The sequence below is a fragment of the Malus sylvestris genome, chromosome 10 (assembly GCF_916048215.2).
Source record: "Malus sylvestris chromosome 10, drMalSylv7.2, whole genome shotgun sequence".
Taxonomy (NCBI): Eukaryota; Viridiplantae; Streptophyta; class Magnoliopsida; order Rosales; family Rosaceae; genus Malus; species Malus sylvestris.
In genome coordinates, this window is record NC_062269.1 from 11,933,183 (window position 1) to 12,077,361 (window position 144,179).

The 144,179-nt window shown below is 36.9% G+C and overlaps 10 protein-coding genes, 3 long non-coding RNA genes, 1 other non-coding gene and 2 pseudogenes across 15 annotated transcripts; 6 read left to right on the forward strand and 10 right to left on the reverse strand.

Annotated features, from left to right (window-relative positions):
* Positions 1-8,554: 8,554 nt before the first annotated feature.
* On the reverse strand, positions 8,555-10,620 carry LOC126587753 (uncharacterized). The gene is made up of 2 exons (XM_050252828.1): positions 9,773-10,620; positions 8,555-9,012 (listed from the first exon to the last, which is right to left on the reverse strand). The coding sequence occupies exon 1, from the start codon at positions 10,559-10,561 to the stop codon at positions 9,830-9,832; it is 732 nt and encodes a 243-aa protein (XP_050108785.1). The 5' UTR covers positions 10,562-10,620; the 3' UTR covers positions 8,555-9,012; positions 9,773-9,829.
* A 9,138-nt stretch (positions 10,621-19,758) lies between these two features.
* Positions 19,759-21,225, forward strand: LOC126584233 (pentatricopeptide repeat-containing protein At2g15980). The gene has a single exon (XM_050248682.1). It carries the CDS (start codon positions 19,759-19,761, stop codon positions 21,223-21,225), a length of 1,467 nt encoding a protein of 488 aa, XP_050104639.1.
* A 1,022-nt stretch (positions 21,226-22,247) lies between these two features.
* LOC126587754 (CASP-like protein 5C1) lies at positions 22,248-24,171 on the reverse strand. The gene is made up of 3 exons (XM_050252829.1): positions 23,783-24,171; positions 22,716-22,848; positions 22,248-22,603 (listed from the first exon to the last, which is right to left on the reverse strand). Exons 1-3 carry the CDS (start codon positions 23,929-23,931, stop codon positions 22,409-22,411), a joined length of 477 nt encoding a protein of 158 aa, XP_050108786.1. The 5' UTR covers positions 23,932-24,171; the 3' UTR covers positions 22,248-22,408.
* On the forward strand, positions 22,848-24,438 carry LOC126587755 (uncharacterized). Its single transcript, XR_007611217.1, has 2 exons — positions 22,848-23,132; positions 24,164-24,438. It is a non-coding gene; the product is annotated as an uncharacterized LOC126587755 (long non-coding RNA).
* A 7,157-nt stretch (positions 24,439-31,595) lies between these two features.
* On the forward strand, positions 31,596-38,208 carry LOC126587756 (uncharacterized). The gene is made up of 2 exons (XM_050252830.1): positions 31,596-32,953; positions 35,474-38,208. Exons 1-2 carry the CDS (start codon positions 31,717-31,719, stop codon positions 35,497-35,499), a joined length of 1,263 nt encoding a protein of 420 aa, XP_050108787.1. The 5' UTR covers positions 31,596-31,716; the 3' UTR covers positions 35,500-38,208.
* On the reverse strand, positions 38,094-40,546 carry LOC126587757 (mitochondrial import receptor subunit TOM6 homolog). Its single transcript, XM_050252831.1, has 2 exons — positions 40,231-40,546; positions 38,094-38,325 (listed from the first exon to the last, which is right to left on the reverse strand). Exon 1 carries the CDS (start codon positions 40,410-40,412, stop codon positions 40,251-40,253), a length of 162 nt encoding a protein of 53 aa, XP_050108788.1. The 5' UTR covers positions 40,413-40,546; the 3' UTR covers positions 38,094-38,325; positions 40,231-40,250.
* A 4,804-nt stretch (positions 40,547-45,350) lies between these two features.
* Positions 45,351-47,678, forward strand: LOC126587758 (RING-H2 finger protein ATL65). Its single transcript, XM_050252832.1, has one exon. It carries the CDS (start codon positions 45,588-45,590, stop codon positions 46,776-46,778), a length of 1,191 nt encoding a protein of 396 aa, XP_050108789.1. The 5' UTR covers positions 45,351-45,587; the 3' UTR covers positions 46,779-47,678.
* Positions 47,679-54,455: 6,777 nt separating this feature from the next.
* LOC126587760 (probable CoA ligase CCL6) lies at positions 54,456-60,180 on the forward strand. Its single transcript, XM_050252833.1, has 19 exons — positions 54,456-54,768; positions 55,237-55,300; positions 55,423-55,512; positions 55,791-55,847; positions 56,022-56,070; positions 56,248-56,324; positions 56,596-56,635; positions 56,723-56,817; positions 56,924-57,088; positions 57,623-57,733; positions 57,824-57,911; positions 58,000-58,066; positions 58,145-58,220; positions 58,296-58,413; positions 58,700-58,945; positions 59,095-59,234; positions 59,375-59,557; positions 59,651-59,770; positions 59,936-60,180. Exons 1-19 carry the CDS (start codon positions 54,626-54,628, stop codon positions 59,981-59,983), a joined length of 1,977 nt encoding a protein of 658 aa, XP_050108790.1. The 5' UTR covers positions 54,456-54,625; the 3' UTR covers positions 59,984-60,180.
* TRNAI-AAU (transfer RNA isoleucine (anticodon AAU)) lies at positions 55,050-55,123 on the reverse strand. The gene has a single exon. It is a non-coding gene; the product is annotated as a tRNA-Ile (tRNA).
* A 9,099-nt stretch (positions 60,181-69,279) lies between the features above and the next one.
* On the forward strand, positions 69,280-72,396 carry LOC126587762 (uncharacterized). The gene is made up of 2 exons (XR_007611218.1): positions 69,280-70,523; positions 70,661-72,396. It is a non-coding gene; the product is annotated as an uncharacterized LOC126587762 (long non-coding RNA).
* A 142-nt stretch (positions 72,397-72,538) lies between these two features.
* Positions 72,539-74,026, reverse strand: LOC126587761 (cold-regulated 413 plasma membrane protein 1-like). Its single transcript, XM_050252834.1, has 4 exons — positions 73,740-74,026; positions 73,290-73,397; positions 73,124-73,194; positions 72,539-72,984 (listed from the first exon to the last, which is right to left on the reverse strand). The coding sequence occupies exons 1-4, from the start codon at positions 73,916-73,918 to the stop codon at positions 72,731-72,733; spliced, it is 612 nt and encodes a 203-aa protein (XP_050108791.1). The 5' UTR covers positions 73,919-74,026; the 3' UTR covers positions 72,539-72,730.
* Positions 74,027-100,274: 26,248 nt separating this feature from the next.
* LOC126587763 (uncharacterized) lies at positions 100,275-101,161 on the reverse strand. Its single transcript, XR_007611219.1, has 2 exons — positions 100,824-101,161; positions 100,275-100,723 (listed from the first exon to the last, which is right to left on the reverse strand). It is a non-coding gene; the product is annotated as an uncharacterized LOC126587763 (long non-coding RNA).
* Positions 101,162-105,167: 4,006 nt separating this feature from the next.
* LOC126587764 (allene oxide synthase 3-like) lies at positions 105,168-106,968 on the reverse strand. Its single transcript, XM_050252836.1, has one exon. It carries the CDS (start codon positions 106,829-106,831, stop codon positions 105,386-105,388), a length of 1,446 nt encoding a protein of 481 aa, XP_050108793.1. The 5' UTR covers positions 106,832-106,968; the 3' UTR covers positions 105,168-105,385.
* A 13,852-nt stretch (positions 106,969-120,820) lies between these two features.
* Positions 120,821-126,242, reverse strand: LOC126587769 (uncharacterized). Of its 2 annotated transcripts, XM_050252840.1 has the most exons (10): positions 125,996-126,242; positions 125,832-125,906; positions 125,195-125,286; positions 124,032-124,269; positions 123,756-123,921; positions 123,616-123,674; positions 123,086-123,204; positions 122,119-122,359; positions 121,799-121,922; positions 120,821-121,134 (listed from the first exon to the last, which is right to left on the reverse strand). In XM_050252840.1, the coding sequence occupies exons 4-10, from the start codon at positions 124,089-124,091 to the stop codon at positions 121,058-121,060; spliced, it is 846 nt and encodes a 281-aa protein (XP_050108797.1). In that variant the 5' UTR covers positions 124,092-124,269; positions 125,195-125,286; positions 125,832-125,906; positions 125,996-126,242; the 3' UTR covers positions 120,821-121,057. The 2 variants fall into 2 exon arrangements, with proteins under 2 accessions (XP_050108797.1, XP_050108798.1); XM_050252841.1 differs by lacking the exon at positions 125,195-125,286.
* A 2,887-nt stretch (positions 126,243-129,129) lies between these two features.
* LOC126587771 (uncharacterized) lies at positions 129,130-132,218 on the reverse strand (annotated as a pseudogene).
* A 95-nt stretch (positions 132,219-132,313) lies between these two features.
* On the reverse strand, positions 132,314-138,504 carry LOC126584234 (uncharacterized; annotated as a pseudogene).
* Between the last annotated feature and the right edge of the window lie 5,675 nt (positions 138,505-144,179).

A 144,179-nucleotide genomic window follows, 5' to 3' on the forward strand; every position in this document is an offset into this window, starting at 1 on the left:
GAGAATGGAACTTATTGCTGAAGCCAATACCGACAGATAGATAATGAGAGTGTCACCAACCTCAGGTTTGGAGAGCAGAGGGCATTTACTCATGTAGTCTTTGAGGTTCTTGAATGCCTCAGCACATTCATCAGTCCATGTAATGTACTTCTTACTTCCCTTAAGTGCTTTGAAGAAAGGAGCACATCTATTTGTGGCCTTAGAGATGAACCTAGTTAAGGCTGCCACTTTGCCAGTAAGGCTCTGGATGTCTTTTGAAGTTACCGGTTCTTTTATGTTGAGGATTGCTTTGATCTTCTCGGGATTAGCCTCAATGCCTCGTTGGCTTATCATGAAGCTTAAGAATTTTCCAAAGCCTACGCCGAAGGCACATTTGTTGGGGTTCAACCTCATTCGATACCTCTTCAGAATAGTGAAAGTTTCAGATAGTTTGGTGATGTTTTGGTCAGCATGTTTGCTCTTGACTAGCATATCATCAACATAAACTTTCATGCTCTTCCCAATCTGTTCGGCAAACATTGAATTGACGAGTCTCTGATAAGTCGCTCCTGCATTTTTTAAGCCAAAGGGCATAACTTTATAGCAATATAGTCCCTTGTCAATAGTGAAGGCTGTGTGTTCTTGGTCCAGAGGGTTCATAAGGATTTGGTTGTATCTTGAGTAAGCATTCATGAAGCTTAGGAGTTCACGCCCTGCCGTAAAGTCTATAAGTCTATTTATGAAAGGAAGAGGAAAGCTATCATTCGGGCATCCTTTGTTTAGATCGGTGTAATCGGCACACATTCTCCACAAGACCTTTTGGAGCAGGAGACTTTCCTTGGTCGGATTCTTCTTAACAAGGACAACATTTGCTACCCACGTTGGATAATTGACTTCGTGGACGAAGCCTATGCCTTTGAGTTTTTCAACTTCTGCCTTCATTACCTCGTACCGTTCAGCATCATAAGATCTTCGCTTCTGTCTCACTGGCTTGGTCTTGGGGTCAATACTTAAGCGATAACAAATGATATCGGGAGAGATGCCTAGCATGTCCTCGTATGACCAGGCGAATACCTCAGTGTTCTCTTGCAAAAAAGAGATCAATGCCAACCGAATGGGTGGTGACAAGGTGGTGCCAATCTTCACCATGCGATCCGGATAATCTTTTGAGATAGAGACCTTCTCCAACTCTTCAGCGGGTTGTGCTTACTGGGTGAAAGAGTCATCTCGAGGATCGTCGGGTTAACCGTTGCCACCGTGAAGATCCAAGTTAGCTACGTCTGGGCTGGTCTTTATGACTTGGTCATGTATAGAAAGGGTTTCCTTGGACACAAACATGTGTTGTTACTTAACCGAAGTGTTGTAACATGATCGTGCACTAAGTTGATCTCCTATGATGTAACCATTACCATAGGGGGTTGGAAATTTCATCAACAACATATGTGTGGATACCATGGCCTTGAAATCATTAATGCATGTACGTCCGAAGATGACATTGTATGTCGTTGGGCAATCAACCACCAGGAAGTTAGTGGTAATAGTAGCTGTGTAAGGGCATGTACCAATGGTGAAAGGTCAGTGTATGCTCCCCAAAGGTTGCACGATATCACCGGAGAAGCTTATCAAAGGGGAAATCGAGTGATTGAGCAAGTGTTCAGCTACATTAAGTGCTCTGAAAGCTTCAACAAACATGATATTGACCAAAGCTCCCATGTCCAGGATTCGTCGTACTTCAAAGTTGGCTATGTGAGCTTCCACGATCAGTGGGTCGCTGTGAGGGTAGATGATACCTCTTTCTTCCTCAGCGTAGAAACATATTGGATCCCAGTTAGGCTTTTGATACTTGCCTCCCCTGATGTCTTCCACGTGAAACACTTGGTGGCCAGACCTTAAAGCTCATTCACTATTTTTCATAACCCTGTTGGAAGATTTAGATATGGGTGTGCCACCACTTATGGAATATATCACATTCACCTGACGTTGGTTATGGTTACCCCTTGGAAGGTGAATGAGGAATTGATCAATTTTTCCTTCACGTGCCAAAGCTTCAATATGATCACGAAAGGTGATACACTTATCGCCGTCATGGCCGTTATGCTCGTGGTAGCAGCAAAACATGCCCGTGTTCTTTGTGGGCTTGTAATCCGGGTGCCTCGGCTTTGGCTTCAGTATCAAGTGTGCTATGCTGAGGTAAATGGCCACGCATATGGTGTTTAAAGGTGTGTATGCCTCATACCTCGGGGTAGGGGCTATCCTGACACGTGCCTAACCCACTGTGTTAACTGCCTGGGGTCGGGGATTATTGTGGCGATACCCTTGGTTATCGCGGTAGTGTCCCTTACTCCTTTTACTAAAATGAGACTGGTGATGATGGAAATCTTTCCTTTTTTCCTGAGATTGATATGTCTGTTAACTTGGCAAAGTATTAAGTAAGGTAGGGGGAGGCACCGCTGCCGTTTGTAAGGTCGAGGTCTTCTTATTTGGTTGGATATGGCTTCCACTCCCTACTTGTTGATAAGGGGTGGTTGTGGGGGGTTTCCCTTGATATGTCCTTGCCTCGGCAAAGGCATGGTTGTAAGCATGTGCCATCACCTCAGAGTAAGTCTTCCAAGTGTTGACATTGATCATTTACTTAAATAAATAATCACGTAGGCCTGCCGTGAAGGCCTTCTGGGCGGTCTTGTCATCTGTCTCAGTGCAGCGAGAATACTCATAGCTGAAACGACCGGCATACTCTCGTAGTGACTCGTCCGGCTTCTGGCGAATAGTGTACAAGTCATCTACAGAATGCAAGCGATCGGTCTAGAAGATGTGTTGAGAGACAAACAGTTTCCTCAGTTTCTCAAATGAGTCTACTGTCTCAGGTGGAAGACGGCAATACCAGTTTAGAGCTTCGCCAGAAATGGTGGAAGGGAAGAGAAGACATCGTTCTTCGTCGGTGTGCATCCGATATGCCATGGTGGACTCAAAGAGGTTAAGGTGTTCAATTGGGTCTTCCCTTCAAGTATAGAGTTGTAAACCAAGCTTTTGTTTTGTCTTCGCTTGAATGAGGTGTCGATGATCTTCCTCGTGAGAGGGCCAGGCATGGGTTGGTTCCAGTCAGGTATCTCGACCTGACATTCGACCTTCAACTTGTTTACTTCCTCAATGAGCTGTAAGACAAGGGGGTCTTGAGTGGAGTCGTGTACCACTGGGATTTTCTTTCGTAAGTCTTCATCGTCTCTTGGAAGTAAGAAAGTTTGAGCAAGGGCGTGTGATTTTTCCTTGGACTCACCGTACTGACTTTTAGGGCGAGTCTGTCGGAATACCTCAGAGTCCCTTGTACCTTCATGTTCCTCTGGGACATGTCGTTCCTTCCCTATATTGGCAGCTGGCCTGGGTCGTGGGAGGGGACCGAGTCTTTCAGAAACCTTTGGGTCATTGATCTTTGAGCATATGTGGAGGGGATTCTCTCGACACTGCTTTAGGAAGTCTCGGCAGTCATAATAAACGGCTTTCTATCCTTCCAACCCTTTTGCAAGAAGGTGTCTTCCTCCACTTCTCCTGCTTCGGGTCGAAGCAGCTGGGTTGAGAAAAGTCTCATGTTGATCAATGTTTTGATGATTAGCTCGCTCCTCATCAGGGATACCCATGTCAAATGAAGGTGACCCTCCGTGTTGAGGGGCATTTAGATGATGGTTGATATCCACAGGGGTAACGAGCTCGCGTGTTTGAGTACGCCTAGTTTCGTGGAGCGTCTCAAAGAGCTTCTCATACTGCTCTTGGAGGACCTCATTCTTCATTGCTATCTTGTTGTTCTGAGCTTCTAGCTCATCGACTTTAGCTTGAAGAGCAACCCTCTTTCCTTCCTTCTTTCGTTGTTTCGCACTAGGTGCAAGAGAGGTGTCATTCTATGCGTTGTGGCTTCCTTCGCTCCCCATGTTGGAGATGGATGCCTGGTCAAAAGAGAGTGTACGAATGGTGGAAACCACCTTAACAAAGCTAAAGAGAGTGGGAATAAGTGTCGTTCCCACAGACGGCGCCAAATGTTGATGCACAAAATCAGTGGGGACTTTGGTATAACAGAAAATGTTAAGTTTGTGACCTTCGCTAGATTGTTCCAATCACTAGTATGGATAAGTATGTAAATGGATAGAGACATGGAAGCAAACACAAGATGTACGTGGTTCACCCAGATTGGCTACGTCCACGGAGTAAAGGAGTTCTCATTAATTGTGAAGGGTTTACACAAGTACATAGGTTCAAGCTCTCCTTTTGTGAGTACTAGTGAATGATTTAGTACAAATGACATTAGGAAATATTATGAGAGAATGATCTCTGATTATATAAGAGAGTTTCTAGTTTCATTCTGAAACTGACATGTGTCGTGTTGTGATTGGCTTCTAATCTTGACATGTGTTGCGCTATAATTGGCTTCTGATGTTGACACGTGTCACGTTGTGATTGGCCTCTTGGTTGGAGGGAAACTATTCTGGGTCCTTGGCGATATAACGTTGACGGGTGCTTAGTAGTTTCGGGATTGGTCAAGTATGGTACAAACAAATGCCATTTATTCAAACTTGGATGAAGATGTTTCTTCCATCTTGAAGAACAACTCTCGTGGTTTCGGGTATTTGGTGGAGTGGTGCCTTTGTAGAACTCATAGTATTTTTTGGACACACGAGTCCAAGCACCTTCACTTGTCTGAGAATTGATGAGTCCATATTATACCATATATTTTACCCTTATCTTAGTATTAATATATTAGTTATTTTGGTAGAATTTTTATACTTTGTTATATATTTTTAATGTAGGATGTTCGACTTCCTTTGGAGCAAAAAGTGATCAAATGGATGAATGTTCGTGAGTTTTTCAAGATGATTGTATCAAAGTTTCAAATTTTTCTACCAAGCCATTTGACCGTGGCAATGAAATAAAGGCCCAGCACGCAGCTTTCCTATTTTGGAGGTCAAGATAGCATATTTTGAGGAAGATTCCTTCTGAGGATTTGTAGGGCACGTCTCCAGCTTTTAGAAGAGACCTTTTGGGACCAAATCGGAGTTGGTTTGTTCGGTCAAAAGTCTGATTTTCTAAGAAGTCCGAATTTCAGTTTAAATAGGAAACCTTTTATTTTCTGTTTTATTATTTTATTATGTTTCCCAGTTTTATTCTAAGACTTTTTAGGGTTTTATTTTGTAGCAGTATAAATAAGACTTTTTAGCCATTATGAGGAAAGGAGAGGAGGAAACGCACGCACAAGCCTTTGACAATTCAAGTTTATTTTCTAGGTGATTTCTATTCTTATTCTTAATAATATTTTATTATGATTGTTTGTAACTAGTTCTTTTGCTAGGGCGAAGCCACAAGCCTTAGCATGAATGTGTGACTTTATTAATTTGCTTATGAATGGATGCATGCTTGCTTTGAATTATTAATCACCGTGATTAAACTATCTAATTATCTTAATGATTCGCAAGCATTAGGGTTTTTAGACAAGTAATTTGATGCAATTTATGTTGGAACATCACCCTGAAATTGAGGATGGCTTCTTGTGATTAGTTATTGTTGTAAGTTCACTTAAGACGAACATCCCACTCTTAAAGGTTGCATGGTTTTTTAAGGGGTTTTCACAAAGCTTAATGAGTCTTGCATGTTTATATTTGATCTGAACATCAAAGACGAGTTACATGTTAGATATACGTTTTCGCTTGAACATCACGAGGAAAATATGTATTAGTAAAGCCTAACATTCAAAGCATGTATGTAGAAATTCATAAGTAATTGGTAAAATTGCATAGGATTGTTAATAGTGACGGCAGAACCTAGTGTTTAAATTGTTTTCCAAAATCATTTTCTTTTGCTCTCTTTACTTTGTTGATTTTAATTGTTTTTATTTAATTTCGTTTTTATTATTTTAAATTTCAAAATCAACCTTTTCGGAACTTTGTTTTAAATAATAAGCTAAGGATTAGTTTAAGTACAAATTATTCATTCAATCCCTGTGGAAAACAACCTTGCTTGAGCTGCTATACTACGATAACCTTGTACTCTTACAAGTATTTTTAAGTGTTTTTATCCCTACTTTTGTAGATGGTAAAAACCCTATCAAGAACTTCCCCTCACACTACCTTCCGAGACCCATCTATAAGCCCTGCAAAGAGCTTCATCTTCTTTTCGGGTCCAAACCCTACCTTCCATTGCAGATGAGGCCATTTGAAGATTATTGAAAATTTTGAAGGAAAGATTATTGGAAGAGGTAAGAAAATATAAGAATTGAAATGGTGTAGGAATGGTGAAAATTATGTGAGAAAATGGAATGGCTTAGGTATTTATAGGAAAAAAATGAGAATTAAAAAAAAAATCAAATCCAACGGAAACTCATGTCAGCTAGCCGTTGTATTTAAATTTTGTGGCCCGGCCCGGGCTAGCTGGCTGGTTCATTTGGGTTAGCTGGTTGGCCCTTTGGCACTTTTTTGTCCAGTGGGACCCACGAGCCCTTTGGCCTAACCCTAGGTTGGAAACGGTGTTCGAGCTATTTTCAGCCCTCTGGCCCTTTAGTTGGAGATGGCCTAACTATTACACATAGAAGAGAGAGAAGGAAGGAAGACAAAGGAGCAGAGCTCCAAATATTTTTGTATTTAATTTCTTTCTTGTAAAATTGATCTGATATATTTGAAGGAGCTGGGCTCCTTTTATATAGGAATAGATCCTCTCCAAATCTCTCCCACCAAGCCATCCAATCTATTAATCTGATCCCTTGAAATTTGATCCAACAGCTAAAATTATTATAACTTTTAAAGAGACCTCCTGTTTGTAGCCGTTTGATCAAATTTCAAGAGCCCGAATTAATGAATTTGATGAGAGAAATCCGGAGAGGATCTCTTCCCCTTTTATATAGCCTCTACACTTTAAAATGCCAGCTGGCATATTAACAATTTCTAACAGTAATAAAGCATAAAACCTCAGTAATATTTTGGGTTCATAACAATACTTCCCCCTTGAAAATTAGCCTTGTCCTCAAGGCTTAAAAATGGAATTGTAGAACTTGGCCTTGAAATCATTATAATCCTTCTAGGTATGGCAGCTTGCATGAACTAGGTAACTAAGTTCTTGTTTCATGTAGCCTCTCCATAATTTTCTTGTGACACCTCCTCGAATTTTTCAACCCAAGAGAGATACGAAGATTCATCAAAACCAAAACTGAAACTAAGAGAAGTGGAACTTTCTCCTAAAATAAGAACATGTCCATCCAAAACTTATATTGGATTGGACTTAGATTTCATCTCATCATCAATAGCTACTTGTTTATTCCGCACTAAAATTACCTTCTCAGCAATAGCACTTAGTTCAGACACCTCAAGCACGGTTCTTCTGGTTGTCACCCAAAAATGTCATAAGCAAACCCAACCAAGTATCGCAGTCCAATTGTCATGCGAGCCCCAAGTCAAGCACAAATGCTTGCAAAGGTGTTGGATCAAGGAAAATATATATTCACAACCATGCCATGCTACAATGATTAAGCTGGATATTTATATAAATCACTCAATGCCCATGCCTATTCGTCACACTAAAATAAGCCCAAGTCACATGCTTGAGCTCATTAAGTGAATTGTGGTGTGGATGGTTACGGAAGTTTATGTGGAGTCAAAATTATAGAAGACTTTGGGCTGCTTGGGGGCCCAAAGATCCAAGCCGATAATCCTTGTAGTCCACGTATCCATCTTGGTAATTGATGGGTATCGAGATCGAGGTGTGTCACTTTAGTTCAAATCAGCGGAGCACTACTCCCATTAGAGTAGATTACTCTTTATCTTTCGGGGGTGGATAGGTGTCGAGAATATAAGAGATGGAGAAGTCAGGCGATAATCACCGTGCCCCTGCCCATATGACGCAATGCTAACGTCATCATGACGTCTGCCAATTTGTGTTTTAAATTAAAATCACATTGGGCCTATTAAGGCCCATTGTTTATTTTAGGTCCAAACAAAAGGAAGAATAGAATAAATAACCTTGACCTGCAATTCCAAGTTCATGAAGATGGAGAAAACTTATACGTTTGGACTACCAATCTACCACTCATATAGTGGGGTAACAAGCTCTCCAGGCTAGCTACAATGGGAACCAGATCCCCTCCGGACCCAAAGGAACTGAGTCCAATGATCAAATGATCAAGGCCATTGAAATTTGATCCAATGGCTACAAACAGGAAGCTTCTCTAAAAGTTATAATAATTGTAGTCGTTGGATCAAATTTTAATGACCCGGATCATTTAATTCTTAGGCTCTGTTCCCTTGGGTCCGGAGGGGATCCGATTCTGCTACAATGGTATACGATGGAGCTTGTTGGCAGGAGGTGTTCTATTGCTTTATTTTATTATTGTTTAGGTTGGAGGCATTCGTATAACCCTAGCTTAATCTGACTAAATAGAACTCATGCTTATATGAACTTTTTGTTGAAAAATCATCGGTTGATTAACAATGGCAGGTCGAAGATTCTAACAACGGGTAGGCCCAATGTAAAAGCTCAAAAAAAATTGGACAAAAATAACATTAAAAAATTAAACGATAAATCAATTATGAATTTAAATCAAAACAAATTAACAATAACTATAATCTATTATGAATTAAAACTTCCACACAATACACATAAATTTTAACATTCTATATGATTAATTCAGACTAAATATAAAACTTACTTAAATTTAGAAATTAGGGGATTAACTGGTGGTGGATATTTGAGAGAAATGAACCATGGTGGTGGTCATGGAGAGGAGGTAAGTGGAGGTGTGCAACAACTGGTGGTGGACTGGGGATCGGTTGGGTGGGGTTAGAGAAAAAAGGGAATTTGAATTGGGAATTACCCAATTAGAGAATGTGAATGCAACATGAGATTTGGTGGAAATATCGGTTAGGAGAAAAGATAATAGAATCTTTTCTTTTAATTAAAAAGGGTCTCCTACACGCTGGCTTAAGAAGACTCGTTTTTAATTATTTTGCTTTAAATGATTTGATTCAAAACCATGTCTGTAAGCCAGGTGATATTTACTATAGAAAACTTCATTTTAATCCTTGGCAAAGATGACTTTTTGATTAAAACCATGAGTAAGATCAAAATCTAATTTTAGTCCCTTGATACATTAATAGCCTCATTTATTAATTATATTTTGATTTTTAATTATTTATCTTTTTCTTTCTAATTTTTAATGTATTAATTTTATTTCATTATAATTTTTATTTTCATTTCATTCATCGTAATATATTTTGTTGTGAACATTTAGATAAACTAATTTTTGTTATACAATATATTTCGATGTACTTTATCTTCTTCATTTAGGTATATTAAATTCATTATAATACATTTCGGTGCATACATTTAGGTACACACATTTCGGTACATACATTTCGATACAAACATTTAGGTACATTAATTCAATATAATACATTTTCGGTACTAACATTTCGGTACACACATTTAGGTACATTAATTTAATATTAATACATTTCGGTGCATATATTTAGGTACATACATTTCGGTACTAACATTTAGGTACATTAATTGAGTCTTTCAAATTTGAAGAATGTTAAATAAAATTAATAAATTAAAAAACTCTTTTTTGGTCAAAAACTAAATTAAAATTTGTGTATTAATAAATTTAAATATTTAATGGGAGACATTAAATAAAATGCACATTAATTATTTTGAATTAAGGACACATTAGGGACTAAAATCAATATTTAATCTAACATCAGGTTTTTTTTTAATTTTAATCTTCTTGAAGGATTAAAGTTCAAAAACCCCTATTTACTAACAGTACAACAATTTTATCCTCCAAATGCTGCTATCAATCACGTACCCCATCATCAACCACGCATCAGGCTCGTGACATGAAATTCCCAATAACCCCAGCAATCAGAGTCGTTGGATCGCCTAAAACTGCTGATATCACAAATTGCACAGCCAATCCGGCCATCTCACAACACTTCTTCACCTTACCTTTGCTCCGACGGTGATGATTCTGAAGTGTATTCTTCAGGCTAGGAATTCTGGTCATCTCCAATTTTCTACTGCTGTTGCTTTTATTACCATGCGACCCCAAAAACTCATGCCAAGTTTCCACAAGCATTTCCTTCACACAGGCCACATGCAAATTATACTCCTTACATTTTGATCTGTAACTCCAACTCCGTCCTTTACGCCCGCACCTATGGCAAGAGCTACTCACTTTTCGATACAGATAGAGCTTGACCTCCCCATCGTCGAGCACCATGGGGAGCTTTGCGCAACACGGGTGAAGGTCGAACCCGCAGGACTTGCAATGGTACACGAACCCGGTTATATCTTTCTCACACGCATTGCAAAAGCGAGGGCTATCACCGGGCGGCCTTGAGAGGAACTGGAATGAGCACTTGGTGTAGAAAGGGTGGAAGATGGAAGGGGTAGGTATGGCACAGTGCATATGGAGGTCGAAGTCACACGTCGAGCACTTGTAGCACGAGCCGATGCCGACCTCCTTGCAACCATCACAGTTGAATGGGATTTCTGTGTACTCAAACTTGAGCTTGTGTTGAGGATGGCTGAAGTGGGATATCTCATTGTATTTCATGGCTTTGGATTGCTAGCTAAGCTTAGTTTTGTGACTTGTAGTAGTAAAAGAAATAAAACCCTTTGGGGAAATATATAAATTAGTGTGATTAATTATGTGTTAAGTAAGGTTCGTGTTAGCTTGTGGTTGAAACAATTGGAGTTGGAGGGAATTATATGCTTTGCGAATTGCGACGTTGGGCAGACATAAAGAACATGCAAATAGCTCTTGTCAAATGAGAACATATACGAACTTTCTACATTATATCGTTTTGTTCTACTGTAGTTAATTACTTATACCATAATTAAAAATGGATGTGCCTAAAACAGAAAAGTGGAAAGTGAAAGGAAAAACACTCTAATTTTTGGGTTTTTTTAATAACACCCCACAAATTATTGAATACACCCCACTTAATATTTAATGTTAAATGACTTGTATAAAATGACTATTTAAACCCTATTTTTCTCCAAAAAACCTAAAATAAAAAAAGAAGCAATTATTTTCTTCCTACACCCCAAATCATGAAAAATAAAATCCTAAAACTACCCGTAAGTTTATTTATAATTTTGTAGTTTGTACACACATGCACTCACAATGTCTTGTTATTATGTTTTTTTTATTAACTGTTAAGTATTCTACAACATAACAAACAAAGATATATTCTGAAATATTCAAATCTTCTTTGAGATAGTTTAGTGGTGTTTTTTTTTTTTCTTTTGCTAAATTTTTTTAAGCATGCTTGCTGTTTATTTCTTAGGATGGGTGGGGTTGCAATATCATTCAAGCATGATTGCAGAACCGAATTTTTAACCTGGGAACAATAAGGTATAAATGGTTTCTGGTAAAAAAATGATCTTCGTGGCTAAATTGGTAATGGGCATTGAACTTTTTGGATTTGAAATTTAAATAGATTAGTAAATTATGAGCTCTGGTAAAAAAATGATCTTCATGGCTAAATCGGTATTTAAACAAAGCAAGTGAATACCATCATCCCTAACCAAGATGCCAACACATAGTCCCCTACGTTAACACAAGTCACCGAGAGATAGTTCAACATGTTAAATGAAAGCAAAGGAGAAAGCCAAAGTAGAAAAACTATATGTTGGACAAAAAGAAGGAAACGAAAGATTATTCCATGGAAAATAATGAAAACCGCATAAGCAAGAATATAAACTCAGATCAATTTTTATAATGTTTTATTTAAGGTACAGATGCATCGACTAATAGAACTTTAATATAATAAGATTTAAAGAATGTGGGGTGTATGTGAAAATATAAGGTGTATGTTGAGAATGTGGAGTGTGCGGGTATTATGAAGAAGTATGTGAGGTGTGTTAAGATAATTTTTAGTTGAAAAAGTAAATATAGGATGTATTAAGTATGTGAAGTTTATTCAACAATATGTGGAGTATTAATATAATAAACCTAATTTTTTGTTGAATAATCCATGCAACAGTTGATAATCAAAATTTGGATACTTGGGAAGTTTAATTCCTACTTTCTATTAACTCATACATACGAGTTTAAGTTCTCAAATTTATGCAATGCGCATGTAGCTCAGGTGGTTTGGATGAGTGTTCACTTTTGTACTCTAGGTTCATTGCTTGAACCCTCCCCACGAGTATCACTTTCTCTAGAAAATAAAAAAAATAAAAAATAAAAAATAAAAAAATAAAAAAATAAAAAAAAATTTAATATTAAAGATATATTTACATTAAGAGGTGAAAAAATAAATTGATATCAAACTCATCATTCGCAAATTTCAAATCTACCTCTCACTTTTATTTTTTATTTTTTTTAAAAAAGAAAATATTTCACTTACAAATGAAGAGAAATATCATAAAACATAGTACTAATTATAAGTGGCACAAATGGCTCTTACCACAGTGGTGGAAATGTGTTGAGATCTTGTATCACGGCGTGGGCTCAAACCTTGTTGGTAACTAATTTAATATCTAATCTAACAAAATCTATCATTTGACCCAAAAAAACTACAAGTAGCCAAATTTTTATTTTCTAGCTAACCAAATATATAGTTAGACTGAATAGTGGGAGAGTTTAATTTTCGATAATTCTGGAATTAATGACTATTTTGAACATGGATATGTTAAGAATATTTAAGCCTAGGAATGTGAGAAAGAATTTAGGGGGAATTAATTCCTAGAGGAATCATGCACTTATCATAAACTTAAGAATATAATTTAGCATCTAAAAAGCACGAGCATCATCCCTATCAAGGTGATATCCTAGCTTAAGTAGATCTTCTTTTCTTCTGAACTAGCTAGAATAATACTTTGTGTAATGCTAAGAAAACCAAATTTTTAAAAGAAAAACTAATGAAAATTGCTTGAAAACTTTGAGTTTTAACGATAAGGACAAAATAAAGGGTAAAGTAAATAGTACCATATTGACTTTTTAGTGTAAAAATACGGTTTTTTGTTAAAATAAACAATACCATGAGCTTTTCATTAAAGTTCCCATTTTTAAACCAAATTTGTAAGCCCAATGATGTGTCATCGATAGGAAATAAACACATTAATCAATACTTAGTAATAATTCAATCATCAACATCCACATTTTAGCTAATTTGGTTTAAAATTTTGATATCCCTAACATTATCCTAATACTTTATACAATATTATTAAGTCCAAACTAGTAAATCATCAAACCATTTAGCAATGGATAACTTATAGAATCAACGTCACTTAGTACTACGGTCTAGTGATATTCCTCTTCACTTGTAAGTGAGAGATCTTAAGTTCGATTCTCGCCAAATATGAATTTGAATCACATTATTGTTAACCCATTATGAGGCTTAACCTTCCTCCTTCTCTTTAGTGTAGATAATGTAGTTTGTTAAAAAAATAAAAATAAAATAAAATAAAACCCTATAGAATCAACGATTTCACACAATACATCATTAAAGATAAATAAGAATTAATGACACCACTTTTAATAAAATAAAAACGTAAAAGAATATTACTACTTGGTACTTAAGTGTACTTTTCTCACTCACCCTTTTCTTCCAAGAAAGAATGCGTAACGTGGGGGAACCATTTCCCTCTTTCTTAGGACACTTTAATTTTATTTAACCTCACAAGTCACAATTGCTTGTACTTGAGAATAGCTTGGCATGTATGTTATCCATTTGTATCTTCAACTAGTTTAGTGGCTATGAGACCCCACGATTCTCAATGTGATCAATATCGTAAAGAACTTGTTCCCAATCAAAAAATATCCGTACAATTATTGACAAAATGCATCTCTAAACCAATAACACGATTACACGCATGTTTTAATGACCAAAGTGCCCTATAAGTTTCATGGTGTCAAATCCGATTGGGTCGAGTGTTACTGGATATTGACTAACAAGATACTGAAGAATCAAATAATCCTTGTTAACCAATAATTTCGAGGTAGTTAGTTACTTTCCTTTTTTTTCTTGTTTCCTTTGGCAGGAACATCTGATGTCGTACCCATGTATCCATATCCACTGGTTGAAGTGGTACTTGCAAGGGAGCAATGAATATGAGTGTGATTCTTTCTTCAGTTATTTTTTTTTTTTTTTGGTTAAACTGGGAATTCTCATAACCAGGGCACAAGCCAGTCTAAGTACAACTAAGGGGCAAGCAAAGAAAACAACAAGGGAAATAAACAGATAGAATTTGGAGGAGGAGGGGATAAAGGATAAGACACCGCAATTATTGCAAGCATCACCCCACCAACTCCTAAGCTAACATAGTTAGGTGGGAGGACAACACAGCACGTCCTTGTTCAGGATATGCAGTGAAGATGGGGGTCGATTAACCCACGTGCAAACACTCATCTCCAGGAAAATGAAACCCTTTTCTCCAAAGACCACACAAGATGATCAGGCATGTGGGGGTCCCCAATATGTGTTTTCTGAATCTCAATCAATTCATGTTGAACGACAAAGGGAGTGAGGAAATCCTACTCCCAATTGTTAGATTCAATATCAATTAACAAGTTGACGCGGAGGTCCCGACTAACAGGAACGGAGCTACACAGGATTGGGTGTCCAAGAGGCAGAGAAGGGAGCCAACGGTCGATCCATAGCCGAACACTCTCATCACTCATCACTTGTCAGTGGGCCCCCTGTAACAGTATTTCTCGAGCCTCAAGCAGGCTTGCCTAAGAGTGATAGGAGCATATTTATGCGACTTAGTTGGTTTGTTCTTGTGCATTTATGTCGTGTCTCTTTAGTTATTTTAGTGTTTAAAGTCATTTTCGTGTGTTTTCAGATTTTAAGGACAAAGTAGGCAAGAAGATGCATTTTGGAGCATTTTGGAGCAAAATGGAGCTTGGAATGCATGTCACATATTTGGAACCAAGGTTTGGACGAAATTGAAGAATTAAAGAGGCTAAGAATGTGAAGAATTAATGTACAAAGGATCAAGAATTCAGCCACAAAAGAACACCCACTCCTTGCCGTGTAACCACATAGCATTCCCTTTGGATTCCCATGCATGCTTAATCATCCTTGTCCCCTAAAATATTTCTGATTTCATACCTCAATTCACTCAATTATCACACTCAATTGCTGCATACCTCTTGTTCCCTTCATCCATCAGATTTCACACAACTTTCACAACCATTCCATGCACCAATTGATGCTCCATCATCCACATTTGGGATCCAATGCTGTGTGCAACACATGTTGCTGCACCTTTGACTAATTTCTGAAACATTTCACCTCCCCTTTTCATTTCCATGCAATGAACACAATCATTCATGCTCCCTAGCTGAAATACCACTCCATTTTACCCTCCATACTTTGCATCATTGCTCCATTTTCATCCTTGGACCATTGCACACCACAATTTCACCTTCCTTGCTGTGCATTTTCCCCACTGCCCAATCTGATTCTCTAGGGTTTTTGGGGCCTATATATACATGTTTACACCCCTTGGCAAAGGGTTCACACTCTCATATTCACCATTCATCACAGAAATTCGTCCATACTCACCCTAGGCAGCAAAACACCCCAAAAACACCATTCTAGTGCCTAGAAAATATCACAGCCACTCCACCTTCTTCCACCCTCTTTGCCGAAGTTCTCCACCACCCTTCCACCATCAAACACTCCTCTACACTCACCATAAACCTTTCTGCACCATAGAACTACCCAAAACCTGTCCACAAACCAATCTGCCACAAGCAAGGGAAAGGAGGAATCTTGGATGCACTTGCTGCCAAGTTGGAGCATTCTAGGTGTTTTCTTTCTTTGGATTTTAATGTCTAATTCATGTAATCTTTGTTTTGCTTTAAGTATGATTGGCTAATTTCGTTTTGGCTAAGGGTGGATTCAAAACCATGATTATATATGTGAAATAAGTTGATTACTTTCAGTTATCGTTGTATAAGTCGTGAATACAATTTGCTTAACCGTTTGATTTAGAACTTATTCTTGTATGTTGGTTGAGAGTGCACGCTTAATTTGCATGCTTGAATTTGATGCTAGGATATAAGTTTGTTACACCTAATCGTTATGAATTTATATTCGTAAGTAGTGAAGGTCGCTAGTCACGATCGTGTTAAGTAGATTCCTGGCAAGAGTATCATGCTTTTCATAGTTACGAATGCCTTGTCGATGCTTATGATTTCCAAAGAACGTAATGATTCTAACTTGTGTCTTTATCACGCTGTTCATATAAAGAACTTGTTGGGAATAATTTGTTTGCGATGCATATTCATCCAATTCAATGATTCTAGGGAAATCTGAAGGTTAATTTAAGCGGACCTAATTAACTTGGAGTGTCGAGATTCATAACTTATTAAATTGATAACTGAAAATTGATTTAGGTTGCATATATTTCATGTGTGGAGAAGAACCCCTTAGCCATTCCATCATCCATTGATTATTCATAACTTTGTGTTACAATCTGTTTCTATTACAATCTGTTTTCCTTGCAATCTGTCCATTTAGTTCATTTTCGTCCAAATCAATTCCCCATTTATTTTGAAGTCCTAGATTAGTTAGAAAGTGTGTTGGTTTATGTTTTTAAGTGTTTTGGTACAAGTTAAAACCCAAATTCGTCCAAATTGGTGCTTTGTGTTCAAAACTGCCCAGAAAGTGTTTTTAAGGCAGTTTTGAGTCTTTTAGTTGTTGTTTTGAGTTATTGGTTTATTTTAGTATTTTAAACGTGAGTTTTGCATTCTTTGAGTCTAATCTAGTGTTTTAAACTTTGTTTTTACATTTCTAAGTCAGTTTTCAAGTGTTTAGCAATCTCTCCTAATCCCCGGTTTAGAACGATCCCTACTTACATACTTTGCTACAATTGATAAAAAGAGGGTTTAATTTTGTGTGTTAACTTATTTTTCACATCAAAGAGCTTGCCCTTAATATACGTCAGGGCCTTTTTTTTTATCTGCCCTAGATAAACGGAAGCTCAAGGGACATGACAGGGTTAGAGACAATCAGAATACCCAATATATTGTTGGAAATATGCCCTAAAACCAATCATATGATGATACTTTACAGACATTTCACATGTTAAACTAATCTAGTTTAATATAAAGGGCAAAAATTATTTTTTTAAGCCATCTCATATAAATGTTATATGCTTAAACAATAAGTCCAGGAATATGTAATTGGGAGAATGTGATATAAAGAAGTTAGATTCATGAGACCATTCTCTTTCGTATACATATCATAAACATTCCTGATCATAGGATTGCTAATTGGGCATTGACGGTCCATTAAGATCATTACGTACTATGTCTTCTCTTAAAGAGAGTGACTGGTCTTGAGTCATTGGTGTGACTAACACCAAGACAAGCATGTAGGTGCTCAATAGAGAATGAGTCCACTGAACACGATCAACAAGGAGTTCTCATACTCATGTCACATGAGAACTCATGGTTAAGATAATGCAAAGTAGTCATTTGACCTGAGGCATCATAGTTGTCTTATGGTTAGGTCATTGATCTTTGACTATGTCAAAGTCACTCCGTCATGGGGGGTCCACAGTGTAGTTGGGGTTAAGTCACTTAACCATGGAGGCAAGTGGATGCACAACAAGGGATCTCTAACCTTCAAACCGTTTGAGGGAGAATACTCTATGATATGATTAAGAATCTCTGGGCAGAATATGAATGAGATTTAGGAAGTCGTTCCAAATCACATTCAAAGTAATCATATAAGTAAGAGAATCACATTGGATAGTAGACATGAATAAACTATCAAACCAAATAATGTGGTCAAGAGTATTGTATTAGAGAAAGATCGTATTGCATTGCAATCCTAAACTGAATATATTCTCCACCTATTCTGATTAGCTTGGGTAGCCATGATATACTGCTAGGTGTCACTCATGGTTTGTGGAAGCCCTAAAGGTGTGTAATCACTAAAGGGAGAATTGAAAGTAAGTTTCAATTCACAATCAATTTGAAGAGTTCTAATTGCCCACTGCCTCGCTAAAAAGAACCTAATGGATCGTATACCGTGTAAGGTAGAGATTGAAGAAATAACGGAGATGAGTAAGGATAATTAAATGGTTTAATTATTTATGGTTAGGATGAATTAATATGTTAATTAATCAAACGAATAAGTTCGTTTTAGACCTCGGGTTAGTTTTGGGCCTTCAAGGCCCAATGGGCTTCGAATGTCAAGCCCATTGACTTAAGTTGTATGACAACTTAATGAATAAAGATTCAAAAGGGCCCAAAGACCATAGAAGGCCGGCCATATTGATGAAATAGGGTTTTGGTTCTTTTTGTCACTTAAGTGAAGTGACCATATAAAGAACTTTATAACCAAAATTCATTAAGGGTTCTTTTAGAGGAAATTGGATAGAACAAGTCTCTCTCTCTCTAGGAGGCCGGCCCCTTGGAGAAGATTAGCTAGCAATCTTCCCTCCTCCAATGTTACTCGTCTCTTCTTCTAGGCTCTCCTTGGTGTGGAGACTTAGAGGTTCTCTATTTTGGGAACTTGAAGAATCCATTCTACCATTCTCATCCAAGAAATCCATGGAGCTAAGAAGTACGGAATGAATGCCCTATATCTTTGGTGATTAGCCTTTGCTTATGCAAAGACGAATCAACAAAGGTATAATATTTATCAACTCACTTTGTTCTTGAGTTGAGTCTTGATTCACCACACTCACTAGGATTTGAATTTCATGGGTAAAGTTTTGTTTTTTAGTGCATACAAGCATGATTCCGCATTTAATTGTTAATTGCATGTTGTAGATGTTGCTCAAATGAACTTGTTGTTACAAATATTTCCTTCATATATCATATAGGTGGTTACCGATTGTCGTGGGAACATTTGCTCTGAGATAGACGATGGACCCTAAAGGTTTACTTGCTGCCCCGAAGCCTCACAGTAGGCGTTGAGGATTTTGGTGATGTTCTGGGCTTTTTGGGGGGGGTGTGGGAAGGTAGCTTGTAGGAAAATAAGGGTGTCAACCTCGAAGAATAGATGCGACATACTAGGGCCCTGCTGATTAAATTGTATGCTTTTAATAGAACCCTCTTACACCGCTCGTATATTCCTAGAAAGGACATCGTTGATGATAAGAAACAGGTATGGTGATAGTGGGTCGCCCTGCCGGAGGCCCCTAGAAGGGGAGAAATGCCTACCCGGCTGACCGTTAACAAGAACTGCAAAGTCCATTGTAGAGACACATGTCATCTTAAGAGAAATCCACTGGTCATTGAAACCCATTTTTCGCATGACAGCCTCCAAAAATTCCCATTCTACACGGTCATAAGCCTTGCACATATCAAGTTTGATGGCAAATTCGAACTTTCATTTTTCCTTCCTCAATTTTAGGAAGTGGAAAATCTCATGTGCCACCATAATGTTGTCCGGGATTTGGCGTCCAGCCACAAATGCATTATGCATTGCAGAAATAATGCTAGAGAGTAATGGTTTGAGGCGATTTGCAAGGATTTTTAAGAGGATTTTGTATGAATAGTTATAGAGGCTTATGGGTCGGAATTGGCCCACCGAACCCGCGATTTTGGCACCAAAACAATGTGTATAGAATTAAGCTTTTTTTGGGCTTGCAACCCCCGGAGAAGAAATCGGCACCCATGCGAATGAATTTAGAAAATTATTGTCATTCGAATTTGTTTTACATCTGATTCAGTTGGATTTAAGGGTTGGGTTTTAGTGTTTCCTGGCCTGAGTTGGTCCTCGTCCTCCTCTCATCCTCCTCTCATCTTCTGCTCTGTTCTGTCTCCTAGTTTGTATGGCTTTTCAAATCCTCAAACGCACTCTTTCTTCAGCAAGAAAACCCATACCCCTCTCTGTCTCCCGTTTCTCCTCCTCTTCTCCACCGTCCGAGCAAGCTCCATCACAAACCAGCCCCCTAATCTCCGACGTCGTTTCCATCCTAACCCACCAGCGCTCCAAATCCCGATGGAGCTACCTTCACTCTCTCTACCCCAACGGCTTCAACCCAGACGACTTTTCCAAGATTGCCCTCCACATCAAAAACAATCCCCGTCTTGTCCTCGCCTTCTTCCTCTGGACCCAACGCAAGTCCCTCTGCAACCACAACCTCCTCTCTCACTCCACCATAATCCACATCCTCGCCCGAGCCCGGCTCAGGTCCCAAGCTTACGACCTTATTCGAGCCGCCATTCGGGTATCCGACGAATCTGAGCCTTTGAAAGTGTTTGAGAGTCTTGTCAAGACCTATAGGCAATGTGGGTCGGCGCCCTTTGTGTTTGATTTGCTGGTCAAAGCTTGCTTGGAGTCGAAGAAAATCGACCCATCAATCCAGATTGTGAGAATGTTGCTGTCTCGTGGGATCAGCCCCGGATTGAGCATCTGCAATGCTCTGATTCGGCTGCTTTCGCAGCGTCGAGGTGCGTATGCTGGTTATGAGATTTATAGGGAGATTTTTGGATTGGATTGTGATGTTTTAGAGAAAAAAGTGAAAAGGGTTGCTAGAATCAGCCCGAGTGTGCAAACTTTCAATGCATTGATGTTGGGTTTTTATCAGGATGGTGTGGTGGAGAAGGTGAAGGAGATTTGGGATCAAATGGCGGGTTTGAATTGCTGTCCAAATGGCTATAGTTATAGTATTTTGATGGCTGCTTATTGTGAGGAAGATAGAATGAGTGAAGCAGAGGAGTTGTGGGAAGAAATGAGAGCTAAGAGTGTGGTGCCTGATGTTGTTGCTTATAACACTATGATTGGTGGGTTTTGCAAAATCGGAGAAATTGAAATGGCTGAAGAGTTTTTCAAAGAAATGGGATTGAGTGGAGTAGAGAGTACTTGTGCTACGTATGATCATCTTATTATTGGGTACTGTAAAACAGGAAACATTGATTCTGCTACGCTCTTATACAAGGACATGCTTAGGAAAGATTTCAGGCCCGAGTGTTCAACAATGGATGCATTGATTCAGGGGCTTTGTGATGAGAATAGGGTTTTAGAAGCATTGAATGTTATGAGAGGTGCAACGGTAGATTTTGGTTTTTGTTCGACCGAGAAGAGTTATGAGACTCTGATAACAGGGTTGTGTGAGGATGAGAAGTTGGAAGAAGCACTTAAGCTTCAGGCCGAGATGGTGGGAAAAGGGTTTAAACCGAATTCTGAGGTCTATCATGCGTTCATTAGTGGGTATATGAAACAAGGGAACAAGGAAGTAGCAGAAAGGTTGAAGATAGAAATGTTGGATGCTCAGATGTGTGGGAATGGGGATTAGATGATTTATCAATTTTAAATGTGCAAAACATTTTTCGGTACACAGTTGAAAACACATGAACATACTGCTGAAGGCGTACTCAGCAAGGTCGATGGATGTAGACTGGGACAATAGAGGGAGGTTTGTAATGAATATGCGTTTGGAGGAAGGACCAACAGTATATGTTTTCAATTATCAAAATACTAGATCATGGATGGGGGCAAGGCTAGCTGACATTCACCTCTCCCAGACCCTGCGTAAAGCGGGAGCCTTGTGCACTGGGTACGACCTTATGGATAAAGTTAACAAGATTGCACGAGAGACTGAGTCTTGCCTTGAATTCCCAACACTGATACTCTCTCTTGAAGAGCTTGCGCTGGAAGGCTTTGCCTGTTGTCAAAAACCTAATGATGGCTGCATTTATTCCAAAAATGTGCTTATTCTAAGATGGCTGTGTAGCCTGATAGAGGGATATTGGGAAGCACTGAAAACGAGACCAAGATCTTGGTGAATCCTCACAAAATCTTACAAAGAAAGAGTTCCCGAAGTTATGTCTAGATAGCAGGAAGGGTTTCCATAGATACTGGAGTGCTTAAAATAATGGGGAAAGCCAAGGCAGGTCTTGCTGCTTGCAAGGGTGATGAACTGAACATGATAATCGCTTTGTGCAGCCAGCATACCAGGTTCTTATATTCTGCTCATGTGCTGAGGTAGATTGGTCATACCAGGTTCTTATATTCTGCTAATGAGCTGAGGCAGATGGGTTAAATTTTTGGAGTGTGAAGTCTGGTTCAGTTAATATCAACTAAACCTGAAATCCTTTACCTGTATCTGTAATATATTATCCAAGGCAATACAAGCCGTCTCCTGGGCATACCGGATGAAGAAAAGCACTGTTGAGTTGTAAAGTTTTCAATTTGTATGGCATGTATTCAGCTTTTGTCAAGTAGGAAATACCAGTAAATGTATGCTTATTTTGTTTCTTAGCTGCCAGAAATGGTTGATGCTTTACTCTTGCTGTAAAACGATTGGTCATCAAGCTGTTGAGCGTTTAAACATTGAATGAAACTTTTATTCATGATTTACAATTGCTTGTGTATGATTTGAACACTATCAAATACAAGCCTATGGTTTCAAATAGTTTTGAGTACGATGTTCACAAATGTCTGCAGAAGTCGAAGACAAGCTGTATTCATGTGAGAAGTCACAAGGACGGAAGTAACCAAAGATTGAAAAAAGACGAAGCCAAAGACAGAAACCATGACATGAAGGCCATCTCAGCCGATATTTTATATCGGCTGCAAAACTTTGGAGGGCAGTATGGACCGTTAGCATGGAGCATGATATCCACAACGCTAGTCGTTGAGCAAGCTGCAGCTAGAGTGAGAATGGATAATACCTGTTGAGAAAAATGTTGAATCAGTTACAAAAAGTTGGTGGTTGTGAGTGAGTCTGCAGTCTGCAAAGGGTGTACATGTATCAGAATGATGCTTACTGCTTAGTCTGCTTACCCAATCTCCAACAACGATGATCAGCAGTATTCCAGGCTGACGAAGAGGGCACTTCACGAGCACAGAGTAACCATCCACCAATGCCAAAGTGAAACTCCAAGGTATGACCAGACCCATGACTGTTACCAAATAGCTGCAATGTAAAACATGGGAGCAATGTTAAATGTTGAGCACTGCATTATTCAAGTTTGACAGAAAACACAGGATTAAAAGGAATCCATCGTATTCGTTTAATTGGTTTTTTTTTTCTTTCAGGCTTGTAGCCCATTAATAAAATTGTTATTTAGCATTTCATTGGTTCATTGACCAATTTGATAACTAGTGGCAGATTTACATTGGGATTAAGGAGGTCCCAGGATCACGCAGAGTTTGGGAAATATACATGTGATTGTCTTCCAAGGACCTTCTAAATATTTGGTACGGGTCCCTTTTGTGTTTACCAAGTTTTTGATGTTATGCATGCTAGGTATATATCTCGACAGGTTGCGTCAACGGCAATCGATACATTCTCTCGATATCACTCATCAAATTGCTTTAGCATATGTCGATATCTGTTGACACTAGTACTTTAACATTAGGACCCCCTAAAATTCGAATTCTGGTTCCGCCACTATTGACAGCCAAAACAAACTTAGTTTTATATGAATAAAAAATTTCTGACTTGATAACACTTGCAGAGTCAGGGATCTAAAGCCTTCCATTGTAACCCAAAACAAAAAATGGATGCATTTCCCTGGTTGGCTAAAATGTTCTGGCACAAGAAAAAATTGATCAGATAAAGAATTAGGGGTCTTAAAATTGGGTAAATCACAAATCAATCTATTTTCCAGTTTCCAGGTTGAATCGTAAATTGGGTTTCACTGTACTATAAGCAACTTCCATTAACATTCATGCTTCATGAGACATGCATGAGACAAAATCAATCATCCAAATAATGAAATTATTTTTGGTTCCACCATTTTCCAACCAAATTCTAAATAAAAAGTCCAAAAAAGAGAAACCGTAAAACAATGAGGCAAATAAATTATGAAAAAATTTTAAAAAAATATATAAAAAAAAAAAGTTACCAGAAAGCAGTGTAGCTGTAGAACTCCACACCCAAAGACATGAAGAGAAGAGAAGCAGAGGAAAAGATGGCCTGACCCAATCTCAATGAGAAGCTGGCACTCGTCCCTACTGATCCAGGTACCTCATCCATGGCCAGCCCTTTTTGCATATCTAGGGTTCATCTTAATCATTTACATCATCCACCATTCCTAACATCGCTCCCTCTCATATCCTCTAAGCGAAAACCGAAAACTAAAAAAACTAAAACTAAAAGCTGAAATGGTTATCAAACTGCTCTGCAGTTTCGGAAATGTTATCATTTTCTTACTCTTGTTCATGGAATCTGGATTGCTTCTCTTCTCTCCATTTTGCACTGTAACAGTATATTGGCAAATTCTCAGGTGGGTGTTTGGACTCGTGGAAAGTTTTGTAGTTAATGGTGATTGAAGAACAAGTGTGTTGGATTTGGACAGCTGACCTGACTTTTTCTTGGGTGGCATCGTCTCAATGGACGAAACTCATTGGAGAAAAGGTGTCTGAGAATGCTGTAGCTGTAAGTGTAAGATGCTTTTATACTCCTTTTTTACGCACTCTTGTGGTAAAGTTTGTTCCATGAGCAAGAATAAGAATAATATTAGTATAGGGTTTGGGATTTTTCTCGAATTCCATTGTTTTATTGCAATTATTGGCGTTAGATCGACCGGATTCACTCTTATTTATAAACGGTGTCAAGAAAATGACCAACATCAACAGGTATGTTTGAAAGCAGAGATTCGAAACTAAGATCTCTTACTTCCAAGTGAAGTGAAGAATAATATCATCAAACCGCAGTGCTGAAAGGCTATTGTGCAAACTCTTTACCTACAAGTTTAGATTTTCTCAAAAAAAAAAATGCAGTTGGTCGTATCCAACCTATTTTTAAAATAAACAGCTCGCACACACTCTCTTCCCAAAAAAAAAAAATTAAATAAATCAACACACCAAGCACTATGTTTAGATTTATTAGATTAGTTGCTAAAATAACGGTATTAAACCCGAAACTCCGGCAGATGGCCAATAACCCAAGAAAATAAAAGAATTGGTTACATTTTTCATATGATATAGATGGACTAATTATTTTATTTGTATTATCACGTATTGTAAGAGATATATATATTAAAAAATTAGATTTTAATTCTTAAATAAGATAAAATTTAAATTATATTTGATAAAATATTAAGACAGATTCTATTTAAAGTCTTTTTTTTTCTTTCTATTTTTTGTTCTTCATCCTTTTGACAAAAGTGGCGGCAACGTGGTGGGGCTGTTGGGTCGGCTTCTAAATGGCAAACTATTTACAGATTATTTTGTTCAAAAAAATAAATACTTTAGAGCATCTTCAATGTTTAGGACTCCTACCATACCTTTGAGGCTTTGAGTACTCATTTAAGGATTTAAAGGGAATCTTTGTGTCTCTAAATGAATATTGTCTCCAATAGGAAAGTCCTTATAGTAGAATTCCTAAATTTGAGGTTTTTACAATGTTATGTGATAATTTGACTAAGTACATATTTTTTGTTTATGTTAACATTACGTTCTCGTAAAATATTTTTGTGAACATTTTAACCAAAAAACATTCAAATTCTGACACTAATTTTTTTCTTCACAAAAACGTAACTAGAAAAAGTGAACTGAGTATAGGAGATGAAATTGTGGTAAGTTTTGGTTAGAAAATTTGGAATTTATAGGAATGATGAGAGAACAAAATGAAAGAGTAACCCAAATTGAAAATATTAATATTTCAATGGGGGCATTATGACAAGAGAAAACAAAAGAATTTGAAAACCAACATGAAAGAGTAACCTAAATTGAAACGGTTATTTAATTGGAACCGTAGATCTTTCGATGGTAACAAATTTTGAAAAGTAAGAATCAATCTAGACCCTCCATTTTAAACGGTTGAAAAGAAAATAAAAAAAGACAAGGCCATGTGACTAGAACCCACACCTACTTTTCCACTTAAATTGTCATATTGGATTCATCATTTTCAGTCCCTATAGAGCCCCTTATATGTGGATACATAAACCAAATATCTGGCCAGTCCCTATACTTTGGAAACTCACTTTCCGAATCATTGGAGATTTATTTTGTCTTTATATTTATTTTATACTCATTTTACGATGGTTGTCCCTATATGGGGACTCCACTGGAGATGCTCTTGGTTAAATTATTAGTCAAGAAAAAGGTGACAAGAAGGTGAGGTTGCCATTGCTTTAGAAGGAAGGGTTATGAATTTGCCACTTGTGATGCTCTCAATCAATCCCAAGTTAGGGGAATTTCAGGTGGTCAAACATGTAAATTTCCTAAGAAATTCGTATCATAATTTTCCATGGTTTTGATTTTGGAGGTTAATTTTTGGATTGTGATCTGTGAGGATCGTGTTCGAGATGCAAAAAATCATTTATCTCTGCTTCGGATGCTAGTCTTGTACTGTTACATCATATTCCAAACTGACGAAGAATGCATCTTACAAAGAGCAGAAGCTGCAGAACATAGGAAGAAGATTACATATTGATCACTGCATTATTATAGATTGTGAGAAAACACATGATTATTAATTTGTAAGATCGAAACTATACAATTGGTTCACTTGGTTTTCTGGATTAAACAAATTTCTCCAAATATAAAAACGCGTCATTTATGAGAGTTGAACTTGAGACATTTTTCTTACAAATAAAGATGAGTATTATTAGACCGTAGTTTGTGACACTTTTAAGGTATGTTAGAAGTGAGAGACTTTCAGATACTTAAGCGTTTAGATGGAAAAGAAATAGATGACAAAAGGTCAGATAGTAGAACTTAGAAAAGGCACTACATGAGCTTTACAATTGTATGCGTGCAAGAGAAATTTGTAAATGATTCATTATAAGTAGTCATTTACAAATCTCACTCACATGCATATTGTAAAGGAAGTAATTTTCAACACCCTATTTAGCCTCTTACACACCCATGTTGAATTATATCCATTGATTATCATTTAATTTATTCAATTCGACGGTCATAAATAAAGAAAAATACGTGAAAAGCTAAAAAGTGTGTGAAAATCACTTTCCCTATTAAATCACTTCCCCGAGTGTAAACCCTTGTAGTTTATTATCAACAACAAATTTTAATAACAATTGAGCCATTGGTTAGCAGAATGCATATGGATTCGGTCCTCCAATCCACATAACCCTTTTTAAAGTTGTTAGGGTTTCTAACTGTTACGGTTAGGTCTCCTAGTTTTTAGGGTTTGTTTTAAGTAATGGCCTTATAATCCCTATTCTTGAGGTTTTGTTGCACTTTCTGTTTTAAACTTAGTCGAATACCACGATTTTAGGGTTGTTAATCGTGGGTTGTTATTCCTTCGTTCAGTTTCATTGTAAGGCTATTTAAAAGCTATTGTTACTTTCTAATCCAATAAGAAAGGTTCTCCCAAGCATCTGGGTGCATTATCAAACTTTACGAGATTTATTTGTAATTCTTTTTAGTTCTAACATTTGGTATCAGAGCCCCATCATGAGGCCTGATCAAAAGTCTAAATATTGTCACTAGTTCAGTGTGAAGTAGCAACGACATGGCTGCTTAAAGCAGTTTTCATGCAACCTGCAATCCCAAAGTTTGATGGACACTACGATCACTAGAGCATGCTCATGGAGAATTTCTTAAGTTCCAATGAATATTGGAGCTTGGTGGAAACTAGGATCCTTGGAGCAACAGAAGGGATGGATCTCACTGATGCACAAAATAAGACAATTGACAATCAAAAGTTAAAAGACATGAAGCCTAATAACTACATGTTCCAAGCCATTGATCAATCAATTTTGGAGACGGTCTTGAAGGAGGACGCTGCAAGGGATATTTGGGACTCTCTGAAGCAGAAGTATCAAGGCACGGCACTGGTCAAGGTTGCCCAGCTGCAAGATCTTTGCAAAGAGTGTGAAATACTTCATATGAAGGTTGGAGAATCAGTGAAGGATTATTTTTGGAATGACTCAAACCTTATTAGCTATGGTAAGAGTTCTTCCAAAATAATCATTCGCTGATTCTCCAACCTTCATATGGAGCACTTCAAACTCTTTGCGAAGAGCTTGCAACTGGGCACGGTTGACCCCTTGCCGTGCTTTGATATTTTTGCTTCAGAGAGTCCCAAATATCCTTTGATGTGTCCTTCTTCAAAATCGTCTCCAAAATTGATCGATCAATGGCATGGAACAGGTAGTTTTTAGCCTTTAGGTCTTTCAACTTCTGATCGTCAATTGTCTTATTTTGTGCATCAGTGAGATCCATCCCTTATGTTGCTATAGGGATCCCAGTTTCCACCAAGAGTGTAAGAAATTCTTCATGAGCATGCTCCAGTGATCGTAATGTCCATCAAACTTTAGGGTTGTAGGCTGCACAAAACTGTGTTCAACAACCATGTCGTTACTGCTTCACACTGAACTAATAACTGTATTTCAGACTTTTGATCAGGCCCCATGATGAGGCTCTAATACCAAGAACCAGAAAGAACGATAAATAAACCTCGTAAAGTTTGATAATGCACTCAAATACTTGGGAGAACCTTTATTATTGAATTAGAAAGAAACAATGGCTTTTAAATAGCCTTACAATGAATCTGAACGAAGGAAATAACAACCCAGAATTGTGGTATTTGACTAAATTTAAGATAGAAAGTGCAACAAACTTGTCCCTGAAGAATATGGATTATTAACCATTACTTAAAGCATACCCTAAAAACTAGGAGACCTAACCCCAAAGGCTAGGAAACCCAACAACTTTAACACATTAAGCTACATATATACCCATTATGTTGTGTGTATTGGGATCTCTCGTTTTTTAAAAGTTAAGAAATCTTCATATGGAATATATTTAATGGAAGTTTAATCAGCGTTGATGACAGTGCTTTTGTGGGTATTTATGATTACCGTTTGTTTATACCATATTTAGGGTCTCGTATTTAGATCTCGTACAAATACTCGGAGGACTTAAATGTAATTATGTGATAAAGGAATGGGCAAATATGTAATAAGTGAGGAGCCCGTATTCTATAAAAGGACTCCTCACCCTCACAATTAGAGGAGGCCAATTCCTAGGCCATAAGCCTCTCCGATCTAGAGCAAAGCTCTCACACTCTCTCCTTCACAAATACTCTCAGAGAAATACAATCAATGTGGACGTAGCCCAAACCTTGGGGTGAACCATGATACATCTTGTGTTATTTACATTACTTGCAGATTCACGGTCGGATTTACGTTGTTCCAAGACCTCCGATTTTGTGCATCAACACCGTTATTTTGTAATAATTTTGAATTTCGTTGTTCGAAAGGTAAACCCCATTGTAATTATGTTTAAACAATCCAAAAATCTTTTTTTTTCTTTTTTTCTTTTTTAATAAACGATATTATCTACACTAACGGAGATAAGAGTGGGCTTAGCTTAGCCTCACAATGGGCTAGCAATTAGGGTTGGGCAAACGAGTCCTGGACTCGCGGGTCGGGTACAAATTTCAAAGAAAATGGGCCCCCAGCTTGAACCGTTTCCACCGTTCATTATAGGGAGATTAAATCTCCACCATTTATTTCTTAGGTTATGTAGAATTCTCCAGACTTCCAGAGTCCTAAATCCTGACTTCGATCACAGCGGCCTTCAAATCCTGACTCCTCTCAACCTCGATCTCGAATTCTCCCAGCTCCGTTCGTTCGAGTGTTTATGCATGAGTGATAGGAGCATATTCATGCGACTTAAATGGCTTGTTCTCGTACTTTTACGTTATGTTTCTTTAGTTATTTTAGTCCTTTATGCTTCTTTTGTGTGTTTTCAGGTTCTAAGGGCTTAAGGAGCAAAGAAGTGCTTTTAGAGGCCTTTGTGGAGCACTATTGGGCTAAGGATGGATAGCTTAGGCTTGGAGCCAAAATGTTGGATGAATTTGAAGGCCTTGTATGCACTTGAGGACACAAAACAATGGCCCTAACCCAATTACACAACCTTGCCATGGGCTTAACCATATAACACCATTTCCTTGCCATGCAAACCACCCTATTTTAGGCCCATTTTATGTACTTAAACCCTAGCCCTTTAAACTTGCAGCCCTATTATGATTTATTCACTTCCATATTCTTCTTTAATCCACATGCATTCATCATAATTCACAACACAAAACAGCCACACCAAACCACCCATTGCCGTGCCTTCCCTTGCCATTTTTAGCCATCACACTTCATCATTGCAGCCACCATTCACCCTAGTTGTCAATCACATACTTTCCCATTGTATAATTCATCCACATGCATCTTTAATCATTCACTCACAAGCTTTCCCAACAAACAAATCAGCCACATGCACACCTAACCCCCCATTGCCGTGCATCCCTTAACAATTCCAGCATTCCACCAATTTTTCCTAGCTGTTTTTCACATGCATCCCCTCACTCTTTAATCATTTCCAACCTAGCAACCCCTTTAAATCATTCATCCTAGCTGCCATTAACATGCTCACCCATCCATTCTCTCCCTATAAAACCATGCAATGCATTCATACAAGGGAGGAAATTCACCACAAAACAATCACACAACAAACCATCACAAAATCCCATTCTCTGCCGTGCATATCTCTTCCATTTTCTGCATATTTTCTCTTCATTGCAATCATTCCCCACTCCATTCCACATACACCTAAAGCCCTAAACATTTCCTTAGACCTTGTGCTACAACAAAGAGGAAGAGAAGAGGGTCTAAACGTTCATACAATTCAAGTTTGAGTTGTTGGAATGTTTAGGTGTTTCTTTGATTTCAATGTTTAAATTCAATTCTCTTTGTCTTATAAGTATGAGGAACTAAACCCCCCTTTAGCTAGGGGTGATTCGAAACTATGTTTATGCTTGCAATATGAATTGATTACCTTTGGTTGGAATTTCATAAGTTGTGGATTCAATTTGTTTAACCGTTTGATTGATAACTTATTTATGTATGTTTATTGAGAGTGCACGCTTAATTTTCATGCATAAATATGACGCTAGAATATAAGTGAGTTTCACCTAATCGTTATGAACTTATATTCACAAGTAGTGGAGGTTGCTTATAAACAATCGCGTTAAATGAATTCTTGGCACTAGTTTCATGCTTTTCATAGTAACGAATGTCTCGTCAACACTTATAGTTTTCATGATGCTTAATGATCTTTGATTGTATCTTTATTGTGCTTTTCACGTAAAGGACTTTTGGAGAATGTTGTGAATTGCGTTGCGCAAACCCATCCAATTCATTAACTTAAGGAGAACTTGACGGTTAATTTAAGCGGACCTAATTAACCTAGGGTGTTGAGTTTCATAATTTATCGAAAGACCAACTGAGAATCGATCTTGTATTGCAAGTGTGACAGAAGTGGAGAAGAACCCCTTAAGCTATTCCATCATCCATATTTTTCATCGCATTCATATTTACATTTTGCCCTTAATTATAATCTGTCCATTTAATTTAATCTCGTCAAAAACAACTCAATTCCCCCTCCCCATATTTTGTTAAAGTCTTAGTCGTTCAAATCTATCTTATTTTATTCTTTTAAGTATTTGGAGTCTTTTGAACTTGTTTTGAGTCTTTTGGTTTGTCTTAGTGTTTTAAAAGTTAGTTTTATTTATTTGAGTCAAGTGTTTAGCACCCCTAGTTAATCCCCGGTTAGAACGATCCCTACTTACATCATTACTACAATTGTCACAAATAGGGTTTAATTTGTGTGTTAACTTATTTTCGCATCAATGAGGGGCTTGGTTGTCCAACTGTAAGTTTGTTTTCTTTGTTTTGTGTTACTCTTGATATTTGATTTAGTTTTGTTTCTTTGATTTCAGATACTAGAGAAGTAAGACATGGATTTTGCTAACATTCAAGCTCAATTGGCGAATCTTACTTCTCAATTGTCATAGATTGCCGGAAGGACCATAATGCAAAGTGTCCCTACATTTGGCATGTCCTATGGGCACGGATATCAAACTCATCAACATCCTCAATTCAATGTGAACGAAGATGCTTGGGGTTATCAAGGCTATGATCAACCAAGCAACAACATGTTTTCCAACGCTTACAATTCGGCTTGGAGAGATCATTCAAATTATATGTGGGGGGAACCTCAACAATTCCAACAAGATGGATATTGGCAGCCATATGAGGAGTTCTATTCAAGACCTATGCAGCCACCACAGCATCCCCCACAACAATTCCAATCAAATCAAAGTATGCCCATGAATTATAATGAAATTCTTGAAGGACTAATTTCTGTGGCGCAGGGTTTACGAAAAGAAGAACAATTGCCGCCATCGGAAGAGTTCTATCAGTGGCCATATGAACCGTCACAGCCACCACAACAATCAACCCAATTCAATTCAGGTACGTCCTTGGATAATGATACACTTAATAAGTTACTCACCTCTTTGAATCAGGGAGTAGAAAATCAAAACCAGGAGATGCAAGACCGAGTCAAAAGATTGGACGAATTGGATATGCAAGTTGGGCAGATTGTGGAATTCATGGCACAGATTCGAGATCAAAGTGAACTTTCCAACTCAAACATTGCAAATTCAAAGGCAGAAAGTGAAATCGATGAAGCCATCACCTTGGAAGGTGACATGAAGGATGAAGCTGTCCCAGAACCATCCAAACACAGCCCGAACATGGATGAATTGCTGCTGCAAGCAGAAGAGGAGGAGGACGACCTGGGCAGTTTAGAAGAATTCTTGCTGCAAGCTCCTCAAATCCCTATGTCATCCAACTCAGGTGAGGAAGTTCTAAATTCACTTCATTCTAACATTATTCCACCGAATGTCCTTTGTCCTTGCAGGTTTTTGATTCCAAATATCAAAGAGAGTGAAAAAGACATTGTGGAAGCTCTTCCAAAGGTGCAAAGTGATATCCCAATTCTTGGTGCACCAAAACAAGTTCCCGATGGTATTGAAACGTTCAAAGAACCTTGCACACCAAGAAAAGGGATTCAAGAAAATGAAGTGGTTGAAGCATATCAAGAATACATCCAAGAGGCTGTGCATGAGACAATCAAGCCCAAAGCAGTTGAGTTTGATGACACGGGACAAGCCACAACCATCATAGTAAACCTGGCCAAGTTCAAAGTCCCGGAAATGTTCAAAGATGTGGTGTTTGTCATTGAGTTTGTGTCGGAAAAAGAAAGTAAGCCATCTTCTCCAATTTTAATTTTAATTTATACTAACATATTTCTGATTTTGATGATTCAGGCACCCACTCTTGAATTTAAACAATTGCCGAATCATTTCAAGTATCACCTCCCATTAAAAGATAAATTCCATGCTTTGGAGCTGAGGGGAGTTTAAAGGAAAGATTCGTCCGGCTAAAGACGTTAAATCAAGCGCTTCTTGGGAGGCAACCCAAGCATTCAACGAAGGGAGACTTTGGAATCGCTAACCAAATCAGATTTGCATTCTTACATCCTTATCTTTACTGCTTTCATTTTGTTTTGTTCAGTTAGTTGTGTTATTTGGTTGATTTCTGTGAGTTTGTGTTATTTAGTTTAAGTGTGGGGGAAGGTTAAACAAAGTCTTTTTACATTAATTTACATATTTAAAAATAAAAATAATAATAATAATAATAATACATAAAAAAAATAAAAAAAATAAAAAAAAACATAAAAGTAAAAATATTTTACAATGATGTGTTAACTAATAAACATTCATTGGTCAGGTGGTGCTTCAGTAGTCGGCGGAGCTTCAGCAGTCGGCGGGGCCACGGAAGGAGGAGGTATCGGAGGTTGATCAGTTGGAGCTTCACTACGCGGTGCCGCCCCAGAAGACGAAGGAAGATGCGGTTGGAACAAACCCACAAACCTCCGATGATCAAGTAAAATTTGACCATCAGTGTCTTGCAGCTGGTCAATTTTCCTCTTCATGTTTGTGGCATAATTGTGTGCAAGCTTGTGCAATTGTTTATTTTCATGCTTGAGTCCTCTAATCTCCTCTTTGAGACTCTGTATTTCAGCCACCAACGATTCAACGTGACGGGTTCGAGCAAATAGGCGTTGGGCCATGTTGGACACAGAACCCGCACACTGCACGCTAAGAGCCAGAGACTCCTTAACCGCCAATTCATCAAACCGCCTAGCGAGCAGTCTGTTATCTCTGGGGGTGACAAGGTTCCGGGCCACCACCGCAGCGGTCATGTCATTTTTCATCACCGAATCCCCAACGGTGAGGGGACCGGTTGGGGATATGAAGGATGGGCGCCATATGTTGTCTGGTGAAGGCGGAGCTGCCTCTTCACCAATGTTCAAGTCAAAACGACGATCGGAAGGGCCAAACATTTTTCAGAGGTGGTGAAGAAAGAAGAGAGTCGGACTGATTAAGATTTTGGAAGTGCAAGAAGGGAGTGTTTACAGGAGGGAGCTCAAGTGTGTTGTGGAACACAATTAGCACCTCTATAAAAAGAAGAAATCAGAGAGGCGTTCCTCAGAGAAGCGTCCTCTCGCAAATCGAAGAGTCGGGGCTCCGTTCTCAAACGCCTGATTCTTTTCTCAAAAGAGGCGTTTCATTTCTTAAAGGCTGGGCTTGCTCAGAAACCACGAGCCGAACCCCGGATTTCAAAAGATCAATTTGTCCAGACGTGTCGTCACTCGTCACACGCAAATTGCTTTGCGAAAATCTCGGGCAGTTTGTCGAAGCACCAATTCAGAAATCGAAGAGGGAAATTCAACAGTCAAAGACACGCTAGCTTTCTCAAAAGCTGGGCTTCAACCCACGGGCAAATCTTCTTTTCCAGATTTATCCGCACGTGTCACATGCTACCTCTACAATCGACGATGCTCAGAGCTCGAAGCGCCGATTCCAGATATCAATGAGGAATCAGCTTTGCGAAAATTACGGGCAGCTTTGTCAGAAAGCGCGTAATTTGTACTATTCATCCATCCACCGGCTGCCGACAATGAGTGAGAGAATAGTTCCGGTTGTGAAGAAAAGTCCTATAAGTATTTACCTTCGCCTTCCACAGCAAAGGCACACCCTCTCAGCACTTCTTCATCTCCGAGAATGCATTCCCAAAGAACCCTCTCGAGTCACTCTGTATTCCTCATTCCCTGGGATACCCCTGCAAACAACCCATCCAGAGCAAAAGTATTTCATATCATAAAGGTTGAAAGCAAGAGTATCTCATATCATGCATTCTCCATGTCCTTTTCCTTGTCTTTGTTCTAACCTGCAGGACATGGAGAAATTGCTCTCGAGTACTCGTCTTCCACTGCTGATGTACTTCCAAAGAAGCTGCCACATCTACCTGAAGAACAGATAAGGCAAGCGAAAATGATACCAACAGCATGTGGAGACAACGTACAGAAGAAACAAGCAGAGAAGAATGCAGCTTGCACAATCATCCCAGCGGAAGGAGTCCGAGCTGAAGAACTAGAGAAGCTGCCACATCTGCTTGGAGAACAAATAAGGAACTGCAACATCACCAAAGAGCAAAGCTTCGCCGTACAATATCATCAAATCATCACTTGCAAGTAAAAAGCTAAGTGTCACCCTGTTCAAGAGGAAAGCTGTGGAAAGTCAACAAGCACGACCAATGATCACTTATTAGTTCTATTCATTGTCTTTTATCGTGATTTTCAATTTTTTCGTTTGCAATTTTTTTTTATTTTTTATATTTTCTTGTGTTACTAAACTGAATTATTTCTTTTCTTTGCAGGAACTTTTGGTTATTTCCACCCTTGAAGTTGATTGCAGAATTTTAGCTTGGGGGGTCATCGCTTGGTTTTACTGCAAACTAGGGAAGTTTTCAGTCCAATTGCTTTATTTTGTTTCTTATTATTTATTTATTTTATTTTTATTTGCATTATAGTGTTTTCTGACATTGGGGTATAGATTTCATGGGTCCTTTCCCTCCATCTTTTGGTTTCACTTATATCTTGCTAGTTGTTGATTATGTTTCCAAATGGGTGGAAGCCAAAGCCACCCGGACTAACGATTCAAAGGTTGTTGCAGATTTTGTGAAAACTAATATCTTTGCTAGGTTTGGCATGCCTAGAGTTCTCATTAGTGATGGAGGCAACCCATGGAAATAAAGAAGACCTAGGAATTTCCGACTCCAAAACCAGGTGTTTGCGTTCTTTAACCCTCCTCTCTGTTGCTTTTACTTTGCCATGTTTATCATGTTTCCTCGTTGTTTGTTTGTTTGCTTTTGTGTGAGTTTATGTTTGAAACATTGAGGACAATGTTAGATTTAAGTGTGGGGGGGTAAACAAGTTGCTGTTGCATGATTTTCGTGGGATTTTATTCACCTATCACTTACAATGTTGTTTCTTGCTGTTTTAAGTGTTTTTTTGTGTTTTTAAGCATGTTAGTATGTTTTGACATAAAAAACCGAAAATTTGAAAAAATTGTTTTGAAAAAGCCAAAAAGAGTTGTTTTTGTGTGTTTGTTTGTGTCTTAGGGTACCTTCCAACACAATAATGAGGATTTGGTTTGTTAATTGCATGACTGTTAAGGAAAGTTATAAACATGGATGGAAGTTTGATATGCTCTTGATTTATGCTTGGTTATAGTTATAGTTTACGAATTCACATGTAATCACAAAGAAAAAATTCAGTTTTTGTAACATGCTTGAAGGAAGGAACTTAAACTAACACTACAACCTTGAGAGACTTGAGCCTAATACGTTCTTTGGAGAGTTATTAATCTGTGCATTTTTTTTTTCTAAAGTCGTTGCATGATCTCATCATTCTTTGCTTGGTTGCTACTTAGAAGGCGTTTCATCATTTAGTTCCAAATACTAGAACTTATGCCCGTTCCATTCAAAGCATGACATTGATTTGCATAACACATATTCAAGATGAAGTTGTGTAGTGAACTAGAGCCAAAAAGCTTATCCCGTGCATATTTGTTTAAGTTTAATCCCGTTGAGCCTTGTTTAGCCTGTTTTCTTTGTTAAACCACATTTCCCTTACCTAGCCCAGATTAGGACTATCCATACCCTTGTTTTTAAAGCATAATGAAGCATGACTTAAAATGAATTCCTTTTGATTGTCCTTATGCAGAAAACAAGTGTGGGGGAATGAGATTTTTGTGTTTTGTGTGGCAAAAAGTAATAAGGCACGGGTTAGAAAAGGAAAAGAAAAAGAAAAAAAAAAGAAAAGAAAAAGAGTTTGAAATAAGTGAGGAAAGGCTCACAAGTGTTGTTTGTAGTTGAAATCGGCCCTAAAAAGTTGAATGAATAACCCCATTGTGTTTAAAGTTAGTTGCTGCATTCAAAGGGAATTCTAAGCATCAATTTCATTACTTTGCTTATTATGCTTTAAAAACGTTTGTTTCCTTACCTTTCATTGTTAGCCAATCACCCCTAACCCCGTTACAACCCTTAACTTCAATCTTGAGTGTTATGTGTTTCAATATGTGGAGTTTGGGATTGGTACGAGCATATGGTGTCCCTGGTTCTCGCATCTAAGTAGTAGCATTCCAGTCATGAGATCATATCTATACATGCTTAATAACTCCAGAAATTGCTTTCTTTGCTTTAAACATATGTGAGTGTTCGTTTTCATGTTTACATCAATCTTCTCACATACACCTAGTGTAGGGTGTGTAGTCAGAAATTCAGAGTGAAAATAAGAGTGTATCTTGTAAGGAATTGAGCAAATTCTCTAAGGCATGTTACTACATTCAAAACATAGTTTTAATTGGTTATATGTGAACTAGTATGTGGTGACTATGATTAAGTATGTGCTCAAGGGTAAGGAAGGCCAAAATATGTGGTTATGATGATCTTTTGCATGTCATGTGCATTGGAAATCCCTGAGGCAACGTTGGAAGGTTTAAGATTGTCTTTAGTTTGTTTTGTTTTGTTTTGTTTTGTTTTGATTTTTCTGTTTTGCTCGAGGACTAGCAAAAGCTAAGTGTGGGGGAATTTGATAGGAGCATATTCATGCGACTTAAATGGCTTGTTCTCGTACTTTTACGTTATGTTTCTTTAGTTATTTTAGTCCTTTATGCTTCTTTTGTGTGTTTTCAGGTTCTAAGGGCTTAAGGAGCAAAGAAGTGCTTTTAGAGGCCTTTGTGGAGCACTATTGGGCTAAGGATGGATAGCATACGTGGAGATGAATTTATCACGGTTGCATACGTGGAGATGAATTTATCACGGTTGTCCTGAAGGCTTATTTGGGCTATGCCAGTTTTTATGCAATCATTGGGCCTGTTCAGGAATCAGCTGCTTCTTTGTACTAAAAAAGTATTCATATACAGAAAATATTCCAGTGCGGTACTTAACACTTATCGATGACAAAATCAACAAATGTAACTAGAAGTACCAGCAATGTGTCAAGTACCATCAATAATATTGACGACTTAGGACGTCTTCAAATACCAAGCAAAAAGTGCAGTCAATAAAACAGAAATTGTCTAACAAAAATGAAATGATACCGGAACATACACTACTGCAGGTTCATACTGATCAACTCCAAGATAAACATTACGAATCAAAATAAACTCGATAGTAGCACTCAATAACTCGCCTTCATATAAAGTCCAACTCCTCGACTCCTAGACCTGCACCATCAAAGAAGAAAAAATGAGAATCAATGAAGAATATCTTCATTAGTTTGAGCGATTGAAGATTCAAATGCTATCATTATTAGTCAATGAAGAATATTGGGATAGTATCCTTTAAGAAAGCAATGACACAACCAACAAACATCACATTAAACTTATGAGCAAGTAGTCTACACGTGCATCGTCTTTTTCAAACAAAAGGTATATAAGATGATGTTACTAGGATACTACACAGCCACAATCACCATAAAATGCAAGTTCAAACATCAAGAAAAATTAGCCAGGCAATCAGAGTGGACAGAGACATTGCCTAATTAATTACCATCAAATAACTAAATAATCACATATTGTCCCAACAAAACGAAATCTCAAAATCCTCGGGTTTCCTGCGTAGTTACAATTCAATCTTTCCACTGGGATCTATAATCCTTTTTGTGCCAATGCAAGCTACCCTACTCTTCTTATTGAAGCATGGACTTGATAATGGATTAGTTGTCTCTGACTGGGACAAAAATTTAATGCACAAACAAAAACCATAAGGGTACGTTTGTTTTACCGGATTAGCCTTCCAGATTACCCTATTTAGCCCTTATCCGTTTTATAAACATGGGACTATACATAGATCAGATTAACCCGGACTCGCACCACCTTAAATTTCTTTATTTAACCCCTTGCATAAACATGGTCCAATACAAGCCCTATGCCACAGCCACACGTTGATGCAAAGACTTTGCAAATGGGCAGCTTCCATGTTCAACTGTGCTAGTAGACTATTCAAAATACAATTACCAGGGGTTTGGTATTTTGAACTTCAAAAAAATAAAATTTATTTCCATAGTTACACCAAACTTAGGGCAAGACTAAGTACCAGCCAAGCCAATCCTATGTATCAAACATGCCTAAAGGTCTTCAACATATTGCAGTAAAAAAGGATGAGTGTGATTTCTTTGTTTTCGAAACAGTTTGCACACACAGGAAACCCACTCAAACATGCCTAGGTACTATCTTGTGAAAGAGTGATGCAAGACTACAAGACCCATCCACAATGTGACTAGCACCAAAGTTTCTATAAGATAAATTCAAAATCCACAATAGACATGTTATCATGCATCATTTTCCAACAAGGAAAAAGCTAATGACTTATAGACCAAATTTCCCAATAGTCATACTGTTTCAACCTATCTGTAAATAAAATTGGGAATGTCGGTCGATACATTCAATGGGAAAAAAAATACTCTTACTTCAAATATGCTATAAATCATACACAGTTCTTGTGTCAATTTGCCTATGGGGCATTACTTCAAATATTATTGCCTATGCCGCAATAATATTGATTCAACTTGTTCATATGGCCTGCTTTCACCTAAGGCACATTGTTGACTCCATCAATCACTAACTTGAAGAGAGTTTTTGTATAACTAGATAATCACAAATTCACATGCTACTTATAGCATCGTAGAGTAGTGATCCGTGGCGTCAAAATTAAAACAACCAAAAAGAGCAGATTATACGAGAAAAAAATCATCTTTGTCGGGGTTCAATCATCATCTCAAAGAAACAAATATATTATCACAACATAACTCAAGTAAAATATTTTAGAAGCAATCACTCATCACTCCTGATTTTCTTCGTACTCTGTTTCAAATATAATCAAATTGTCAATGTATGCAACAACTCCTACCCTATTACATACAACACCCAATGAGCAACTATCAAATTTATCCCAACACAACAACAATACAATCTGTCAAACAAGTATTCAGTTCATAAATTTCTCAATATTAACAACAAACAGAAATACCCTCTTCCTAGTCTATCTTAAAAATATCATACATCGAAAACCCACCAAAAAAAATTTAAGAAATCGGAAAATAATAAGAACGATATGATCTCGAAAATTACCTCATAGAACGAGATGGCCGTTAAAATTCAAGCTTGAGTTCGTCTTTTTCCCCAGAGAGGAGGTGAAGAACATATGGGGCGGCTCGGATCGCGACCACCCAAGCCCCGAACATGGCGACATGGCTCCGCAGCTGCTTCAGAGCCTCAGCCTTGTCTGGCTTCTGCATAAACATGGGAAACATTTTGCTTTATCTGATCCGGCTTCTCTTTCCTGCAAAGTGATATGACAAACGCAACCTGACGCTTGAAACCTTAAAACCCTAAAACCCTAGTTGGTGCTCTGCGATTTTGTAATTTGGGGGTTTTTGACGGCTTCAAAAGGATGATATACAGCTTTGCAGCTCTCGTGCGGCTGAGGGGTTTTTCGACTTTGCACGGGCGCGATATTTTCGGTTGGTGATTTGAAAAGTAAGGGTAATGTTGTAAATACAATAAATTATGTGGCTGTCTACTTGGATCATTGTTCAAATATTAATATTTTCTCATTTAATTTCTTATTAAAAATGATGTTTTCAAGTTGGTGCGGGATTAAAATTTTGTGTTTTTTATTAAATTAATGAATTACTGGTCATTAAATGAATTCAATCCACTGGAACCAGGAAGGGTTGGTTGTGAAAGCAAGAAAATATAGATGTTCGGGTGACATTGGTTTTGGATGACTGCGGCCGAAAAAGTGCGAAATAGCCAAAATTGTGCTTAGCCGTGGGCACCCTAGCAGGGCTGAGGGATGGGTGCGGGCTGGAAGCAAGTAACTAGCCAAAATTTGGCTTTGGGCCAAGAAAGGCAATAACCCAGCAACATCAGGCTGCAAGCTTGCAGGGAAAAGAAGGCATGAATGGGGCTTGGGCCAAGAAAAGAAAGCTCATATGGAGTTCAGTCGTCGTCAGCCGAATTAAGGCCATCTCTAACCGATGGCTGACCAGATGGTTCGTTTTAGCTATTTGACCATCCAAAATTCTCCAAGATATTAATATTTTAATTAACAGTACATGACCATATTTGCTTCCTGATGAGTATATTTTATATTATATATTTTACCCTAAGCTTAGTATATTTTGGTTAATATATTGGAAGAATTTTGATACTTTGAATTGTATTTTCAATATAGGACTTTCGACTTCCTCTAGAGCAAAATAGGACCAAATGGACGAATTTTGGAGTGATTCCAGTTGGAGGACGTTCGTGAGTCACTTAGCTTGATCGTATCAAAATTTGGGATTATTCCATCAAGCGGTTATTTTCTGGCAATAAAAGAAAGAAGCAGTGCGCAATGCTGGAAAATGACGTTTTTGGGCTTAAATGGCGTTTTTGGAGCCCAAGATGACCTCGGATGGGTTCGTGGCCTTCTGGATAAGTGTTCAGAATATTCCAAACATTAAATCCAGCTATATTGGGCCAGTTTTGGAGCAGCTTATGGATCCAAAACGTGGGTGTTCAGATTTTAGGCGAATTTCACCATTTAATTTAGGGTTATGTTTCCTATTTTATTGAATTATTATTATTAGTTTCCTAGTGGGAAGAAAGGACCTGTTTTTAGGGTTTGTGAGGGGGTTTAGCAAATATATTGCTTGGCTGTCTACAGTTTTTAGACTACGCTTTATTTTATGCAATTCTGGAGACAGAGAGAAGTGCTAGGGTTTTGGAGATTTTCTACTTGAAGGTGTTTTCAATCATTTTCTTAATAATATTTTCTATGATTTCAATTATGAATATGCGTAACTAATTCCTTTTGCTAGGGCGAAGCCTTGAGCCTTAGCATGAATATGTGATTTTTATTTAATTGCTTATGATTGATTGCATGCATACTTTGAATTGTTAATCACCGGGATTAAAACTATCTAAGGGGGTGTTTGTTTTCCCTCACTAAAGTTCACTGGACTGGACTGGACTAAGGGTTAGTCCAGTCCCGTGTTTGTTTCCCATAGGGCTTAGAGTTAATGAGACTAGCTCTCACTCGTCCCGACTAAAACAGGGCCTAGCCGGTCTTTGCTAAGCCCCCCAAAAACCATGGGATTGCTAATCCCGTCTCCAGAACTTGCATAGGACGATCGCATGCAGCAAGTCTTGTGAACTACAAATCTGCAAGAATGCTTCTGGGCGACTCCGTTTGTCAACCCATGTCTAGATCTAAAACACAGCCCTACCTACTGCCTAAATCTCAACACCAAAATTCAAAACACACATATGCAAAACGATAACAACAACAATCCCAATAGCAAAATTCTTCCTTATTCCCAAATATTCCCAGAAAATTTCCAAATTTTTTTCCTTTGCCCCAGAAAATTTCAGAAAGAATGGATAGAGAAGGGGAGAGAGTAGCTTTGGGACAAAGAGAAATGGAGAGACAGAGAGGGAGGGGAGAGTAGCACGGGGGACGATTTGCAAGAAAAATGATTTGAAGGATGTTTTCTTGCAGGAAAGAAGAAGGAGAAAAGAAGTGATGGGGAACGAAACTAAAGAGGAAGAAAAGGGAAGAACTCTCCAGAGAGAGCAGTGGAGTGTCTGGCTGTGTACTTTAGAAATAAAAAAGAAAAAGCTTGATTTAGTAATAAAATATTATTGAATTAATAATAAAATATTATTAGATGTGTATTATATAATATAATATTATAGTTATTAATTATCCTGTTTTTTAGTCCGACGCTGCACCAAACGTTTCACTAAGCTAGTCCAGCTTAGTCTAGTCTAAGTCAGTCCAGCTTAGTCCCTGAAGCTAGTCCAGTCCGAGATAGTCCGATGCAACAAACGCACCCTAATTGTCTTAATGCCTGATCACCATTAGGATCTTTAGAAATTTAATTTGATGCAATTTTGGTCAGCAGGTTCCCTAAAATTGACGTTGGCTTCTTGTGATTAATAATTGTAATTTCACTTAGGATGAATACCACGTCTTAAGGGTTGCATGATTTTTCAAAGGGTTTTCATAAAGCATAATGAGTCTTTCATGTTCAGATTTGATCCGAACGTCCGGACGGGTTGCATGTTAGATATACGTTCTATGTTGGAGGTTCCAAGTAGAATATGAATTAGGAAAACCTAACCTTCAAAGTGGCATATGTAGATCATAAGTAATTGGTAAAAGTTCATAGGATTGCTAGGTGATGGTGAAACCCTAGTGCTTCTTAATTTGATTTCTCCCAAAACTATTTTCTTTTCCTTCTAGTTTTTAATATTGCAGATTGTCTTATTTTTATTAATTAAATTCGTTTTTAATTTAAGTAGTTTATAAAATCAGTCATCTCAATTTCTACTTTACAATAATTAATTGGAATTTGGTTTATTTCGAATTATTTAATAATCCCTGTGGAGAATGACCTTGCGAGATCCGTTTATATTACAACAACCTTGTGATTCTTGCAAGTAAAATAGGAGATTTAAGCCCGTTCACATGAGTAGTAAAAATCCTATCACTTCCGTCTCCAACCGAGGGCCATAAGGCCAGAGGGCTCGTTTTCGCCCTGTCACAAAAAACCGTCTCTAACCGAGGGCCAAAGGGTCATAGGGCCAAACATAATTTATTATTTAAAAACTACAACTTAAATGTTGTCTAACTTTCATGTTGTTAAATGTTTTTTTTATGTTGTATAATTTTTACGTAGGTTAATGTTATTTAATGTTGTTTCATATTGTTTAATATTGTTTAATGTTGTTCCATGTTACTTAATTTAATTTAATGTTGTATAATGGTTTAGGAAGTTATAGGAAAAAAAATAGAATTAAAAAAAATACAAAACAAATTTTGTGAAATAGAAATTATAGGAAAAAAATAGAATTTAAAATAAAATGAAACAAATTTTGTGAAATAGAAGTTATAGGAAAAAATGGAATTTAAAAAAAAATATGAAACAAATTTTGTAAAATAAAAGTTATAGGAAAAAAATAGAATTTAAAAAAAAATATGAAAAATAGAAGTTATAGGAAAAATTTTGTAAATAAAAAATAATAATAAAACTGTTAAAAAAAATCAAAGCATTCATGTCGGTTATAACCGACAATAATACATATAAGAGTAAGATTGGGGGTTCATGCATTATGATGAATATTTTTATGCTAACAGGAGCTTATAAAATATCAATTATGTGTTTTAGAAGAACCTGATTTGCTGGAAAGCCTTTGAATGCTAATTGTAGAAGATCCTTCTCCATTGTTGGATTTTCATCTTTAATGCGTTCTATCACGTTCATTATAAAAAGAAGTAATTGAAATATTAGTTCAAGAAATTAAAAGTTAGTCGTAAAAGAATGATTGAAACGTAATCCTCCCCTGATTGAAGATGGACAAATTCTCTTTAGTGCAGCATTAAGAATGTGCTCATAACGTATTGGAGGCCTATTTTACCGATGAAATATAGAGAAAGGGAGAGAGGCAGCAAGCAAAGATAAAAGAGAGAGAATTGGGTGAATTTTGTGTTGTGATTTCTCACCCCATTGTGCCTTATTTTTAGTGGTAAGGAAGGAAGAATCATTACCTTTCAAGTAATACATTACGACTAGGAAAACTATCTACAAGAGATTATAGAACTTTATAAAGATTTACTAGGATTGACATAATCACAATCCTAGTGAAATTAGGACCGCCACACTACATATTTTTGTTTTTTTTAATTTTTCAGAAGAATAAATATTAGATTACTAATAAACTCAGCCAAATCGAAAATTCCAATTCAATTGCACTATATCTTACTAGTTTTAATGTGAATTCTTTCAAAAAAAAAATCGGATTTGAAACTATAGTTTTAATGCGGAACAACATGGAAACATTAACTGTCAAACAATTAAATTGCCGAATTGGTTAGGATATTTGTGAGTATGCAACTAGTTAAGATTTTTCAACAGAGTGAATTTTATTTGAAGAAATTTTTGTGAATTGCTAAATTGGTTAGAATATTTATGAGTATATGCGAGTAACGAATTAAGATTTTTCAACAGAAAGAGTTTTATTTGGAGATATTTTTCTTGTCACGTAATATCTTATTTTTCATATTACAACACGATTAAAATCAGTGTTACCAGCAAAATATCCCGCTTACTTGGTCTTGTTCAGAAATTAAAATGAGGAGGATTATAAAATATGAAACAAACATAGTCCACATGGAAAATAAAGTGGTGCATTCCGCAGATGAAAATAACAGCTGGACGCGGTCTTAAATTCAGCGACGCTGATGTGTCGTAGGCAGCGATCACCCCGAAACGAATCGAGTAAGACCAAACCGACTATACCAGTCAACCAAAAGCATTAACCCCCCTTCCCTCCTCTTTCCCCCACTCTCCCTCTCTCTCTCTTCACTCTTCAAAACACCCACCGCCGCCAATGATTCCTCCTCCACCTCCTCCGCCACTGTATTAATACTCATAAAAATGGTCGTTGCATCCCCATCTCCTGCACACGCCCCCACTCTTTCCACCATCTTCATCACCACCTCACTCCATGCATCATCCCCGCCGTCCAAGTACCCCATCGACTTCTCCCCGCCCTTAATCGCCATGGTCGTGGTCGTCGCCACCGCCTTCCTTATTGTCACTTACTCCCGCCTCATCTCCCGCCACGTCATCCCGCCAATCCTCCGCCTCCAACGACGCTGGCACCACCGCCGTCGCCGCTCCTACCTCCCATCATCCATCGGTGACATCGACTCCCCGCCCTACGACTCGTCGCTCGACCCCGCCGACATCGGCTTCCACGTGTTCTCCCCCTACGGCCTCGACGAGTCGGTGATCAAAACAATCCCCCTCTCTCTATACACATCAAAACAATCCCTCCTCAGCCGTGACTGCGCCGTTTGCCTGATCGACTTCCAAAACGACGACTACGTTCGAACGCTGCCGGTCTGCTCGCACGTGTTCCACGTTGACTGCATCGACATGTGGCTGCGATCTCACGCCAACTGTCCTCTCTGCCGGGCCGGAATATTCCGTCCGGAATCTCCATTCGTTCCGTTGATGGCCGCAAGGATCAGGCCCAGCCTCGACGACACTGTTTTCCGGAGCATCGCGCTCGAGCCTCTTGCCGAAGCTACGGCGCCGTGTGATTCCGATTCGTTAGTCACCGAGATCGAGAGGTGCGCGGAGGAGCGATCGCCGAGGAGGAGCTCCAACTACTGGGAGGATTACCGGATCAACGGCGGAGATTTTGTTTTAAAGAGGTCGCACTCGTTCGGGTTCGAGCGGAGCTCGGCGTCGGCGGAGAGGATGATGGTGACGGAGCCTGCGACGGCGTCACCGTGGCGGTACCGGAGAGGAAGCTTCTGGAGCAAGCGGCCGTCGCCATTCGGGTCGTTGACGAAGCCTCGAGTCTTCTCCTTCAGATCATCCTACAGAGGCGGCGTCAGCATGAAGTCGCCGTTCTTCCGCCGTAAAGGCTTCTTCCCGCTGTCAGAGTCGAGCGCGAGATTCTCCGGCGCCGGAACCGGTGGATATTCGCGGCGTAGCAAGTCGATGACAAGTCCGATGTTCGGAAGATCATCGGGGTTATCGGCTTTCTCATCGAGCCGGCTAAGGTGCGGAGATCCGGAGGCGCTGTTGTCGCCGGAGAGGTTTAACAGGAGATAGGAACGAAGGAAGCGAGGTTAAATTCCGGATCGACACGTGGAGGGTGGTGATGGAGCTAGGGCGGGGTGGATCGGACGGTGGGAGATGGGTGGAGGCAAAGGGGGGAGGAGAGTTAATGGGGGCTGGTGCGGTCATTAACTAGGGGGGGCTGCTGAGACGGCATTTAATGCCCAGAATTGACGAGAGAGAGGAAGAGCAAGAAAAAACACACAAATCAAAACTGGGGTTTTAATTTTACGGAGAGAGAGGAGAGAGAGGATCATAAATGTGGAGAAATTTAATGGGTTTTGGCGCCATTTATTTATTTAGGGGGAAAGATTGGGTTAGCCTTTAAATATAGGGCTGCTTATGTAGAGCAAACCGACCGACAACCATACAATTTAGAGCATGTGGGAAGGAGTTGACAAATCACTTGTGCATGTGAACTATACAACAGGGGTAGGCGTAGCTAGGGTTATCCAGTTACGGCTTAGGGTTTAGAGTTTAAGGTTTAGGGAGAAACTTGTCACAAAATTTTGAAGAGATGGGAAGTGCGGATAGGGGGAGGATGTGAAGTGCAATGCGGGTGGAGTTAGAGGCTTTGAGTGCTTGTCCTTGTCATTCTTTTTATCTTCCTTGACTTTGGAAGACATGGATGTGTGGTCGTTGTTGCATTGCAGTATTGCGCATTGGGCAAAGTCAAAGCTAAGTGGGTCAAATTGGAATTTGGGTGGTTTCCAATTACTTGGGAGGCATGCTTAGGGTTTTGAGAAGGGAAAAGAATGTTAAATGTCATTTTTGGTGTTTTACTTACGTGTCTTGTGTAATATTATTGTAGCATTTGTCAGATGAGTTTATGTTACCTTTGTTTTGCTCTTATTGAAAGAGAAGTAATTCCATTTTGATGCATGGATTCGATTATATTGCGTATGGTAAACATATTTACTTGGAATGACATAAGTTATTAATCCGAGAAATCAACTAAATCAGTCCAATTATGAGCTTTAAGTATTATAGGATTATGGATTATAATGTGGATCCCGTATGTTTTTCGTTTTTGTATGTATATCATACTCTCATATGTTAATCGGTGCACGATAAGTTATGAATCAGAATACTTTCCGAATATTAGGGCTCCATTACTAGTTCTTAAGGTTGAATTATTGTTTGGTTGTGCCTGCTTCCTTATGATTTCTGCTGAATATCAGTTTCCTGTTGTAAAAATTATGAGAATAATTGAATGCCTACATGGGAATAGCAGTGAATAGTAGGAAATAGTTTGTTGTGTTATGTTTTTTCAAAAGTGGTTTATCACGGATGATTGTTTGATTTGTTGCGGGTGATTTTCATTCTCTGTAAACCTACAAATGTGGCTCTATAAATAGAACACTCCGCGGGTGATCTAGACACAACAACTAAAAGAAAGAAAATAACTGAAAGCAATAATATCAGTATCCCTCCATTTCTCTTTTTATCTGCAATCCTTTTATGTTATAGTTACGAAACAAAACAGTATGATATTTTACACCCGTTTTGCTCATGTCCTTAACAAAGGTTATCTCTCTAATTTTTGCCTATTTATAACATTTCCATATTTGTCTTATTTTTCATTTCCTTTTGTGTAACCTGGCTGCCTTTTGGTGTTTGGTAGTTTTGTTGGTTAACTAGTTCTCTAGTTGCCCTTGTAGCCTTGTCCTAAATTGGCCTACTTTTTGTTTACAACTACAAGCATCTGTTTTTTAATCAGTTAACAGTTATTTGCTGTGATATATGGGATATTTGGAAGAGCCAAAAAAGAACCCTTATGCAAGTAACAAGATCAATTTTGTGTGTGGAATTCTATAAAAGGAATTCTTTGAGGACTTGTATGACACGGCTGCACAAGTACACTATTACAATAATTTTATGTGTCAATAATATAAGTAAATGTGTTATTTTTTTTTTCTTTCTATATATCTTTGCATTATTAACATTGAACACTAATTAATGATGTACTCATGTCATACAAGTGACTCGGATTTCTTCAGCCTTGCCGTGATTAGCAAAATGCTTAATACAGACTGAGTGAATAAATGCGGAAAGCCCGATTTAACTTAAGCAACCAAAATGGGCTGCTGACAAAGGGTATAAACAATGCCCAACCAAGCCATTTTGGGCTTGGATGAAATTATAGTGGTGGGCCAAGTCGAAGTTAAAAACTCATTGGTGTGGGGGTTTTTTTTGGGCTTAATATTATTCAGTGATGAAGATTATAAAAGTCGTTTAGTTATTTAATACTATAGTCTAGTGGTATTTCTCTTTATTTGTAAGTGAGAGGTCTTAGATTCAATTCTCGCCAAAGTGAATTTGAACCACATTATTGTTAGCCTATTGTGAGGCTGATCCCACCCCCTCTGCTTAGTGTAAATAATATCGTTTGTTCAAAAAAATATTGAGAAAGAATGCATAACTCTGTAATTTAAGCTTAATCTACTCTGACTTAAGTCAAGATTATTTCAATGGGATATTGTGTACTGGTTGTCTTAGACATTTTGAAGACCGTATGCGAACTTTATAAAGGGACCTTCCTTAAGATGAGGAAGCATTTTAAACTATTTTTTCTTCAAATATCCTAGACTTTTTTAAACTCTTTTTTTCCAAACTCTTAAACTGCATTTTGACTCATGCAACTTTGGTTGCAATTATAGGCAAATTCAGGTTGTAGCTCTCCTTGTTTAATTAAAAAACAAAGGGAAATGGAGGCTTTCAATTTGTCAACACGTTGGATATCAGAAGTTGATCAACAAACAAACGTCCAAAGAGGTCACAAATATTGTTGGGATTTCAGCATCCAATACAAGTAGATAGCTTGCTCCAACCATTTTAGGCCACTGTTTAGGCTTATGCTACCAAAAATCCACCTTTACTTTTTGAGGTCATACCCAACCTCACCTGCACTGCATCTGCTTGTCTGGGTTGTTAGAAAATGCAGTCACCAAATTATTCATTTTTCCAAGAAACAAGAGAGAAAATCTGATACAGTCCTTTTAGGGCTGTAGAGAATTGGAAAAGGTAGAACAAAATGCAAGTTCGGAAAAATGCAAGTTCGGAATAAAGAGAAGCTTGACAGCCGAACTCGATAGTAACAATTTCATTCAAATCAGACTTGTCCTCCAACATCCCAAGCACGAGTTATTTATACAATAAAAGGAACATAAACTAGTACATGAAATAAATAGAGAAACCCAATAGACATAGTAGTTTTAACATTATTAGCCTTCTTAATCTTGGAATCTGATGGGTTTTGGACGTTCCTTGGCAATAGAATACTCATTAGATGATGCCCCTTTTGACTTTAATTCTATGTGTGACTCCTTAGATGATCCTTCATCAAAATCTGCAGGGAAGAGTTTGTCACGCGTGATAAATGGAGAAAAGGATAAGACATAGTAAGGTCGAATTAAGTAATGGGTTTGGCTACAGTAGTATGTAAGATTTAAATGTTGTAAAGATCCATTATATCCTCTATATCAATTTTAACGTGAATTTTCTAAATCACTAGTGGTTCGTACTAGGAATGCATCACCTGTAATTTGAAAAAAGTTGAGGTTTCATCATAAAACTAATTGACAATATAGAAAGTAATTCAACTTCTTATAAGCTCATACAATGTCCCTTCTCCCATCGGGATTTATTCTCAACATAATGAGAATTCCTTTCCCCTTCTCCTTTTGGGAATTATTTCTAACAAGTTTAAAGAAATGAGCACATTATTCTAACCAACTAATTTAATATTCGTTAAGCTGCATTTTTCTTCTATCTTTCTTTTAGAGCAAGAAAATGCAGTCATGAAACTATTGACTTCCAAGAAATAAAATCTGCAAGAGGTCCTCTCTCATGAGTCACGACGAATGAGATCAGGATAAGATAAGGTAAAGAGGTAAACCTAGACTTCTAGTCAGATTAGTAATAATAACAAAAAGGAATGCTAATAAGATCTGATGACTGGCATGTTCTCTAATTAAAAATTCTTTTGTCTAATTAAATTTCATTAGAATTTCGATTGAGAGAGGGATTGCTGAGTCCCAAGTGATCATGTAAAACTAGCAAGGGATGGATTACAAAATGTTTAATAGGAAGAATTAGAAATGTACCATATGCACACCTTTTAACTGTTGAAATACCTCACATCCATTGTATCTTTGAAAAAAGAAATGTTTAAATATCTTAACCTTGCTCTAACTAATACTGATGACTTTTGTGATAAAACTTCACACCTAATGAATTGTGTATGTGGTAATCACAAAGTTGGGGGATAATATCGGTGTTGTTGGAAGTGGGCATTTGGTCCATTTATTTGATAATTCAACATGATATCAGAGCCAAATAGCGGGTCTGTACTGTATTGTTACGTGATGGGTGTGTCCTCCTGGCCCTGCGTGTAGGGTGAGTCTCCTTGGCTCCATATGGTTGTCGATGTGTGGATCTCCCATGTGTGACCCAGTAATTGGGTCCCATGTAAGGGGCATGTTGAAATATCCCATATCAACCGTATCTCTAAGAAAGAAGAGTTTAAATATCTTAACCCCGCTCCAACTAGTATCAAGGCATTTTGTGATAAAACTTCACACCTAACACCTGATGTGATAAAATCCCGCACATGACACCTGACAAATTGTACAGGTGATAATTACAAAGTTGAGGATAATATCTGTGTTATGGGAAGTGGACTTTTGATCAATCTCTCTGATAATTCAACATTAACTAAGTAGCTATATAAGTAAATCGGTCTCACATACCTTTCTAATGCTCATATGATTTATTTATAATCTCTTTTATCTAATATTTTGTCGCCACTTGACCCTGAGACTTGAAAATTCCTAACATAGCCATAAGAGTCTCTTACAATAAACGGAGGATGTATGCCATCTTAAGTGTAAGAGAGTGAACACATTACTCTAATTAGCTGATTTAATCTTAAAAAACTCTAAAACACTAGCTAAAAAAAATCTTCTTGAAGTGAAAAATAATTTACTTAGGCAAGGTTGATTAGATTAAAATTCTTTAAGGTGTCCTAACTTATTTTTCATTTATGTGACTGAACCATACAATTCTGATTAGATTACACTAGTCTTTATGCACCCGCGTGAATGCGTTAATTGCTTCAATAATTTTTTTTTATGACAACAAAAATTCAAATATTTGAAGTAAATGAATAATATTCGAATATACTAGAAGAAAACCAATCAAAACAACTGAATCCACATAATAAAATCAGTCTTTCAATTTCCATTTACATTCTATTGAATTTACATTAAGAATAGAGAAAATAATATTTAATAGATAACTGATTGAATTAAATTATTGTTAGCCCAGTGTGAGGCTAAGCCCACCTCTTCCCCTTTAGTGTAGAAAACATCGTTTGTTCAACAAGAAAAAAACATGATCATTTGACAACTAATTGAATCATATTAATATGCGCGTGCGAAAGACTTTTTTTTTGTTAATTTTTTTTTTTATAATTGGCACTACGTGCCTCTTAAGTGTTTAAAAATAGAGAAAACAATATAACTAATTGAATTGCATTATTGTGCACGTGTGAAAGACCTTTTTTTATCACTGGCGGTACGCGGCTCTTTAGATGTTTTGAACGTGTTTAAAAATAGAGAAAATAATTTTTAATAAACAACTTATGGAATCACATTATTGCTAACCTAATGTGAGGCTAAGCCCATCCACTCCTTCTTATTGTAGATAATATCGTTTGTTCGAAAAGAAAAAAATAATCATTTGACAACTAATCGAATTACATTATTATGCAAGTGCGAAAGATTTTTTTTTATAACTAGCACTACGCGCCTCTTTAGATGTTTTGAATGTGTTTGAAAATAGAGAAAAAAAATATTTAATAAACAACTGATTGAATCACATTATTGCTAACCCAATGTGAGGCTAAGCCCACCCCCTCATCCTTAGTGTAGATAATATCGTTTGTTCGAAAAAAAAATCATTTGACAACTAATTGAATCACATTATTATGTGCGTGTGAAAGACATTTTTTATAATTGGCACTACGAACCTTTTAAGATGTTTTGAACGTGTTTAAAAATAGAAAAAATGATATTAATAAACAACTGATTGAATCACAATATTACTAAACTATTGTGAGGCTAAGCCCACCCCATCTCCCTTAGTGTAGATAAAATCATTTGTTCGAAAGAAAAAAATCATATGACAACTAATTGAATCACATCATTATGGACGCGCAAAAAACCTTTTTTATAACGGGTACTACGTGCCTCTTAAGATGTTTTGAACATGTTTAAAAATAGAGAAAATTATATTTAATAAATAACTGATTGAATCATATTATTGATAGCCTATTGTAAGATACTAATTAAAAAAAAACTGTATAAAAAAAAGCTGTAAAAAAAAGAATTAATTATTAAAAAATGTTGTTTATATAATAAAAATATCCATGCATTATTTTGAATTGCTTTTGAACTTTTTTTATTTGGAAGACATTTTTGTCCACTTATTTTTAATGAAGGCTGTGACTCTAAAAAAACACTGTTCCCAGCAGTGTTGGCTTTTTATATAGAGATTTGACTTATGTGAGATTGTTTAATTAATTGTTTCAAAAAATTGGAGAATCCTATTTTGTCCATGTGGAAAGAAACCCATCTCGTCAACAGACTTCTTCTCTACTTTATCGAAGGAGGTCATCAGTGAATGTTTTGGCAACCAATAAAAGATACCAAATTGGTATTACCAATCTCATCAAAATGTACTTAGAAAGGGATCCTCTCCGGGTTATTTTCACTTAATTCTTTTCATCAAATAATTTTGATCCTTAAAATTTAATTTAACAGCTAAAAATACGGGCCAACTTTAAAAGTTATAATAACTTTAACCGTTTGATCAAATTAAGGACCCATATTGTTTGATGGAGATGATTAGGTGGAAGGGATCTGGAGATATCCCTTTCCAATGTACTTGACAACATTTTTGATATCATAATATATTTACACTAGAGAGCAAATGAATAATTGGATCAAACACGTCATTTACAAAATTTAAAGTTGAAATTTCTCACTTACAAGTAAAGAAAATTACTATTACACTAGAAGACTAATTGGCAAAGAAATGACTCCTAAAACATGAGAAATGATAAGGACACACTCCTTTAAGCTTCTCAAATACCCTTATAAACATTTTAGGTCGAACATGATCAATCACCAACAACACCAATAGTACCCCCAACTTAACCACTTATTACTAGGTGGGGATTTTATCACAGCATGCCTCTTTGATATTAGAAATGAACCTTCCACATATAAGTTGTGTATTACTTACTTAGATTTTCCATGCAAGACTATTCTCCAATTCATATGTGTTTAACCATGTCTATTAATTCTGTTTAATTTATTTAATCTGATAGCTCAAAAATAAAGAGTAATATGTGAGAAGTTGAAGTAGAGGTACTAAAATTATTTATTAGTCCCTTATTTTGCATCACAAAAACAAGGATTAAGGTTTAATAAGATAATAAAAAGCAATTAGATTAAAGAAACACTACACAGAGCAAGGACTTCACCAAACTCCATCTACCATTATAAATGCAATGCCAGTTATTCCTCACCAATCTACAAGACATGCATCCATACAGCTACCTTGAAGACCCTCTCTCATAAACACCGCTATAAATTGGTTAAAATTTATTGCATTCAGCTGACTTAATCTCCCCCACCGCCACCTCTCCACCTCCATTTCTGCTTCTGGTTATTAGTTACCAGTCACATTCACCAGAAGCTAGCCCTTCCATTATATTTGTTTCAGAATCTCAGTTCTTTACGTGTGCCTGAAATCTCAGTTGGGTAAAAGGGTCCATGGATTTCATAGTGAAGGTTGAGGAACCGAGGCCAGCTGCCAACGGGAGGCCGTCAGCGGGGCCGGCGTATCGGAGCATTTACGCTAAGGATGGTCTCATGGAGTTGCCGGAGGGGTTGGAGTCTCCTTGGCAGTTTTTGAGGTACATTATCATCCCATTTTGGTACTTGTTTTTTTTTTTTTTTTTTTTTTTTTTTTTTCATGTCTTGTTAAAATTTGATGTGCGTTATGGATCAGAATAATGTACTTTAAATTGAGTGTCACATGTTTCTGTTGAGGGCAGTTGAATTGAGCTTGTTGTTTGTCTGGATCCTCGGAAAATGGACAGATAAATTTCTCAGGAAAATGTAAATATTTATTCCTCATAGCACTCACTCATCAGATCGAAATCAAATTAATAGCAGAAAGAAGAAAACAAAAAAATGGCCCATGCAGGTCTCGAACCTGCGACCTTCGCGTTATTAGCACGACGCTCTAACCAGCTGAGCTAATAGGCCAGTTGATGATTCCGCTAGTATAATTAATAATAATTCTATGTTTTAATCATCATATAAAATCTGATTCGAATTTCTGCTTGAATTCATGGCTGAAACTCTGGTGTTACTTGCAGTGACTCTGCTAAGAAATATCCGAGCAACCCAATGCTTGGGCGGCGGCAGGTCACCGACACAAAGGTAAAGCTTCCATTTGAGCAAAAATAGCACCAACCCATTGAAACCCATGAGCTAATTTTTTTTTTCCCAATTAAGATTATCAAAACCCAATTTTTAATAAATTTGTTTATTGGAAATGATAGGTGGGTCCGTATGTGTGGCTTACGTATCAAGAGGTTTATGACGCTGCCATTCGAATGGGTTCAGCCATCAGAAGCCGCGGTGTCAATCCTGTAAGTCACATGCAAATTAAGTATACATGCGGTAGCGCTCAAACGCTAACTAGTAAGTTAATAGGGCACTAACCTGACGGTGAATAAATTAATGTGCTCCTGTGTCATGGTTTTATATGTTATCCAGAGTTTTGATGTGATCTATGGTTTGCTATGTAGAACTAATACTATTGTAGTTGAGAGTTGATGTAATAATGGTGCTGAAAATAGTTCTATAAAAAAAGGAAGCAAACTACGATTAGTCTCATGATGTTTTTGTATCTTTTACATGTTTACAGGGAGATCGTTGCGGTATATATGGATCAAACTGCCCCCAGTGGCTTACTGCAATGGAGGTGATGCTGTGTTTCGCGTTTTCATGATTGAATTTCCGTGTTTATGCATTCCATTCCGCGAATGCATGCTAATATTGACATTAAATTCTGTGACTATGGTTGAATGACTGTGATTTTGGGGACTGAATGCGACTTTCTGGCGTAATGCTTATTTGTTCTGTTGATGTTTTACAGGCCTGTAATAGCCAAGCCATAACATACGTTCCACTCTATGACACCCTCGGTATGTTTTTCCTTCTCCTTTGTCAATAGAACTCGGTGTGTATACCACCATGACTTTCAGAATACCTTTATATTTTCTTCGTTAATATCATTTCCACGGGCAATTAGACTTTTGATGATGGTGGTTGAGTTTGATTAAATATAGCTGATTAGCTTTTCATGGTTGTTCGTGTTACAGGTGCTAATGCGGTTGAGTTCATCATCAATCATGCTGAAGTTTCAATAGCTTTTGTTCAAGAAAACAAACTCCCTGCTGTAAGTTTGCTTTCTATCCATTTCCTTAAGTACAAATGCACAAGACTATTGATGTCATTTAGTTTGGTACTAAAAGTATCCTAATCCAACTCCTTGGTACCAAAACCTCAGATAAATACGAAGACCATCTTACCTTTGGATATTTCTACCCTAAATAGTTTGACGACCGTCTTACTTAATTTCCCAATACATATGTGGTATTTTAGTTTTGAATTTCAGTTTTTTTCTAATATGTTCTGATGTCCTGCTCATATGGTAATGCTTTGCGCAGGTTCTGTCATGCCTTCCAAATTGTTCTACCAATTTAAAAAGTCAGTCATCTTCAATTCCCTGAAGATTTGGAATTTGAGGTGCAATTGCTGCAGATTGTAACTCAGTTATGCATTTTCTTTTTACAGCAATTGTCAGCTTTGCAAATGTTTCTAGCGCTCAAAAGGAGGAAGCTGAAGGACTGGGGGTATCTTGTTTTTCTTGGGAGGAATTCTCTCAGTTGGTAAGTTGTTTATGTTGTCCTTCTTATATAAATTCCCTTCGTTGGTAAAGGATTCGCCAACTTATTTTTCAATAATGTAAAATGACCTCTCCACACCTTTTCTCAGGGAAATGCAGATTGTGAACTACCTCCGAAACGGAGGACTGACATTTGCACAATAATGTATACAAGCGGAACAACTGGAGAACCAAAAGGTGTACGTATTAGTAATGGAGCAATTATGTCAGAAGTATTGTCTGTGGAGCAACTACTATTTCTAACAGATAGAGTGGTAAACAACTGAACACACTATTTCCTAGCCTTTTTACGATATATATTGCTGGAGTCCAAATTAGTGTTTTTTCTGCCTCTCAAAGTTAAATTAGAAAAAAGGGAGGATAGCTCCCGGCACTTGGCATGCTTAGTTTGAGTGTGATTTGGTGACGGGCATTTTGAGTAGTTATTTCGTAGCCCTTAATTATGATAAATTAGTACCTTCATGTAGTTTAAATGGACATCAGAACAAGACCCTACTGAAAAGTCGATGTTGTTGTGGTTGGTCTTTCCAAACAACTATTTAAACTATAAGTAGTAATACCTTGCTAAGTAAGTCATCTCGTAGTTGAGCCTAGACCGCTTCCCCACCCATCCCAATGCCACTTGAGCTAGAGCTCATAAAAAAGTCATCCGCTCATTCAAGGGTGCTCATTTGCAGAAAATTTTCTTTCCGAAGTTCTGTTACTGCGATATGAGAAATTATTTCCTTTTGCTAATCATGGTGCATTAAAACTACAATACTGATCTCATGAAATCAATTCTAATACAGTGTACGGAAGAAGATTCATATTTTTCCTTTCTTCCATTGGCCCATATATATGATCAAATAATGGAGAGTTATTGCATCTACAAAGGATCCTCTGTAGGTTTCTGGCGAGGAGTAAGTATATAAGACTCATATATCTTTCAAAGTTATCTCTTTTCTTAAATAACTTGTTTCTGATGTGATTTCTTTCTTGAACTTGGGCAGGATGTCAGATTTCTACTCGAGGACCTTCAGGAACTAATGCCTACTATGTTTTGTGGGGTACCTAGAGTGTATGATCGCATATACTCTGGTAAAATATACATCATACCAATCCTGATAAATTACTGTCTTTGATTTTTTTTAATTCTAAATAGTTGGCTTAAACTTTGTGCTCGCAGGTATTGTCAACAAAGTTTCATCTGGGGGTGTATTGAAGAAGACATTATTCCAATATGCTTATAACTAGTATGAATCCCGAAAAGCTCCCCTTTTTGTTTGCATTTGCATTCCTGCAATAAAACTAATGAAAGATTTAATTGACAGCAAGTTGGCGAATCTGGAAAAGGGTCTCCCACAAGAAAAAGCAGCACCTCTCTTGGATAAACTTGTCTTTGATAAGGTTTGTTGTTGCATCCTTCGCCGTTCAATTATTGAATAGCTGTTTTACACTCTAACAAAATGTTACTTGTGGTAGATAAAACAAGCGTTAGGGGGACGAGTTCGTATATTGTTGTCTGGTGCTGCCCCTTTGCCTAGGCATGTGGAGGAATTTTTGAGGGTCACCAGCTGCAGCACTTTATCACAAGGATATGGTATGGTTGAAGCATCTCTGCTTTATGTCATCTAGGAATGATATAGAGATCGTAGGAATGGTGCTGCTAGAATTTACCTAATTGACTAATCGACGTAGGTTTTGTAGTGACCTTATTTTTTAGTGCAATGGAAAGAAGCTGGTATAAATTATTTATTGGTTGAAATATTAAGTGTGTTTTGAAAGTTCAATGACGCGAGCTTCTACTCATCTGCAGTAGTTTTATAAAGTTCCCTTCATAATGAAAAAGAACCTTCCATCAACTTGCTAAACTCTTTTACATGTAGGCCTTACTGAAAGCTGTGGTGGTAGCTTCACGTCCATTGGCAATGTTTTTCCTATGATTGGAACTGTCGGTGTCCCTATCACAACTATTGAAGCAAGGCTTGAGTCAGTGCCGGAAATGGGATACGATGCACTTTCCAGTGTGCCCCGTGGAGAGATTTGCCTGAGAGGAACAACCTTGTTTTCTGGTTACCATAAGCGAGAAGATCTAACAGAGGAAGTCCTTGTTGATGGGTGGTTTCATACAGGTAAACTTTAAACAGTCAGCCATAAAGTTGTCGCTTGATGCCCAATGTTTTGTCTTCTTGTGAAGATGTCACCACTGGACATCTTAGAAAATTTTGTTGATGCTTAATTGTTGCGTTGAAATGTGATGGTGACTTTGATTTCATTGCAGGTGACATTGGAGAATGGCAGACAGATGGAGCAATGAAAATCATAGATAGGAAAAAGAATATATTTAAACTATCGCAAGGTGAATATGTTGCGGTAGAAAACATTGAAAGCAAATACTTGCAATGCCCTCTTATCACATCGGTATGTTGCTAGTTGCTAGACCGGGCCTCTATTTGCCTCCATATATGAGTTTTTATTTGTTGGTCTTTGTAATTTGTGGAAGTTCCCTCTGGTTTGTGTTTTGATTTTTATAAAGTTTTGGATTTTCCTCTGGTTTGCAGATTTGGGTATATGGGAACAGCTTTGAGTCGTTTCTTGTTGCTGTGGTGGTCCCTGACCCTAAGGCGTTGGAGGATTGGGCAGCAGAGCATCACTTGACCGATGATTTCAAATCATTATGTCAAAACCCGAAGGCAAGCAAGTACATTTTGGATGAGCTCAATGGTACTGGTCAGAAACAGCAAGTATGTTGATAATATTTCACCCAATTCCCTGTTTCAATTTCCATGGCGTATATGTCAATGTCTACTCCTCTAACTTGGAACACATTCCCGCAGCTCCGAGGTTTTGAGCTGTTAAAAGCGGTTCACTTGGAACCGAAGCCCTTTGACATGGAGAGGGATCTCATTACTCCAACATTCAAACTGAAGAGACCACAGCTGCTTAAATATTACAAGGTATGCCTCCTGGTGTCGTTTTCTATCTACTGCCTTGTCCAACAAGTCATGACTGGTGGCACCTAGAAGTACTTTTTAAGGGCCAACCAATTTTCCAAACACAACCCCCGATATTTCTCTGTCGAGCTAATGTTAATTTATATTTTGTCGGAATATCATCTGCAGGACCGTATTGATACACTGTACAGCGAAGGAAAAGGAGCAAGGGTATGACAGCGGTGTTGAAAGCTGTAAGCTATCGGATCAAACGTTTTTACCGCAATTTCCCAAAGATATTATTTCTGATATTTGAGGAACTATGTAAGAAAATAGTGGGTATCTGCTACCCACAAAGACACTGGATGGGCGCGATCCCGTCAAGTTAGTTTGTGTGTAAATAAAGATAACGTAAAAGCTCTTATTCCCGATAATTTCACATATCTGCTACCCAGAGTGTATATTTGTTTTATTTCCTTCCAAGTAAGAATGCATGATTTAGAGAAAGCAATTATCCTTCTTAGCCGAGGCTACTAGCGCAGGCTTGTAACCAAGCAAAACATTAAAGTGATTGATTGATTGCTTAAAGTCCAGCGTGGTTAGGTGAGGTTGAATAAAGCAATTCCTCTCTGATTTGAAGCCTCAAATGCTTGAGTCTACATTGCTAGCATACAAGTAAGCGATGTTATGCATTAATTTGTGTTCCCAACCCAACCCAATGTTCTCTATTCTTTTGGTTCAATTCGCATTGGAGGTGTGGTTCTAATGCTTATGTACTGTATCCCACACCAAAACAGACTCGGACAAAAGGAGGTGTGGTTCTAATGCTTATGTACTGTATCCCACACCAAAACAGACTCGGACAAAAGGATGACCCGGGAACTAACGCGTTGCGAAAGGCCGTCCATACCGAGCTGCTAGAGCTTCAATATGTTGTGGTTACGTCGGTAAACAGGCGAGATCCATGTTCAACTTGAGACACCAAGTGTAGTGATAGAACCCCGTTCCAACCCTAACTCAAAGACAGATTTCAGTAGAGTAGAACACCAATAATGTTCTTTTTTTGGGTCTTGAACAATGATAATATCATTTGTGCACACAAAACTGACACATTTATTAGAGAATATGGGGAAATGTATTGGTTTAGTGTGAACAAATAACATTGCCCCAAGAACACATATTTGAACTATAACTATTTTGCAACTACTAAATTAAGAAATGGCTCGTTTGTAGGAATTACAACAAGTACGGTTTTGTTTTTGTTATACCAATAGCTGCGTTTTCTGTTGGCCATGAGCCATAGTTTTTCATCAATAAATCCAAGCCAAAACCAAAACCAAAAAGAAAAAGTAAAGAACCACCACGGGGTGGCCTAGTGATTGGGGGCAAATCATGGGTTCAATTCCTGGCGCTAGTGAATCACATGATGGTGGCCAAGGAGAGGTTGAAATGCCTCTGTGAGTCTTCCCGGCAAGGGTGGACTGCGGTGGCAAAGCCACCAATCGGTCCCTTTTTTTTTTTTGGTTAAAGTTAAAAAAGAAAAAGAAAAAAAAAATGGTAAAGTAGGCGTAGATTTTACAACTACTTTGGCTAAAGCTAGTAGGTAGGACTGTCTGATGATCCTTGCCCTGCAAAAGTTAGGTTTACTACCACCTGGTTTGGGAGCTTCATTTGTTTTCGTTGTGAGAATACAACCTTCCACCAATGTCTATATAGTGTGCAGTTGCAGAAAGATGAGTGTGCGGGTGCAAAGCCAAGAGCTTATGCCTACCAACATAGCACCAAAGAGTGTAAACATGTAGAGAGAAGCTCTCCTATCCGATCAAGCCATGACCAACACAAAGAGAGAGTTGTCGAAATAAGATCTTCCGAAGAGGAAGCCACACAAAGTTTGTGAGCGTAGGAGAATAATAGGTCTCTTCTCAAAGCAATTTAGGAGTCAAGGACTCCTATCATTGCATTTTCTGAAATTTTGCATCCTCAACTTGGTGTTTGGACGGACTTTTCAAGATCCTTCAATGTACAGAGTTTTCAAAGAAATGAAAATTTTGGCAATTTTTTATAAGGTGAATCACTCGGAACTACAAAATTAGAGGGAAAATTTGATACTTCTCATACTTCTGAGGGATTCACCTCGTAAAAATTTGGCCAAAATTTTCGTCACTTTTGAATGTTCTCTACATTGTAGGATCTTAATAAGTTTATCCGAACACCATATTATGGATGCATAGTTTTCAGAAAATACGATGATACAAGTTTTGATTCCTCGATTGCTTTGAGAAGCTTCGACATATTAGCAAAGGTTTGGTGAGCTGTGCTGCCCACGTAGTAATGCTGGAGGATGAACACACTGGGAAGAGATATCGGAGATTATGAACATGGGGAAGATAATGACCTTCACAATGTCTGTGTATTAACAAGATTTTGCATTTTGTTTTGTTTTTTTTTTTTCAGGTGTGAAGTTTGAAGCTTGCTGTTTGGTTCTACTTTTGTGTTTCTGTGTTGGCTAGCGCTTTTGTGTTGCCTCATGTTGGAGAGAAGGAAAGAGGAAAAGTCACAATTTACACTCATGAATTGAAAGTTGTAATTAAGTTGCATTTCGTTTCTTCTTTTGGTGAAAAAAACGAGAGTTCATTTGCTATATAAAAACTCTAGTATTTCTTTCTATAAATAGAATAGGATTATACGAGATTAGCTCCTCATAATAGTCAATGTTGTAGGCATAGCACCCACCTGGCCGAAGAGAGGAGACCATTACTTTCGGGGGAAAAAAGACTCACAGTTACATTATCTATAAATAAATATACTTTCAACTTTCAAGAAGGGAGAAGGATGAACTGTATCTTCAATAAGGTTTCTGCTCACATTTTCATGATTACAAGTTAGACGACATGTACGGAAATACAACGAAAATATGAATTGTTGAAGGGATTACATGAATTAACAATTGAATATCAGAATGCTCAACGAATAAGACCAACAAAATAGAAAGAATATTATTAAAAGAATGAGAATGCCAAAACGGCTACAAAACCCTAAGAGGCTATATTGTGACTGACTTGTTATTCTACGAGTTACAAAGCATCATATATATAGAGAACTAACCTAATCCTAATAAGCAAGAAAACGAAACCCTAATACTAACGGGCTAAGCCCAAATTCAAACAATAAAATAAATAACTATTTTCCAACATTAACGACACAAAAAGGAACTTGAGAAAATGTAGAAACTTTCCACCAGGTTTGGTGAAAGCGTCTCTGAACCCACCGGCTACCCGGATGTGTTCTTGCAGCAAATAACCGGCGATGAGAAGACATTACAACATCAATCCAGTCGCCCCTCACAGTGTCCGCAGATAAATTAGGAGCAACCACTAGAAGAAGAATCAACGCTCCCGGCATTTCCAGCCAGTCTGGAGGTTATATATCATCATAGTTAGTGGCCACAACCGTAAACAGAATGGGATTAGTGAGCAACAATTTTTGTTTAGTTTGTCTGCTAATCAACCCCATCAGCTTTGTCAGTTGCTGCCAATATACTCTGTTCTTTTGGTTCAATTCACATTGGAGGTGTGGTTCTAAAGCTTATGTACCCACAGCAAAACAGACTCGGACAATAGGATGATCCGGGAGCTAACTCGTTTCAAAAGACGATCCATCCCGAGCTACTAGAGCTTCAATATGTTGTAGTAACCCCATTAAACAGGCGACAGCCTTGTTCAACTTGAGACACCAAGTGTAGTGATACAACCCCGTTCAAACCCAATCTCAGAGTTTCAAGTAGAGTAGAACACCAATAATGTTCTTTTTTCGGTCATGAACAATGATATATAATTTGTACACACAAAAATGAGACATTTAATAGAGAATACAAGCAAATGTGTTAGTTTTGTGTATACAAATAACATTGCCCCAAGAACAAATATTTGAACAAAAACTATTTTGCAACTACTAAATTAAGAAATGGCTCGTTTGCAGGAAATACAAAAATTATGGTTTTGTTTTTGTTATAGCAATAGCTGCGCTTTCTGTTGGTCGGTCAGCCAAAGATTTTTCATCAATAAATCCAAGCCAAACCAATACCAAAAAGAAAAAAGAAAAAGTAAAATAGGCGTAGATTTTAAGGAAAACTTATGAAAATGACTTGAAAACTTTGAGTTTTAATGATAACTATTTTTAACAAAAACTATTTTGCAACTACTAAATTAAGAAATGGCTCGTTTGTAGGAAATACAAAAATTATGGTTTTGTTTTGTTTTTTTTTTTTTTTTGAAGGGAATTATGGTTTTGTTTTTGTTATAGCAAAAGCTGCGCTTTCTATTGGTCGGTCAGCCAAAGATTTTTCATCAATAAATCCAAGCCAAAACCAAAAAGAAAAAAGAAAAAGTAAAGTATGCGTAGATTTTAAGGAAAACTAATGAAAATGACTTGAAAACTTTGAGTTTTAATGATAAGGACAAAATAAATGGTAAAGTGAATAGTACCAGGATTGACTTTTTAGTATAAAAATGTGGTTTTTCGTTAAAGTGAACAGTACCAGGAGTTTTTCGTTAAAGATCCCTAGATTTACAACTACTTTGGCTAAAGCTAGTAGGTAGGACTGTCTGACGATCCTTGCCTTGCCTTGCCAAAGTTAGGTTTACCATCTTCTGGTTTGGGAGTTTGATTTGTTTTCCTGGTGAGAATACACATGATAGGATTTTTAGTACTTACGTAAATGAGGTTAAAAGCATACAAAATACTTGCAAGAGTACAAATTTGTTGTAGTATATATACTCATGCAAGGTCGTTCTTCACATGAATTATTTAAATAATTTATGTAAAATCAATTCTTAATTAATTAATTAAAACAAAATTTTGGAAAATTTGATTTTGGAATTTTAGAAACTAAAAACGAATTTTAAATAACGTATATTTAACATGAATCTGTCTATGATATTCTGATCAAATGTAAACATGCAAGACTCATTAAGTTATGTGAAAACCCTTCGAAAAACCATGCAACACCTAAGAGCGTGATATTCGTCTTAAGTGAAATTACAATTATTGACCACAAGAAGCAAATACCCAATCCTCCGTTGATATTTCGACTGAATTGCATCCAATTACTTACCTAAATGGTGATCAAACATTAATACATAGAGACAATTTAAATACAGTGATTAATAATTCAAAGTATACATGCATAATATCATAAATAATTCAAAGTATTCATGGCCTCGCCCTAGCAAAAACGGGTTAGTTACACATATTCATAATTAAAATCAAAGAAAATATTATTATGAAGAAAAAGATTGAAAACACCTTAGAGTAAAAGTCTGAAATTCTCCAAGAACCTTAGCCAATTTCCTCTCTCCAAAGTCACATAAAAGAGAAGAAGAAAAAGACTTGCCCAGAAAAAAACTTGCCCTGCCAAAGACCTCTATCGCTCTACATAAGCTATCCAATAATCCCCTAATAAAAGTCTTTGGATCCAATTAGGACACCAAATAATAATAAAATATATTAGAAAATAAAGCCCGAATTAAGCTATTAGAATATGAAAGGAAATTGTCCAGCCACGTTTTATGTGACAGTCTGTCCCGAACGTATATATTATTCATCCTTGAGAGCGTGAAAATTTCTATTATACCCTTTTTATTATTGAGTTGTGTGTGTGTATAAACTAGGGTTTTGGACCAATAGGTTCTATTCCTTATTATTTGGACCTAATTAGAACAAAAGGCCTAAGGTTTTGGTTGATTGACTGCAACTGGACCACACACGCATACCTTCATCTTATCCCGTTGACCTTTCTCTCTCCTCCCTCTTGCATTTTCTTCCATGTCCGTACAATGGTACGGACAAACCTTGAACCTTCACTTTTGTCCTCAGATCGAACCAATGGAGACCATATTCAAGTTCCTTGCGAGCCCAGGAACCCAATGATACGAACATGAAGATCTCATTTTCCCGAGAACCCGAGAACCCAGTTTTGGGTTACTGTTCATTCACTCGTGATTTCGAAGCTTTTAGGAGATTTTAAGCTGCTAGTGAGCTTTAGGACGTCTTCACGAAGCTCGGAGAAGAAAAACGAAGTGTTTTGGATGTCAGGAAGTTGAGTTTGGCAAGTTTCAAGTTTGGCCGGATTATCGAAGTTTCTCCGGCGAGATTCCGTTGGTCTTAGGTCCCCAAAGTGGTAAGGTTTTGTTCCTCTCATCCTAAGCTTTAATTTGGCATAGATTTCGTGGATTTTGGTTTAAAATCGAAAAAGATGTGAAGGTTTGAGTATTTTTCCAGAAACCGGCACCCGCGACGATCTCGGACGATTCAAGGAAGACGAAGGGGAATATTCTGTCAAGTCTGACAGAATATTCTAATGGTGTCAGGTAACACCGTTAATTTCTGTTAAGGTTTTAACGGAATATTCCTATCAGCAGTTAAGTTTCAGTTAGGGTTTGGCCGCGCGTAGGGGCGCATGGTTGGTCGGAAAATTTTTCTAAAAATTTGGGGATGTTCCTGAGGTTGAGTAGATCATGGTGGTATATTCAAATACCCCATTTGAGTTATGTATGAGAAGTTATTTCCTAATTTTGTGTATATGCTTTAAATAACGTTTATTCAGTTATTTCGCATATAGGTGAAACCTATCCTAAGGATGAGCGCTATCAATTGAGGCTCAGGGGCTACGACCCTTCGACATATCAGTGAGTGGGCTTTTGGTTTTCTGTATATACCTATATACTTGAGATTTTTCCTAGAAAATGAATTTGAATGATTATACATTTTTGAAATGCCATGCAAAGTATCTACCTGTTTTATTTATGCATTAGTAGTTGCATATAATTATGACTGGTGCTGCGAACGCACAGGTAAGTGCTAGATAAGTTCATAAATTAAAGATTTGAGGTTACTTCAGTTATGTGAGATATGATGTGATGTATTGCGAGCTTATAAACCTGCACCCCAGTGTTAGTGCTCCCGCCCAGAGTTAGGGCACAGTCCTTCACGTGATGTTCACCTTCCGCACCATATGCTCACCTTGGATTCAAGTTAGGTGCACATGCTTGTCATACATACCACTTTAGGTGGTTCCGACTCGTAGGTGACCCGCGATTATTCGCACAACCTTCACGTGATTGTAGCATTAGAGCATATTTATTTTACACCTAGTCATGTCGTACATACCACTTTAGGTGGTTCCGACTCATGTGCATGATTTGATTTTGATATGATTGAGATTGGTTATGAGCTATATACTCAGCCGTGCAGATTGAGTTAGAGGGATTTGGATGATGCTATATTTGACATTGATATATTTTGCCTGGATTACTTATGGCATTGCATTGAGATACTTTGGCATGGTATACTTCTATGGATTTTCATCTTGAGTATGATTTCTGATAGAGCTTATTATTATTATTATTTTCTAGGAAATTATACAGATTTTACGGCGAGGGGTTAAAACTTTTAAGAAATGAAACGATTTTAAAAAGCTTTGTTTTTGCCCACTCACACTTTCTGTTTTGCGCCCCTCCAGGTTTTAGGTAGAAGTTCTTGGTGGATCACGAGGATTTCGACGAGGGTTCTGACAGAACATCACAATGTAGGATCACCTTTGGGTGTTGTATAATTAGTACTTGTCCTGCTTGACTGCATCTAGGATATTTATGCTCTGGTTGTGTATTTCACATTTAATCTCGCACTAGCACTCTATCTTAGCTATTACTGCTAGTAGTTTGGTTTTTATTCATTCATATTTCCCTTATATCTTTATTGCTTCCGCACTGTGCACATGGCTACGTCACCCTCACGTGACGGCCAACATGCCTCGATATAGGTCGGGGTATGTTATTTTAGCCCTTAAAGATTGGAACAACTTGAACACATCTTCAAAAGGGGCTGAATCCGAAATAGGCCATCTGAGGCTCCAAAACTCGCAATCAAGCCTAAAATGTCACTTTTCCAGCACTACGTATTGCTCCTTTATTCTATCGCTAGAAAATAATCGCTTGACAGAAAAAAAATCTGATATTTTGATACGATCAAGCTAAGTGACTCACAAATGTCCTCTAATTGGAATTACTCCAAAATTCATCCATTTGATCATGTTTTGCCCTTGAGGAAGTTGAAAGTCCTATATTGGAAATACAATTCAAAGATCAAAATCGTTCCAAAATAAACTAAAATTAGGGTAAGATATGCAATATAATATTGACTCATCAAATACCCCAACTTAGGTTTTTCCATGTCCTCAAGCAAAACAAGATCAAACGATCGCAAAAACTTAACAAACTAGACACTTAGTTAAAACTTAACTAAGACAAAATTTCCACCTTCAAATCGCAACCCATAGAAAATGTTAAAAACTAGAACATCTTTTCAAAAGTTCCAATGAATCCCACCACAAAGTCTAAGCCATTTAAAGCTACTTAGAAAAGAATTCATGAATTTCATTTGGCGTAAAGTGAACCAATAGATTTGAGGAGACTCGATTAAAATCCTTACATGTCGTCCTCTTTATTTAGTACTTTACACACTTATATATTCATTTATTTTTTCGAATTTTTTCTTCATATATATATTTTCAGTAACAGTAATAGTCATGCAATGTCAGTTTACTTAAATTTTCAATCCAACCCATATAACGAGCTTTAGGTCAATGACTCCGAAACCACCAGGGGCTTTAGGGTACTAGGTATAGTACACCCCTAAAGACTTTTTAACTCGAGCTGAAAGGCTATGAAATCAACCACCCACCATGTCCCATGCCAAGACTTTACCATTTGATGCGAGAATCACGATTGATTAGGCAAGACTGGCCTAGTTACTAAGCAAAGTCTCGGTGGAACAATTATTACATTATTTGTAACACATACTAAACTTTACTTTATTTCAAACAAAAAATTAAAACTAAAAATAACTTAGACGAAAAATAAGTGCTTCAATCTCACTTCTCATAAACCACGTTGGTGTGATGTGCAAATTTCAAAGTATAACTCATGAATTAGTGTTTGAGCAAAAACAAATAGAAAAAAGGACTCTGCTACGAGATTAGTCTTCACCATGTCCATTTGTTCTAATGTTTAAAATAAACTATGAATATTAACTAAAAAAGAATGAAAATATTTTTAACCAACTAAAAAATTAAAAATTCTTAAATTTACTTTCCTACCCCAAACTTAATTCACGCATTGTCCCCAAGTAATAAAAGAGATCAAAGAAAAGACATTAAAAGAAGATTATAAAAAAAAAAAAAAAATCTAACAACTTGACTGAAATAAAGAAAATAAAACAAAAAGAAAAATAAAAATAAACACAAAGGAAAGATGGTACCTGGGCTAAAAATGGAGTCCAAGATGTGGAGAAAACAATTGGGGCCTACTCGAGGCAATCCAACAAGAACCTTAGCAGCCCACAGAAGGAGAAAAGAAATGGCTTGAAAATAATAGTCACACACCATCAAGGAGATTCGAGTAGCTTGCCAAAAGGTTAATATACACGGATCCACTTGCACCATTCCCACGTGTGAAGGAAACCTAGCAGCTGCCTATTTAAGAAACTTTTAACACCTCGCCGTTTCCAGACAACCTCTCTCTCTCTAGATTTTCCCTGCAATCTCGAGCCCAGCGCCCATTCCTACAAACCCTAGCTGCTTAGTGCATCAATACTTCGCTCCGATTTCTCTCCCAGCCCTCTCTCTCTCTCCCCTCTCTCTCTCTCCAACTACTTTGGCTAAAGCTAGTAGGTAGGAGCCACCACTAAGTTCTTATGTGTGAGCATTGGAGAATAACAGGTCTCTTCTCAAAGCAATTGAAGAGTCAAGGACTCCTATCACTGCATTTTCTGAAAATAATGCATCTTCAACGTGGTGTTTGGATGGACCTTTTAAGATCCTACAAAATTTTCAAAGAAATGAAAATTTTGGTACTATTTTTACAAGGTGAATCACTCGGAAGCACAAAATCAGAGGAAATTTTTTGGTACTTCTCATACTTACGAGGATTCACCTTGTTGTAAGATCTTAATAAGTTCATCCAAACACCATATTGAGGATGCATAGTTTTCAGAAAATACAATGATACAAGTCTTTGATTCTTCTCTTGGAAGCTCATTGTCATCTATGAAGGTTTTCATCCCCTTCTGAACCAAATTTGCTATACAATTGCTCTGTAAGTTTTAGCGTGTATTTCATCTTAAGCTCCGAAATGTATCGTATCGCCATGAATAGGTGATGGTGCGGTGGTGATATTATACTGCAGGCTAAAAGAGAGTTGGGAATGGCATGCGTACTTGGCTTATTGATCCTCGATTTTATATTATATATATGTTTTGATAATTATTTTAGTGAAATTTTGATATTTTGATATTTATTTTTAATGTAGGACTTGTGATTTTTTTTTTGTGAGCAAAAAATGATCAAACGGATGAATTTTGGAGTAATTCATGGATGTTTGTGAGTGCTTCAACTTGTTGTTTGTGTTGAAGTTTCAGATTTTTCTAGGCAAGGAAATAAGGAACTAGCGTGCGGTGCTGACAAAGAGGCGTTTTGAGTTTATTGGGGCTTTTTGGCTTCCAAAATAGTGTTCAGGTCTTTCTGCAGATATGTTCAGGACATCTAAAGCTTTAAAAAGATCCATCTGAGGCCTATTTTGAAGCTGATTTAGGGCCTGGACCTGGACGTGGTTGTTTGGTTGCTGGCAGATTTTCCTTATCAACTAGGGATTTTGTTTCCTAGTTTTTAGAAGACCGTTTTCTAAGAAGAATTTAAATTGTTGTAGTATAAATAAAGGGAGAGGTCTCGGGTTCTAGACTTGGGAGCAGCCTCTCCATAAATGGGGTAAGCCTAGCCGACATTCACCTCTCCCAGACCCTGTATAAAGCGGGAGCCTTGTGTACTGGGTACGACATTTTTTAGTATAAATAAAGGGGCAGGCCTAGGAATTCTCTACACAACTTAGGATTGCCGAAGCTCTGACAAATTGAATACTTAATTGTGGTTTCACTCTTTTTCTATTTGAATAAAATTCCTTTGTATTTTAATTATGAATATGCATAACTAACTCTCCTTTGTTAGGACGAAGCCATGAGCCTTAGCATGAATATGTAGTCTTTATTTAATTGCTTATGATATAATTATGCATGTATATTTTGAATTAATAATCATTGTGTTTAAACTGTCTTTATATCATAATGCTTAGCTACCATTAGAGTGTTTAGATAAGTAATCGGATGCAATTTCTGTTGTAATGTCACTGTGAAATTGAGGAATGCTTCTTGTCATTGATAATTGTAAGTGCACTTAGGGTGAAAGTCACATCTTAAGGGTTGCATGATTTTTCAAATGGTTTTGCACAAAGCGTAATGAGTCATTGCTTGTTTGATATATGTTCTATCTTGAATGACACAAGTAGAATATACATTAGGAAAACTTAACCTTCAAAGTTGCATGTGTAATTTTTAAGTTATGATTTTGTTTCTGCTAAAGTTAGGTTTACCACCTTCTGGTTTGGGAGTTTCATTTGTTTTCCTTGTGAGAATACATGCCTCCACCAATGTCTATATAGTGTGCAGTTGCAGAAAGATGAGTGTGCGGGTGCAAAGCCAAGAGCTTGTGCCTGCCAACATAGCACCAAAGAGTGCAGACATGCAGAGAGAAGCTCTCCTATCTGATCAAGCCATTACACAGTTGTTAAATAAGGATATTCCGAAGAGAAGTCACCTATCATTACATTTTTTTTTAAAAATTATGCATCTTTAACGTGGTGTTTGGATGTACTTGTTAAGATCCTTAGATTTACAAAATTTTCAAAGAAAAAGAATTTTGGCAAATTTGTTACAGGGTGAATCATTCGGAAGTACAAAAAATCAGAGGGAAATTTTTGGTAGTTCTGGTTTCACCTTCTGAGGGATTCACCTTATAAAAAGTCAATAGGAAAAAAATTTGTTGCTTTAAATATTCTTTACATTGTAGGATCTTGGCAAATTCAATCCAAACACTATCTTGAGGATGCATAGTTTTCAGAAAATACAATGATACGAGTCTTTGATTCCTCAATTGCTTTTAGATGGTGATCTTTCTGCTCTTTTTGGAAGCTCATTATCATCTATAAAGGATTTAATCCCCTTCTGAACCAAATTGCTATACAAATGCTATGTAAAGTAGTACCGTGTATCTTCACCTTAAAGCTCAAATATGCATCGTATCGCCATGGATAGGTAACATACTCCACATATTCTTTGGTGTTGTGGTGATAACTTACTGCAGGCTGAAAGAGCTGGAAATGGCATGAGTACTCAACTCATCAACGACTCTCTTCTTGTACGAACATGTGGAGGCTCTTCCTTAACTGGAGTCCTATATTCCTGCGAAGCAGTTTCCTTCTACCTTTGACGTGAACGCAAAACTCAAAGGACAAGGTTAAAAAACAATTGCTAGTTCAGTGTCGGTTCGAAGGAACGAAGGTGATTTTTGCCTTGCCTTGTAATAAAGTTGAAAAGAGTTGGAAGGGTGATTGGTTGTGCCTATACTTTTTCTTTTGTGGACTTACCTTCATGTACAAGCAGTATGTTCATTGATACGCACATTTATAATTTTAATCTATTTGTCCACATGCTTAGTTCGAGCATCGAAAACAAGATGGAAAGAAGAGGGTTGTCCCTTTTATGTGTGTGCCATGTTAGTTTTGAGCGTATTAGCAAAGGTTTGGCAAGCTGTGCTGTCCACGTAGTAATGCCACAGGATGAACACACTGGGAAGAGACACTGGACATTATGAATGTATGAATTACATATGCACGCAAATACAAGAAGTACGAAAGATGAACCGCATCTTCAACAAGGTTTCAGCTCACATTTTCATGATTACAAACAATACGACATGCACGCAAATACAACGAAGGTATGAATTACATGAATTAACGACACAAAAAGGAACTTGAGAAAATGTAGAAACTCAAAAACACTCCAAATGAATCATGATGGCAAGCATGGCAGTGAAAGTTTCTATAAGATATAAAGTACAATGGCCCAAACAGGGTAGACGAACAGAATGATTATGCCAACAGTGTTCGATATTCCACCAGCTTTGGTGAAAGCGTCTCTGAACCCACCAGCTGCCCGGATGTGTTCTTGCAGCAAATAACCGGCGATGAGAAGGCATATTACAACACCAATCCAGTCGCCTCTCAGAGTGTTCGCAAATAAACTAGGAGCAACCACTATAAGAAGAATCAACGCTGCGGGCAATTCCAGCCACTCTGGAGGTTATAATCATAGTTAGTGACCACAAGCAGTAAACAGAAGGTGATTAGGATAAAGTGAGCAACAAATTCTAGGTCATAAACTTGGAAGCATAGACATGTTCGATCAGCAGTGGGAATAAAAACTATATTTTACCTGGGAAACGTTTAGGGAAGAAAAGCCGTAAGACAACACCAACGAGAGCAATCCATTTTCCAATCTCTCCCCTGGAAAAATAAAGATTTTTAGGGAATAGAACGAACCAAAAACACCGACAACAGGAAATATATAACTTGTACGGTACGTATGTGTGGAAAATAACCTGAAGATGTTGAACAATATTGAAGGAAGGGTAAAGAAAATGTAGGGGATCAATAGCCCTGTAAGAATGTTCGATTTCCAGTTTGTTCGATCCAAGATCAACAGATAGCTACAGTCAACACAGAAACAAATATGTGAGGTTTATATATTTTCCCAAATCAGTACAAGTGAAATTAAAATATCACACAAAGCACAATTAAGAACATAAAAACTAAACCAAACTAACATAATTTACATAAAAAAACTTGGAAAACTGAATCATAAAATAACAGAAAAACAGTGATCTAAACTATTGAAAACTAACGAAAAAAGTTCAATACAGGATCTGAAAAATTGCATCTCTAAAAAATAACAATAACCCAGAAAAATATCAGTTACCATGAATTTAAGACCTCCAAGATCATCCAAAAATCTTAACATCCAATCGAAAACAAGGAGAGAGAAGACATACATTGCAGCAAACGAAGCAACCCATTTGAGAAAAGCAGTTCCGAATCCCAAGCTGCCGAGGCGGACGGCGTGGCCGGCGAGCTTCTTAGCAGCAGCGCCGAGCTCTTTGAAATCGCTGCTGATCAAATCGGCGGCATCAGATTCAGTCATCATCTTCAAGTAGCTCTGTTTTTTTGCCATCTAGAGGAACAGGGACAGGGGAAGACAGGAACAGAGTTACCAGAAAGGGCAGAGACAGTGGAAGGGATAATTGGATTTGACCTTCAATTGCTGTATTTGTAAGGATCTAAATAAAAGATCTATAACATTATTGCCGCCGCGTGGCAGAGCAGCTGCACCACTAATGTAAAGCAAGTGGTGAATTTGTATTTAATTTGGAAAAATGATTCTCGTTGGATTTTTTTTTTCTTAAGATTTTAAGAATTTTATAATCATAATCGTTTAATATATATCGTGCGATTAAAAGAATTTATATATTATTTATATTTAATTTTAAATTTTAAATTTTAAAATAATTTATGAACATATAATATACAATAAACTGTTACGATCAATAAAAAAAAATTTCGGCGATAATCTTTTTCCTTTAATTTGTATTTGCACCAGGTCGGTCGACATGACACCATGTGGCTTGTCACATAGTTGGGACCTACTCCTTATCTCCTTATTAATAATTTTCTCAAGCTACCTATTAATAATTTTTTTGTCAATTAAAAAAATTAAATTAATCCTGACAACAAAATTTAAATAAAATAGCTAAAATAAAAGTTATGAATATGGTACAAAATAATTTTAGTTATTTTTTTTTTCCAAAAGCATAAATCATATCAGTAAATTTTTAGTGATAAAATAATCTGAAGGTTGTCACTAAATTTTTTAACGAGTATTTTATATTTTCTCTTTTTATAAATTTTGTGTTTAACTTTTTAATATATACAAGCATTATATGTATACATTTCTAGTTATATTTGATTGTTTTGTGCTTTCTGTAAGTTATTGAGGCTTGACGAAACATATTTATATGATATCCATTGAACTTCATTTTCAGGATATAAAGTAGATTATCCTTTGTGATCTACTTTGAATTTAATTATATATTTGGAAAAATTGTATACGTTGACACCTTTATCATGAATGGTATTTGAAAGGGAGATTATATTCACACACCCCAAATTACTTCTCTCACACCTTTTTAATTTTTTAATATTTTTCTATCAAGTGTTAGTGGTGTGTAGAAAATATTAAAAAATTAAAAAGGTGTGGGAGAAGTAATTTGGGGTGTGTGAATATAATTTCTCTATTTGAAAATGACCGTTTCAATTTAGTTTTCATTTGTAAGTGAGAGATTTTAAGTTAAATTTTTATAAATAATGAGTTTGAGAATAATTATTATTAAGAGTTAAGTCCGGATAACTGCCTAACCTTTAGGGATGATTCTAAATTAGTCCTAACCTTTCAAAACATTCCAAATAACTACTTTAAGGTCTTAAAGTTTCAAAAATGAACATCTATTAGGTTCATTCAGTGATGACATGGATAAACATTAAGTGTGTTTAAACTCTCAAGTCATTTATTGAGAGAATATCCAAATTGGCCTCATTTAGCCAAATAAATTTATGGTTTAACTTAGTTAAAATGAGTCAATTTGGGAGATTAGAATCCCAAAGACGTCGATTAGTGAAAACCAACTTTAGTGTTTATCCACCTCATTATTTAATGCTATCAAAGTCATCACTTAGTGTGGCTAAAATATATGGTGACCTACCAAATGCCTAGTTTTTTTTTTTTTTAAATTTAGGTAGTTATTTAGAATGTTTTAAAAACTTGAGATTAATTTAGGAGGGTGTATTCAATTAGGAATCTAAGAGAGTTTAATGTATTTATTAACTCCCATGAATTTCATGAATTTTAATTGATTCACATAAAATTCGGCGAATTGTACAAAGATTTGATATGAAATTTGTTATGAAGTTCAATGGAGTTTTATGAAGTCTAATAGATTCAGTGGGCAATTTTTGATTTTTTTTTTTGGTAAGAGTAAATCTTTATTTAACTCATTAGACTGCAAGCCACAAATTCAATTCTTGCACATATTATATGGTTAGCTAAACTTTTGCCTCTCAAGTTATTCATTTTTTTGGCCACTTAGTACTACGATCTAGTGGTATTTCTTTTTACTTGTAAGTGAGAAGTCTTAGGTTCGATTTTTACCAAAGACAAATTTAAACCAATCGTTTGTTCAAAAAAAAAAAAAATCTTTATGAGCTCTATCCAATCCAAGCAAAAAAAAAAAAAACACAATATACCTTGAAGCTATATCAAGAAGTCTAGGTTCGCCAAAAACCAATAAGCAATACACAAGAAGTCTAGGTTCGCCAACAACCAAAACCAATAAACTTTATAGAATAAGAAGGGATGAAGAATATATACTTTACAATATATCACAGTAGAGAAATCATCATCAGTTCTCATCTCGGACTCCCGCTAACACTACTTCTGCTTGTGTCTTGTATGGAAATGAAGGTGTAGACTTAAAAATTGTCAATCGTGATTTGAATATATACACAAAATATTCTCTTGACCACATTTCTCGAAGAAGCATGGCGAAGATTGAACAATTCTAGTGAATTTTCGGGGCCACGCCCTTGACCAGAAAAATCTTGGAGGTGATATCAAACACTTCAAAAAGAAGCTAAAAACTGATGACGATTTGCAAATCCACAATCGACCAAGAAAAGCTTACTTGGATGAACACGGAACCTATCGATAAAATCTAATAGTATAACAATAGAGGCTTAAGAAATAAAAATATGTACTTTGCGGCACTTTAAGTCCATTCCTCCGTGATAAACATCAAACAACACTTTTGAATCATGGGTCCAACCTTCCCATCTACTAAAAATGTATATGCATTCCAAATCAAGGTTACACGCAGCCCATACATTTTGTGATATTATCTATGACGATCACCATGACTACTAACTTTACATCCTTTTACCATTGTTGGTATATGTGTGCCATCAATTGCTCCAATACAACTCCACATTAAATATAAGAGTTTATATGGTGTATCTTTTTACAATGATAACAACAAAATTAACAAGAACACTATATATATATGGGATAGGATCAATGGACAAATATTTTTACATTTCTTTATAGCCTTTAGATTTTATAACATCCAAGGGTTCTTATTAATTCATTTAATACTATGAATGCTTGCGTGGATTTTAACTAATAAAGTTAAAAAAAAAGAAAAGAAAAAGAAATCTTAGCTGTAATCGTGAAAATGAGGAATGTGGTTTGCAACGTCCCTCTCCCCCAGGTCTACAACTTCCCTACTCGAATATTCATTAGGTAAGCAAAACAAAATACTAATTCTATATTATTGTTCATATAAGTAGGGTGATCAAATTAGGCTTTGGAATTTTTATTTTATTTTTTATTTTATTTTTAGTTTTGTCAATTCATGTATTTGACAAGTTCTTTTCAAATCTAACAAACAAATATCTCAATATGCTGTCCATATGTTTCGATTGAAAAATTGTTGAAGCATGGTAACGAAGTGAGGCAAGAAAATCGATATCTAACTAATCTAGAACCAAAAGCATACATTCTCATAGGTACTGCATGAACATTACATAAGCTACCCTTTCGAGTTCAATTGAGATTCAAAACATATGACAGCGTATTGAGATAGTTGTTTGTTTGATTTGAAAAAATAAAAGAGTAGAAAAATCTTCAAATACATGAACAGACAAAACTAAATTTTTTTTCCAAATCTGAATTTAATCATCATACATATACGAACAAGAATATCGAATTTAGGTTTTTGTCTTGCTTACCTAATGAGATTCAAGCATGGAAGTTGCAGACCTGGGAGAGATAGGAGGTTGCAGACCAGGGGATGGAGGTTGTAAAGACCTCCTTTAGGGTTTCTTCCTTTTTATTTTATTTTTAGTTTTCTTTCCAATTTTTTTTTTAAGTTTTATTTTTATCTTTAATATTAGTTAAAATCTACATAAGTATTCATGACATTTAATGAATAAATAAGAACCATTTGGATGTTATAAAATTTAAAGGCTACAAAAAAATGTAAAAATGTTTGTAAAAATATTTGTGCTTTGATCCTATCCCTATATCTAGTAGCGGAGCCAAAGTGGATGCAATGGGATTCATTGACCCCAATAAGTTTGTTGGACCACCCTTTTTCTTTCAGTGCAAAGAAGAGAAAAAATGGGAAGAGCATTGCTTTGGTTTTTCGAAGAATAAAGAAAAAGAAGGGTTGATGTCTTTGGTTTTATAATGGGAGAGAAGACAAAGCCTTTTATTTTGGCAGCATCCAATATATATTAAAGCATTTGTTATTGTTTGGACCCGATTTTACACTATCAGTTTGTGCTATCAAGGCCGTTGATGAACATAAATCTCAAACGTTGGATGACAAAATGGTTAAGATAATTATTATTGAAGGATATATTGTGACGTTAATCATGATATTATCTTTTAATGGTGAAATATCTTGATATTTTCTTGTACAAGATGAGATGCGAATTATATCTCCAACTTGAAAGCGAGCAGTACAGTTCAATTTAATTTGGGATTCAGACGTGCAGATGATTAGAGCATCAAAGTATTTTATCAAGAGTCCTAATACGTTACTGCAGTGTTGGCAAATGGATACAGATTGGCATAGATATTAGTGCAAGATGAGGATGCCAAATTGGAGTAATCAAAATAAGGTGATGTGATGGTAACAGGATGGTTTTGCAGATAATGCAAAACTACCAACCATGATATTTTGTTTTTTATGCATGCATGGGATGTAAGCATAATGAAAATAATAGTCTTGGATAATGATAATAAGAAGACTTTTATTTTGATAGGCTTTTATGAGGTTTGGAAAATCACGAACATCTATATGACTAGAAATAAAGTACTTTAACTATTGGATGAAATGCTTAGAGATAAAAAGGATTGGGACCACTAATCAGAATGTCATCCACATATACTAACACAGTGACAAAAACTAGGGCTTTGAGGATAAGGAGGCATCAAAATATGATTGTGTGAGTCCAAATGATCTAAGAGCTTAAAACACTTGTCAAACCGAGCCCTTGGAGTTTGTTTAAGATCATACAAGAATTTGTGAAGCCTGCAGACATGACTTGGAAAGTTAGGATCATAGAAGCCAATTGAACTGCATGTACATCAAAAGCTAACATAATTCTGCTAGGCTCTTGCTAAGGGCTTTCATTAGCAAGAAGGCCTTGACTATCAAGAAAAATATAGCCCCGTAGATAAACGACTTGGCATGTTAGGATCGCAAAGGCCAAAAGGTTATTACATGAATACTTCTTCCTTTAAGTCACCATGTAAAAGGCATTACTGATATGATCAAGTTGATTTAAAACCAATTGAACTGTACAACAAAAATTAGCAGAATTTTGATAGTTCCAACTTAGCTACATGACTAAATGTTTCCTAATAGTCAAGACCTTCTTGCTGATGAAAGTCCTTAGCCACGAGCCTAGCATAATTATTTTTTCTTTTAAAAAAGGGACCAGAGAGACTGAAAAATTAGGTCCTTAAATTATTTTCACTTTAAACAGATATTCATAATGATGTGCCAATGTAGCTAATGTAGATGGAAAATTTGGATGATCTTCTGACACACCCCGACCCGGAATGTCCACTAGAACTCCGAATCGAGCTGTGCTGGCTGACACTTGGAGAGTGACGAAGCCATAAAGTATAGTGATGTGGAAAATATGAATAAATTTAAACCTAAAAGTACCTAAAGACAAGAGTGCGCTGTGAGTGGGGATGAACCCATTTCACATGCGATGTCAAAGCATAAGTAAAGTACATTAGTGTGGGTAAAGATCATACCCTCAAAGGTAGCCACCAATACTGAGATTCGCCAAGAATCCTCGTCGATACGATCTTTCAGCAGCTAAAACCTGAAGGGGCGAAAAACAAGGGTGAGTGGGCCTGAAAATAAAGTTTTTAATAAAAACCTTTTGAAAACGTTATAATTCCTCGCCGTAAAACCCATATAATTTTCCAGAAAATAATAATACATACGTATTTAGAAATCATGCTTTAGAGTAGTGAAAACCAAGTATATGCCATGTCACGTATCTCAGCAATAAAATAAGTAAGCTAGGTGAAATAAATTAATGTAAAATGATATTCCAGCTGGAGTCACCTAACGTGACTTGTACGACTGAACCTATAGCTCATTAACCAATTCTTGTACACGAGTCGGAACCACCTAATGTGGTCTGTACGACAGGCTGGGTGTAAATAAATATGCTCAAGTGCTACGATCACGTGAAGGCTATGCGAAGTATCACAAGTCACCTACTAGTCGGAACCATCTAATGTGGTATGTACGATAGGCTGGCACCTGCTTTGGATTCAAGGTGAGCGTTTTGTGCGGGAGGTGAATGCTCACGTGAAGGCTGGCCCTGGCTTCAGGCGGAGCACTAACACCGGGGTGCAGGAAAATGAGCACTAAATGCATCTAAACATAACCATATCCACTGCAATCACTATCATCAATATATACTCATTTGAAGCTTACCTCGGCGTCCGCAACATCATGCAATAATATGCATATCTATACTAATGTATATACTAAAATTTAATGCAATTGACATGGCATTTAAAAACATAAATCCATTTAAAACAATTTCTGGAAAATGGAAAACATATATACGTGTATATATATATATATCAGAGAGCTTAAGGGGAGGGATCCCCATTTTTTGAAAAAAATGGGGATTAGGTGTGGGGCCCACTTCACATCAAATTTCAACGATCCGAACCATTTGCCTATTTAATTATCAATATCAAATTTCATATTTTCTTATATAACAAAGTATTCGTTCATTTCCTTGAACCCAATTAGATGTCTTAAACATTTCCAATTTAGCTAATATTTTGCAAGGATGATCTATGAATCGAGACTAACAAAATCGACGGTTTGGATCGTTGAAATTAGATGTGAAGTGGGCCCCACACCTAATCCCCATTTTTTTCAAAAAATGGGGATCCTTCCCCTTAAGCTCTCTGATATATATATATATATAGAAAACCAAAAGTCCACTCACCTGGAGTCCGCGCTACAACTCCCTAACACAAACATCAAGGCGTCACGAACGATCGGTGTCTAGAACAATTATCAAATCATGTCTTAGAATTCTTATCAATAGAATACGTAACTTACATATCCTATTCGGGAAGATCCGTATGTCAGATTCACGATCCGTAAGTTTCTAATATCCTCAAATATTACGTATTATAACATATCAAAGTTTGGTGACGATCCAACGGTCGGATCGTTGATTGCTATAATAATCAAACGGTGGACCTTAATGGAACTATGTTCAAATAACAGAAATTCGTCAATCGGACTTCACCAATGGAATCAGGGTATTCAAATTTTTCCTAGGAAGGTCAGGGGACGTCTTGGCCCATGCATCGCCGCAAGTGGCGGTTTGCCGCCCAGACTTGCCGGAAAAATCAACTATTTCCAAAAATTCTCAAATTTTACAAAAATGAAGATCTCAATGAGAGGAGTAACTTTCATACCTGTGACTAAGGCCAATTTGGCCTGGAAAAGCCCCAATTTCACGAAAATCCGTTGGAACCCTAGGTTTGGGTGTGTTTGATTCGTCCTCCAAACTCACTCCAACGCCTCCTCCAAGGCTTGGGCCTTGCTCCTAGGATTGAGGGGAATCCATTGGTAGTGGTTGTTGATAGAGTTAGCTTCACGATCATCGAATTTTTGCCGTGCACTCTCGAAACTCACGAGTTCCATTCTTCCTGAAATCAAGGCTAAATCTAGTGAAATTTGATTGGAAATGTAATATGGGAGGTCATGGAAGGTTTCTCAGGTGGTGGGTGGCGACAATTTGATGGAAAAACTGACGGAAACCGTAGGAAAAGATGGCTGAACCCGGTCGGGTCACGGGTCACGGGTCACGGGTCAATGGGGAACCCAACGGGTTCCTCTCCTTCTCCCCTTCTCTTATTGCCCTCCTTTCTCTCTCTCTTTCCATTGGTTCTCCTCCTTTTCTCCCTTCCTCATTGGTCTGGTTCCTCCTTCATTTCTCTCCTTTATCCTCCATCTCCACCGACCATCTTTCTTTCTTTCAATCTGGGCCACACACGTGGCTCCACCAGATTTTGCTCCAAAAATCTTGAGCATTCTAGAAATAAATAAATTTTCAATTTTTCCCTTGACTTCATTCGTTAATATCTCATTTGTTATAACTTCAAATCACGATTTGTTTATACCCACGCGTTCGTAGCAATAAGTACTACGAGGATACGCCAAGAAAAATTCAAAATAATTGGGGACGGGTCGTTACATCTTCGAACTTACTTTACATTATTTTTGTGCAACGGAGAATTCTGTCATTTTTGTTCAAATGGTATGTTTGCCCTATTCACTCATACCTGTATATTTGGTGATCTCCAAATACAATTTAGATGATCTTTATATTTTGATACAATTTAAATGAATTTAATATATTTCATACGTTTAACACAATTTTAAAAGCAGCGGCATCATGCTTGGACTCAGTTACTAGTAAATACTAATAAATAAATAAAGTAATGATTTTACTTGAAGTTCTTTCAACACACACATAGTTGAGTTGTCCTACTAGCTAGCTAGGGTTACACGAACCCACTACGTGTCAAGTGACTGGGCATGCACTAAAAACGTGTCAGCAATGCAGCTTCTCTTCAAATGCACACAAAATTAGGATAATCTACGTAATGTGTAGAAATAATCTATAAAAGCAATCCATTTTTCAGTCTCTCTGTTTGATAGAAAATGCAGATCATTTAAAAGAAATCTATTTTGGGTTTCAAATAGCTAGGTTGAAACCAAATTTAAGCACCGCTGTAGGAAGTGGAGATGCACAAATCCAAGTAACCTATAATAGAGCAAACACTTTTGTCCAAGCGAATAAGTATGTGACAATTGAGTTTTTAAAGATGAACCCTAGAAGGGTGTATTCATATTAATCGAGGAGATGACCTTTTAATATAGTAGAATTCTTCTTAAACCAGGAAAATACCAAAGATAGCTAGGAAGTAAGGTTGATCATCCTAGGAGTGTAATTACTTGCGGCGCATGCCAACCCTTAGATTGTAAGGATTCCAAGATTATAGAAAACTTACTGATTCCTTGCTAGATTAGGTTTCTATATCTTGTGGAAGAAGCATGGTCAATCTCAGCGAAGTCTTCGGTCTTCACTCATTGATTCTGGAACATAATGATGGTGGCATTTTTGCTTCATTTATTTAGTTTCGCATCGGAGGTTGTTGAGTCCATGAATGGACTTCTGATGTATGCGTATTTTGATCGGCCATACTCCGGCTCTGGAAAATCATAGTCCCACAATTGCTCGTAACTATGTATCTGAAAGGACTTGTTCCCTTTAGGGATGGATAGTTATCAAAGACCATGCCTTTCAGAGTAAGTTAGAATACGTATTGTTTTAATTATTCTAATGTGTGGCATCTTGGTTTCGAACATTGTGAACTTTGTAAATGTGTTGGCATACTTCGAGTTGCTCTGTATTCGGGCACATTACCTTATGAATCATGCCATCAATATCGCAATGATGAGGATTGTCTCAGTTGCGTATGCACAAAGAACGAGGCTCTGTCCGTTACTTTCTCAGCTAAGTTCAGCTGTTAGATTCGTTAATCCTTATGCGTGGCGATTCGTATTCAACTATGAGATGATCTCGATCCGTCGGATTTGTTGAAGATAAAAGTAAACTTCATTTATTTATTTATTACAAGCGATAATATAGGCTAAGATGAGAGTTTGAACCCGATTAGGGAGAAAGACCGTAATTGCCAGAGCAGTCTACTACTTGTGAACATAAAATGATCAGTTTGCATGATCATTTCTCTTATGGCAATCTTCATAGGCACCATTCTTGTCATGCTACCAGCTCAACTTGCATGGCTCCGGTAGGAGATATTTTCCGATAACACTCACCACACCTATTTCTCACTTGAATATCTTGGAATATGTCGAACCACTCAAATCGACATGGCCACTGAAAACTACAGTAGAATTGTGTTGTGTGAAAGAAATTATCTATATACTAAAACTCGGTTCCCACGACACTGTTTTTCTTGGCTCAAAGCGTTGATTTCTTTTTTGTGCAATGGAAAGTTGCTTTTGCCCATGTTGGGCACGCGTCTTTCATCCTTGGTCTGTTTGCTTCAAGAGTATTCTTGTCAGCTTCGCATTTTTTTCTTTTCGTTGTGGTGATTTTTTGATCTGGGCATTTCCCTTTTCGTCTGACCCTTAGCTTTTGTCAAATCCTCTGATTCTCTCAAATATGTTCACAAAATATTCACCTAAGAGATCTTGATTTTTGTTTTTGGAGGGATTTTCTTTGTGGTCTCTATTTTGAGGGGCAATGTGCATCTCTGTAAACCTAGGGGCATTGTGCATCTCTGTAAACCTAGGGTTGTGAGTGTTTGGGTGGAAACTCATAAAATTGGTTTCTAGGGTTCCTTAATCTGCAACCGGGGGGCTAAGATTTCACAGTATTTGTCTTCTTTTCCGTCTTGGATTCCGGAGTTGTCGCCTGATTTTTTTACGAATTTTTAGCCCACTTTGGGCCTAGCATGTGTTCAGATCTCAGGTATATTTTATGACAACTGTATTAGAGTGTAACAATCAATCACTTACATATCATGCTGTTTATATAGTGGTTCAAAGAATTCCAACAGCCTCATTCGCTCAATTTATACTCTTTGGATTTTATAGTGTAACAAATTTTTATAGCTTTGAAACATATTTTTTTATACGATTTCTAATTCCTCAGCAACGTGCAGACAATATATCTAGTTAGGTCTAAAATTGAATTCAAATGAGTGGTGAATGTGGAGTACTCGGACGCCAATATCATTCTCTTTAGATTTGTAGTGAAAGGTAAGGATCAAGTCTTTATCCGAAGACAACTATTTTCCATTGGAACATGTCTTATCTTCCGACGAAAAAGTCCTGCGTCACAAATGGTCATTGTGAAGGATAAAAATAAAAACAGTGTGCCTAGCCCTGTATGCTGGTTCCCTTCAAGAAATTGTATCTTGGTAGAAATTAAGAAATTAATAGCCAAAATTTAACATTCAATTTCACAAATGTCACTTTTTATAAAAATTTCAAATATAGTAGAAAACTCAGGTGAATAGACCTAAACCCCACAAAATTCAAAACCCATTTGCACAGACACTTGAATTGATCTCCTCGACATCTTTGGATTCTAATTCTCATTAGCATCTGAATTTTATCCGACTTTATGAAATCAATTGCAATCAATCTGATGTACCAATATCACGAGCAAATTCTTTTGCGTGATTTCAGTTCAGAGAAAGGGCGAAAGCTAAAGATCGAATGATTGCCTTCATGCAAAAATTCATGTTTTCTGTAATAAAAGAGTTGGCAATGCCGAGCCTCAGGGATTTACACAAAATAAACTCAAAATAGTTATATGTGCAAGTATACATATAAAAACTTGCTTATCTTGGTGTTGCTGGGATGTCCCTACATCTTTAGTGCACAATGTGCGGCTCACATGTTTGGTTCATGTAAGACAACCCACAGCCAGTTCCTTGCAAAATATTCAGTCGAACTGGCCAATTTATTGGGAAGGACCACCTGCTTTCGCATGTAACCAGTAATTCAGACTTGTATTCTCCATATGCGAACTCCATCATGCAAACAATAACCTTGCAGGCAAACCAGACCAAAACCTCCACACAATGATATTTGCTTGATTGAACTTGATTTCATTGGTATTGACTGGGAGCACTGTGACATCACAAAATGTGGTGGCCTCTCATTTTTCCTAAATTCCGATCTAATAGGGTTTTGTTATTTGTTTTTAATTTTGAGGGTATTTAGGTCTATATAAGTGGTTTTTTTTGCTATATTTGAAAGATTTTATAAAAAAATGACATTTATGAAATTATGTGTTAAATTTTGGCTATTATTGACAATTAGTCTTAAAATAATGCATCATATGTATATTTTTATGAGAATTGTTATCGGCACTCTAAAACTTTAATTGGACACTCCAAATATTTATATTTAGAAAAAAAAAATACACTTGTTAGGAATGCACAATTAATAAAATTTGTGGTGAACATATATGGGTTGATTATTGCAATTAATTTTCTCTCTACGTTAACATAGTCAGTAAATCACCTCAAGTATTTATTAACAAATTGATGTTCTCCCTATTTGTTGGTTTTCCTTGATCGTTAAAACTTTCATGGACAATAAGGAACAAAAATTGTACACAACTGAAAAATGAAAGAAAAATAAAACTGGGTACCCATGGACCCAGTGGGAAGGAATTTACTATCAAATAGTTGGGTGTGGGTAGGCCTAGTAATCTGGTAGATGGGTTTCGGTCATTATCTATCCACTTGCTAATGGGCATGGGTTGGTCCAACTCACCCTTTTTAGCCCAATGCCCAGGTATTGGTGAAGTAGACAACTAAAATCCATTGAAATTCCTCTCAATTCTATTAATTTTCTTCTCTTTGATTGGCGAGACACACCTCCAAACATGTAAAAGAAAAATAAAAGTTTACATTTTTATTTACATATTCCGGCGGGGAAGAGTATTTTACATTTCGCAATCGGAGTGCTTTCTAGCTCTTAATCTGTGGAGCAAAAAATAATTACAAAAATCTAGAATGCAACATATGGATTTTTTTACAAAGAAAGACAAGATTGTCTTCATTAAATGGGCAGGGCTCTCAAATAGCATACTCCTGCTCGACATGAAAAAGTCAAAGACATTAAAAGATATGATTAATTATTAAATCTTATCTTTAATACAATCCCAATTGATCCAACCATATCAGGTAAGAAATTCTTAGCACAATCAATTACGGATATACTCATTGTTGAACAACAAAAATATATAACATATAAAAAATAGAATCCATACAAATTGGGTCAAACTACAAGACAAAACAAAAGATATAATCCAGCCCAAAAAAATGAGGATGGGCTTTACATACAGATAAACATCCATAAATAAAATAAAAAAGAAAAAGAAAAGAAAAGAAAATATGTATTTCTTCCTACAAAAGGGGGAAGTAACATGCAATAAGGTCTCCTATTTTTCTGCAAGGCATGAAAAAACTGCTCAATTGGTGGGAGAGGTTAAGAGAAAGTGGCAGGAGGTCATGACCTCCATCTCCCCCCACGTAACAAATTCTAGAGCCATCCTAGGATGCCTATAAATAGGCATCAACTGCAGCAAGTGGGGAACAACAGAAAAAGAGAGGGGATACTCTGCAGAAAATAAGAGAGACTTTGAGAGAAAATACCAAAAGCAACGAAGTGCTGCCAGAAAAGAGAACAAGGAATTCAACCATTCGTGCTTTCGAGTCAAGAACCAAAGAAGAATATTCATCACCAGGTATGAAACAAGTTCTGTTTAAATTATTCTTTTTCTCTTGTTTGATGTTATGTTGCAGAAAGAACAAAAGGAGAGCAACACAAAAAGCATGGCAGTAGAGACCACTGCAGAGAAACAAATAAAAAAAAAAGTAAAGAAAAGGGAACACAGGCAAAGGTCCACAACAAATTTTTCTCTAATCCTTCTTTTAGCCTTTTTGGCTTTTGTCTCTTTTCTTGGCATTCTCCTGCACCAAACAAATGGAGATGGAGACTCTGAACAATCCACCGACTTCCCACTGACTATAGCATAAATAATCTTCAGAATCCCATGAATTTCTTAGGGGTGGCCTAGACCACCTTGTGAAGTTCCAACCAAGTCTAAATGGTCTATACCCCTCGCCAGATTGTCAAGTGCAGTTTCAAAGTTTTAAGCTTAAGTCTCTGAGAAGTAAGACAACAAGGAAGCAACATATACGAAGATGCAACTCAAGAGGAAAGAAATTATTTTGTTTGGTGTTTTCCTCACTACTCACGGGTACAAGATATGGAGGATGCCTTGAGCTTAAAATTCTATGAAAACCTATCGGGGATAAGAGTCCAAGAAAAAGGAGAAATTGGAAAAGAAGAAGTCTCCCTTTATACTTGTAAAGCTCCGACAAAGTTGATGATGTTTGTACAATTATTTCAAAAATAGACTAAAGTCAAAGTACAAGACTTTACCAAAAGAAAAGTTAAAGCATGGGACAAGTAGCTGCTATGTTGAAAAATGGTGCAACTATGTTTGAGGAAACATGCCGTGTAAAACACTTCAATATCAAACTACATTTACTCATGGATACTGAGGACAAAATGTTGTGGATGACTAAATGTTGATGAGAAAGAAAAGCAAGCAGGACAAAACTACCATGAACACGGCTATCATAAAACCACTCACGTGACATTCAAATGGAAAAGTATAGTGCTTATTCTGATTAAGCATGGAAGGCAGTACACAAATAGAAGCAAAAAGAAATGAGGGCGTCCTGCAAACTTTAGAGTGCAATTCTCACATTTGGAGCCATGAATCAACAATTGTCTTCAACAAACTCGGTACTGCAAAATAGTTTATCCGACAACCATGTCAAAAAACCAAGTCAAAAGGTACTGAAAGCTACTGATGATAAAGGAAAAGTTAAATAAATTTAGACTGCAAAAGCTACCAACATCAAATTAGGCTTATCATCTACCATTACACAAAAAGAAGGGTTTTACAACCCAACGAAGCTCATTACCTGAAGGAAACAACAACGAACTAAATCGAAGAGATGCCGTTGCCCGAGACGCCTGCACGAAAGAATTGATAAGTTCATCGCAGTTAGAGTTTCATTCCACTCCAAATACAGAACATAAACAAAACGAAAATGGGTAACCTACTTGATTTCTCCCCCTCTTCATTTTGAGTGTTCGATCCACCAAGGAAGCACACGAGCAAAAGAACAAGGCAGCAGAAAAATAAAGGTTCTCGTGACCTGCATAAAAAATATAAAAAAAAACCTTTGCGATTTAGGAGGAAAAGAGGATAAGTTGGAGCAATTCAAAAGAGTTTGAACTCCACCAATCTTACCCATCTTCGTTTGGAATTCAACGGCTAATAAACCCAAAAGGAATTTCAAAAAAAAAAAAAAAAGGAGGAAAACATTGCCAAATCGACGGGGAGCCCAAGTATATCAACATCACTGTTTGGAGGAATGAATACTGGAGCAGGGAAGATCTCTAATTGGGTTTTTGAACTGTGCATCCCACGTGGGACTTGGAGTCCCACTTTCTGCTTAAGAAAGAGACAAAGTCCTATTTCACTTTGAATTGTGCATCTCACGTGGAGAAGAAGAGGGGTTGTTGAACTCAGAAGCCTAAAAGTCACATAAAAAAGAGAGTGAAGCTTGCTGTCAGAAAACTTGGGTCAAATGGGTTCAAAGTCCCATGCTTAAATGGAGTTGAAAGTTCAAAAGAAAAAATATAAAAAAAAAAGGGGAAGAATTGAGAAGTTTGCTGTAAACAAAGTTCTCAAATTAATTGCGAATGTCACTTGCATGGGACCCTCAAAGAAAATGCATCAGAAGAAGTTATGTTGATCAGCCTTGAAGGGAAATAATGAGATTTATGTGGGATTTCTAGTGATTAGCATGCATATACAATTCAAAATTTATATACATAAGCAACGGAAGCATGTTATCTCATAATATCAAAGCTATAGTCATACAAATCCCCTTCAAGAAGCATAGGTCCATATTTGATGCATCTAAGAAATTATTGAAGAACAAAGTGAAAGTGTAGTTTTATACCTCTTGATCTAGACTTGAGACCAAGGATGGACCACCTCCAAGCTCTTTGTTCTTGGAACTCCTTGAGCCTAGCCTCCCTCCTTGCTTCCTCCACCTTGCTAGAATGAGTGCTCCTTGGTTCTCCTTTAGGCTCCAAGGTTGAAGACCTCTAAAGATCCACACCCACTAGTGTAGTGAGATGGATGGAGGAATAACCAAAAGGGAGAGAAGATGATTAGCTACTTCTCCCTTATGGTGGCCGGCCTTGTGTGTGTTTTTGGAGAGAGAGATGTTTTCTTCTTTTGTGAAAAATGAACACACAAAACCCTAATGAAACTTTTCACTAAAAGTTCCTTTTATATCTCAAAGATAGTTAGCCAACAACTTGACTCCCTCTCTCTCCCTTTCCCTTTATTTGGCCGGCCCCCTTAGTGTTGTTTGGGCTTTGGGCTTTTATTATTTCAAGTCATCCTATGCTTAAATAAAAGCCCAATGGGTTTGGGCTTAATGGGCCCATATTAACCCGAACTTTTCTTTAAGTCCAAAAATGATCTTTCATCGCTTCTATGATTTCTTTAGACTTTCTAATTAATCATAATACTTAATTAATCCAATTAATTTATTCCATCATCCATTAGTTGTCTCATTACAAGAGTGTATCGATGTACAATCATTTTAGGTTCTAATTAGCAAGGTAGTGAGGTGATTGGCACCAATCCAATTGATTATATTTAATTCAATCACTTAGTGAATTAAAACTTACTTTTAATTCTCCTTCTTCTTTGACGACTACTTATTTAATCATCTAGAAGAACTCACAAGCCATGAGTGACATCTAACCATATATCATGGCTACCCAAGCTAATGTAAAATTTGTTCGGAGAACCTATTTAGTTGGAATTACAATGTAATTCGATCATTCTCTAATACAATACTCTCAATCACATTATTAGGGTATGGATATATTATGTCAAACCCCTAATGTGATTATTCCATGTTATATGATTTAATTGAGTCGTATAGGAACGCTTTCCTTTATTACGCTTGATACTTCGGCCGAAGATTCCCGAATCATATCTTAGAGTATTCATCCTCTCATAACGAGGATTAGAGATCCCTTGTTGATCATTCACATGCCTCTGAGAATAAGTCACTGACCCCAACAATGCATAGAACACACCCAAGATGAGGTGTGGTCACGTCTCATTATCAAAATGATCAGCAACGTATCCCCAAGACAACTATGATGTCTCAGGTCAAAGGATTACTTACATTATTCCGACCATTAGCGTTACTTGCTTGACATGTGAGTAGACCTCCATGCAAATACTCTCGTTCGATTGTGTTCAGTGAACTCATTCCTTTAATGAGCACCTATATACCTGTCTTAGTGTCACTACACGAATGAGATGAGACTTGCCATCCTTCCAATTGAATGGGACATAGTATGTACTGGTCTATGCATTGTCAGTATCCCTCTGACAATCCTATGACCAGGAACCTTTTTGGACATGATGGTTATGTGAAGAAGGTCTATGTAGTCTAACATCATTAGATTACTTCTTCCATCGATCCATTGTCCATGGATTCACTATTTAGGACATATATCGTTTACTGAGATAGTCTTAATTAGTATCTTTGCCTTTTGATGTATAAGAGTCATCTATACACTCATTCATTGTCCCGAAAGGTTTCTTCCAAAGATTGACTTTCAGGGCATATCTCCAACAAGCCTATCCCAAATCGTGTGGGATGAGTCTCACCACATGAAAAATTCTTAAAAATGCCCATCATTAAATCAACAGGCATGATCCCTCACTTGTGCCCAATTACAAGCGTACCAGAGGAAGGAAGGTGTAGACAAAAAGTATGGAAAATTAAATCCCACCATGGAAAACGGCTTTACAAAAAAAGAGGCTCAATCATTGATCCAAACTTTCTTTTTCAAGTTTGATTGATTATTTATAAAAAAAAATGTCCATCAAATCTTATCTAACGGCACAAAGCCACGTCAAGATTCACAAGGCATGAAGCCATATCAAATGGCACAAAGCCGCGCTCCAAATTCAAGTGGCACAAAGTCACGTCAAGTTTCAAAGGGCACGAACCCGTATCAAATCCCAAATAGCACGAAGCCGAAGAAAAGTCTCAAATGACATGAAACCGTATCAAATATCAAATGGCACAAAGCCGCAACGAGTCTCAAATCATGAAACTATGTTATGCTCCAATGGCTCAAAGTCCTCGCTCGCACAAGTTAAAACTGCACAAGGCATCAAACACTCATTGCCCGCATAAGCTAAAATTGCACAAGGCATCAAGTCCAAACAAATACCAAATATCATGAACTACGAGTGACTTGATCCCTCAACGAGGGTACGTAGGCAATCTAGGGCTTGAACTAGGTGTAGTCGCAATATCAAATAAACACCCAAATCCCCAAATTACGATTTATTCAAATTAGAATCAAAGGGTATTCCTTTCCCAAAAGAAGGGTTGTAATTAATAGGCGCGTAGCCTAGAATGGGTCGAACTCGAATTAATAAAAACCCTCTTTGAAAAAATGAACGAGAGTGAAATTGTTTCGAGTGAATTATTTGTTTACATATTGTGTTAAATTTTTGCTCAACACTCATCATGCCACTTCAAAATTGGTGCCGCTAAAAGAGCAAGGGGAGCATCCAAGGTGTGAGTCTGTCATCAACCTGACCTCGCTGGGGGCACCGAAGCATGATGCTGAGGCACATAAGATGACATCCCAAAGCAGCCAACGACGTTCTTCATCAGCATCCTGGATGTCTAAAGGAAAGTCACGTCTATTGGTCGCACAAGTCATGACTATCGGCGTTACCTCCGTTGAAGAACAACTGGCTCAGATGAATGAAGCAATCGCAAGGCTAACCCGAACTGTGGAAGAAAAAGACTTGCAAATCGCTGCACTCGTCCGCCGACTGGAGCCACATGACTACGAGAACCCTAACCCAGAAGATGAGCCTCAGGTGGAGAAAAACGATGCGAAGCCCGAGCCAGACCAAGCAGCGGCACTCATGGGATCTCTTTCTATCCAGCAGCTGCAAGAGATGATCACCAACACCATCAAGGCACAGTACGAAGGGAGCTCAAATACCTCCGGGTTGTACTCAAAGCCGTATTCAAAGAAGATCGACGCCTTAAGGATGCCGAGGGGTTATCAACCACCAAAGTTCATGCAATTTGATGGAAAGGGAAACTCGAAACAGCATGTTGCCCACTTCGTTGAAACCTGCAACAACGCAGGAACCGAAGGGGATTACCTCGCCAAGCAGTTTGTGCGCTCGCTGAAAGGAAACGCCTTTGAGTGGTACACGGATCTGGAGCCTGAGTCCATCAACAGTTGGGAGCAATTAGAGCGGGAATTCCTCAACCGCTTTTATAGTACCCGCCGCACTGTGAGCATGCTAGAGCTAACGAGCACAAAGCAGTGGAAGGACGAGCCAGTCATTGACTACATCAACAGATGGCGCACTCTAAGCCTCGACTGTAAAGACAGGCTCTCGGAAACCTCTTCAATCGAGATGTGCATCCAAGGCATGCAATGGGGTTTGCAATACATCCTTCAAGGCATTAAACCGCGGACCTTCGAGGAATTGGCCACTCGCGCCCATGACATGGAGTTGAGCATCGCCCATCATGGGAAGAAAGAACCGATCGCCGACTACAAGAACGACAAAGTTCTTGGGACAAAGGTGGAAAAGGCTACATGGAAACCCACCAAGGAAGCGATGACGGTCAACACAGCTCCCGTCAAAATCTCCACACGAGGCAAGGCGATTCAAACCGAAGCTTTTCGTGATCAAGAGATGCGTAGACGCACTTTGAAGGAGCTTGAGGAGAAAATTTATCCATTCCCCGACTCTGATGTGGTTGCCATGCTGGATGACCTGTTGGACAAGAAGGTGATCAGTTTGCCTGAGTGCAGACGGCCGGAAGAGATGAATCGTACCGACAACCCAAGATACTGTAAATTCCACCGCTTCATCAGTCATCCAACGGAAAAGTGCTTCGTATTGAAAGATCTCATCCTGAAGCTAGCACAGCAAGGGGAAATCGAGCTTGACCTCGAAGACACGGTTGCGGCACACACTACTACTATCGTGTTTGAATCACTCGATCCTGTGCATCTCCGAAGCATGCATGACCATTCCCGTCAATGTTCAAGTCGCATGGCACCTCCTACACAACCATCACCGGGGGCAAGCAACCAAGATGCATCTACTGGTGATAAGAAAGGGTGGACATCGGTGACCTACAAAAAAACGAGGAAGCCAATACCACAAGCCACAAGGCCAAAAGATGAGCCTAAACCCGCCCCTCGAACTTCAGTCTTCGAAAGGTTGAATTATTCAAAACCTAGAATTGCAGTACATGATCGCATCAGTGGTCGAGACCAAAATTCCGTCTTCAAAAGGCTTGAGACGCCAACACCGCAAAGATCAGTCTTTGAAAGGTTATCAAAACCCAAGAAACAAAGCGGCACAGCTAGATCTCCTCCGCAACGGTCGGCTTTGGACAGACGTGAAGAAACTAAGAAGCCTTCTAGAAACAGGAAGACAACGCCAAAGGGAGAGAAGCTCGACAGTCTAGCAGGAAAAGACGATGTTCAAAGCTTGATTCCTTCAAGGATGAAGCGCCAAGCAACTTTGGAAGTCGACACAAAAGGACCACTAAAGGTAAGGAGGCGCACCATCATCTACACCGGCCAATCTTCACGGCAACAAACCCAAGAGGACCGCACTGAAGAGAAGGCCCGAGAAGACAAAGAAGACAAAATCCTGGAAGAAGACGTCACTTCCGGCTCTGTCAACTCAAAATCTTCACCTCAATCGCTGGGGGCATGCTCCAAAAACATGCCAGTCAAGCCGAGTGAAGTTGAAGGATGGACCTATGTCACTCCGAAGAAATTGCACAAAAAGCATATGTCTTCTCCACAAGCTCACAAATGGGAAAAGGGGCAAAACAGCTCCTGTTCACCTCTAGAACAATGTGAAAGTGTTGGAGATAATGAAACTTTGACGCGAAGATCATCCATCCCCATCACGATGTGTGACATCTTCCCAGAAGACTTCTTCAACTACTCAGTCAAGGCTCATTGCTATGAAGATTGCGAGGAACGACTCTCTCAGATCGCTTGACGAACCAAAGCTCATTGTCCGCACGAGCCTAAACTGTAGGACACAAAGCTCCTTGTCCGCACGAGCCTAAACTGTAGGACACAAAGCTCCTTGTCCGCACGAGCCTAAACTGTAGGACACAAGGCTCCTCGCCTGCATGAGCCTAAAACTGCATGGCAAAACGCTCCTTGCTTGCACGAGCTGAAACTGCAACACGGCGCCAACGCTCCTGGTCTGCACGAGCATAAAAGGCAACACCAACGCTCCTTGTCTGCACGAGTTGAAACTGCAAACGACACCAACACTCCTTGTCTACATGAGTTAAAATTGCAAACGGCACAAAAAGCAAATGCCAAAAAAAAAAATATATATATATCTATGTATGTATTTGAACTACGTTATGACTTGATCTCTTTTTTTGGAAGAGTACGTAGGCAACTTGAAACCTCAAAACTTCAAGTACAGTCACATCAAAATAAAAAAAAATAATAATAAGGGTTGTATTAAATGTTTGACTGATGAAAGTCAATTTTTATTACAAACATTATTACAAAAAAAAAAAAAAAAAAAAAAAAAACAGCCCAAACTCCAGGCCCAGGCCCGGCTGTCAAAGCCGAAATCTCTCGCAGCTCTTTCTCCCTAGCAAGCCCACCTACAAATCAGGGCCCAGCTCCAGTTCACTCGACTCCAAGCCGGTCCAAATTCACTCCAACCCTTTCATTGCTTGGACCGCGACGCCAGAACCACCACCAAGGCGGAGGCCTCACCAGATCTCCGTCTATGCTGCAGAGGCTCAAATCCATCAACCTCTACCAGTACAGATCCCCGGAGCCACTTCACTCTCTATCTCCACAAGGGTGCTGTTCTCCTCGCTTCCCAAGACATTAATGAAAATGGCCTGTGCTCAAAGCCCTCCCATCTTACGGTTGAGGAAGAAACACGGCAGCTGGAAGGTACACCAATCTCATATGGGGAACAAATCTCACTGATGTCGTTGTTACAGGTGACAATGGCACAATTGATGGGTAGGGCGAGTTCTGGTGGCAACAGTTCCACAAGAAGAAGCTAAAATACACCCGCCCTTACCTGATCGAAATCATGTTCTCAACCGATGTCCAAATTTTCAAACCCTCACTCTCTTTCTCTCTCTCCACTCCACTACGCCACGTCGTGCCATCTCCACAGCCATCTTCTTCTCCATCGTCATGTTCTCCATCCAAACTTCATGGCCGTGCCCTCCGTTGCTGAAGCTCCATTGCTTTCGAACCTGCTCAGGCATCTCCACTCTGCATCATCCGCCTGACTGCTGTCAAAACAACTAGCCGGTCTTGGCACTCCGCCTTACCAAGTGCACCTTCATCACTGCAGGATCGTCCCCAAGCAGAAGCTGGCCCCGGTGAGGTCTCGCAGATGACGGCAAGCAGCCCTGAAGAGATTCCGCCGCTGCTGGTCTCGGGTTTGGTCGACCCAACGCTCTCCAACATGAGATCTAAAAGGAGCCCGTCATGGTCCTCCAATCCTCTGCCGACGCCATTAATATCCCAAACCATCGTCTCCCTCGGTGTCCGCTCCGGCTTTCTTTCCTCTCTCAAGTTGCAGCAAGTCGGATCCAAATCAAGACAACCCGCCACAGCGCTTGTCCACCATAAGAGCCAGCGACAGCGACGGATCTCTCGGGATGACCCGGCTCAGCAGCGCCGAGTGCGAGGACGCCGTCACAGCAGGAAACGCGCCCCAAGCAACGTGACGCCAGGATCTCCACCAAGCTCCTCAACGCCACCTTTTATGCTCTACAGGTAGCGGTCGTGGTCCCTGGACGACGAAGCGTGGAACCACCGCGAGAGAATCAATGGCAGATCGGACCTCCTCCTCACCATCACCATCTTCAAACTTCAGTTTCACACCTGCAATCCCCGGTTGCTCTCCACCGTCAGATCGTTGGTTGTCTCACGATACAACACCGTGTCGAGCGTGAGTGTGCTCCTCCTTCTTCCTCCACTTGCAGAAACCGGAACATTTGGACCTGTCCCCCAGCAACTTCTCCATTGCTCGGCTTTGGACCACCTTGACATCTCCAATATCGTCGCTCCCTCCCTCTCCAACTACGACAAGCTCATGGCGGTCAACGTCCGCGGGATGGCGGCATGAGAGGGAACATCATGTGCACGGTAAGCGTGGCATCGAGTGTTGGGGCGGGGCGTTCTTCACGGAGCTGCACCGACAGGGCCTCGCTCTTCCATGGCCGCCCACGCAATCCTCCGCAGCCACAAAGCCACCATCTTCATCCACCAGGCTCCTCCCTGCCTTCTCTCCATCCTATCCCGCATCCTATATATATATATATGTATGTATATGTATGTACGTATGTATGTATATGTGCATATAAAAAATTACAATATAAAAAAAAAGGAAAATAAGAGACATGGTGCACCAGGCACCGAAAGCAAAGAAAAAATATAAAATAAAAAATAAAAAAATAAAAAAAAGGGGAAAAGCAAAGATGGTGCCAGCACCATGAAAGAAAAAATAATGAAAAGATATAGAATGGTGCAGGCAAAAGAAAGTGGTTGTGGCTAGCACCGAAAGTAAAAAAAAAAAAAAATAATAATAATAAAAAAAAAAGGGGGTCATGATGGTGCGGTGTGTGCATATATATATAATGTAATATGTATAAAAATTATATATATAATAATTGCATTGAGAGAAATGAAGTTCATTTTATTTATTTCTATATATAAAAAAAAATTCAATTAAAAAAAAAAAATTACATTGAGAGAAATAAAATCTATTTTATTTATTTCTCTGGAAAGATTACATAAAATTGCATTCTACAAAAAATAAAAAAAATAAAAAATAAAAAAAAAATTTACAAATGTGCAAACAAACGGGAAGGAGTCTTCATTGCTCAGGTGGTGTCTCAGTACTCGGCGGAGCTCTAGGAAAAAGAGACGTCGGAGGTTGACTGTTTGAAGTCACACCACTCGGCGGAACTCCAGGAAGAAGAGGCACCGAAGGTTGATCATTTAAGGCTTCATTACGCGGCACAGCCCCAGAAGACGAAGGCAAATGCTGCTGGAACAAACCCACAAACCTCTGATGATCAAGTAAAATCTGACCATCAGATTCTTGCATCTGGTCAATCTTCCTCTTCATGTTTGTCGCATAGCTATGGGCGAGCTTATGCAACTGTTTATTCTCCTGCTTGAGCCCTCTAATCTCTTGTTTGAGAATCATCACCTTAGCCGCCAATGATTCAACTTGACGGGTTCGAGCAAATAGGCGTTGGGCCATATTAGACACTGAACCTGCACACTGCACACTAAGAGCCAGAGAATCCTTAACAGCCAACTCATCAGACCGTTTGGAAAGTAGTCTGTTATCTCTGGGAGTGACAAGGTTTCGGGCCACCACCGCAGCGGTCATATCATTCTTCACCACTGAATCCCCAACGGTAAGAGGACCAGTAGGGGATATGAAGGATGGGCGCCATATGTTGTCTGGAGAAGGTGGGACTGCCTCTTCACCAAGATTCAAGTCAAAACGACGGTCGGAGGGTCCAGACATTTTCAAAGTGTTGAAGGAAGAAGAGATCGGACAAATCAAGATCTTAGAAGTACAAGAAGAGAGTTTTCACAAGTAAAATTCAAGTGTGCTTTGAAACGAACAGCGTGCCTTTATAAAAAATCAGCACTCGACGGGATTTCAGAGATCGAAGAGGCGAGCTCAGAATTTGAAGATGCCATTCAAAAATCGAAGAGGCAAGCTCAGAAATCGGAGAAGCATCTTGCTTTTCCAAACGCGTCGGCACCCGTCACACGCAAACTCAGCTTTGCGAAAATCACGGGCAATTTGTCGAAGCACCGATCTCAGATATCGAAGAGGCGCCAGTCTTTTTCAGCCACGTCATCACCCATCACACGCAAACTCAGCTTTGCGGAAATCACGGGTAATTTGTCGAAGCGCCGATCCCAGTTATCGAAGAGGCGCCAGCCTTTTTCAGCCGCGTCAACACCTGTCACATGCACACTCAGCTTGGCAAAAATCACGGGCAATTTGTCGAAGATTTTCGGTGAAGGAGAAAGCACGTGAAGTATACTGTTCAATCATCCAACGGTTGCCGACACGAGTGAAAGAATAGTACATCTACAGGTGTTAAAGAACTTCCTATAACTGTCCATCTTCACCCTCCATAGCAAGGCAGACATACAGAACATTTCTTCATCTCTGAGAATGCCTTCCCAACAAAGCCTCTTGAGTTACCCAGTGTTCCTTATTCCTTGGGGTACCTCTGCAAGCCAATGACTCCAAAGCAAAAGTATCTCATATCACCAGGGTAGAAAGTAAGAGTATCTCATATCATGCGTTCTCCCTGTCCTTTCCTTTGTCCTTGTTCTTACCTACAAAGACAAGGATAAAGAAAACAATATGCCGGAACTTCCACTCAAACTCGGGTAAGGAACCGACTGCTTGGAACCCTCCCCTGATTGCCTACCTAGCACTGCTCTCGAGTACTCGCCTTCCACTGCTGCTGTACTTTCAAAGAAGCTGCCACATCTGCCTGAAGAACAGATAAGGCAAGTGAAAATGATACCTTGCAGCATGTGGAGACAAGGTGCAGAAGGAACAAGCTGAGAAGAATGCGGTCTGCACGGTCAACTCAGCAGAAGGAGTCCGAACTGAGGAACTCAAGAAGCTGCCATATCTGCCTGAAGAAACAAGCAGAGAAGAATGCAGCATGCACAGTCAACTCAGCAGAAAGAGTCTGAGATGAAGAACTCGAGAAGATGTCGCATCTGCCTGAGGACGGTGAACTTGTTTTGACCCTCAAATTCTTGGGTCGACTTACTAGGCGTTGTGGGCTGCACGTGCCGATTCACCACCCTTGAATCGAATCCTTAAAGATCAAGTCACCAACTGGAAGAAGAGTTCATCAATCTTGAAGATCATACCGTTGACCAAACTGCTTAGGTGTGAATTAGAAAGATTGAACAAAGAAACAGGTTGTCACCTTTACCTCGTGCCTGCTTGCCATGTGTTCGAGTCAACTTTCAAGAATCAAGCCTCAACGGCCCTTGAAGAAGTTTCCAGCTAAATTCAAGATCAAGCCTCGACGGCCCTTGAGGAAATCACAAGTCCGATTCAAGATTAAGTGTTTACCACCCTTGAATCAAAACCTAGTTCAAGAATAAGCTGTGGAAAATCAACAATTGGAGGAATCCAGAAAATCCTCCAACCCAGTTCAAGATCAAAGCTGTGGAAAGTCAACAAGCACAACAAAAGTATGTGCCGATTCACCCACTACCAAAGCCAAAGATCATCTACCACATGAAGCTCCTTGTGGTCCAATTTCAACCTTCAAGATCAAGTCTCGAAGGCTCTTGAAGAAATTTCAAACAAAAGTTCAAGAACAAGCCTCAACGGCCCTTGAAGAAATCTCAAGCCCAATTCAAGATCAAGCATCAACGGCCCTTGAAGAAATCTCCAGCCCAATTCAAGATCAAGCCTCGACGGCCCTTGGATCGACATCTACAGTAATGGACTTCAAAACGCATCTCCTACACGTGACAAGCATATGTATACGACGTGTCTTGAAGTGGGGGCATTTGTAGACATCAAAATTTCGGTAAATAAATGTTGACCGGTAAATCAAAGTGTTAACGCTCATGTATTACATAAATTTTACACGTAACGTGTGACTCAACGAAAATTGAAATGAGTTGGAAAAGTCATCAAATAGGACACGTGTCAACACCTGGCAGAAACGACTTATTTCATCTGGAATATTATATTCAAAATTAGGCCTTGGAAAATTCTATAAATACAAGCCCATTTCATTCATTTGAGGGGACCAATTCATATTACACCTTGAAGCTCTGAAGCTCTGAAACTCCGAAGCTCTCAAGCATCCAGGTTCCCGAAGAATCAAGAAAGCTCTCTTCGTTCTTCGTTCTTCGTCCATCGCTCTTTCAAGATCAAGCCCCGACGGCCCTTGAAGAAAGCACCATCGTTCATCATCCGTTCATCCAAGATCAAGCCCCAACGGCCCTTTGGATCAACAATCATCCACCTTCAAGATCAAGCCCCGACGGCCCTTGAAGAAAGTGTTCTTCGTTCATCGTTCTTCCAAGATCAAGCCCCAACGGCCCTTTGGATCAACAAACGTCGACAAATCCACACATCCAACCGTTCTTCAAGATTAAGCCCAAAAGCACTTGAAGATCTGTTCATCACTGTTTCTTCAAGATCAAGCCCAAAAGCCCTTGAAGATCCGCTCAAATCCACCTTCAAAGATCAAGCCCACGGCCTTTTGAAGAAACTTCCAACTGTTCATCCAAGATTAAGCCTCGACGGCCCTTGGATCAACGAAACACCCACCAAATACACACCTTACGGAGATCGAATCAGAGGATCAAAATAGAGAGAGATTGTAACCCAAAATCATCAAATACATAATATTTGTTTGTGCACGTTTTTCTTGTCTCTTTCGTTTCAGGAATTTTCCGTGTTCACAAATCTAACTTATCTAATACACATACAGAAGGACTAGCTACTTCTCATCGCAGAAAACTGACTTGGACTATCGAAAGGTGGACTTCACTAGGGAAGTCTCAACACCAAGAAAATATTTTATAACACTAAACAACATCAGTCAGCGTCTAAAATACTTCGTTCATGGAGGATGAAAAAATTAGGTTAGTAATCCCCCAACATGAAACGGGCACCTACTTTGACCAAATTAGGGTATACATTCGGTCGTAGGAATTGAATGGAGGTCTTTGGCTTACTTTCACTAGTGATTTCTTTTCATGTAGAAATTGTTAATGGATTTTCTTAATTTTCTTTTTCACCCTTGAATCAACTTTGTGGATGCAAATTTCTTCCTTCTTGATTTTGGACAAAATTGCACTTACAAAACAAATCACACCTTAGGTCAAGGCCAAAAGCCTCACGCACGATAAATGTGGGGGGCTTTGGCCGAAGAATCTCTGATGCCAAAGTTAGAATTTTGAGGGACAATTGTTTAGAGAATTTTATAGAATTTTTGCAAGAGAATTGAAAGTGAACTTTGAGGAGAATGATGAGGTTTAAATAGGAGAGTGGCCGGCCTCCTTGGGTGAGAGAGGACCGGCCACCTAGCTCCCTTTGTGGGCTTGGTTCTTGATTTGTGTTAAATTAGGAATTATCAAATAATTACCTAATCAATTAGCTAATTAATAGAATAATTACTTAATTGATTAGCTAATCAATATAATAAAAAAGGGAAGATTTGGGAGTTACATTGTGGAGAAGATTGGATGAGGATGGATGAAATAGATTTTGAATTGTTATTTATTTTGGGCACTTTTGACTTGGTTGAGTGATGATTGCCCATTGCTCGCGCATAGGAATCCTAGTATGACTCAAGGGTAGTTTTGTCATCTTTTACCCAAAAATTCATGTGTCACCTTGTGATTATTTTTGGCTCCACAAACTTCATGAAATTTAATTTCTGACAATCACTAGAATTCAGTTGTTCTATATGTGGTATCGACGGGTTAGATCAAACGGAGCTTTACTTTTTCGCTAAGATCACATAAAAGATTTTTCTGATTTGAAGTGCGCTTTTATAAATGGCAGAAATAAATTAATAGGTTGATAAGTCGCATACAACAAATGATTTTGGCAGTGAATCTAGAATTATTTATAAGCTTATGAAATTTCCATTCTTTTATTATCTAGTAGGGTTTTTATTTATTTTATTTTATTTTATTTTATTTTATATAATTTTGAGGGTATTTGAGTCTATTCACTTGTGTTTTTGGCTATGTTTGAATTTTTTTATAAACAGTGACATTTATGAAATTGAGTTTAAATTTTGGTCATATATGATAAAACTTGCCTTGTGGCCGGCCACCTCCTATAAATATCTCCATCACCTTTGGTAAGCTTTTGATGGCCATACAAACCCCAAACACATTACTGACTTAGGCATCGAAGATCTATTGGCCAACCCCTCTCCTCATGGGTGTGTGAAGCTTTGATCTTTGATCAAATATGTTGATTGTTTTATAATTACATTTTAATCAAGACTGAAGATGGCAGAAATTTGCTACTACACAATCAAATCTATGAAATGTTATCAGGGCCTCCAGCACATTAAGACTCAATCGACCAATGAAATCAAAACAACAATTGAACACTTATTATATGATTATTTGTTGAATATAAATAGCGAAACACGTACGTATATGATATGTGTTCAGTTATCCTTATTCCACTCAATGCATTCAGAAAATGACTCCTCGTCCCATGTCGTCCTGCATGCGCCTTCAGGAAGTATACTCCACTGAACCTTACTGTCAAGATTTTTGTCTCTTTTATCTCTATACACGTCGAACCACTTCAATTGACCCCGCCAAGAAAAACTGCAGAAGTATAGTGTCGTGCCCCAGATGTTAGGTTTAAAACTGAATTCAAAGGAGCCATGAGGGGCGAGCACTTTCACACCAATATCATGGTTTTTGGATTTGCAGTGAACGGTAAGCGACAAATCTCCGTTGGCTTGCAACTCATTTTTAACTCTAATATATCTTCTTTTCCGTGCATCGCACAGGGTTAGTGTGAACAAAAGGAGCACCGTTAATAGCACTGCCTTTCTGATGAACAAAGCCATGCTATTGCTTGTTTTTGGTTGAAGAAAATTTGTTTCGGTGGAAGTTGAAACACTAAGAATGCATCATATATATACTCGGCGGGTTCCATATGCTATCACATTTGGTGGTGCCTGATTTGCAGGATTATGGAATTTTTCAGGAATATGTGGAAAATTATTTACTTTAGAGATTTTATTAAATTTGTGTAAATTATAGTAGATTGGATTTAGCAAAAACATGGAAACTTAAATTATTTTTTAGGGAATGTCATATAAAGCTACAACACATGTATGAATAAAAAAAATTAATGATTAGATACTGTGTAAACAATAAGTATGTGATATGTGATAAGAAAAACTTCTTTCTAATGACAAGTAATAAAATAAAGCATTTCACTAGAATGAATAAATTATACATAACTTAACTGAAATTTTTGTCATGAAAGCAGCACAAGTTTTATTGAAGTAAACTAATACCATAACGAAAGAAATTAAATAATAAAGAATGCATAGGCTCATGGATATTTCCAAATTTTCTGCAAATTGTCTGCAAACACTAGATATTTCCTGAAAATATCGAGGAAATTGACTGATTTCCGGAAATATCGTGAATATGGGGTGAAGTCTAAACTTCACCTTCCCTTTCCATATCGTTCCCTGAATTTTTGGATATTTCCATAGAAATATCGGGCATATCCAAGATACTTCAAATACTGGTTAAATTTAGGCCAAAAGTTTTAATTATTCAATACTTACATTTTAATTTCTAAAAATATATAATAACATGTAAAAATAAAATAAAAATTGATAAATGCTGAGGTTCAAATCCCCTTAATCAAATCTTGACAATCGCACAAATGTTTTATTGTTTTTAATGTTATTATTATTGTGATTTCAGTTTTTTTTTTTGGTCAAAGTATTGTGATTTAAGTTAAACTAATCATTATTGTTTTGTTTATTATTTTATTTATTTGGTGGTTACACACCCAAATTAAAGTTTTGATTTAATTATATTATTTATTTGGGGGTTTTACTATGATTTACCTTTTGTTTTAAATATTTGACCGTTCAAAGATGAATGAGGTTAATGATGGTTAAGGTAAGTTATGCCTACATAAAAGATAAATGAGGCGCACTGAGGTATAAATTGGAAGGGATAGAGCTATGGAGGTACATGCATTCTCCAATACATTCACTCTACCAATATCTCTTAACCATTATATTAAGATTGGGAGACAAATTGTTTAACACATTTTGTAGTGTTTATTTTATGATATATTTCAATAATCTATCTGCCTATCTTTTAATACTCTGCTAACCCGTCAATCCATATTCGGTGTGGTTAAATATCATTGGGTTAACAAATCGACATAAAATCAGCTCTATCCAATTTTCAGTAGGACTACTTTTTTTTTCATTTATTTAAACACCATTCCTTATATGAAAGGGAATGAAGAACTCAAATTTAAAAGTTTAGTGGAGATAGAAATGGCTGAACTCATGTAAGAATTATGGTTAAAAAGAGGACTTCTTTTGTATTGTTTGTCATTGGCAATAATTTAATTGGTGGTTTGAGCCATACATGGCCTAGGGCAGGAAATTCTAGTTTATATTATTTCTTTCCCGGTAATTTGAAGCTTTTTTTTTTCTTCGAACAAACGATAGTATATACATTAAGGGGGGTGAGGGAGTGAACTAAGCCTCACACTGAGTTAGCCATAATAATGTAGTTCAAATTCGCCTTTGGCTATAATCGAATCTAAGATCTCTCACTTACAAGTGAAGAATAATACTACTAAACTGTAGTACTAAGTGGCAATTTGAAACATTTTTTAGACCAAAACAACAAAACACTACAAAAGAAAATGGCACAGAAAAATGACGAAACACGAAATTAACCACTTTACATTCAATTCTTTAAATACAAATTTACATATCACTAATCACATTTTGAGATCCACAAATCAAACAATTTAAAGCATATAAATTATTAAGACGTGCAAGGTTATTACTTATTTATAGGTATATCGACTAAATCACCATAATATCTTATATACGTTGAGAACAAATAAGTAATATATTTGACCATGACCAAATTCATGAGGCTTTGGTCAACGTTTTGAACGTCACTGATGAACCCAACAACACGGTGCCCGAATCAACGGTAAATGTGTCGTATCGAAGGAAAAACTCCACCAACATTAACCTAGACATGAGTACCACTAGATCTTTGCCCGCGCATTGCTTGTTCTCAGCCGTTGGATGATCATCTGCCTGACGACCGTTCGACCAGTAAACATACTTCAACAACTTCTCACCCTCCCCCACAAACCTATTGCCCACAAACTCCTCCGGATTCTCAAAAACCTTTGGATCCTTCCCCACAAAATTCTGATTTCCAAAAATCATCTCCCCTTTCTTGATCTCAAATGTCGCATCGTGGCTATGTACCACGATGTCTTCCTTGGCCTTCCCGTACTGGTACGGAACTGGAGGCTCAATCCTCAAGGCCTCAAAAACCACGGATTTGGTCAAAGTCATCTTATCCAACGCGGAGAGAGTAATCTTACCTTCACTTTCTTTAACAATGGTCCGGATTTCATTTCGGAGCTGGCGGTGCAAATTCCCTCCTCCTGATGCAACCCACTTGATCAAAGCAGGAAACAAAAGCTTCATGCCACCAAATGCATTGAAGCCAGCCAAAAACAAAAGATTGTGACAAGTTTCTTCTCTTGAAATTCCGAAATTACCCTCGGCCAGGTCCAAAGCCGAACCCGCGGACTCGTAAACCGCATCGTAAAGCTTCTGATAAGCGGGCTTGACGAGAAAGGCGGGGTAGGAAAACGTGTGCAGTAAGAAATCTTCAGCGAACATTAGAAACTTGGGTAACCCAAATGTGATCTGAGGGGCAAGTTGGGGAAAGAGCCAAAGTGTGACCAAGCTAGGCCCCTTGGATCCTAACGTTGTCTTTGACGGGCTTTGACCACAAAACAGCTCGAACACGAAATTAAATGACATGTCGTCGCTCAAACTGTTGAAGTCTGCCTTGCCATCTTTGGAGATTTGTTCTTCCAATTTGGGAAAGAGGTCGGAGAGAGAGCTTTGGAAAAGGGGTATGAATTGGTTATGTTTAGAAGCGAGTAGGGATGCGAAGTAGCGCTTGAGAGTGGCGTGGTTCGGCTCGGAGGGGTCTAAATAAGCACACATACGGTAGCCACCGGTGTAGGCAGTAGAGGGCATGTAAGTGCCATCCAAAACGTCGCGTTTTGCGACTTTGGTGGTGTCAAAGAGAATGGGGAAGCTTTCGGCGTCAAGAAGAGCAATGACTTTAGGGTTTGGGGCAATGAGAGCTCCGGGTGGCATATTGGTACGAAAGACTGTGGATTGGTATTTTTCCATTCTGATTTTGAAGAAGTTGTCTCGGCCTTGGTTGTAGAAGTAGTCGTAGCGGTCTTTGATGGCTCCGAACAATGGCATGCCATAATCGCCGGGGATCGGCTTCAATGGAAGGTTGCTTGGTGATGAAGAAGAAGAAGAATACATGATTGGTGAGATTTTGATTTGGAGTTTGGAATTGGGTTTTAGAGAAGTGGTGGGATGAGTTGTACAAGGTATTAAAACAATGTGCTTGCTTTTGCCACTTAGTTTCAATTATTTGTATGTAGTAGGTTATAATGTTATCCGAGTTAGGATTTATATATGGAGGGGTCACTGCTAAAATGAAAATTGCAGAAATGGTCTATAAAAGTTGCAACAGAGACTAGAACGTTTTAGACTCAGAGTTTGGTCCGTACAAGCAATTGAAAGTTAAAACGTGAATCAGATGATGAAAACGAACGTGGATGAATTAATGAAATAGAAAGGAAGGTGATGGTATATAGTATTAGTATTTTGTCTCTGCTTATCTAATGTGTTGGTAATATATATATATGTATATATTGGGGCAAATATGTGGCACCACATATTTTACACAATTTTTTACACACGTTTTTATAAGGTGCCCACTTTGTAATGTATTCTAGTGATCCGAACCGTCTATCTTTTTAAACATCATTCATCGCTTATCCTTACAAAAAATTAAACAAATTCAAAACTATTAAGACATTCATTTGTAGGGAAGAAAATAGACGAATACGATCCTTAAACCTTAATCCAACGGTCATATGGGTTCAGATTTGGATGATTTTGGTTAGACATGATCTTTGAGAGAAGACATAAAGGTAGATGGTTTGGATCATTAAAATATATTACAGAGTGACACAAAAATGTGTATAAGAAAGTGGTGTCACAAATCCGTTGCAATATATATATATATATATATATATATATATATATATTTTATATTTATATATTTTATATTTATATATTATACTAGTATTTTGGGATAAAGACTCTTTTCAGAAAATAAAAGTCTCGCATAAGATTTGGTAAGACCAAAACAATGCAAAATTGGAATTATGCGATTTTGTCCCAGTTCAAGATTGTGAGGACATAACGGAACAGATGAAACATGTTTTGTTAAATTGATTAAAGGAACCTCGTGAGGCAGCGGACACACCAATGGTCTTATTTCTCACGTCACTTTTCTTGTCCAAACCATAAAGAGATTTTTCAGTGTGACCGGTACACGGATGGTACACCACGCGTTATTATACAAATGATGAGATATGTGTGTTAAAAAGTTAATAACTTAAAAAATAAAATTTCTTACCACTTCTATAAAAACACGTTGTGTATCATCCGTGTCTCCGTCATAATAAAAAATTTCTTCAAACCATGGGCGCTGAAAAGTTTCTTCTATTCCATGCATGCATCATGATTCTGAATATTAACATAATAATTTGGTTACACATTTTCAATGAGTTTTGTGCATGATTACATTGGAAGCAATAACACAATAATTGGGTTGCTTGAAAAGTATACTTTTTTTTTTTTCAAACGATAGTTAAATTAGATATTAAATTAGAGAGTTAATATGGTTCGAATCCACGTTCTAGTACAAAAGCAATACTCATCTCTACACTGTGATAAATGACCACTTGTGTTGCTTGAATGTATACTAAGGACATGTTATATAACTTATTGTTTTTTGTCATGTAAGCTAAAATTGTGCATATGGTTTGAATGTAAATTGTAATTGTAATATGGCACTATGTGCCATTTAGGTTGAAACTAAAAGTTATTGAGGGACCGTTTACAGCTTCTCCTCCTCGTCACTTTCAATCCCCTCATTGGCTAGGTAGCTAGCCCTAGCCATCATTTCATGTCCTAGGTATATAAAACATTTTACTTGTTTCTGCATTTTTGCATGTGTTTTAGTACTGCTCTTTGTTACGTAGGGGAAAGGCATTCCGGATCTATTTTGTGAGGATCCCCATATATGGGAAAGAGATCTTCTCCAAATTCATTTTGTGGGAATCCTAGGGATCCTCACATCATAGTCGTTCATTGTATATTGTACGGTCAGTTTTCATTAGATACTATTTGTGTTTAAATTAATTTTAAATAAGAAAAATCAAATGATTTTTTACCGCACGATATACAATGAATGATTAAGGATCCCCACAAAGTGGTGGGATCCAATTCCTTATATAGGGTCAAATACAAAGAGATATATGAAGAGCATTACCATAGCTAGATGCGTGAACAACTTGATCAAGAAATTTCGTCATCTGGATATATGTCCTTGCTGTAATAAATATTTCGTTGAGAATTTTTCTACGTAAATTATATATATTATATATAGGTCAAAGTACAATACAAATTAATTTGAAAAGCGTTGCCAGCGCCATGCGAGAAAGTTTCCTGCCTCTGCTCTACGGTCTACCATCATGCTCGGTTGGACTTGGCTATAATTTAACAGATAAACATTGAACAATTTCTTTGTATTGCTCTCGCTTGGGATTTTCTTCTGGGTTTCTCATACATTACCAGTACATTTTCTTTAATTTGCTTTCGAAATCAGACACTAGAAACAACTATATATAATCTCTAGTTGCTATATATATAGGGTTAGGATCAAGGAACAAAGATTTTGACGAACACTTTAACACTTCCTTATAACCTTTAGATCTTATAACATTCAATGGTCTAGATTAAGAGTGATGTGGAGATTTTTAAATATTAAATGACTTGGATGATTATGTGGATTAACCAAGATATAAAATATCAATGATATCGGAAATATCGGTAGTCCAAAAACATGGAAATATCGATGGAAATATTGGATAATATCGATATCGATAAAAATTGAATAAAAACCACGGAAATTGTAAGAAAAACTTGGAAATTTTTATTGAAACTTTGCAGGATGTTTATTTAGTCAATTATCTATTAGTTTATCACAAAAAATTGGAAGGAAATGCATTGCATGATGGATTTAACTGATTTAAGTTGATTATATAGCGAGCTGGCAAACATTGTGAGTGTAGAAAATATGTAGTAATTAATGAAAGAAGTTTAAACACACCATAATCATTTATATATAATGAATTAGTACAATTTTATTTAGGATATTAAAAAAAAAAGAAGTGAATAAAATGATGAAGAATAATGTGCCGAATTTGACACTTTAAATTTCTTACGCATAAGCATGCGTCTAGGCGTTGAAGTTCCAAATTATAGTATATCAATTAACGATTGAAAATCAATATATTGAATAAGACTAAACTTTAATTTGGATGCCGATTATGTTTTTTCAAGTTTATATATAGTAAAAGAATTGAATTATGGAAGCCAGGAGTGTGTCAATTGTTTTATAATTCATCCGAATACATATATCAAGTTGCTACTCAACGTAATTTGAAAGTATATCTAGTGCAAGGACTTGTCTTTTTTTGTTGATAAGCAAATGGTTTGTAGCTTTTTTGGCTAAGCAGTAGAACATATTATGTTTGTTTAATCTTTAGCATTTGATCGTTGTCCACAAATATAGGATAGAAGGCCCCAAATTAGATCTGGCTTTTACCTAGTTGGAGTCACAAGTTCACATGTACCATCCCTCGTGGCAAAATGTTTTGGTTTCTGTAATCGCTAGAATCCCACATCGCCCACGCGAGGGCAGTGAGCAAGCAAACAGGCCTATAAAAGCCACATTCCCAAGCTGAGAAAAGCAAGCCTTGCTCGGCCCTTTTGGCTAAGATCAAGTGTAGTTATCTGTTGAGACTTCTCAGCATTTTTCAAGTATTTTTGGGTTTTGATCTCGCGATATTATCGATAATATCAGGATATGTTGCCTAAATAATGCATTAAAATGCTGAAAATATCGTTTTCCGATATTATCGCGATAATATCAACAAAAATGTCGATATATTGACAATAATTAAGTGGATAGGTATGAAAATATTGTCTTTTAAAAAAATGATATTATCGGCGAAATATCGCCGATAATATCGATATTTAAAACCTTGGGATTAACTAATAAAGAAAATACTAATTTAAATTAAATAGAAATATCTAATACAATAAAATTGAAAGAAAAAAAAAATCAAAATTTGAATAGATAGGAAAAGAATGTAAAACCCACAGTGAAGAACACCCAAGAAAGGTGAGGAGACAGACAGTGGTGGATCCATGAAATAATATTAGGGGGGTCAGTAAGAATAGTGCGCTAACGCACAATTGTTTTTATACCAGAAATAGCATGCATATCGTCATTTCATCGAGTTTTGGTAGGCCTAAAATCATTTGGAAAGACATATTGCACACCTGTTAATGTATGCAAGGGGCAGCACCTAAGGTATCCATGGACATTCACCGAGTCTTGGTAGGCTTGAAGTCAGTTGGAGGGCATGTATGAAGCTAACTCTAATCTTCAAAAGGGCAACACCCAAGGTATCCATGGACATTCACCGAAGTTCGGGGGGTCAGCTGACCCCTTGCCCCTCAATGCATCTGCCACTGGAGACAGATCGATGTTCTCGCTTCTTCATCACTTGTGATAGTCTGATTCGATTGATACGAAATTTTGACGTACACACTACAACGAATCAAGCTATCAGTCTCTTAAATCTTCTCAGAACAAAACCCTAAATTCTAAATCTTCAATCTTGACTCCTGGATGTCATTTTTTTTAGGGAACTTTAACGAAAAGCTTCTTGTACTATTCACTTTAATGAAAAACCACATTTTTACACTAAAAAGTCAATCTTGGTACTATTCACTTTACCCTTTATTTTGTCCTTATCATTAAAACTTAAAGTTTTCAAACCCTTTTAATTAATTTTCCTTTTTTTTAATACGGTGCAAAATGAATGGTTGATGAGTTTATGGCTACATAAATCTCAAACATGCTTGGCTCATTCGGGTTTTGATATGGAGGTGGCAAAGTGATTGAGTTGCTAGGTTAGGACTAGGGTGCTTAAACTCAAAACAAAACCCTAAATTATTCTCAAAGCAAAACTCTTTCTGCCTGGTATCATGTTTTTTCTGTAATTACGATTCTTTGTTTGAAGGAAAGAAAGACTTTTCATCTAGAAGTTGCAAACCTTCGGCAAAGATGGTGTGAGATCAACAGATGGAAATGGAAATTTCATTTTTTTTACACTAAATATTTCAAAGTTTGATTATTTCTTTTTCAATTTTATTATTATTTGATATTTTTTAATTTAAATTAATGTTTTCCTTATTAGTTACTAGCATTTGTCTACACACTTTGTGTGTATGAACACATTTTTTTTTAGAAAATGAGAAGGAGAGAGGGAGAGAGAGAGAACGTGGGGGGAGTGGGAGATTTTTGTTTTTGGTTTTTTATTTTTATTTTTAATATTGGAGGTATTTTAACATCATCGGTAGGTGATGCTTCAATAAAAAACAGTAAAATTTGGACCTGTGAAATTACATTATTACCCATCATTTATTTTTGTGTGATAGAAGACTTATTTGTCTTTTCACCCTCTTTTGATTGACAAAGAGAGTTTTATTAATTAGTAATCTACATCATCTTCCAAGTCATTTGATTTTGAAAAGCTTCCAACTCACTTTTAATCAAGACTGTTGAATCTTATAAGATCTAAAGGCTACAAAAGAGTGTAAAAACCTTTGTCCCTTGATCCTATTCCATATATATATATATATATATATATATATGTATATGTGTAAATAAATAATAGCTGGTGTGTTAATTTGTTGTAAATTGTATAATGTATAATGGAAGTCTTAGATTTTTGTGCGATAGAAGACTAGTTTGTCTTTTCATCCTCTTTTGATTGACAAAGAGAGTTTTATTAATTAGTAGAGATAATCTACATCATCTTCAAAGTCATTTGATTTTGAAAAGCTTCCAACTCACTTTTAATCAAGACTGTTGAATCTTATAAGATCTAAAGGCTACAAAAGAGTGTAAAAACCTTTGTCCCTTGATCCTATTCCATATATATATGTATATGTGTAAATAAATAATAGCTGGTGTGTTAATTTGTTGTAAATTGTATAATGTACAATGGAAGTCTTAGATTTTTGTGCGATAGAAGACTAGTTTGTCTTTTCATCCTCTTTTGATTGACAAAGAGAGTTTTATTAATTAGTAGAGATAATCTACATCATCTTCAAAGTCATTTGATTTTGAAAAGCTTCCAACTCACTTTTAATCAAGACTGTTGAATCTTATAAGATCTAAAGGCTACAAAAGAGTGTAAAAACCTTTGTCCCTTGATCCTATTCCATATATATATATATATATATATGTATAAATAAATAATAGCTGGTGTGTTAATTTGTTGTAAATTGTATAATGTACAATGGAATTCTTAGATTAATTTAACGTACAGGGCCACAGTTATCCACCCCTTCCGAGGGTCGGAAAGACTCATAGAGGCATTTCAGCCTCTCCCTAGTCACAAGTCTGGCTTCCACACCGACCACGGGTTTCGAACTCGACCTCCAATTTTTAATTTTAAGGAAATCTCATAATCCGCCATTTACCACTGAGCCACCAGCTCGTGGTTTTTCATTCTTATTAGGATACTATTATTATTTGGCTTAAGGAGGGTCACTCCTTTTAAAAGATATATAAATAATTAGAACCCATATGATTAGAAATTTAGAATTATTAAAATTATTAACAATCCTAACTCGATTTTAAAATCTCCAATCCGTTTAAAAATCTAAATCGAAACCCTAATTTGATTTCAAAATCCTTAACTTTATCAGTCCAAAATAAACATGAAAATATTCAGGGTCAGGAAGAAATTTCTTACCTTTTGGGCTTGTACGACGAGAGAGGGAGTTAGACGCGAGAGAAGAAACCCTACTTTTTTACCTTTTAGGCTTGGAGGTATGGTGTGGTCTGTGGTGCGGTGTCTATGGAGTAGAAACAGAGAGAGGGAATCGATGTCGAGAGAGAGAAATGGAGTCGTGGGAGGATTATGAGTGAGAGAGAGTTTTTTAATTTTTTTTTAAGTAAATTAATTTTTGTATCATAAAAATAAACGTCTATTTAGACTTAAAAAAATTTGTACTTGTTGGAAAAAAAAGAAGAAGATGAAATTCATTAAAGCTAATAATCTCAGTAATTAACAAATTTCAAATATAAGAATGGATTTCACAACTGAATTAATTTAGCAAATTCCTTTCGGTAGGTTACACACGTTACCTACTTTAACTTAATTAGTTAATTAAAATAAACTTGAAACCACCTAGTATGCCGCCTAGACCGTCTAGTCTATCCCCCATTAATTTTAGTTACCTTTTTCAAAATCTCCGCGAACACTGATTTCAATCATATCCAATGGCTACAAATATTTCAAATATATAAAAATAACTAAATTAAAATATTAAAAAAAATCGGTTGGTATTACTGAATAAATGTGGAGTGGCAAATCGAACTCGATACCGAATTTTTTGGGACTTTTGGCGATTTCGGGTTCAGGTAACAGTGGAAAATTTTCTAGCCCTACTGATCATATTTAAAAGTATTAACCCTTTCTTGATTGATGAAAAAAAAATATAAATATATAAGCCTTACCCTTTTTGGTTGGATATAAGCGTTATACTATTAAGAGGATTTGTGTTACCTACCTGTACCAAGCAGGATGAGCTCGATTTTAATTTAAATAAATAAAATTTAAACAAATCTCTTTCATCATCCAATTTTTTTATTTTTTAATTAATCAAATCATCCAATATCTTTGACTATATTGATACATTGTGGCAAACGAGCCAATTCTTAAGAAATTAAGCCTAATTAAAAAAGGTGGATGTAAATAGTAATTTGGCAATCAAGCGATTTCCTAGTGGTTGAGTTGTCAACTATAATTTTAAAAGGGTAAATTACATAGTAACCCCTCATGTTTAAGGTCTTTTACAACCCCATATAACATCTTTAAAACATTTCACTTCCATACCTCAAGTACTATTTTATATCAATATAATACATCCGTTAGATTTTCCATCTATTAATCTGTTAAATACTGACATAGTTGCCACATTTGTGCCACGTGGCTACCAAATGTGTGCCACATGGCAAAAAAAAAATTTAATTTAAAAAAAAATTGAATCTTCAACCCAAAAAAAAAAAAAAAAACCCCAAACCTAGATCCCATCACCCCCCCCCCAAACGATTAGCCCTTCACACTAGACTTGGCAGTTTTTGACACGACACGGTGACACGACACGAAACGACACGAAAATAACAGGTTTTGGGTCAACACGATAACTTATCGGGTCACTATCGGGTGACCCGTTAAGAACCCGTTAATAACGGGTTCTTAACAGGTATACACGCGGGTAACACGTGTGTAACCTGTTTCGACCCGTTAAAAAAAATTATTTTAATAATTTTAAAGTTTAATTACTAAAAGATTTATTATAAAATACAATAGTCATATTAATATATACAATATATTTTATATTAAATATATAGTTTTGTATTATTGTTCTATATAAATTATAAAAAAAATTTAAAAAAAAGTTTTAGTCGTTATTTATTTTTATTATGATAGTTCCTTATTATCATTACTAGGATAAATTTTACATAACATATTCTTGTTCAAAATTAAAATATACTGGTATAGTATTTGTATATGCAAGAACTAAGAAGACATACATACAAGTATGAAAAATGTGAAAGAAGATATAAACACTCGTAATTTATCATTATTCCTCTACGAATAGATAATTGTTACACTTATATTATTGTTTAGATTTTTAAAATCCTTCAAACCCTCATGAATAACCATTAAATTAGGATTTTTCGTTTATAACCGTCGAAAACTTTTGTTCCATTACGTAATCTCTGAATGTTTGTTTTTTACAATTTTTTATGTATGCGATCTCAGAATGTGTACAAATAAGTTTGACGGTTGGATCGTTGAAAAAAGTTTCGTAGAATGCATATTGCGTCAAAATGGTAGATTAAACAAACACTTAGAGTTAATATTATACTTCTATTAAGTATAAAATAAGTTTTTATGGTATCCACTAGTGTAAATACTTTAAATTAAAGATCAAATTTATTCATTACATTCTTATAGGGTCAAGGAGTGTATCTGTAGAAAATCATCAAAATCGGAGCTAAAATAACCGTTAAATTGTGATTTTTTGTTTATAACCGTCGAAAACTTTTGTTCCATTACGTAATCTCTGAATGTTTGTTTTTTATGATTTTTTACGTATGCGATCTCGGAATGTGTACAAATAAGTTTGACGGTTAGATCGTTGAAAAAAGTTTTGTAGAATGCATATTGCGTCAAAATAGTAGATTAAACAAACACTTAGAGTTAATATTATACTTCTATTAAGTATAAAAAGATCAAATTTATTCATTACATTCTTATAGGGTCGAGGAGTGTATGTGTAAAAAATCATCAAAATCAGAGATAAAATAACCGTTAAATTGTGATTTTTCGTTTATAACCGTCGAAAACTTTTGTTCCATTACGTAATCTCTGAATATTGTTTTTTACGATTTTTTACGTATGCGATCTCGGAATGTGTACAAATAAGTTTGACGGTTGGATCGTTGAAAAAGGTTTCGTAGAATGCATATTGCGTCAAAATGGTAGATTAAACAAACACTTAGAGTTAATATTATACTTCTATTAAGTATAAAATAAGTTTTTGTGGTATCCACTAGTGTAAATACTTTAAATTAAAGATCAAATTTATTCATTACATTCTTATAGGGTCGAGGAGTGTATCTGTAAAAAATCATCAAAATCGGAGCTAAAATAACCGTTAAATTGTGATTTTTCGTTTATAACCGTCGAAAACTTTTGTTCCGTAACGTAATTTCTGAATGTTTGTTTTTTATGATTTTTTACGTATGCGATCTCGAAATGTGTATAAATAAGTTTGACGGTTGGATAGTTGAAAAAAGTTTTATAGAATGCATATTGTGTCAAAACAGTAGATTAAACAAACACTTAGAGTTAATATTATACTTCTATTAAGTATAAAATACATTTTTTATGGTATCCACTAGTGTAAATACTTTAAATTAAAGATCAAATTTATTCATTACATTCTTATAGGGTCAAGGAGTGTATCTGTAGAAAATCATCAAAATCGGAGCTAAAATAACCGTTAAATTGTGATTTTTTGTTTATAACCGTCGAAAACTTTTGTTCCGTTACGTAATCTCTGAATGTTTGTTTTTTATGTTTTTTTATGTATGCAATCTCGGAATGTGTACAAATAAGTTTGACGGTTAGATCGTTGAAAAACGTTTTGTAGAATGCATATTGCGTCAAAATAGTAGATTAAACAAACACTTAGAGTTAATATTATACTTCTATTAAGTATAAAAAGATCAAATTTATTCATTACATTCTTATAGGGTCAAGGAGTGTATCTGTAAAAAATCATCAAAATCGGAGATAAAATAACCGTTAAATTGTGATTTTTCGTTTATAACCGTCGAAAACTTTTGTTCCATTACGTAATTTCTGAATGTTTGTTTTTTACGATTTTTTACGTATGCGATCTCGGAATGTGTACAAATAAGTTTGACGGTTGGATCGTTGAAAAAGGTTTCGTAGAATGCATATTGCGTCAAAACGGTAGATTAAAAAAACACTTAAGAGTTAATATTATACTTCTATTAAGTATAAAATAAGTTTTTGTGGTATCCACTAGTGTAAATACTTTAAATTAATGATCAAATTTATTCATTATATTCTTATAGGGTCGAGGAGTGTATTTGTAAAAAATCATCAAAATCGGAGCTCAAATTACCGTTAAATTGTGATTTTTCATTTATAACCGTCGAAAACTTTTGTTCCGTTACGTAATCTCTGAATGTTTTTTTTTTATGATTTTTTACGTATGCGATCTCGGAATGTGTACAAATAAGTTTGACGGTTGGATAGTTGAAAAAAGTTTTATAGAATGCATATTGCGTCAAAACAGTAGATTAAACAAACACTTAGAGTTAATATTATACTTCTATTAAGTATAAAATAAGTTTTTGTGGTATCCACTAGCGTAAATACTTTAAATTTAAGATCAAATTTATTCATTACATTCTTATAGGGTCGAGGAGTGTATCTGTAAAAAATCATCAAAATCAGAGATAAAATAACCGTTAAATTGTGATTTTTTGTTTATAACCGTCGAAAACTTTTGTTCCATTATGTAATCTCTGAATGTTTGTTTTTATGATTTTTTACGTATGCGATCTTGGAATGTGTAAAAATAAGTTTGACGATTGGATCGTTGAAAAAAGTTTCGTAGAATGCATATTGCGTCAAAACGATAGATTAAACAAACACTTAGAGTTAATATTATACTTCTATTAAGTATAAAATAAGTTTTTGTGGTATCAACTAGTGTAAATACTTTAAATTAAAGATCAAATTTATTCATTACATTCTTATAGGGTCGAGGAGTGTATTTGTAAAAAATCATCAAAATCGGAGCTCAAATTACCGTTAAATTGTGATTTTTCGTTTATAACCGTCGAAAACTTTTGTTCCATTATGTAATCTCTGAATGTTTGTTTTTTACGATTTTTTATGTATGCGATCTCGAAATATGTACAAATAACTTTGACGGTTGGATCGTTGAAAAAAGTTTCGTAGAATGCATATTGCGTCAAAACGGTAGATTAAACAAACACTTAGAGTTAATATTATACTTCTATTAAGTATAAAATAAGTTTTTGTGGTATCCAGTAGTGTAAATACTTTAAATTAAAGATCAAATTTATTCATTACATTCTTATAGGGTCGAGGAGTGTATTTGTAAAAAATCATCAAAATTGGAGCTAAAATAACCGTTAAATTGTGATTTTTCGTTTATAACCGTCGAAAACTTTTGTTCCGTTACGTAATCTTTGAATGTTTGTTTTTTACCATTTTTTACGTATGCAATCTTGGAATGTGTACAAATAAGTTTGACGGTTGGATTGTTGAAAAAAGTTTTTGGACCGCCAGCAATAGATAATTTTGTAGAAGTGAAACCTTAAATTTATTTAACCGTCAATTATTATTTACACTTTATTCTTATGACTGAATTTCATTTTTAAAATTTTATTTTTTGAAAACATGATCATCTGGCGAATGTAAGAAGATGATATCACGTTTCGATATTTACGGTTAACTGAAATATGAGTCAATGTCATATAATTTGTAGAAACTTTATAAACATCAAGCAATATTTTCACTAACCGTAGAACTCTAAATATAATATCAACGATCCAAACAGTTCATCTACCTGCACCCTCTAATAGATCATGTTTTCAAAAAAGAAAATCTAAAAAAACGAAATTTGATGAGAACAATGAAGCATAAATGTAAACAACAATCAACGGTTAAATTTTGATCTATGATTTATATGATTATAGTGGCGAATTTCGAAGTTAAGCTCTTCATGAAAGTTATAAAGCTTGTCATTACGAGTGTGTATATATATATTTTTATATTTTTTTACACTTCTACATTAATTAAAAAACTATTAAAAACTTTAGGTAAGCGAAAATATACTTAAAAACAAAATTGCGTTTTTATGTTTTGGATGTGATAATATGGAATGTATATACTTATTTAGTATTATATTTTTCATTTGATTATTTATTGGTTTAAAATATATTTTCCTTAACGGGTAACGGGTCGGGTCATATTACCTGTTAATATTATCGGGTCGATTTCGGGTCGGGTCATTATACCCGTTTATTTTAACGGGTGTTACACGACACGACCCGTTAAGATATCGGGTATGACACGAAAACGACACGAACACGGAAAACACGACACGAATGCCAAGTCTACTTCACACTACCTGCAACCCAGAAAAGAAAAGAAAAAAAAAAACCTATCTCCCTTTCCTTGCAACCCAAATCTCATCTTCCCCAATGGGTATGGATTTAAGGAGTGAGGTGTGTAGAAGAGGGAAGAGGGTGGGTGTGGAGGAGGACGTGGAGGATGAGTGCTGTGGGTTTGGGAAAGACGGGAGGGGGGAAGAAAGGGGTGGGTTGCAAGGAAAGGGGTCGGGGAAGATGAAGATGAGGTTTTTTTTTTTTTTTTCCCTCTCTTCTTCTTCTTCTGGGTTGCAGGTTGCAGGTTGGGTTTTTTTTTTGGGAGGGGGGAGGGGAGGGAAGACGAAGTGGGGTTTGGTTTTTTTTTTTTTTAATTATAAATTTATTTAGAAGATTTAGGTTTAAAAAAAAAAAAAATTGGCCACGTGGCACAAATGTAGCAGCCACATTAGCATTTAACAGATTAATGGATAGAACATCTAACGGATATATTATATTGAAATAAAATAGTACTTGAGGTATGAAAGTAAAATGTTTTAAAGATGTTGTATGTGGTTGTAATAGACCTCAAACTTAAAGGGTTACTATGTAATTTACCCATTTTAAAAGGTTCATGTGATGTGAATCAAGATTAACGAAAACTTCATGGACGCATATAATGGAAATTTGCCAATTGAAAATTGGTACTCTCACCTAATGCAAATGGAACTATGATATAATTATGTATGGTTGCGATGGTTGCACCATAAATCATTCCATTTGATTCGTTCTGATTGTGTATCCAAGATCCAGGGGTACGCGATTCTATTTGTATTTCCATCCATTAAAGAAAAAGAAAAAAGGGTAACGTATTGTCCGAATCAAAGTTTCCATCCAAATTCCCTTCAATCCGAATGTGTACATTGGTTATAATACTTACATGTATTTAATACTGCTGAGTATGATAGTGCCTTTAAACGGATTCTTAGAGAATGATACTTTCCTTAATTGTAAAATCAGACAAATCACTCTCAAGCTTGTAAATGGATTCTTAAGCTAGACACATTATTGAAAAAGGTTCTGGACACATTATCGAAAAAGGTTGTAAGAATCAAACTTTTTGTTTTGTTTAATTTCAATTAATTTATGAACCCAAAGAAAAAATCCAGTCGATGCCTAAGAAGCTTACTCCAGTCAATATCCCATTGTTGAGTGTTAAAAGTGTTTTCGTTAGGAATTTGGCTTAAGAACAATGTTATTAAAAAATTGATTAGCAATTTTATATGCACTTAAGAAGTTTTAACATCGTAAGAAATTTATCTTCTATCCGCACTTAAGTTTTAAAATTTGAAACTTATACATGCAAAATAAGAATATCAAACTTATAAATCATTTCAGATGAAAATTACAGACTGAATAAATAGTTCGAGGGGGAAATTGACAATGAAGTGATAATTCAGGGGGAAATGGCAGTTTACCCCATATCCATTTCTTTACCAACAAATTTTTTAAGAGAGCTTCAGAAAAAGGGAGCCGAAACAAGGCGGTACCACGTCGTTGCAGTGTTGTAGATGTTAGCCCAGGTCAGAGGAAACTAACTAAAAGAGGGACACATCGGCCGGTGGTCCATACAGAGTCTTCCAAGAACATGGAATAACCCATTTATCATTGTTGCCTGCGCAAAATCATCAATAAAGATGAGTACACCTCTAACATGAATGCATTAACCAAATCAGGTTTAAGGGAGAAAAAGAGAAACAATGGAAAAAATAATCATAATTATATGGGATCGACACAGAGCAAATCACGATCATGCATTTCGCTTCCCAGCCCTATTGGGAATATGGTTATCCCATCCTCGCCCCATCCACCCGATCCATTTTCTTCTACATTTCCCTGTCCTATATCTGATGTGGGATAGAGTATATTACCCAATTGCATGGAACTGGGACTGAAATCATGCGCTAACCATTCTTCGACAACAAGATAACCCATAACCTAATCTAACCATCGGAAGAAACAACAAGATAAGACGTTAAGAAAAACAAATCATGATTGGCTTTCTGGAAGTCGATGTGCACATACTACGAATATCTATGCCTAAAGTATTCTCGACCACACAATTTGTGCAAAGGGCATAGAATAACAGACTAAAAAACATTGCTATATTTCCTTTGAAGAATGATGAGAACGTATCGGGACTCCACTTTAAAGAGTACCAAGCAAACCAAACAATAGGGCTTTAGAAAATGAAAGAATATGGACATGACAAAACTTCATCTCAAACAAAGGCCTTTAATCAGCGAAATAATATAGCTATTCAAAGAAAAGAAACTAACCATGGAAATTACTGGGATTCAATCCCAGAAGTTTGCATGCTGCCTCGGCCAAATGGAAAGCATCAGGTATGTTGTCTCCTTCTGAGCAGTAGCATAATAAGCAGGTAACCTTCAATCCTTTGGCCTGATTCAGAAATAGAAAAAATAAAACAAGGAGTCTTGTAATTAAAGATTCTCATGTGTGGGTGAGCAATTCAACAAGAATTGATAGCAATCAGTAGGCATGGACACAATTATTCCATAACATAGGGGACTCCCTGTGTTTGGAAACAATTGGCCACTTTCACATTTTGCTCTTAGGTATGCTTCCCAGAGAATACCTTGAGACAAGAAAAAAGTGCTGCGAATGGCAAGCTCGGGTAGTAATATTCTTCTTCTTCTAGTTCGCCTTCAAAGGGCAAGATGTCCTCCGGCACAGCATTGCCCTCAGCTAATGTACTGAGATACTTCCAGGCCTTCTGAGTGGGGTTATATTCCTGCAGTCTTTTCCACCCAAGCTGTTCACAATAATCATCTGTTCCATCTGAATTGGTGGTAGACAGGTAATGCATCTGCAAACCACTGGTATGTTGCGAAAAGATAAATCGTCATTTCAAAGAAGCACATAACAGAAACTACAGGCCACCAAGCTTCCTGATCCCAAGTTCCCAACTGAATCATTATCCAAACGACAGAGTTCAAAAACAAATTATTATCTTTTAAGACTAGATATGCATGTTTAAAGGTGGAAATGTTTTGTTTCCAGATCAGTTCCTAGTTCTTGGTACAACTCTTAAAAGTAACATTATCTAGGAATTTTATTTTGAAATAAACTTTAACTGAAGAATAATTTCTCCAGTATCATTAATCAAATTGTATGAAGTAAAAGTTACATAATATGAAAACGGGAGTGGGTGAGAAAGTGAGAGAAAGAACGAAGTAGTTTTAGTTCGAAATGAGCTCAAAAATGTTTGTAACTAAATAGTCTTAATAATATATCAGTATTTATCATTCTCTTCCTTTGGAATATCAAAAATGTAACTACTACCTAAATCAATTCCCGAGCTTATTGGGTTGAGAATTGAAATATGTCCGTGTAATAACTAATAAATCATCCAATCAGTTACATTTCCATATATTCTCTTCCCTAGTTGATGCATTACAAATATTAAGGAATTTATTAAACCAGGCGCGTTAAATGCTTAGTTGTCTGGGCTCTAAGCTGACTTAATCACTATCTCATGCCCATTAAAAAGAACTTCAAAATTTCAAAACAGCCGACATAAACAAGAACCATCCTCTTTATACCTTGACATATCAACTCTCTGCCACCTCCCAAAATCCAAGCTCGAGAGCACAACAACTTTCTTCTTTCCACTAGCAGCAACATAATCAGCCACACATTTAGCAAATTCAATCATCCTTCCCTGTTTAGAATTTACCAATTTAAAACCTTCAATTCCACAGTAGAGCACTACAACAAAAAAATTGAAACAACAGAAACAACTCAAAGTAGGGGCATCTCACATGCAATTCCTTGATAAGATTACACTTCAAGAAAACCCCTTCAAACTCAAAACTTTATAGTGAAACCAAAGGAATTTCACAACGAAAATGATAACCACACAACTACAAACCTATGTTTAATCCTGCATGTTGTTTGGTGTGTGGTTATCATTACCCTCTTCACAACTAGAAATATATTAGATGACGACAAGTGGATACAGGACGATTTTATCTCCAATTGATCTCTTGAAGTGTTTTTCTACGAAACTTATAGTTTTCGGGGTCTTTTTTCCAATTTACTACCAAATGGGAATCCCAAATGTGCAGCTTACCTTTACAACAGGGGACCTTTGTTGGATTAGAGACATTGCATTGGAAGATGAATCATAAGCTGCATACCCAATTGAAAATTCAATCAAAAAATTGAACTAACAAGCTAAACAAGCTAAAAGAGAAGCAAAGGAGTTAGAACCTTCAAGAGGGAGAGCAAGTTCCCCATTAGGAACAGGCCCATAGGCATCGTTACCGACACAAGGAAGCACAAATGGAGTGTCCAAATACCCAACTCTCTCTGCTTTAATTGATGCAACTAGAAGGTCCACCGCAAGCTGCCCCACATTTCCAATCGACAAAGCTGGCTGCAAACCCAGGATTTAGTTAAATTAAAGAGCTGAAATTTCCTGCACTTTCTCAGCAACCAAACAGGCAAAAGAAATGAGTAACCAATGACCTAGAAAATTGAACTGACCAGGATCAGAGTGGAAGAGCCACTGTGGGCATGTTTGCCTTGTTCAGCAATGAATTCCATTGCCGTGAAAAAGAAGGTGACGGCTGAGCTGAAATTTACAATTGGTGAGTCGGTCACTATGAATGTGAAGTTGTTCAAACGAGGATAGTGGGCCTCAATCAAAGGCGCATTCAAGAAACTTCCAATCCGTTGCGTACGGGGTGATTTTTTGACGGACTTGATCGGATTTGGATTTCACCTGGAAAATGAGAACCTCCTCAAGATGAATTTTAAATATTTTTAATTTTCTCCAATATCTTAACACAACTATTTCACCAAACAATATTGCTTGGAACAAAGTCGAATAGTTAGAGATCATATATTACACTTTCTTCGTAATGAACAATATATCAAAAAGTTACACAATCTTCTTAGCAAAAAAAAAAAAGTCATATAATTATTGCTTACCCCCATAAAATTCACACGTCTCGCATAACTATTGCTTAACTCCATACAATTCACATGTCTCAATTCTCTGACTCATAATGTTATAGCATACATACTATTCTTCTTCTTTGTCATAAAATGCCAAAAGCACTTGCATTTATCAAATCATACATGAACAATATGCCAACAAAAATTGACTTGGAAAAACCCCACTGTCATATGTTTTATTATTTTGCTGATATGATGTGCTCAAAATAAATGTTAGATTGGCCCCAGTGTTACGTTTTCATGCATAAATTGATAATGTTAGTGGCGGTGTCATCATCTCTTCTTGTATATACTAAATAAGCAAACAAATCAACAAAAACCCAGAAAAGCAGCTCAAAAATGTAATTATATGAATGCAAGAGGACTTGGCATCTTACTTGATAATATCAGACTTGTGTCTATGACCATGATGTACTCTTTAGGACACAAAAATCACTATTTTTTCGTTATATACAACTCAGGCCAGGAAACACTAAAACACAACCCCAAAATCCAACTGAATCAGATGTAAAACAAATTTGAATGACAATAATTTTCTAAATTCAGATTATAAAGAATCTATTTGTTAAATTGGATTAGACAAAATCATGAAATTTTTTTCTAAACCCAGTTATACTAAAACACAAATTTAAAGCAGATTTTGAGATGCAATAGGCTGGTCAATAAGGTAGGAATCGTTTCAGACTAACCTTGATGGTGGGCGTCGGAGGAATCGTCCAATTACCGTCGGAAAGCTTGAATCAAAACCAAGCTCCTAGGTTAGGCTGGTTATAGGGAGATGCTGTTGATGTGAAATTCTTAGACAGAGAACAAGAAGAAGAATAGTATGTATGCTATAACATTATGAAACTGAGAACTGAGACATGTATGCCAACCCAATTTTTCTAACTCTTTTATTCTTATTTGCGTTTATTTTATTTTCTTCCTCATATTCTTTTTTTAAAAGATTAAAAAAATTCAGAAAATTCAAAAACACAAAAACACAAAAACAGAATATTTTTTTTAGTTAATAAGTATTTTATTTGGAATTTATTCTAGTGCAATTTTATTTTGTGATTTTATGCAGGTTGAATTTGAATCAAATACGGGAATCGGCTGAATCATGCATTCAGCAGCATTCATCCACTCACCTCAGAACGCATTCAACCATCCATTCATCACAGCTTTGCATTCAAGATCAACATTAAAGTGCAGAAATTTAAAAGGAATGCGAACTGGAGTCTGAATTCTGACCTCTATACCGCTGGACCCTCTTTCACTCATTCTCTCTCACAGTTTAATAAAATAATTGTTTTACATAAAGTTTGGGGGTTGTCGGCTATGTACCTTCCTTTTGGATCTGAAAATCGTGGAGATCAGAACCACAAATCGATGCTTCAGTTCTCTGTCACTCGAGTTTTCCTGCGCACAGATGAGAGCATGCATGTGTTATTTTTCTCTCCAACTGAGCGGTGTAGATCAACATCAAAGAAATTCGGACGAGGGTTTACCTTTTGGACTCTCAAAGTTTCAGCATGCCAGCAACTCCGTTTGCAAGCGCAGTGGACTCAATGGAACTCGGTGCTGTGCGTTTAGCGGGTGCTTCTGGGTTTTGGCTGAGAACACATCGCGAGGAGTAGAAGTGATGAGGGCTGGGTCCTGGGTGTTTCGGTTTTGATTTTAGGTTTGAGGGAAAAGGGGAGAGCCTTCTTGCTGTTGGGCTCGAGCGTGATCGCACGTGACTGGTTACGAGTTCGACCCCAGCGCCTGGAAAATTTCTGCCTTATTTTTCTGTTTTGTTTAGCGCCTTTCCCCGCTCCAGTCCGCCTTATTTTTAATTTAGTTTTTCTTTTGTTTCTTTTTTTTGCATTATGTTTATTTTATGTTTTTTTTTAAATTTTATTTTCCAAGTTTTATTTCTATTGCGTCGTATTCTTTGTAATCAAGTTAAAGTTTATTTTAGTTTTCTTTTCCCACTTTAAGGACAATGATTTAAGTTTGGGGGTGGGAGATAAGAATTTTTAGGTTTTTAATTTTTGAGTCAATTAAAAAAAAAATTCATTCGTTTTAAGTTAATATCCATAATTTATTTTAAATGTTGGAATAAATTGACATAGTGAAGGTTAATCCCATAGTGGAGTCTTTTCTATTTATCGTTGCCTAGACACCAATTCATGAGTTACACTTAGAAAATTTGCACATTCACACCAACATGGTTTGTGGGAAGTGAGATTGGAAAACTTACTTTTCGTCTAAGTAATTTTAAAATTTTTTTGTTCTAAGTAAAGTTAAGTTAATTGTTGTTATCAATAAAGTAATAATTGTTCTATCCGAGACTTTGCTTAGTAACCGGGCCAGTTCTGCCTGATCAATAGTGATTCTTGCATCAAAGGGTAGAGTCTTGGCATGAGGCAAGGTGGTTAGTTGGATCGAAAGCTTAAGTACATTGCACGACCACCGCTATTACTAAAAAAAAATTGAAAAAAAAAAAGAAAAAGAAGAAGAAGAAGAAAATATATATCAAGTTAGTATGTATCAAATAAAGAAGACGATTGGTAAGTGTCTTTAGTTGAGCTTCTTTAACTATGTTGGTTCACTTTACACCAAAGGAAGTTCATGAATTCTTTTCTAATTGATTATGAATGGCTTAGACTCTATAGTGAGATTAGTTGGAACTTTTGAAAAGATATTATGATTTTTAATGTTTTCTATGGCTAGCAACTTGAAGGCGAAAATTTTGTTTTAGTTAATTTATGTTTAAGTTTCAAGTTTGTTAGTTTTTATATTTGTTTTTGAGTTTTGTTTTGCTTGAGGACAAGCAAAAAGCTAAGTTTGGGGGTATTTGATGAGTCCATATTGTACTATATATTTTACCCTAATCTTAGTATTAATTTATTGATTATTTTGTGAGATTTTGATACTTTGGATTATATTTTCAATATAGGACATTCGACTTCCTCTTGAGCAAAAAGTGATTAAACGGATGTATTTTGAAGTGATTCCAATTGGAGGATATTTGTGAGTCATTCAAAATGATTGTGTCAAAGTTTCAAATTTTTCTACTAAGCTGTTTAACCATGGCAAAGAAAAGAAGGTCCAGCACATAGATTTCCCAAATTGACATTTTCTGGACGTTTTAGGTATTTTGAAGGTCAAGATGGCTTATTTTGAGGAAGATTCCTGCTGAGGATTTGTTAGGGACATCTCAAGCTTTAAAAAGAGACTTTTTGAGATCAAATCGGAGTTGATTTGGTTGGTCAAATATCTGATTTTTTGAGAAGTCCAAATTTCTGTTCAAATAAGAAACCTTTTATTTCATAGTTATTTTATTCTATTATGTTTCCTAGGTTTTAGAAGACCTTTTCTACGTAAGATTTTATTTTGTAGTAGTATAAATAAGGCTTTTTAGCCATTAGGCACGCACGAACTACTTTGGAGAATCCAGCTTAGTGAGCCTTTAACGATTCAAGTTTATTTACAAGGTGTTTTCCATCAATGTTCTTAACAATATTTTGTTTTATGGTTGTTTGTAATTAATTTTTGTTTGCTAGAGCGATGCCTTGAGCCTTAGCTTGAATATGTAGTCTTTATTTAATTGCTTATGATGTTATGTATGCATATTTTAAATTATTAATCAGTATGTTTAAACTGTCTCTATATCTTAATGCTTAACTACCATTAGGATGTTTAGATAAGTAATCAGATGCAATTCGGTCGGAATTGCTTCTTGTGTTTGATAGTTGTAAGTTCACCTAGGGCAAATGCCACGTCTTAGGGGTTGCATGGTTTTTTAAAGGGTTTTCACAAAACGTAATGAGTTATGCATGTTTATATTTGATCTGAATGCCACATAAGGATTGCATGTTTAATATACGTTCTAGCTTAGTGCCACAAGTAGAATATGCATAAGGAAAACCCAACTTTCAATGTGTAATTCATAAGTAATTGGTAAAACTACATAAGATTGTTAAGGTGATGGCGGAACCCTATTGTCCTTTTATCATTATTTTCTAAAATTGTTCCCTTTCAAATTGGTTTCTTTAATTGTTTTAATTTAAAATTCGTTTTAATATTCTAGGTCATAAAATCAACATTTTTGAAACTTTGTTTTAAATAGTTAATTAAGAATTAGTTTAAATAGAAATTATTCAATCAATTCATGTGGAAACGACCTTACTTGAGCTATTATACTACAATTACCTTGTACTCTTGCAAGTATTTTAAGTGTTTTTATCCCTACTTTTGTAGGTGGAAAAAATCCTATCAGGGAGGAATTTCAATTTGAAAGATCTGGAGCAAAAAGGCTGCTTGGTGAGGAGGAGTCGCACAATATTTTTAATTGGAAAATAAGAAGACGACTAGGCAGGAAGAAATCAAGAGGAAAGAGATGAGTGCGGGGCATTTTTCTCCATGTCAACAATCTAATAATGCAAACTTAGCAAGGGTAAAACAAGAAGCACACTATGCTTATGAACAGTATTTCAGAGTGTTTTGAGTTTTAGTATAGATTAAACTAGTAAATTGGATGCGCAATGCTGCGGGACTTGAATGTACCAATCTTAACTACATGAATAAGACACATTTAACTTGGAAAAAATTCAACATAACCATGAATGAACAAAGGGATAGATGAGTGAACGGTGTCGGTAAGATAAGTAGCTTGGCTTTTATATACATTCAACTGAGTTGATTGCAAAATATGTGGTTGCAAAATATGCTTTGTTTCCCTGAGGAACACAATCAACATGCATTTTATACATATATTGTCCATGAAGTTAAGATGGCAAAATATATGTCTGGCAGGCCAACCACATGTTTTAGCAGTTAAACCAAAAAACATAAAATGTGTTTCGTTCTTGTTTCAGCAGCTAAGCTTTCAAGCATTAATGTTCAAAGCAAAAAATATGCAGGACGCCTGTTTCCATAAGAAACGAAAGAAATAAAAGCAAGATGCAGTCCACACATATTTTTCCCTTGCACTTAAGGTGGCAAAATATATGTCTTGCAGGCAGGGCACCTGTTTTAGCATATAACAAAAAACATAAAAACTGTTGTGTTGTCATTTCACCAAGTAAGTTTTCAAGCACATATGTTCAAAGCCAAAAACATGGAGAGCGCCTTTGTAGCAACTGATCACGGAGCCTGTGGTCATTCATTTTTTCTGCGAGCGGACATCTTCTGCACTATAGCAAAAAACATAAATCATAGTTTAACAAACATTGGTACAACGGATATTATGTAGGCGTGCGTACGAAAAACAAATTGTAATTTACCTATCTTTGGTTTTTTTGGCTTGAGACTTTGTTCTAAGTGCAGCTATCGACTCTTTGTCGGCGGGCTCAATCTTAGGGACAACCAGATTGTGAAAATCTTTAGCAATTCTAGCAAAATTGGTTGTCTCTATTTGCTCACTACGAGGTTTTTTGCTGTGAATGAAGGTACAATTTCTAAGGTCATAGAGAAACGTGATAGCCATGGAAAAGAATGTGAAAGAGTGGTGCGAAAAGATTGGCTAACATTTTTTCATAAGTGGCAAAACATATATGTATACTCAAGATAAGCAAGCACATTTATTAAGATTTACACATGAGGACATTAATCGAGAGGAAAACTTTACTTGTTAGATTTGTCGATTTGATCAAGGAACAACGTTCTCTTTGAAGTCTTGGCAGGTGCAATGGAATGGGGTTATTGATCTAGCCACTGAGAAGGCGTCAATGGGGCGGGGGTCGCTTCATTCATAATTTGTTTTCCTGTGGTGGTTGCAGGCGTTTGTGGTTTGACTGAGGCAATTGCTGGGTTCCAGGGCAGTTGGTCTTTAAGCAATCCATGAATGATGAAGTCCATCTTCCTGAAGTCATTATTTTGATTCCTAAAAGAGAGCTGAAATCTTTTTGTCTCGTCGACCAAAATTTTCAGAGTCATCGACACCATAAAAGGATCCTCATATTCATCATCTATCACCAAAGTGTGGCAAGAAACATGAAGTATCTTTTTGACATGCCTTCCTATCATGAGGAAGTTGTGTTGATTCGTGTTATCTTCCATAATAAGATCGATTTTGAACCTATGTAAGGGTTGGATATGTTTATGTTATGCAACCATTACTACTAATACCAATCTTGTGAGCAATCCAAAAAATGCAGTAGAACCACTGTAATGCAGGCCATGCATGAATAATATTGACAGAAAGTCACACTATTAATTAAATTACCAAACTCTAACAATAATATGCGACTCCAAAGGTGTGCACCACAAGTTTAATCCCAAACTAATAAACATGTGTAAATACTTGAATAAGGAATCCTCTAAAATCTGCAGCAAGCAACAACCAAAATACATACCCCACACATCTTCCGGTCCAGCCCCTTTATGATCATCAAGGGCACCCACATTAAACTCCATCAAAATGACTTTGCAAACACCAAATACCCTTTTGGAAAGCCTTGAACTAAATACTTAACGACTCAATGCACCACTTTGGATAACACAGCACACAAGGAATTATTTAAATAGTTTCAACCACAAATGTAAGGAGTGACAACAGCGAAACACATACATGATGTACACTTTCCTCCCCCTGTTTACAAAAAATTCAATACATTAATAAATCACTTTTTTGGAATCAATGTCTTTTATCTAGACCTCCTGACCCCTTAGGCGATTTCTACTGGAGCCAACTTTCAAATTAAACTTGATCATGCAATAATGTTACATGCTTGCAAATCACATGTATAAGCCAAAAGTTTATCATCAATTAGTGTAACCACTACCTTTAGAATGAAAACTTGACTAAAAGAAGTGTGGCTCTGTTATGAAAATAGCTATGGAGAGTTCTTTAACATTGGGAATTAACTTCCTAGATAACAAAAATTAATACCATAATCTAGTGGATTAGCATTATATATAATCCATTTCTCTAACAAAATAACAAATGCAGCAAAAAGGCAATGCCTCTTTACACAAACACTTTCTTTACAAAAATAACTTCCAATAAAAATCCATGAGTGTTAAAAAACTTCTATCAATTAGACAGACTCCCATCCATATGTATATCAGAGTGAATTCAAAACAATCAGATGTAAAATAGGTGCAAAAGAAAATTACCATGGTTCGGGTAATCTATTTAAGGAACCATGTTCGTTGCACTCAAATGATCCAGACGTTTTCTTGACAGTTTTATGGTAGGACGGGCACCCAACCCCTAGTGAAATCGAATCCAACGATAGTTGCTTGGTATGCGAAACTTGCATTCTGTTATGGAATCACAGGGTTTTTAAATAATCAAAGACATTTAACCATCACCAAGTAAACATGGAATATAAATGAATAAAGAAACAAAGCAAGAGATAGTCAAGGAAAACACACCACTAAAATTCTATTTTTAAAAAAATGTGATTTTTGTTAACAAGTTGGTGAAAAGAGACTAACCTTGTGCAAGGCAGGATCAAGTAAAAGCAACTCATTAATCATTTTTTTTTACTCATAATTAGCACCGACAGCACGACCCGCATACATCTCAGCTGAGGTGGGCACGATTCAAACATGTGATCTTAGACACTCAAACTTGTTTCAAGCATGTTTAGGCTGAGAAAGATCAACTGAAGAAATATAAACGCAAAAGTTGTTAAAGAAGGGTTGTCGGTTTACTTTTGTTTGTATTGGGAGAGTTGTGGAATGTCCGGATTGAAAACACAAACGGTTGATCCCGTGCTTCCAAGAACAGGTTTTCCTACAGATAAAACAAAACAATCAACAAACTGAAGCTTTAAGCAGCTGAATAGAGCATGTCGAGGTATAACCTTGGTATTGTTTCACTTTAAGGTTTGTTAAAGCAACAAATAACAAAAGAGATTGTATTTAGCTATCTTCAAAACTTGTTGCAATCTCTCCCCATAAGGTGATCCCCATTGTTTCGCCTCTGTAAGTAATAAAAAAAGGTGATGGTTTTTTATACGTCATAAATACGGCCCCATATGTGAAAATTGTAATAAGAGCTTAACGTAAACAGAAATTACTTGATATTTTGCAGGTTAAGATTTCTCTTCTTTGCATTCTTGTGTTTTGGATAGTGGCTTCTTCAGTCGACTGCACATCTGTCAAGCAACCAAATACATATGCGAATGATGTTCAGTGGTGGGAATGAGTGCACACCGAAGCCAACAATAAAATTAAAATGATGATTTCATATTTTGGTGCAGCACTTAAAATTAAATTTGTTACCTGTAACCTTAGCATCCTTGTCAATTATTTTATGAAGTTGATCAAGCTCAATCAAATGGAACCACTAATTTGGGATCTTCTGGGTTGTTTTGTCAATGGGAACGATTGTGGTATTTTTGTTCAAGTCAACCACGGCAGGATGAGGGATAACCTTGCTTGATGGCCTGATATGAACGACGCGAAATTTGCTGATTTCATATGCATAGCTAACTCTTAGATGCTCCAAAAAAAATTGGATGTCTCGAGCATTCATGGTCGCGTGAATTGCATCCCTCTGTTAGAAGGAGAAAATAAAAATCAGACAGATTACTAAATGAGCAGGAGAACATTTAACGCATGCGGTTTAAGAATCTCGTAAACAGTAAGGATAGCACAATTGTGGCTACAAATATAGCATTTAAGATGATATGCAACATAACAACAAAGATTGCTTTAAGAATCAAATTGGCAGCAATTGAAGCAACCTTGTAAAATCACTTTTAATTTTATTTCTATGGGTCAAAAAACAAGGAAAACAAATTAAGAAAATGAAAATTGATGGTTTATACTTAGTTTCGTTTGCACATTTAAAAAATCTTCTTCAAACAGAATAAATATAATCTCTTTAGTGAAATGCAAAGAGAACAAAAGTGTCCATGACGCACTCTGAATTTTTATTTTTTGTAACAACGAAATTTATTGTAAGCCATCCTATTATATGGAAAAGATGGAGTTTTGATTTCTTGTGCATTTGCATGAATCTGTTGGCCCACCATAAAAATTAATGTTGTGGCCTATGATTGAATCCAGCAAAACAATAAACTAGACAAACATTAATTATGTGGAAGTGATGTATAATTGGGCAATGAAATGCATAGAGCAGTTTGTTCATGAACTTTAAGGCATGTTTGATCACAAAACTTTGTTGTACTAAAAACATGGTGTGCACATTCGGATACATAAAAGTGTTAGCATCTAACGATAAGGAAAAAGGTGTAAAAGTCTCACCTGTTTATCGACAAACACACAATCAAGACTTGTAGGCTGAGGACCATCTTCGATGCTTTTTGTGATCCACATCCTGCAAACCCTGATTTGGAGCTTGTTTCCTGGCTGGTATGGCTTCATAAATTGAATTGGCATCACCTCCATTAATCTAGATAGATAAAAAATTCAAAAGCTAATTAAATTGAAAACTGAATAAAGTGATTTATCAAAGTAATGGTGGAGTCATGTGTACAAAAATAAACAAAAGGAAAAAAAATAATAATGCAAACTTATAACTTCATGTAAATGTTTTAAAACATCTTTATAAACTATTTTTTTGTATGATTAGGGCATGTCGCTATCGTAAGCAATAACAATTTTGAGACCCTTTTTTTAGGTGACTTTGGACAACGCAACATATAGTTGTCCATGAGAAAAAACAATCTGCGACAGATACAGCCTGTCAATTTTCAATGATTGTCCTTAGCTTTTGTTGATTGTCATTGCATAACAAATTTTTTAGAGGGAATTGTTGCCTTCTCAGAGTAAATGGATATTTATGCTGAGATGATTAAGTAATTATCCTAAGGACATAAACTCTTTCATCGATGTTGTTTCCCGTTATGATTTTTGCTTGTGTAATTCTGTCGTTTAATTGCATGATAACCAATCATGTTATTACACAACCCACCACTTTGGTTTAAATTTCTGATCAACATCACTGGGGCGCTAACTTTCAAAACCAACTTGTGGTGCGGTAAACCAGATAAATCAAGTTGTTCAAAAATTCTTTGAGATAAAGCACATCTAAATTTTCCGTTGAAGAAAACATCGAATAAAAACTAAGATAGGCACGACTTTCGCTGGGTACGATACCCAACATAAGATCGTTTATGTCAATCGTTGTATCATTTCGTAGTGTCACAACAACTCTTTCTTTCAAAAATGGCACATATCGGAAATTCTTTTTAAAATTCGCATACACAGCTGAAATCATGGCTTTGATGGGATCTTCATCAAAATGGATAAGGAATTGTTCTGAAATTTGAACCCAAGAACTTTCTTTATCAGTTGAAGACAAAGACCTGGCAACAGTATTGTTTCCCATATCTAATATCCACTTTGCAAAATTAGCGAGTTCTTGTTTTTCCCTTTCGTCCAAACTTGTTTTTCGAAAGCCTTATGTTTTGCTTCAAAAAGAATATAGTTAAATAGGGCCAAAGGTATGAGCTCGTCAATGAAGCTTCAACAGCGTCAGTGACACTTCTGTTTGGAACAACATAAAGAATTTACCTGAAATCACATCCGAAAATAATCGACTTACCCCCAAACGGCAAATGGTCAAAACTTGGTTTTGACCCTTTAAGAGCATCACAAAGGGATCTATCTAGAGTTTCAATGCATCGTTTATGATTCATGGGAGCTTCATCCCAAAGAATGAGAGCAGCTTCAGTGATTAGTTTTGCAAGATGAGTCCCATTTTTAATTTCACAAACCGAACAATCTTTGACGTCGATAGGAATTTTAAATCTAGAGTGAGCCGTTCTTCCACCAGGAAGCAAAAGGGGGGCAATTCTAGCTATGATGGTGGTCCACAAAAAAGTTTTGCCTGTCCCACCATGACCATCCACAAAAAACAGGCTAGATATGTTGTTGTCAATTGTTTCTATGACACTGTCATATACATATTTTTGCTCTCTATTTAACTGGCTGATCAATAGCGAGTGCTCATGTTTTAGTGAGTCAGCATCATAATCCAACTCTTCCTTCAAACTCCTATTCGTAAGTCTATCCATCATCAAATTGTTTGGATGTGGTAGGTGATGCTTCGACAAAGAACTATTCGAAGCAGCAAACAATTTTTCTAACTCATACAAAAGTGAATTGCTATGTTCATCTTGGTATTTAGAGACATCTTGCAAGCCAAAGGCATTGATCATGTTTTTCAAAATGTCATTGCACATCGTCTTCCAATGCGTTTCAAACAAAGCTAATAGATCAGCAACATGATAAAAGAAAACCAATGTGACAAACAATTGCCTCAATTGAAAGGATGACGCAGTGACAACCGCTTCTAGCATAACACTATTCCATTCCCTATCATCCTCCAATAAACCAAGCGAGGTGCATGCAGCTCAAAATGTGGGTTCAAAAACGCCTTTAACAGTCCTCAAATAGTCAAAACTAAAGTTGCCTTTTTGGTAATTCAGCAACAACCTCAAATAATATAATTCATCGGCAGTAGGGTGAATATACGCAACCTTACCAAGATATCTACGTCTTTTTCTACGGGTCCATTGTTTCTCATCATTTTTCCAAACATCCTTGGTAGGAAATTCAACATAAGATAACATACGTGCATCAGGGTCTTGGACATTGGTTTGAAACCATTTTGTTAACATTGTGCTTTCAAGATTAGGCGGGTTAACAACATAGTTTAGATCATCGGTCTTTCTAAAAACAACATTTTGGTCAAATGGAATGTGCACAGACAACCTCTCAACTGATGGTTCTCTAAAATGAATGTGAAATTGTAACAATCTCTAGATTGCTTCATAAGGGCATAAGTATCTACAGTTTAGATAAGCCATAACCTCATCAAACTCCTCATTCTTTGGTTCCCCCCCCTTAAAATTTGGATTTCAAGGAAGAATTTTCCTATACCTATCTTCACCGTATGGGAAAAGAAGAGGTTATTGGAGAGCCATGTACTTAGGATGTAACTTTGTGATTCTCTGTAGGCCATGTGTCCTATGCTCCGCAACAATATCTTTTTCGATGTGAAATTGGCCGATGTCCCCAATTATCAAGCCACCTATCTTGTCACATGTTGGTAGATTATGCTGCACATCACGGTTGCCTTGTGCACTGTACAAACACAGACGTAAATGACTTGTGGACCCTTCATCAATCTTATCCCTAGCGAGCCTAAAAAGCTGAACGGCCTCATTACACATGTCCAACATGTTGATGAGGCCACCGATAACCTGTTGATTGAGTTTTTCAGATGCTTCTGATATGTTGAAACAACTGATACGATTACTGACTTCATTTTGAGTGACATAAATGTATAGATGTGCAAATTTAGGATTGTCGCCTTCTAGAGGCAACAAAAAACATATCAAATGATGCACTTGACCATTAATCTTAAAAACATATAGACCGCAACCCTTGTTGATCGACGGAACAAATTTGGCCCCCATTGAAGTTAACACCATCATTGAATTATACAATCTAATTTTTTTTTTTAAACTAAGCCTCGAAAATTTGTGGGGTTTAACAAATGATCAAAATAAGCGAGGGTGGGTTTAGCACGTGAGAATTGAACTTTTTGACTCATGTAACATGCAATAAACTGCGGGGCAGAAACAGAAGAAGCATGCTTAGTATGCTTCTTTGTCTGCTATGCAGACCAAAATAGAGCACTACAGTTCTCACATTGGCAGTTTCTTAATCCAAAATCAACATATTCTGGATCAATCTCTATAAAAACAAAGATTAATAGAAGCATACATCAAACCAATTGATATAAGTTAATTAACAGAGAAAACTCAAATTTTGAAATCAGCAAGAAAATGCAAAGAAAGTTATGTCGAAAGATTGCATACTCTTTTGTTTTTTTTCTTCTGATAGGTGGCCTACCTAGTAATGAGTGAGTTCGCAACATAATCAATGATGTAAGCATCTATGGCCAACAGACAATGCATAGTGGCACGGTTAGCAAGGAAAACGGGCATAGAAATTTGATGAGAACTCGTCCCAGCTACCAAATGTGAGGTAAAAACACCACCAACGGGAATGTTTTGTTCAAAAATTGATGCAAATGTTTGGGGATGGTTTTTTCCATTGTTTAAAAATAGTAAAGAGCTTGAAGTATTGTTGTATTCATCATCATAAGTGGTGGGAACATCTTGCAACACCAAATCACTAAGATTAATAACAGCAACAGAAGCAGACAAATCGGCATGCTGAGTTCCAGTGGCCTTCCTAGCTACCTATATTCTTCAAGACATAAATCTACATAAATGGGAAATGCCACATGGCAGCTGTTTACTCTCTAATAAAAGCAATATGACGGCAAAACAATTATGTTAACCATATGAATTGAGTAGTGTACCCCACAACCCATTAAAGCAAGAGGTCTTAAAAACCACAAACACATTGTAAATATAACAGTAAAAACATAATCCTAATATGTTTAGATTATAATGAAGAATATAGACAGTTGATTTGTAGTTGTTTCCTTAGACAACGTCGTTTCTTAGTGCAGAGTGGAAAAGGAATGAATAAAGTGAATGATGACTACTAAAACATTGCGATAAAGGAAACCATCATAAAGATTGAATAACGACGTTACCATGATCCAAAAAAGCATGCATCGATGATCGAACGTGTAAACAGAGAAAAGAGTAAACAAAAAAAAAGGTGATGGTTCTTTAAAGGAACATAAATCTAACCGTTGTAAAGACGGAAGCGCAGGCGCGTGCGAATGCCACTGAAGAACAATGCACCCCAATGATCAAAATAGAAACTAGAGAAAGAGGAAGACAAAATATAAACACATATATAATTGGAGAGAAGCCAAAAATAGAACAAACATCAAACAATAAAAATTAATGCACGCCTCTACCCCATTAATATTGCAAGACATGCATGCATAAAATTGATAGAAAGAAACAAATCATTTAGGTTTGATTCACTTTAGACCAGCAGACTGTGCAAGATGAAAAGCGTACAGTTAATAGTCTAACCCCTTAATTTCAAACAATAAATACTTTTGAACAATCCAAGACTGAGTTGTACTTCATGTACTTAATCAACAACAAACATAGAAAATAGTTGTCATGCATCATAAAGGACATGCATCAAACACTTTTAGGCTAGAAAAAAAAAGATGCATTGCCTGAAATAGAGATGATCAGGATTTAAAACGTTCAAATTCTCCTTGGTTGACTAATAAGATGCAAAAGCGAGACTGCATGAACAATTTTACACCGAGAAACATGAATCATATAGAATCACAACCGATCTAACAATAAGAAAGCATATAACACAAAATAATAACAGCAGGCCAAGACACTTTTGGTTGATCTAACAATAGGGTAACAGGATTAAATAAATCATTAGAGACTGCAATAATGAGAAAGTCCGAAGATTAAAGTTTTCATTCACTATGTCTGATCCTGTAGATGCTGGAAAACATTTTCATTAAATCTATTTAGGGAAACATAGAAACCCATGATGCGATTCCATCGCCTGGGATAACATATATTAACCTGAAATCCAACCTAAAACTAATATTTGTCCGTCGTACAATATCCATCAGATTGGAGACACTTCTCAACAGGGCCACATGAAGAATCATAATTTAGATTTCATGAGTTAATTTTTTGCGTTTGTTAACTACATCTCACTCGATAAAACAATTTGAGCAACACTTAAGGCAAGATAATGGACTTTTGCTCTCGTTTAAAAAATATTGACTTGTGTTATAAGCAATGTAATAAAACATACATAAAATGGTGTGATCTAGTTTCATTCCTTTCCACAAAGCTCTCAGGTTGGACTTTAATGAAACGTTGAGTTTGATACTAATTATTAATGATAGATATACTCTAGCATGTTTTGAGTTTAAGCACCACCACTTAAACATGTCAACACATCCATAAGTTGACTAATTCTAATTAGTTTCACGATGTAATTTCTATATACTTACATGAAGAAAAACGGACAGAGCAAGTAAAAACAAATTCTCAGTAAAAGAATTAGGTAATTCTAATCAACAACTACTAATCAAATTGTAAAAGCAACATAAGAGTGTTTCTCGCTTCAAACATAGAAGCACCAAAGTTAAAGGTTTTCATATGCATTATGAGAAAAAAATCATTACGGCACCAAAAGGCCCAGCCTAAAGGTAAACCAAAAAAACTAAGGCACACAATTGATGCTCTTCATGTCCATCAAAGAGATGGCCATGTAATTTTTGCTAAGAAGCACCTGCTACTTTGTCCAACCTAAAAAGATAGTTAGCTCTCATTGAAGATTCAACACTTGAGTGGTTTATTTATTTACGAGATTTCTATTTTGTCGAGAAATGAAAACACCATAAAAATAAAAAAAATAAAGACGTGTTGTAAAATCGACGGTGGGTGCAGTGGAATAAATTAAACAAGACACAAAATTTACGAGGTTCCTCTACAGTCAGTGTGACTGGAGTACGTCCTCGGGGCAGCAGTGGTGTTTTATTTATAATCTGGAATAATAATAGTCCAAAGATAACTCTCTGTATTATCTCCTCTCATTTTCTTCTATTTTCTCTCTTCCTCTTCCTTCCTCTCTTTTCTTTCTTTCTTTTCCTTCCTTTCTCTCCCGTGAGTCTCTCAATTTCATCTTCTCCTTTTTTTTTTGTGTTCCATAAGACTTGCTTTTATAGAAGCAAATCACAAGCAACATAGTGAAAGGCTTACTATATGCATATGAGTATTTACTATACACATTACTATACACATGTGGTACTTTACTATACACATTACTATACACATGTGGGCAAACATACTCACTATTTACAACACTCCCCATTGGATGCCCACATAAGTCTTCAATTGACTCGTTAAGATCTTGATCTGTTTTGGATGCTCCCTCTGATGAGTATCTCCCCCTGATTTCAAATCATTTAGGCCGATCGTTGATCATTCTGCTTCAGTCTCTTAGTAAGAAGAGTTGCCGAAAGAGGTGTTTTACTTGTTGTTAACTTTCCACAGGCTTGTTCTTGAACTAGGCTGTAGGGTCTTCTGCTAGACCTGCTTCAAAGGTCTGAATTTACTTCTTTTATCTAGAGCTAAATTTAATTCAAGGGTGGTGGACACTTGATCTTGAATCAAACTTGTGATTTCTTCAAGGACCTTCGGGGCTTGATCTTGAATGAAGTTGTACCGTGAGGAGCTTCACGTGGCAAGTGATCTTCGGCTTTGTCAGGGATGAATCATCACGTGTTTGTTGCGCTTGTCTCCACATGCTTCAATATATCATTTTCACTTGCCTTACTTGTTCCCCTTGCATAAATGGTATTTTCCCTGGTTTCCCCTACATGTGTGGCATCTTCTCTTGTAGGATTTGTCCCCTGATGCAGGAGTGGAATGCAAACCCTTGTATTTGAATGGTTCATCACTTCTTGGTGACTGGAGACCCAGCTCCAACAACAGTTGAAGATGACTACTCTTGCCTTCGTCCCTGAAGATATGAGATAATTTTGCTCTGGTGTGACTTGTTTGAAGAGGTATTCTTGGAGAGGAAGAAAACTGAGTATTTCGAGATGCTTTGTTGACGTTGCATTCTCAGAGATGAGGAAGAGTTGGACATTCTTGCAGGTTTGCCTTGTTATGGAGAACAGAGGTCGACATATATAGAGATTTCCCAATAGAAGGTAGTGGTGTTGTGCCTTTACTCTTGTCAGCAACTGTGGTGTAATTAGAACAGTAAGATTTACGCGTTTTCAACTTTGTCAGAGATCTTTGACAAAGTTGCACGCGATATCCAAAAAAGCTGAGATTGCGTCTGAAAAATGCCAACGAACTTTATTCAGGAAAACCTGACTTTTGAAATTCGGAGAGCGGTGCCTCTTCAATCTCTGAACAAGTGGCTATGGTGCCTCTTCTTTTATAAAGTGCACATTAAAGAGCATAAAAAAGGCAAACACTTTCAAGGCTGTCAAACGAACTTCAGTTCAAGGGTTTGAACCCATTGATTTAACTGCAAACATACAAAGGACAGAAGAAAAAATGCAGAGGAGAAAATCCAAAAATAAGAATACCCCAATGATTATTTTTTTCATTTATTTCTCACAAACCAATCACATGTTTAAAATCCAGGCACGAAAGCTTTAGAAAGATAAATAAAAAATCCATATAACTAAATAGGCTTTGAATATGCAATCAGGGCACATAATTAAATACCTCAAAATGGCAAGGAACTAGCTTCTTCCTCCCACGACCTGAGTTTATGAAATTTCCAAAGAAAATAGATCCATTAGCAATTCAGAGAAATTCGAGGACCAAATCTAATTAAATTCTTGTTAAATGAGCAAAGCTACACCGATTAAATGAGAAATAAAAAACATTTTAAATCTAAGAAATAGAAGAATGATCACACTAAGAATCGCAAGACGACTATATTCAAGCATTTTAGAGACGAAAGGAGCTCAAAAGTTTAGAATGACCAAGTTTAGGCCTCTCCAATAATATATAATATTTAAAAAATCATACGCGTGAGTTCCAATAGCCAAGTAGTTCAGAGTTAAATAGGTATTCTGTTTAAATGACGTTGCCACTTTTTTTCTTATTACATGGCATGGTGGTTCATATGAAACCTTATTTTAGTTTCTTGTGGAAATTCCAGTCTATTACATGCAAGTTTAAAATGTTGGATAAATCCATGTTTAATAAGAACGGCTGAACCAATTAAGGCATGGATTTCGCATTGGATAATACTTGCATCACTCTGTGGGGGATGCACGTATCCCCTTATATGCGAATATCACATCTTGATAGAATAAAATGATTTATCGAAATCGTTCTATTTATCAATGCTTGTTCAAAGATATAATCATACCAAACAGAAAGACTCAATCCTTTGCTAACATCTACAACCCTAATTTCCTACCAAAAAGAACTTGGCTCAATAGATTTCTTAGGAAACGATTGATAGTCGCTGCGAACTACAGACTATGCAACCAAAACAGAACCATATCAAATAAGAGCACTCTGAGTAAAGAAAACAAAGTGAAATCTATTTTTCATGCAAAGAATTTGTTCGCTCTCCGCTCAACACTTTTGATACGTTTGATTTAAAATGGGTTTTGGAGTCGATCATCTCACAGGGTATTCTAACTCTCTTTTTCATTCATTTCACATAAACCAATCATACATTTAAAATAGGGCTTGAATAAAAACAGGGTACTACTTCAATCACAATTGCTTGAATACATTTGGATACAAAGGAAAATTGAATTTATTCAATTTTGATATAAAGAAAATTAACTAATGCAGGAAGAACATTTGTGCCTCAATGGCGTGAGAAGTACTCAAAACAAACATTGTGATGTGCAAACAGAAAATGATCATGCTCTCTAACCTAATGCAGGAAGAACATTTGAATTCTTGTATGATATCCATGTTTTGCACATTTAAATATTTATATACCAACTGAGAATAACAATTTAAAGCCCCCACCCACCCCGTCTCCCCAACTTGAAAAATTAACCTAAAAACCACATTAACCACTAGAGTTTAAAAATCCAGATATGGATGCAAATTTCTGCCATCTTCTCCTTTGACAAAAATGCACCTACAAAATAATAACACCTAAGATTAAGGCCAAAAGTTTCACGCACCCACGACCAATGGGGAGGGCTGTGGCCGAAGAATCTTTGATGCCAAAGTTAGAATTTGAGAGGGAATGTGTTTGGGAATTTTTGGGGAGAGAATGACTTAGCATTTTAGTGGGGAAACATGGCTATTTATAGGGAGTGACCGACCCTATTTGGAGAATAGGGGCTGGCTACATATGGTCAAATTGTGAGTGTAACAGCAAGATATTATGTGAAATAATATCTTCCAATTAACTTGGTAATTAATCCCAAATTGAATAGGAAAAGTGAGAGTTACCTTTTGAGTGAGAATTTGATGAGGAGTGATGAGAGAATTTTGAATAAATATCATTTTGATCACCTTTGACTCTTCCTTGATTGAACCATTATTATCTATTGCATTCGCGTGGGAATCCCAGTGTGCCTTGAGGGTAATTTTGTCATTTTTACCCAAAAGTACATGTGTCGCCTCCATAATTTTCATGACTATTTTTGTCTCTACAAATGCCCCCACACCTGCTGGGCTACTCGCAAGAAAGGGCAACAGGTTTATAGATCTCTAACTTTGATGCAGATTCCAGCTTGGACTTGGGATTAGATTATTCTAGAAAAGGGAAATAAATCGCCTCCAAAGCCTATTTAAGCCTACCTTAATTAGGGGATTAAATCAACTTCGGAGGGCAATTATTTATCCCTACAAGAAAGAGAGAAAGCTAGAGGATATTTATTCCCCTTCCCCTAGCACTTTTATTTGCTTGCCCATGCAAAGAACCATCTTCCGTTGATTTATTTGTCTTCTCCATGCCGCACCAATGTAAGAAAAACTGAATTTTCTTTGTCTTCTTCTTGGGTGGGGCTGCCACGGGGTAGCCGTTGGGGTGGTGCGGTATGTCGGTTGGTAAGGGTCAGGAGTCGGCTTGGCATGGGCGGAGGAGGTGGTGTGGCAGAGACCACATCTTGTGCTGCTTGGCTTGACTGAAGCCAATGGCTGGCTTGGCATGGGCCAAGGAAGTGGCGTGGCATAGGCCACGGTTTGGGCTGCTTGCCAATAATAAGGAAACTGCTTAAGTTTGATTTCTTAGTTGTCGTAGATAGAGCAATCAAGGACGGAGCTGCTGAAGATGAAGTGTCGTATAAGCAAA

Coding starts and splice junctions, on each gene's coding strand:
- LOC126587754 (XM_050252829.1), bottom strand. CDS start 23,931: ATGCAAAAAGGGCTGGCCATGGATGAGGTACCTGGATCAGTAGGGACG. Junction 22,849..23,782: donor TACAGCTACACTGCTTTCTG/GTAACTTTTTTT, acceptor TTTACATTGCAG/CTATTTGGTAACAGTCATGG. Junction 22,604..22,715: donor TCATCGTTGTTGGAGATTGG/GTAAGCAGACTA, acceptor TTTTCTCAACAG/GTATTATCCATTCTCACTCT.
- LOC126587757 (XM_050252831.1), bottom strand. CDS start 40,412: ATGTTTCCCATGTTTATGCAGAAGCCAGACAAGGCTGAGGCTCTGAAG.
- LOC126584233 (XM_050248682.1), top strand. CDS start 19,759: ATGGCTTTTCAAATCCTCAAACGCACTCTTTCTTCAGCAAGAAAACCC.
- LOC126587764 (XM_050252836.1), bottom strand. CDS start 106,831: ATGTATTCTTCTTCTTCTTCATCACCAAGCAACCTTCCATTGAAGCCG.
- LOC126587769 (XM_050252841.1), bottom strand. CDS start 124,091: ATGGAATTCATTGCTGAACAAGGCAAACATGCCCACAGTGGCTCTTCC. Junction 122,360..123,085: donor CAGAGAGTTGATATGTCAAG/GTATAAAGAGGA, acceptor GCAACATACCAG/TGGTTTGCAGATGCATTACC. Junction 121,923..122,118: donor CACTTTTTTCTTGTCTCAAG/GTATTCTCTGGG, acceptor TTTCTGAATCAG/GCCAAAGGATTGAAGGTTAC.
- LOC126587761 (XM_050252834.1), bottom strand. CDS start 73,918: ATGGCAAAAAAACAGAGCTACTTGAAGATGATGACTGAATCTGATGCC. Junction 73,195..73,289: donor ATATTGTTCAACATCTTCAG/GTTATTTTCCAC, acceptor TTATTTTTCCAG/GGGAGAGATTGGAAAATGGA. Junction 72,985..73,123: donor CTTCCCTAAACGTTTCCCAG/GTAAAATATAGT, acceptor TATAACCTCCAG/AGTGGCTGGAATTGCCCGCA.
- LOC126587753 (XM_050252828.1), bottom strand. CDS start 10,561: ATGAAATACAATGAGATATCCCACTTCAGCCATCCTCAACACAAGCTC.
- LOC126587756 (XM_050252830.1), top strand. CDS start 31,717: ATGCAAAGTGTCCCTACATTTGGCATGTCCTATGGGCACGGATATCAA. Junction 32,954..35,473: donor GTTTGTGTCGGAAAAAGAAA/GTAAGCCATCTT, acceptor TTTTCTTTGCAG/GAACTTTTGGTTATTTCCAC.
- LOC126587760 (XM_050252833.1), top strand. CDS start 54,626: ATGGATTTCATAGTGAAGGTTGAGGAACCGAGGCCAGCTGCCAACGGG. Junction 57,089..57,622: donor TATTTCTAACAGATAGAGTG/GTAAACAACTGA, acceptor ATTCTAATACAG/TGTACGGAAGAAGATTCATA. Junction 57,912..57,999: donor GTATGATCGCATATACTCTG/GTAAAATATACA, acceptor TTGTGCTCGCAG/GTATTGTCAACAAAGTTTCA.
- LOC126587758 (XM_050252832.1), top strand. CDS start 45,588: ATGGTCGTTGCATCCCCATCTCCTGCACACGCCCCCACTCTTTCCACC.